Consider the following 144,179-nt stretch of genomic DNA (forward strand, 5'->3'; position numbering starts at 1 on the left):
AATAGTGAGGGAAGGTAAGAAAAGTTAGTATTATTTTTATATTAAGTTTTGAAATTTAGCGGAAGGTGCATTAGTTGTTTTATACGCCACTCGAAGAAAATCTTTATACACGGAAGAAGAATTAAGTTGTTTTATTAGAAGAAAAACAGTATCTGTCCAAACTATAGAAAAAGAAAACGTTTATTTTCGGGGCTCAAGGGCCGACGTCACTGAAAATTATTTTGGGCTGCAAAAGAAGGGTTACAAGTAGAGAATAGAGGGGTGAAGGAAACAAAATCAAAGTTAAGGCAAGTGATCATGAAGATTCGTGGTTCTGGGTTCGAATACCACACCGGCACAGATTTTCCAGCCGGCCGCTGTGGCCGAGCGGTTCTAGGCGCTTCAGTCCGGAACCGCGCTGCTGCTATGTGGTAGCAGGTTCGAATCCTGCCTCGGGCATGGACGTGTGTGATGTCCTTAGGTTAGTTAGGTTTAAGTAGTTCTAAGTCTAGGGGACTGATGACCTCAGATGTTAAGTCCTATAGTGCTTAGAGCTATTTGAACCCTTTGAACAGATTTTCAATATCCACGATGTGTCCATTCATTTCAGATTCAGCATTCCTGAACGGGTTTCACTAATATCATATTATACCAGCGAATGTAATAAATTCCACCCTCACCGATACCGTTCAACTGCTAACTTGTTTTTCTTTAAGATCTGCATTATTTTTCAAATTCTGTATTGCTTTGTCACATTGGCGGTACACTCCTCTCTCCGAAGATGAGCATTTCCTGCAAGACAATGACAAGGGGCTCCGGATTCTACTGTTTGTGTGGCTAGGCACTCGCTGAGAGTGTGCTGGTGTTGCAATAGCGTGCCAGCTGCGTTACATTTTTCGTGAAAGTTGGTCGATAACCGTGTAACGTATCCTTCCTTTCTGACAGACTCTCACCAAAATGTATGCTATGCAGTTAAGAAAGGTTTGCTTCGGGAAAAGATGTCACAGGTGCGATGACACGATGCGGTTACTAGTTTAATACACATCACAAAACTTGTTACCATTTGGTTAACTTTCAACAACTTCAGTATCTTACAACTGCCGTCGTTATTTTGACGCTCTCTCAGAGTATCACGCTCTGGTGGCTATTGTGTGTCGTCATTGTTTGAAAGCATTGGCCGTGAAAATATATTATATAGATTTCCATGAAGAAAGTGGCAAGAAGTATGAAATCGGGCTTCATAGAAAAATAATGCAAAGCTAGTAAAGGTAAAACAACCCGCCGGGATTAACTGGCGGTCGTTTTGATTCCACAATGCTCGCACAATCCTGACACAAAGATATGAAATGTTAAAACTCATAAACAAGATTAAAATGCATGATTCCAAAGGATTCTACGAATGACTGCAGACACATTTGTAAGAAACGACATTATTATTAACAATTACAAATTGGAATGGAAATGAAGTCCCATGCTTCTTGACAGAGCGTAGGGGAACTATGCGGGAGAACCGCACCGCCGTACTAGGCAAGGTCCTAATGGAGGTGGTTTGCCGTTGCCTTCCTCCGACCGTAATGCTGATGAATCATGATGATGAAGACGACACAACAACACCCAGTTATCTCGGAGCAGGTGAAAATCCCTGACCCCGCCGGGAATCGAACCCGGGGTCCCGTGTTCGGGAAGCGAGTCCGCCAACGCGAGACCACAAGCGGCGGACAATTACAAATTACACAGAGAAATTACATATGTCTCTCTTCGCTAATGCTATACAAGAAGAAGTGAAGATCAGACAAAGAATTCCGTGCTTCCTTACTTTTGTTTTCAAAAATGAATATCATTTAGACGCTGCAGTCATGGACTGTGCGGCTGGTCCTGGCGGAGGTTAGAATCCTCCCTCGGGCATGGGTGTGTGTGTTTGTCCTTAGGATAATTTAGGTTAAGTAGTGTGTAAGTTTAGGGACTGATGACCTTAGCAGTTAAGTCGCATAAGATTTCACACATATTTGAACATTTTCTATCATTTAGATACAGTGTTTGGTGGTTTTCGCTATACACAACCTGTTAATTCAACAATCCTCTGATTAACACTTAATTTATCTTCGAAATTTACCATAAAAATTCCACTCTCCCTAAAAGATATGCTTCAACTGTTGCTGATACTGGTAAATCGTGGCCGGTGCTGTTTGCTTTAAACGTGCCGCATGTCGTAAACTGCGCCACAGGTAGAACAATGAGACTGCTATCGACACTGCCTTCTTTGGGCTTTAAATCTTAGGAAGATGAAGCGTAGCCGAACAAATGGAATGTGCGCCGCATTGCGTGAAATGAAACAATTGCTGGGAAAAATTTTGGTCCGAAAGTTATTACATATGTTGTCATATTTTACCTTCTTGTTGAACCCTTTAATCATACTTGCGATATACTTAACATTGATCAGCGAATCGATAGCTTCCATGGCTCGTAGTGTTGGCGATTCTGGCGAGCGGTGCTTTTAACTCATAACGTGTTACCACTACGGTAATGAATATCTCACATTTCTCGCATATTACTAGAAAAAACATTCAAAATAAATGTGGCTGTGCTCTGCAAAATAATTAAAACACTCGTTGTGTCCCCTGCTGGCGATGCCTGTATTATCCATATAGAAGCAAAAATGTTCCGCTAAACGTGGATCTTGTGTGTAGTTACACGTCGGCATTGACGTTATTCACTGTATATATAATTATGATTTACTCATTGCACGCAAGAAGTTGTGCACAGAGTGATGTTGTATACAGAAAGGAACATAGACGAGAGCTGGCGTTGTAATCAAGCCATACGTACAGGACAGACAGGATGGATGCAATGCACAGTCGTAGCAGTCACTCACTTACCTGAGTGCTGTGAGATGTAGTCACAACGAAACCTTAAAGTAAAGGCAGCAGTAATCGGCCGAGACAGAAGTAACAGATTTTATGACTTTTACGAATATTACAAGTTCCAAATCAGGAGCGAATGATTTAGTCTCATTGCTTCGGTAGTTCAGTTTTTGAATCTCCACGTATTAATCTAAATTATTAGGCAAAGTTCTTGCGTTTTCGTCAGGGTCTACAGGAGAGTTCTGCAGCACGTGTCGATAGTCCACTTTTCTGAGCAGTGAAGTTTTCCACGGTCTTCACTATGGATAGGGACTGTGATTGTTCAGTGCGGATGCGAGCCGAGTTGGTGACACTTAGTTCTCAGCTCCAGGCTGCGTCGGCTTCGATTACACAGCTTGAAGCTGCGGTGGATGGGCATCACTGTTGTCGACCGGCCGTGGGGATCCAACGGACGTCCAGCACGTCTGATCGGTTCTCACAGGTTACCAGCCCAGTTACTGCACGCAATGAGGTTGACCCCACACCTGTGATCGAGTGGGAGGTGGCATCGGTGCGTGGCGGGCGGCGAAAGACTTCCCGGTTAGACTGACAAAGAGGTTACAGGTGCTGTCTGTGACTGACACTGTCGCTCAGCCAGATGCAGTCACCTGGCCTGATTCAGAGGAAACCTCTCACCCTGAAAGATCCGGGCAATCACATGGGGTGGGATTATTGGTAGTTGGGAGCTCCAATGTCAGGCGCGCTGTGAGGCCCTTTAGGGGCGTGGTTGCCAAGAATGAGAAGAAAGCCAATGTGTACTCAGTGTGCATACCGGATGGAGTCATTCCAGATGTGGAACGGATCTTTCCGGATGCCATGAAGAGCGCAGGGTGCAGCCAGCTGCAGGTGGTGGCTCACGTCGGTACCAGTGATGTGTGTCGCTTTGGATCGGAAGAGATTCTCTCTGGTTTCGAGTGGCTATCAGACGTGGTAAAGGCTGACGGTCTTGCATGAGAGATGAATGGATTGCTGACCATTTGCAGCATAGTCGACAGGACCGATTGTGGACCTTAGTGAAAGCCAAATGTAGGGTCTGAATCAGAGGCTCAGACGGTTCTGCGACCGTGTAGGCTGCAGATTCCTCGACTTGAGCCATAGGGTGGTTGGGTTTCGGTTTCCGTTAAATAGCTCAAGAGGCCACTACACGCAGGAAGCGGCTACACGGGTAGCAGAGGCTGTATGGTGTGGTCTCGGCGGTTTTTTAGTTTAGAGGGTCTCGTGGAAACACAAAAATGGCTTCAGTCTCAAAGGGCGCAGGTCGAATACAGGAAGAACGTAGATTCACGAACCATCAGTATAACAGATGCATATTGTCGTAGTTGTGTGAAATCTACCAGAGCTCCAAGCGCTAATAGAAAGCACTGATATTCAAATCGTTACAGGCACTGAAAGCTGGTTAAAGCCGGAGACAATTTCAGCCGAAATTTTTGCGAAAGACCTAAAGATGTTCATAAAGGAGAGGCTAAACACAGTTGGCTGTGGCGCGTTTGTTACTGTTAGAAGTAGTTTATCTGGCAGCGAATTTGAAGTAGATAGTTTCTGTGAGTCGGCATGAGTAGAGGTCATTCTTGGAAACCGGAATAAAATAATAATTGGATCCTTTTATCGACCTCCCAATCCGGATGATACAATTGCTGAAAGGTTAAAGAAAACGTGAGTCCAATTTCAAACATATAACCGACTCATACAGTTATATTCGGTGGTGACTTTAATGTACCCTCGATATGTTGTCGAAAATACATGTTTAAATCCGGAGGTACGCATAAAAAATCATAAGAAATTATCCTAAATGAGTTTTCGAAAAATTATTTCGAGCAGTTACTTCATGAGCCCACGCTAACAGTAAACGGTTGTGAAAACACACTTGGCTTCTTATCAACAAATAATCCTGAGCTAATAACAAGCATCATAACGGATACAGGCATTAGTAAACACAGGGTTGTCGTAACGAGACTGAATATTGTAACCCCCAAATCCTCCAGAAATAAACGAAAAATATAATTGTTCAAAAATGTAGATAAAAATTCACTTCACGCCTCCCTGAGAGACAATCTCCACTCTTTCCAAATTAATAACAGAAGTGTAGACCAGATGTGGCTTTAATTCAATGAAATAATATCGGCAGTAATTGAGAGATTTATACCAAATAAATTAAGAAACGATGGAGTTGATCTTGCTTGGAACACAAAACGAGTCAGAACACTTGCAGAAAAAACGAAAAACACATGCCAAATTAAAACGGTCGCAAATCTCCAGTATTGGCGATCTTCTACAAGAGCTCGAAATTTAGGGCGGACTTCAATGGAAGATGCTTATAATAGTTTCCACAACGAAACTTTGTCTCGAATCCTGGCAGAAAATCCAAAGAGATTCTGGCCGTATGCAAAATATTCTACCGGCAAGACACATCTATGCCTTCTCTGCGCGCTAGCTATGGAAATATTATCGAAGACAGTGCTGCCAAAGCAGAGTTAGTAAACACAGCCTTCCGAAATTCCTTCACCAAAGAAGACGAAGGAAATATTCCTGAATTCGAATCAAGAACAGCTGCCAACATGAGTAACGTAGGAGTAGATATCCTCAGTGTAGTGAAGCAACTTAAATCACTTTAAAAAAGCAAGTGCTCCGGTCCAGATCGTACACCAGTTAGGTTCCATTCAGAGTATGCTAATAAAATAGCTCCATACTTAACGATCACATACAACCGTTCGCTGGACGAAAGATCCGTGCCCAAAGACTAGAAAGTTGCACAGGTCACATCAATATTCAAGAAATGTAGTAAGAATAATCCACTAAATAACAAAATGGTTCAAATGTCTCTGAGCACTATGATACTTAACATCTGAGGTCATCAGTCCCCTAGAACGTAGAACTACTTAAACCTAACCAGCCTAAGGGCATCACAGACATCCATGCCCGAGGCAGGATTCGAACCTGCGACCGTAGCGGTCGCGCGGTTCCAGACTGTAGCGCCTAGATCCGCTCGGCCACAGCTGCCGGCATTGAATTACTGGCCAATATCATTAACGTCGATAAGCAGCAGGAATTTGGAACATATATTGTGTTCGAACATTATGAATTACCTCGATGAGACCGGTCTATTGACACACAGTCAACAAGGATTTAGAAAACATCCTTCTAACGAAACACAACTAGCTCCTTACTCACACGAAGTGTTGAGTACTATTGACAAGTCATCTCAAATTGATTTCGTGTTTCTAGAATTCCAGAAGACCTTTGACACTGTACCGCACAATCTGCTTGCAGTGAAATTGCCTGCTTATGGACTATTGTCTCAGTTATGTGACTGGATTCGTGATTCACTGTCAGAGAGGTCACAGTTGGTAGTAACTCACGGAAAGTCATCTAGTAAAACAGAAGTGATTTTTGGCGTTCCCCAAAGTAGTGTTATAGGCCCTTTGCTGTTCCTTATCTATAGAAACGATTTAGGAGACAATCTGAGTAGCTGTCTTAGATTGTTTGCAGATGGTGCTGTCGTTTATCGACTAGTAAAGGCATCAGAAGTTCAAAACAAATTGCAAAACGATTTATAAAAGCTATCTGAATGGTGCGGAAATTGGCAGTTGATCCTAAATAACGAAAAGTGTGAGGTTATCCACATGAGTGCTAACAGGAATTCGTTAAACTTCGGTTACACGATAAATCAGTCAAATATAAAAGCTGTAAATTCAACTAAATACCTAGGTGCTACAATTACGAACAACTTAAATTGGAAGGAACACATAGAAAATGTTGTGGGGAAGGTTAAACAAAGACTGAGTTTTATTGGCAGGACACTTAGAAAATGCAAGAGCTCTACTAAAGAGACTGCCTATACCACGCTTGTCCGTCCTCTTGTAGAATACTGTTGCGCAGTATGGAATCCTTACCAGATAGGATTGAACGAGAACATCGAGAAAGTTTAAGGAAGGGCAGCACGTTTTCTATTATCACGAAATAGGGGAGAAAGTGTCACAGGAATGATATAGGATTTGGAGTGGGCATCATTAGAATAAAGGCATTTTTCTTTGCGGCGGAATCTTCTCACGAAATTTCAGTCACCAATTTTCTCCTCCGAATTCGAAAGTATTTTGTTGACGCCGACCTTCGTAGGAAAAAACGATCATCATAATAAAATAAGGGAAATCAGAGTTCACCCAAAGGTATAGGTGTTCGTTTTTCCCGCCCGCTGTAAGAGATTGGAATACTAAAGAATTATTGTGAAGTTGGTTCGATAAACCCTCTACCAGGCACTTGAATGTGATTTGCAGAGTATCCATGTAAATGAATATGTAGGTGAATTAGGCCACACATTACATGTATAGTAGAATTGAGGGCAGAATACAGGAAGCTTCACGTTTGTTGCGACAAAAATACCCTGATCGAAGACAACCTGAAAGTCACGTATGTATAAGAATCCAGCTGGTGGCAAACAACATTTTATTTATGGAGCAAGCTGAATTTACATACGATAGTGTTTTTATTTTCTTAACAGACATTTTCGGAGGTACATAAAACCACCTATTGGTCATGAGTAATCGACGTTTGTCATTTTATGTGTAGTTAATTGTTCTAGGTGATCGTCTCATTGGCCCACAAAAGCTTCCAAGAAATTTTGGTGGACGAGGATACCTTCAGTTTGTGCAGCGGTATCCTCTAAGATTGCTTGGGAATGCTCCCTTTGCGCAACGTTGTGATCAAAAGTATCTGGACACCCCCAAAAACCTACGTTTTTCATATTAGATGCATTGTGCTGCCACCTACTGCCAGCTACTCCATATCAGCGACCTCAATATTCATTAGACAACGTCAGAGAGCAGAATGGAGCGCTCCGCGGAACTCACGGACTTCTAACGTGGCCATATGAAGATCGTATCTGTTCTTTCGGATACGCAAGATCACAAATGGTATCTGTTCTTTCGGACGTGAGTTATCATCTTAACATCGACGAGGTTTATTGGCCAATGATCTTCTTCACGGCGAATGTACTCACATTGCCCAAATTCTTACGGGAATCGGTAGATTGACTACCGCGAGTAATGAATATAGTGGACAGGGGCACTACAAATGTAGTGTGTGGACAGTAAGTTGGAAATGTGGGTCTCAAGGGGAACGTACCAGAAATAAGTCGTGCAGTCGCACTATCCTCTGTGTCCTCGATGGATCAGTCGGATGGAGCGTATGCCATGTAAGCAGGAGATTCCGTGTTCGAGTCCCGGTCGGGGCACAAATCTTCAACTGGCCTCGTTGATATTTATCAATGCCTGTAAGCCGCTAATGGTCTGAATTTCATTGTAATTTCATTCGAACGTGGTCAGGTGATTGGGTGTCACTTGCGTGATAAGTCTGTACGCGAGATTTACACTCCTAAACATCCCTAGGTCTGATTTGATAGTGAAGTAGAAGCATGAAGGGGCACGTACAGCACAAAAGCGTACAGGCTGACCTCGTCTGTTGACTGACAGAGACCGCCGACCGTTGAAGAAGGTCGTAATGTGTGATAGGCAGACATCTGTCCAGACCATCACACAGGAATTTCAAACTGCATCAGGATACACTGCAAGTAGTATGACAGTTAGGCGGGATTTCATGGTCGAGCGCCTACTCATAAGCCACACATCACGCCAGTAAATGCCAAACGACGACTCGCTTGGTGTAAGGATCGTAAACACTGGACGATTGAACAGTGGAAAAACGTTGTGTGGAGTGACGAATAGCGGTACACAATGTGGTGTGGCAGGGTGTGGGTGTGGCGAATGCCGGTGAAAGTCATCTGCCAGCGTGTGTAGTGCCAACAGTAAAATTCGGAGGCCGTGTTGTTATGGTGTGGAGATTGGAAATTTGTGATAAGGTCTTATGGAACCAGACTGCTGAGGTCATCGGTCCCTAAGTCTACACACTACTTACTCTAACTTGAACCTACTTACGCTATGGACAACACACACACCCATGCTCGAGGGAGAACTCGAACCTCCGACGGGGGGAGCCTCACGGATCGTGACAAGGCGCCTGAGGCCGCACGGCTACCCCACGCGGCCTGTTACGAATGGCTCTGAGCACTATGGGACTCAACTGCTGAGGTCATTATTCCCCTAGAACTTAGAACTAGTTAAACCTAACTAACCTAAGGACATCACACACATCCATGCCCGAGGCAGGATTCGAACCTGCGACCGTAGCGGTCTCGCTGTTCCAGACTGCAGCGCCAGAACCGCGCGGCCACTTCGGCCTGCGCGGCCTGTTACGGTGTGGTCGTGTTTTTCATGGAGGGGGCTTGCACCCCTTGTTGTTTTGCATTTCACTATCACAGCACAGGCCTACACTGATTTTTTAAGCACCTTCTTGCTTCCCACTGTTGAAGAGCAATTCGGGGATGACGATTGCATCTTTCAACACGATCGAGCACCTTTTCATAACATACGGCCTATGGCCGAGTGGTTACGCTACAATAACATCCCTGTAATGGACTCTCCTGTACAGAGTCGTGACCTGAATCCTATAGAACACCTTTGGGATGCTTTGGAACGCCGACTTCGTACAAGGCCTCATCGACCGACATCGATACTTCTCCTCAGTGCAGCACTCCGTGAAGAATGGGCTGCCATTCCCCAAGAAACCTTCCAGCATCTGATTGAACGTATGCCTGCGAGAGTGGAAGCTGTCATCAAGGCTAAGGATGGGCCAACACGATATTGAATTCCAGCATTACCGATGGAGGGCGCCACGAAGTTGTAAGTCATTTTCAGCCAGGTGTCCGGATACTTTTGATCATATAGGGTACGTGCATGATGCGACACATTGTAACATAACTGGTTTGTTGCATGTCGCTACGCCATCTTTGCTCTACATGAAGATATCTGTGTTTTCTTAACTGCCCTGCGGGAACGGGCACATTTAGTAACTGTCGGAGCCAAGTACAATATTTTCTCTTGTGTGAAATAGTTCAGGCGAGTTAGCATCGTGCCTGGGAGGGCTGGTCGCTTCGGAACACAGCGCTCTTTTCTTACGCTTCTCAAGGGCTGCGAAGTTCTAAGAACTCACAGGACGCCTGTGATCGTCCGCGTCTGTCGGCAGCACAGAGCGCGCCCTTTGAAGTCAGGATGTTCCGTTGAGTCCCGGTAGTGTTCGCACGCGTGACGATTCTGCTCGCCCGCAGGGCGCTGAAGTAAGCGGCTCTGCCATTTTGTGCTTCCACAGCGTGAGAAATTTTCGTATTCTGGGAGCTCCAGCAGCCGCCGACCTCTGTTATTGGATTGCCCAATGAGCGGCGAGGTAGCAATCCCCGTGCCAACCTTCAGACAACTAAGGAATACACAGAGGACGCTATTCAAGAATTTTAGCAAATTCTCCTCTGCGATTTGTGCTGGAAAGAGAACTCTTGAGTTGTGAAGCTGGTAATCGGGGTAGACTCTTCCCTCGAAGACGAGGTGTTCTGAAGCGGGAGAGGTGGTTGTAGAGGGGGCGAAGACGGGCGCGTGGATCCGTGAGGTCCGATTTCCGATCGCAGGAACGCTGGTCTGCAGCCTTGGATGGGTTTACTGCTTGAGTAAGTGTCGCAGTTTCGCAGCAGCAGCGCGCTCCTTTAACCTCTGAGCAACTCACTGTTTGCGTGTCCTTTAAATCGCAACTTGGTTCAAATGGCTCTGAGCACTATGGGACTCAACTGCTGAGGTCATTAGTCCCCTAGAACTTAGAACTAGTTAAACCAAACTAACCCGAGGCAGGATTCGAACCGGCGACCGTAGCGGTCTCGCGGTTCCAGACTGCAGCGCCAGAACCGCGCGGCCACTTCGGCCGGCAAATCGCAACTTGTGTTGCATTTATATTAATTCAGAATTGGATTTAGTGTTCAGCAGTTTCCATTAATTGCATTTCTGAGCTGCCCAGACCTATTGGAAAATCACCTGCACTTTCGCTAGCAGTCTTTCTTGTACTATTTTCAGTAATAATTAGGATATTATCCGTAATAATTTGTGTGTTGTTCAAATAATGGTTTGGTAAATCGATCTTCTTTGTGAAGATTCTTTTTTAAAAATTATTTTAACGGTGTTGCACATCGAAGTTCACCGGACTTTAAACATTTCGTGGATGGCTAAGATCCCACGATTTTCAGTTTTTTCGTATTATACAATTCATACAACGTACTCTTTTTTTATGGGTATCACTGACTTCACATTATGTTGTATGTTCTACATCAATGAAATAAACTAGATCAACTAAAAGTTATACGTTTGACTTTTTTCCGCTCAACTTCATTAGTTTGAACAGGCGACCCTTCATTATTGCAAATTTTCTAAATATGTTCAGTCACATTTGCTTAATTTAATCTATCCTTTCATTGTGCCGGCGATCCCTTGTAATACAGGTACCATCACTGACACGAGTTCGAGGACTTTTCAGTGGAAATATTTGATTGGTATATTCGCTATGAAGGGTTATTCAACGAGCAGACATCTCATTAATTTTTTCTGGAGACATGAAATCGCTGGAATAGTCTTTCTTTTCATTCAGAGTTCGTGAGAGTGCCAGGTATATTGCACGGCCGATGCCGGATCTCAGAACATCTCATTACAAAATAAAATCAATATAAATAGAGCAGATAAAGGAGAGAAAGTAACATTTCAACATTCTGTTGCTGATGGAACGGGCCAGTATAGTCCAGAGTGGAGAGGCCGAGCAAGATCTGTACCTTGGTCTCGAAGACCATCTGACTTAAGTCCTATGGATTTTCCTGTTTCGGGTTATCTCTAAATTGAACTGAAGAGCACTCCTGTTGATATGACTGAAGAATTAGAGCAGCGAATTATACAGACTTGTCAAGCTTCACGAGCTGGTCCGGGGGTGTTGGAAAGAATTCGTAACTCACTGCAGAAAAGAGAACCTTTAACAGTTACGAGTATACAGTAAACTGCAACACATATGGTGCTGGAGTAATACTGTATTTTTTGTTAAGGTAGGCCATGCGTGTAATTTCACCAAATTGCTTGGGCATTCGATCTATAATTTTGCATTTCAAATAAATTAGTACTAACTAGGGCAGTATTTCATATGAAATCAGAGACGGCTCTTAACCACACATTCGAAAATAGTTCGGAAACGGTCGTTTGTAGACCCATGATCACTGGAACGTTAAAGTTTTTGCTTCTTTTGTGATACACTTTAATCCGAGCCAGTTTTCACTATTGATTATGATACAACCTGTACACTAAAGCACATTTCAAGAAATTAATTGTTATATGCTACTTCTCTTTCAAGTCTATAACGCACATACGTCTGACATGCTGCAAACTAGCTACTTCATCTTATTTGTTTCAGGAACGAACCCAGAACACGTCTACAACAGTGACCTACTTCGGCCATGCATTGCACATCTTAATAATGCACAATGAGTAAAGGAGAGAACGTCTGCATTAAAATACTAAAATCGTGAAAACTGTTGCCAGGTCCAGTTATAAGTGACATAAAGTAAAAAATCAAATCCATACCGTACATAGTAAAACGTCACATCCGGCACACGGTGGACAATTAGTCCACAACGTGCTTCTTCACACTAAACCAGAAAACAAAAATCAGGTGACTTTCCCTCCTCCTTACACTAATTGCGAACGTCCTCTATACTTCAAAGCAGAATCTGATTATCACTGACACACTAAGTAACTAAACATACTTATTTTAATTACCTTAGCTTATATTAGACTTGGCTTGCAATTATACCGTAATGTTTGGTAATCTTCAAAAAATTTACAGTTTTTGTTTAATGCTACCCGTAAGTTTTAACAATAACTCATCTGTCTACATCAACATCTATACTCTGCAAACCACTGTGAAGTGCATGGCGTAGGATACTTCCCACTGTACTGGTTATTGGCGCTTTTTCGCGTCACATTCGCTTATGTAATGCGTAAAGAACGATAGTTTACACTTATCTGTGCGCTCTGGAAATAATTGAATCTCGTCTTCGTGATCCCTACGGCAGCCCTACGTAGAGTGTTGCAGTATATTTCTAGATTCCTCATTTTTAAAGCTGGTTTTGGAAACTTTGTAGCTAGACTTGCACCGAATAGTTTGTTTACCTTCGAGTGTCAAATCAATTTTTTCAGCTTATCAGTGACGCTCTTCTATGGGTCAAACAAACAGCAGCTCGTGGTCTAGATGTTGCCGGCACAGAAGCTCAGTGTGTTCGGTCTGGGGTCTGGCCGCCCTCTATGATAAAAAAAGCTGAATCAAGTAGTCATCGACGCAATTTGAATAGTGTCATGCGATATCCACACAGAACTGATGACGAAAAATGGCAAAGTAACAGATAGAAGAAAAACGTGGTTTTGAGTTGCCGCCTCTAGAGGCCCTGGGTTCGTTTCCCCGTTGAGGGGGTAGGAGGGGGAGGGGGTTCTCCGCTCGGGACACGTATTGCCTTCCTTATTTATCTCATATTCAGCAAACGCGCAAGTCGCGAAAGCCTTGCACCTGCCGAACATCCCCAACAACTCCCTGCCAATGAGGCCATACGATTTTTCATTTTTCCCTTACGCGTCAAAAAAACCGGTTATCATTGTGTTGCTCTTATTTGTATGCGTTCAGCATCTCGTACTAGTTCTACTTGGTACCTGTCTCGCTCACATGTGCAGTATTCTAGGATACGCTCCATATAAAAATAAAATTCAAGCCATAAAAGCAATAAAAACAAACTGAAATAGCGGATAATTCCTTTGCTTATAAGAAGAGAGAAGCAAGAAGGCCGAAAGAGGCATTATGGCCTGCAGCACCCCGCTGTATGCACAGCTCTCCTTTTCTAATTATACATATTGGTCAATAAGTGTCGTATCATTCTTGCATCACAAAAACAGGTGGATAAACAGAAATTTAATGTGAAGTAGTATGAGAAGGGAGAGAGTTATCCACATGGAGGCCATTTTGGAAGCCGCCATATTGGATGCAAATCGTAATTCTCATATGGAAAAGGCTCATGTGACGTATCAGATAGACGGGTCATGAGAAAAACAGTGTGGCTTTCATTTGAACGTATCTTTATTCAATCTAGGGTTATGACAAATGTTGCTTCGTGGGAGCTGACGGCACGAACAGAAACCAGATGTATCTAGATCGTCCAGGTATCAGGAGAGAGGAGTACCCGTGGCACAGCACAGAATTTCAACCAACGCCACGCAGACAGGCCACGCAGTGCGGTGATGTTAACTTCTCACGAAATTCCGTGAAGCTTGCTCTGTTGCAAATAAAGCGTAAACGGTTACGGCTGAAGCAACATCGCCGGCCGCGGTGGTCTAGCGGTTCTAGGCGCTCAGTCCGGAACCGCACGACTGCTACGGTCGCAGGTTCGAATCCTGCCTCGGGCATGGCTGTGTGTGATGTCCTTAGGTTATTTAGGTTTAAGTAGTTCTAAGTTCTAGGGGACTGATGACCACAGATGTTAAGTCCCATAGTGCTCAGAGCCATTTTTGAAGCAACATCAACTGCTGTTCTGGCATCGTTCAGTTAGAGTACAGCGTGCAGTACTCGTCGTATCTCGCAGGACATTGTCAGCTGTACATCAATAATGAGCATTTTAGCCGCAAATAAACGACACCCTTAGAAAAAACGAATATTACAACATGTTACCGAGGACCATCCATATCACCGGTTTCAATTTGTAGAATGAGTGACACGCAACAGGACGAAAACCGTCGTTTTCCATATGAAGTATTAGTCACGGATAAAGCTTATTTCCATGTAAATGGGGAGGGCAGATGTCAACCTTCACTGGGTGGATCCACCAAAGGTAGTTGGCTCATCGAAAGTGATGATTTTGTGTGGAATATGGGGTTCTCGTATTTTTCAGACCTTCGTCATTCAGGCTACATTAACATCAAACCCGTTATCTGCAGTTTAGATGTGCTGCATCGCAGCTGCCAAGCGAGGTGGCGGAGTGGTTACCACTCTGCACTCGCACTCTGGAGGACAACAGTTCAAATCCCCGTCCGACCACCAGATTTAGGTTTTCCGTGATTCCCCTAAATCGCTCCAGGCAAATGCCGGGATTGTTCCTTTGAAAAGGGCATGGCGGATTACCATCCCAATGCTTCCGTAATCCGAGCATGCTCTCCGTCTCTAATAACCACGCTGTCGACTGGACGTTAAACTCTTAATTTTCCTTCCTTCTCCTTTCGCATCGCTGCCGTCTGAAGACAAGGCATTTCCAACTTTCTTTTAGTAAGATTTTGCCCCATCTCATTACGGGCATGGTGTCTGAGCATACCTGAATGTCCAGTTTTCCCGGAGATGGGTGGGTCCTAGAGGACCGGTGAAGTGGTCACCAATTTTACCTGGATTTAAGTCCATTAGGTTTCTATCTGTAGGGAATTGTGAAGGCAAACGTATATGCGGTGAAGATCAGAAACTTTGCACTCCTCAGGGGGTGGATTAAATTTGGTTGTGCTCGCATTTCAGTATACACTCCTGGAAATTGAAATAAGAACACCGTGAATTCATTGTCCCAGGAAGGGGAAACTTTATTGACACATTCCTGGGGTCAGATACATCACATGATCACACTGACAGAACCACAGGCACATAGACACAGGCAACAGAGCATGCACAATGTCGGCACTAGTACAGTGTATATCCACCTTTCGCAGCAATGCAGGCTGCTATTCTCCCATGGAGACGATCGTAGAGATGCTGGATGTAGTCCTGTGGAACGGCTTGCCATGCCATTTCCACCTGGCGCCTCAGTTGGACCAGCGTTCGTGCTGGACGTGCAGACCGCGTGAGACGACGCTACATCCAGTCCCAAACATGCTCAATGGGGGACAGATCCGGAGATCTTGCTGTCCAGGGTAGTTGACTTACACCTTCTAGAGCACGTTGGGTGGCACGAGATACATGCGGACGTGCATTGTCCTGTTGGAACGGCAAGTTCCCTTGCCGGTCTAGGAATGGTAGAACGATGGGTTCGATGACGGTTTGGATGTACCGTGCACTATTCAGTGTCCCCTCGACGATCACCAGTGGTGTACGGCCAGTGTAGGAGATCGCTCACCACACCATGATGCCGAGTGTTGGCCCTGTGTGCCTCGGTCGTATGCAGTCCTGATTGTGGCGCTCACCTGCACGGCGCCAAACACGCATACGACCATCATTGGCACCAAGGCAGAAGCGACTCTCATCGCTGAAGACGACACGTCTCCATTCGTCCCTCCATTCACGCCTGTCGCGACACCGCTGGAGGCGGGCTGCACGATGTTGGGGCTTGAGCGGAAGACGGCCTAACAGTGTGCGGGACCGTAGCCCAGCTTCATGGAGACGGTTGCGAATGGTCCTCGCCGATACCCCAGGAGCAACAGTGTCCCTAATTTGCTGGGAAGTGGCGGTGCGGTCCCCTACGGCACTGCGTAGGATCCTACGGTCTTGGCGTGCATCCCTGCGTCGCTGCGGTCCGGTCCCAGGTCGACGGGAACGTGCACCTTCCGCCGACCACTGGCGACAACATCGATGTACTGTGGAGACCTCACGCCCCACGTGTTGAGCAATTCGGCGGTACGTCCACCCGGCCTCCCGCATGCCCACTATCCGCCCTCGCTCAAAGTCCGTCAACTGCACATACGGTTCACGTCCACGCTGTCGCGGCATGCTACCAGTGTTAAAGACTGCGATGGAGCTCCGTATGCCACGGCAAACTGGCTGACACTGACGGCGGCGGTGCACAAATGCTGCGCAGCTAGCGCCATTCGACGGCCAACACCGCGGTTCCTGGTGTGTCCGCTGTGCCATGCGTGTGATCATTGCTTGTACAGCCCTCTCGCAGTGTCCGGAGCAAGTATGGTGGGTCTGACACACCGGTGTCAATGTGTTCTTTTTTCCATTTCCAGGAGTGTATATGTTGCATAAAGTATATGAAGAATTGGGGAATCAGATAATAACAAACTCCCAACGCGCTGCACAACACGTCCAGCACATGATGCAGACTTTTTGTACAGTCACCAGCATTTTCCTTGTTCTACACAATATGCTACATAACTCGAGATTCAATTAAGTAATTCTCAAATGAAAGACACCATCGTTTTTCCCATGAAATTTTCTATCTGTTTGGCACGTCACACCGTCCCTTTCCACTTGAAAATTACGAGTTGCATAAAATATTGCAGCTTCCAAGATATCCGCCATTTTGGTAACAAGCGACTGGAAAAAAGAGCAGGTGACTCTAGTATATAAGAAAGGTAAAAGAACGGACCCGCAAAATTACTGACAAATATCGCTAACTTCTGTTTGCTGCAGAACCCTTGTACATATTCTCAGTTCGAATATCATAAACTTTCTCGAGACTGAGAAGCTTATGTTCACGAATCAGCATGGTTTTAGAAACCATCGCTCGAGCGAAAAAGCTTGCCCTTTTCTCATATGATATACTGAGAACTATAGATGAAGGGCAACAGGTAGATTCCATATTTCCAGATTCCCGGAAAGCATTTGATACGGTGCCACATTGGAGTCTGTTAACGAAAGTTCGAGCATATGGAATAAGTTCACAGGCACGTGAGCGGCTCGAAGACTTCTTCCATCATAGAACTCAATATGTTGTCCTCGTCGGTGTGTGTTTATCAGAGACAAGGGTATTGTCGGGAGTGCCACAGGCAAGTGCCATAGGACCACTGTTGTTCTCTATACACATAAATGATTTGGCAGACAGGATGGGCAGCAATCTGCGGTTGTTTGCTGATGATACCGTAGCGTACGGTAACGTGTCGAAGTTGAGAGACTTTAGGAAGATGCAAGACAACTTAGACACAATTTCCAGTTGGTGCGATGAATGACAGCTAGCTCTAAACGTCGAAAAATGTAAGTTAATGCGGATGAGTGGGAAGATATTACCTGTAATAGTCGGATGTAGTATTACTAGTGTCTTGCTTGACCCAGTCAAGTCATTTAAATATCTGGGCATAACGTTGCAAAGCGATATGAGGTAGAACGGGCATGTGAGATCTGTGGTAGAGAAGGCGAATGGTTGACTTCGGTCTATTGGGAGAAATTTAGGAGAGAGTGGTTCACCTGTAAAGGAGACCCCATAAAGGACGCTGGTGTGACCTATTCTTGAGTACTGATCGAGTGTTTGTGATCCTTACCAGATCGGACTGAAGGAAGACGCCGAAGCAATTCAGAGGCAGGCTGCTAGATTTATTACCGGTAGGTTGGAACAACACGCTTCGGGAACTCAAATCGGAATTCCTGGAGGGAAGACGACGTTCTTTCCGAGAAACACTGTTGTGAAAATTTAGAGAAACGGCATTTTAAGCTGACTGCGGAACGCTTTTACTGCCGCCAACATACATTGCGCGTAAGGACCACGAAGATAAGATACGATAAATTAGGGCTCATACGGAGGCATATAGACAGTCATTTTTCCCTCGCTTTATTTACGAGTGGAACAAGAAAGGAAATGACAAGTACTGTTAAAGGGTACCCACACCTCGCACAGTACAGTGAGAAATTAGGACCCAGAACAACCACCTCTGGCCGTAATAACGGCCTTGATACGCCTGGGCATTGAGTCAAACAGAGCTTGGATGGCGTGTACAGGTTCAGCTGCCCATGCAGCTTCAACACGAGACTACAATTCATCAAGAGTAATGACTGGCGTATTGTGACGAGCCAGTGGCTCGGCCACCATTGACCAGACGTTTTCAGTTGGTGAGAGATCTGGAGAATGTGCTGGCCAGGCCAGGAGTCGAACATTTTCTGTTCAAAAATGGTTCAAATGGCTCTGAGCACTATGGGACTTAACTTCTGAGGACTCAGTCCCCTAGAACATAGAACTACTTAAAACTAACTAACCTAAGGGCATCACACACACTCATGCCTGAGACAGGATTCGAACCTGCGACCGTAGCGGTCGCGCGGTTCCAGACTGTAGCGCCTAGAACCGCTCGGCCAACCCGGCCGGCAACATTTTCTGTATCCAGAAAGGCCCGTACAGGACCAGCATTATGCGGTCGTGCATTATCCTGCTGAAATGTAGAGTTTCACAGGGATCGAATGAAGGGTAGAGCCACGGGTCGTAACACATCTGAAATGTAACGTCCATTGTTCAAAGTGCCGCCAATGCAAAAAGAGGTGAGCGAGACGCGTAAGCAATGGCACCCCATACCATCACGCCGGGTGATAACGCCAGTATCGCCATGACGAAGACACGCTTCCAATGTGCGTTCACCGCGATGTCGCCAAACACGGATGCGGCCATCATGATGCTGTAAACAGAAACTGGATTCATCCGAAAAATGACGTTTTGCCATTCGTGCACCCAGGTTCGTCGTTGAGTACACCATCGCAGGCGCTCCTGTCTGTGATGCAGCGTCAAGGGTATCCGCAGCCATGGTCTTCGAGCTGATAGTCCATGCTGCTGCAAACGTCATCGAACTGTTTGTGCAGATGGTTGTTGTCTTGCAAACGTCCCCATCTGTTGACTCAGGGATCGAGACGTGGCTGCACGATCCGTTACAGCCATGCGGATAAGATGCCTGTCATCTTGACTGCTAGTGATACGAGGCCGTTGGGATTCAGCACGGCGTTCCGTATTACCCTCCTGAACCTACCGATTCCATATTCTGCTAACAGTCATTGGATCTCGACCAACGCGAGCAGCAATGTCGCGATACGATAAACCGCAATCGCGATAGGCTACAATCCAACCTTTATCAAAGTCGAAAACGTAATGGTACGCATTTCTCCTCCTTACACAAGGCATCACAACAATGTTTCACCAGACAACGCCGGTCAACTGCTGTTTGTGTATGAGAAATCGGTTGGAAGCTTTCCTCATGTCAGCACGTTGTAGGTGTCGCCACCGGCGCCAAACTTGTGTGAATGCTCTGAAAAGCTAATCATTTGCATATCACAGCATCTTCTTCCTGTAGGTTAAATTTTGCATCTTTAGCACGTCATCTTCGCGGTATAGCAATTTTAATGGCCAGTAGTGTACTTACAATAATTTTAAATTTCTTTTTATATACGTATTTTTGGTTTGGAATTGTGGTTCCACACTCTGCAGAGTGTGAAGCTGGGCCATTCGTGCACCCAGGTTCGTCGTTGAGTACACCATCGCAGGCGCTCCTGTCTGTGATGCAGCGTCAAGGGTATCCGCAGCCATGGTCTTCGAGCTGATAGTCCATGCTGCTGCAAACGTCATCGAACTGTTTGTGCAGATGGTTGTTGTCTTGCAAACGTCCCCATCTGTTGACTCAGGGATCGAATCCGACCACAGTTGTAAACAAACATATTCTGTGATCCTGTCTCAATAGCCAGAATGTCGTTTTCTCCAAAAACTACCTGCTGCCAACACAATCGCCCCCTTAGTGGAGGGAATTGAAGTGAGCAGTAAAAATTATCGGTTTAATATTTCAAGCACACACTTCATGAATGATAGAGATACAGTTCCTTTCACTATATGGGTTTTTATTAATAACCATAACATGCAAATGAGTACATTCAGCTGCTCTGTATCGCTTTATCTAATTTCAGCTACCCGACATAATGACCCATGTAAGTTTAATAATGAGACTGAAAATCTCTAAACAAGCCCTGTGAGTAAATAAAAAGAAACACTGTTAACAGTGGTGGTGGAAGCAATGTTCATGGTCTTCCTAACATTTTCAGCGGTGGGTTGTCATGAACCTCGTTATACAAGATGCGAAATTGTCGCATATAAAAACAGTGATCCAGAAAGTATAGAATTTGTTTCTTTGATTCCCATTACAAAAATTTCCCTAATATTATAGAATTTTAAGGTTCATGTATTCTATATGTATGAAATTAGTACATTTTTATTATGTCATCATTTATTGTTTCACAAGATGTAAAGTTTCCAGTAGCTGTATTTGGTTTTCCCTTTTTCTGCATATTTGTAGATGATCACTACAGACAGAGATGGATGCCCTCTCGACAATTTTGTGACCATAGACTGGAATTAAAGAGACAAACTCTAAACGTAGTTAAGATGAACTAAACTTTGACACTAGTTAGTAGTTAAAAAGAAACACAAATATTTATTACAGGGTCCTGGTTTTATCATGTTGCTGTCTGCCAAATAACTTTTACTAACAATCGATCGAGAATCATCATGTTTTCATGTCATAATGGAAGATTCAAAACTGAAACGCACATAATTACGAGTAATCGACACCGTCTAATGTGAGTGATGTGAGTGATTACAGCTTACAAAAAGATGGACATGACTGACTGGGCTTCATATTAACAACTGTTGCATATATACCAGAATAATTACATAATAAAATAAAATAAAACATGAGAATTCATCGTGACACTAAACTTAACCTATAAAATTAATAACTAATTTGCAGTATCAAACCTAAAGCCACATCAGCTGTCCAGGATATTTTAATCGAATCTAGAAAAACTCCAGTGCTACCTTCAGAATATTCTCAATTACAGTTGAGCATCACGTACTGAAGCCACTAAAGCATAATTATTTTCTTTGTACCGTCGGGGTATCACCATTAAAACATAAAATCTAGTCTTAATGTGCTTAGTTAATTCCTTTGTACTCGTTATAGCTTTGAATACAAGACGGAAGTCTGCTGCGGTAAGAGCTAGTCAGCAAAGCCCAAAAGTAACACAGTGGTCCATAAATCCGAAAGAAAGAGTTGAAACTACACACTTCCAGTAAATAATTGCCAAAATCTTAATAAATGATTTTGTAACACGATAAATACAAATTCGTAATAATCCTTGCTTTTTTAATTGCTGTCGATGTAGAAAACTTCGTTTGGAGAAGAATTTTAATACGAAGCACTTTTGATTTAATTGTGTACTTCGTTTTCAGACTCCATTTGTATCAAATTTGTTTAGTTACAGCGATAGATCACTTTTCAGGTTTACAGCAAGTTAATGAATGCCACAGTACTTGAAGCATTCAAGAATTATTCGGAAACATTTCTGCTTATAGAGTTGTGAATTCTGTCTGTCGTCGCTAGAAAGTATGTCGCATCAGTCTTTATTTCTATATATTGTCTCCCTTTTCCTAATATTACACGGCTGTTGATGTCATATAGCATACTTCCTAAAAAGATTGTTCGCACTGAAATTAGTTGTCCGTTGTAACACACACAGCTGCGTACAGCGATTTCGTACTTTCGCGGCTGCTCTGGACAAGCATCGGAAGCAATTAAAGCATTATTTTTTTTCTAAGGATAATGAAACTGATCTGAGCTTTGTTTCTGGACTGCAGTCTCGTCTGTGCTACGATTAACTCGCTTAATGAACTTCAACCGGTTTCACTGTGGAAGGGTTACAGAAGAAAAACAATTCCCTCATTCGAATAACAAGCTAAATTAAAAGCGACCCTCTGAGCTACAGGTTTAATCAACTGCAGCTACAAACTGGCAAACAAAATACATAATTGTTCTTCATGCACATAATTAATGTGCAATGAAGTCATTCATTACCACGGAAAACTCGGAGATAGAGCATTACCGCCTCTCTTCCTCTCTCTCTCTCTCTCTCTCTCTCTCTCTCTCTCTGTGTGTGTGTGTGTGTGTGTGTGTGTGTGTGTGTGTGTGTGTGTGTGTTTGTCGGTAACGCTGTACCCGCTGCGATCAAGTTTCATTTGCCTCCCGTGGAGTTTAGCAACGTGAGCAGCAGCCGAACTTTTGAAACCAATTAAAAATATGCGGTAGTGGAGACGGTGCGTGGAAGTCGATCCACCGGCGCGCATTTAAAAGGATTTGCTTTAATCAAACGCACGCTGCAACCTGAGATGATCCGCGCCTCGCAGCCAGCCGTCTTGTAACTCCCACCCACGTGCCTTCTTCTATCGGTTTCAACTTGTTACGCTCCAGTCCATTCTATTGGCTTGCTCCAACTGCTTCCCGTATTATTACGGTGATGGGTATTTTCATAAATGCATTTCAAACTTTTTGTGCCGTCTCCTCACGGTAAATACATCTTACTGCAACTACATTGTTAGTAAACAGATTGGGTCTCAGACCGAACATACAGGAAAACCGTGTCATTTATTTTTCCAGTATCTAAACTACTCTCAATACGGTAACACAATTGGTGCACAATCTAATATCGAAGACAGAGAATAACGTTAAGTTACGTACGAACTTTGAGAACACGTGGAAGAAGAATACATATTACATGGACATAATCCCGGAAACGCAACATGTTCATGTGAGAATTTCTAAAGCTGCTTGTAGTGCGTAAATCATAGGAAACACACAGTAACAGACTGTCCCAGTATGCCACATTAAATTCTTGTAGAAATTTTCCTTTTGGTAACTCTGGTTAAGTGGTAATTCTTATGTTCACAGTCAGCGTTTCGCATTAATTTTCACCTAAGGCAATTGCTTTTGTTGACATCCGACTTACCTCACTGCCCTAATCACTCGTGATATCAACTGTTTTAGTGGTCATTACAGACAACGCGAGCGCAGAACGATTTACAAGTGTTCGTCATGTGCTTGGTTCCTGGTACAGTCGAGTGAAAGTGCACGCAAATGGGAGTTGGTAGATGTCCATTTGATGAACTGTTTAGCTGACGGTAGTGTCTGCTTTCAGAAAGCGGATGGTTATGGAGCCTAGGGCGTTTAAGCCCTCTACTTGCGATTGTGAGAGGCCTAAAAGGACGGCCAGCTGTGCACAGTTATGCTCCTACGAATCGTTTATTCATTGATATCTTAATCTTTATTTTATAGAAACTGCACTGTTTGCGCATGAGGTATCGATTCATCGTGGTCAGGTTGTATATTTCCCAGCTTTAACACTGACAGAAACTGTTTGTTAGTGTTCTGCTTGAACGGTTGATGAAGTTTCACGTCAGCCCATATTTGTGTCTCTATTGTGAATTTACGGTGGACTAGTTCCATCTGATATGTATTCTTCTTGTATGTGTGAGAATCATGTATTCATATTTTGTCCATAGTTTTTTTGTTATCCATGTAGACAGAGGAATACATATAGAATAGTTTGAAACATGTAGAGTGTCACGTTTCCCTACAGCCGCTTTAGCCTCGAATTTTTTTCTTTCTATGAACTGTAACATTACTTCGAGAGATACTGGAACTCAAAACACGTTTTATTTGAGTATGAGCTTTGGAAACTGTGGTAAGAGTCTCGTGCGTGACGTTGCAGTATAAACTGTTAACCGTGCATTATGAAGGGATCGTACTAGTAACAGATGTTGCGGTAATTCTGCCAACGACAAGTCATGCCACTCTCCGTAGAAGTATTACTATTAACGCCAGTATTATTTGTCGAAGTTGACGCCTGGGAACCAAACGCACTCATAGCTGAAGACTAGCTGAAAATCAAGGCACTTCTGACCGTTGCGGCCGGCACTACATCTGGTACTTTGAAACCGAAATCCCAGGATTGGTTCCTCGAATTTATTGATATCTTGAAGCCACTCGTTGATTCTATGCGTCAGATAACTATTAACTGCCACTAAAGTCCTTGCAACGCTACCCGCAGGGATGTAAGCAAAACAAAAGCAATCGTTCAGCGCACAGTCCGTAACTGCGTTAACACATACTGGGAGAAACTTTGCGCAAGTATATAGGAGCGTGCCGACACTGGAAACATCGGCGGAGTGTATTCGGCTATCAAACGGGCCATTGGGCCCACCCCTAAGAAGACTGACCAACTTAAGGAGATCGATGGAACAGTCATCACAAACTGCAATTGACAATTTCAGTGACTGGCGGAACACTGTTCCAACCTCTGCTCACAGCCGATCAATATCAGCCCAAAAGAAGTAGGAGAGGTATCTCAACTGTCAATTTGGCACGAGCTGGAAACCGTGTCTATTAAAGAGGAGCTTGAGAGATCTGCTGCGTGCCTTAACAGCGGGAAACTCTCTAGTAAAGACAACATCCACACAGAGCTTATCAAACGGCCTCCGCTCTTCCCAATGCTCTACAACCTTTTATTGAAATTTTGGGCTGATGGTTCTGTGCCGCGATGCCAATATTTTCACTCTATACAAATGTAAAGACGATAGCGGTGATTGAAATTGCTACCGCAGAATTTCACTGCTTAGTGTTGTCGGAAAAGCGTTTTCTCGTATCGTGCTGGGGCAGACTGGCGAAGCTTGCCGAGCGTGTGTACCTTGAGTCTCAATGTGGGTCTCAAGCTCATCGATCTACTGTTATTAGATGATCAGGGTTTTAACAACGATATGGAGGGTGCTGCGATATTTGTTGGAAGTACATCAGATCATTTTCTTGTGCAATGGGAAGTTCATTAAGGATGCTTACTAGCCCCAATCCTGTTTAGTATATTCTTCTCGTTACTTTTCAAAGTCACTTTCGAAGAAACAAACGTGGGCATCCATCTACATAACAGGGAAACTTTACAACATCTCGTTACTCAGATCCAAGTGCTATTGGTATTTATTTGAAGGGCAATCTTTTATTCTCTGACGATGCAGCATTCTTAGCACATATTAAAGCGGATCGTCAAACGCTGATGGAGAAATTTGCTGCTGCAGACAAGCTATTCTCCATGTTTGTGAATGTAAAGAAGATTGTGATTAAGATACACAGATATGTCTGCCATAAGGTTTGATGGCTCCTTGTTAAATTTAGTCGACAAATTCTGCTACCTCGATTCGCTAGTGTCAGAGATTTTTCTATAGATGATGAAACAAACGCAAGAGCCGGCAAAGCGGTGGACACTCTCGTGAAGCTACGCACAAGAGGATGGGATACCAAGCACCTTACGGTGACCATAAAAATGCTCATCTATCACTCGTGCGTCCTGACCACCCTCTTGTATCGTGCTGAAACCTGGATATCATACACCAGACACTTGTTGTGCTTACGAAACAATGTAGGCATAACATGGAGGGACCATATGAGAAATGAGATGGTCCTGAATGCTACAAAGGTACTGCGTATCACCGCCACTCTCAAGGAGTGTCGCCTGGGGAGGCTAAGACACTTACAACGTATGGACCACTCCCGTCTTCCGTCACGCGCGCATGTCAAGAGACCCCCTCGAAGATCTGGTTTGTATGTTAAAGATTGCGTCAAGCGCTTCATGAACGTATTTAATGTTGACTGCTACAAATGGGAGGAGCTCGCCGAAGACCACAGCTGATGAAGAAAACGCATCAAAGATGGCAACATGTTCCACACAGCGCCTGACTCAACAGCTTAGCTGCAAAACAAACGAGTAGACAAGTGCCTCCAACGAACCCCTCTTTTAATATGGTATACACTTGCGCCACCTGTGGGTGCCAAGTGGGCTCTCGAATTTGACTCCTGAACCACCAAACATAGTACCTGCGTGATGCTACTTGAATCTTCCGTTAGGAAATATAGGCTCTTATTGATGATTTGTCGGTGGGTCATTTTGAACAATAAAGTTTCGTATGACAGATTATAAAGGTACACACAAGCAAATAAACACTAAAGAAACATTTCCATATAGAAACAAGATTGTATACTTAAGGTATGTCTATAGACTATGGGTAATGTCCACGCAAAGAAACTTCATTCCCGCGATTTTATTATTTTCCCTCCGTTACACTGCCTTCGGCAGGATACTATACATCCATATTCTAGCAAGTTGTCACCAACATGATTAGTAGAATTATACAAATAATAAAACTAAACTAGAGAATTCGCAAGAGACTATAGAGAAAAACAACATCCTTAAATGTCTGTTATAAGCTTTTCTGCAATGCTCAGTTCCCACTCAGTCTACCCACCGACTGTCTCAGGAACTCTGAGACATAAAACATTAATCGCAAAAGAAAACATTTTTTTTCTTCCACATAAATTACGAGTCAATCAGTTTTTCATCCGATGTTTATGAACCACTAACCACTGAAACCAATTGTCTACGACCGACTGTGTAATGTTGTTGTTGTTGCGCTCTTCAGTCCTGAGACTGGTTTGATGCAGCTCTCCATGCTACTCTATCCTGTGCAAGATTCTTCATCTCCCAGTACCTACTGCAACCTACATCCTTCTGAATCTGTTTAGTGTATTCACCTCTTGGTCTTCCTCTACGATTTTTACCCTCCACGCTGCCCTCCAATACTAAATTGGTGATCCCTTGATGCCTCAGAACATGTCCTATCAACCGATCCCTTCTTCTAGTCACGTTGTGCCACAAACTTCTCTTCTCCCCAATCCTATTCAATACCTCCTCATTAGGTATGTGATCTACCCATCTAATCTTCAGCATTCTTCTGTAGCACCACATTTCGAAAGCTTCTATTCTCTTCTTGTCTAAACTATTTATCGTCCATGTTTCAATTCCATACATGGCTACACTCCATACAAATTCTTTCAGAAACGACTTCCTGACACTTAAGTCTATACTCGGTGTTAACAAATTTCTCTTCTTCAGAAACGCTTTCCTTGCCATTGCCAGTCTACATTTTATATCTTCTCTACTTCGACCATCATCAGTTACTTTGCTCCCCAAATAGTAAAACTCCTCTACTACTTTAAGTGCCTCATTTCCTAATCTAATTCCCTCAGCATCACCCGACTTAATTCGACTACATTCCATTATCCTCGTTTTGCTTTTGTTGATGTTCATCTTATATCCTCCTTTCAAGACACTTTCTTTTCCGTTCAACTGCTCTTCCAAGCCCTTTGCTGTCTCTGACAGAATTACAATGTCATCGGCGAACCTCAAAGTTTTTATTTCTTCTCCATGGGGATTAATTCCTACTCCGAATTTTTCTTTTGTTTCCTTCATTGCTTGCTCAATATACAGATTGAATAACATCGGGGAGAGGCTACAACCCTGTCTCACTCCCTTCCTCACCACTGCTTCCCTTTCATGTCCTTCGATTCTTATAACTGCCATCTGGTTTCTGTACAAATTGTAAATAGCCTTTCGCTCCCTGTATTTTTCCCCTGCCACCTTTAGAATTTGAAAGAGAGTACTCCAGTCATCATTCTCAAAAGCTTTATCTAAGTCTACAAATGCTAGAAATGTAGATTTGCCTTTCCTTAATCTAGATTCTAAGATAAGTCGTAGGGTCAGTATTGCTTCACGTTTTCCAATATTTCTTCGGAATCCAAACTGATCTTCCCCGAGGTCGGCATCTACTAGTTTTTCCATTCGTCTGTAAAGAATTCGCCTTAGTAGTTTGCGGCCGTGGCTTATTAAACTGGTAGTTCGGTAATTTTCACATCTGTCAACACCTGCTTTCTTTGAGATTGGAATTATTATATTCTTCTTGAAGTCTGAGGGTATTTCGCCTGTCTCATACATCTTGCTCACCAAATGGTAGAGTTTTGTCAGGACTGGCTCTCCCAAGGCTGTCAGTTGTTCTAATGGAGTGTTGTCTACTCCCGGGGCCTTGTTTCGACTCAGGTCTTCCAGTGCTTTGTCAAACGCTTCACGCAGTACCATATCTCCCATTTCATCTTCATCTACATTCTCTTCCAATTCCATTAATATTGTCCTCAAGTACATCGCCCTTATATAGCCCCTCTATATACTCCTTCCACCTTTCTGCTTTCCCTTCTTTGCTTAGAACTGGGTTTCCATCTGAGCTCTTGATATTCATACAAGTGGTTCTCTTTTCTCCAAAGGTCTCTTTAATTTTCCTGTAGGCAGTATCTATCTTACCGCTCGTGAGATAAGCCTCTACATCCTTACATTTGTCCTCTAGCCATCCGTGCTTAGCCATTTTGCACTTCCTGTCGATCTCATTTTTGAGACGTTTGTGTTCCTTTTTGCCTGCTTCATTTACTGCATCTTTATATTTTCTCCTTTCATCAATTAAATTCAATATTTCTTCTGTTACCCAAGGATTCCTACTACCCCTCGTCTTTTTACCTACTTGATCCTCTGCTGCCTTCACTACTTCATCCCTCAAAGCTACCCATTCTTCTTCTACTGTATTTCTTTCCCCATTCCTGTCAATTTTTCCCTTACCCTCTCCCTGAAACTCTGTACAACCTCTGGTTCTTTCAGTTTATCCAGGTCCCATCTCCTTAAATTCCCATCTTTTTGCAGTTTCTTCAGTTTTAATCTACAGTTCATAACCAATATATTGTGGTCAGATACCACATCTGCCCCTGGAAATGTCTGACAATTTAAAACCTGGTTCCTAAATCTCTATCTTACCATTATATAATCTATCTGAAACCTGTCAGTATCTCCAAGCTTCTTCCATGTATACAATCTTCTGTTATGATTCTTGAACCAAGTGTTAGCTATGATTAAGTTATGCTCTGAGCAAAATTCTACGAGGCGGTTTCCTCTTTCATTTCTTAGCTCCAATCCATATTCACCTAATACGTTTGCTTTTCTCCCTTTTCCTACTACCGAATTCCAGTCACCCATGACTTACATTTTCGTCTCCCTTCACTATCTGAATAATTTCTTTTATTTCATCATACATTTCTTCAATTTCTTCGTCATCTGTAGAGCTAGTTGGCATGTAAACTTGGACTACTGTAGTAGGCGTGGGCTTCGTGTCTATCTTGGCAACAATAATGCGTTCACTATGCTGTTTGTAGTAGCTTACCCGCACTCCTATTTTTTTATTCATTATTAGACCTACTCCTGCATTACCCCTATTTGATTTTGTATTTATAACCCTGTATTCGCCTGACCGAAAGTCTTGTTTCTCCTGCCACCGAACTTCACTAATTCCCACTGTATCTAACTTTAACCTATCCATTTCCCTTTTTAAATTTTCTAGCCTACCTGCCCGATTAAGGGACCTGACATTCCACGCTCTGATCCGTAGAACGCCAGTTTTCTTTCTCCTGATAACGACGTCTTCCTGAGTAGTCCCCGCCCGGAGACCCGAATGGGGGACTATTTTACCTCCGGAATATTTTACCCAAGAGGACGCCATCATCATTTAACCATACAGTAAAGCTGCATGCCCTCGGGAAAAATTACGGCTGTAGTTTCCCCTTGCTTTCAGCCGTTCGCAGTACCATCACAGCACGGCCAGACCAGTCAGTCATCCAGACTATTGCCCCTGCAACTACTGAAAAGGCTGCTGCCCTCTTCAGGAACCACACGTTTGTCTGGCCTCTCAACAGATACCCCTCCGTTGTGGTTGCACCTTCGGTACGGCTATCTGTATCGCTGAGGCATGCAAGCCTCCCCACCAACGGCAAGGTCCATGGTTCGTGGGGGGAAGGGACTGTGTAACATGACTCCTAAATTTTCAGCGGTGGCGTTCTCGCATAGAATTGCCCTGGTGTTTAACATGTGTCACATTTTAATATAAGCTTGAATATTTATAAGATGAAAGAGACGTGCTATTCCAGGCTTCATCAAACTGTAGATTAAGACTGGACCAATTAAAATGCCTAATGGCCTAAAACAATCCATAGATAATTGATGGGCTACGAAACTGACAGTATCTGGTTTCTTGACATATTTTAAGAATAAAATAGCCGTTTAGTATTCATACAATAGAGCAGATACTTAGGTAGCAAAGTGTTGAGTCTGAAACTCCAAGCAAAAGCTGTCGGGGGTGCTGCAATGCTGTCCTAGACTCGCTGTTTTCCCCAACTTTGTCAATGATCCACTGCCATTCCTTTCATCCTATAAATACCATGGTCTCCTTGAGACATATAAATCTCAACTTTAGCTATGATAATGATGAAAGCTGAAAAAATGAATTAAAATTTGAGTCACAGCCACGACTCTTTTTTTGAGAAGTGTAGTAGGAGGCCTGTCCACGGTGTCCCCGTCTCCTGACAAGATAACGGAGAGGCAGCGGGAAGGAAACATTATACATGTATGTAATCTTTTTTATTATTATCATTTTCTTATTTAATTAATTTTAATTTCCCAGAAGAAAAATCATATATGGAAAACAAAGGAAAGAAATATAGGACCGAAGTGACATCCTCGTCACTTCACTGGGAATATTATCCTATCCCTCGAAACAACGTAAACCTGGGACTCCCCACAGCTTCTGGGGGTCATGAAACATGCTGCCTAGAAAGTTAGAAAAGTGCATTTTATATTTAGAGTGGCGTCGGATTATTTCGTGTTGTTCTAGTAGATAATGCCAATAGTCCATGCCCGATATCAAGGTCCGCGAGAGCACGTAGTGCGATGCGTGTCCTCCAATCCAGCGGATTGCCGATATTTTCTGTGAGGGGAAAAAGACAGCGTCAGGGAAAAATAAAGCGTCCGTCGCGATCGTGGATTCTTCGGTGCGTCGGAGGAGTGTCATGATGCGTTGCGTCAGCCGCCAAACATCCTTTGCCTCACCGCGCTGCAGAGAACGTTCGTCGGTGTCCTGCATGCTACATACAAGACAGAGCGGGGAATCTACCATGCGAATGTCTACATCTACATCTACATTTATACTCCGCAAGCCACCCAAAGGTGTGTGGCGGAGGGCATTTTACGTGCCACTGTCATTACCTCCCTTTCCTGTTCCAGTCGCGTATGGTTCGCTGGAAGAACGACTGTCTGAAAGCCTCCGTGCGCGCTCTAATCTCTCTAATTTTACATTCGTGATCTCCTCGGGAGGTATAAGTAGGGGGAAGCAATATATTCGATACCTCATCCAGAAACGCACCCTCTCGAAACCTGGACAGCAAGCTACACCGCGATGCAGAGCGCCTCTCTTGCAGAGTCTGCCACTTGAGTTTATTAAACATCTCCGTAACGCTATCACGGTTACCAAATAACCCTGTGACGAAACGCGCCGCTCTTCTTTGGATCTTCTCTATCTCCTCCGTCAAACCGATCTGGTACGGATCCCACACTGATGAGCAATACTCAAGTATAGGTCGAACGAGAGTTTTGTAAGCCACCTCCTTTGTTGATGGACTACATTTTCTAAGCACTCTCCCAATGAATCTCAACCTGGTACCCGCCTTACCAACAATTAATTTTATATGATCATTCCACTTCAAATCGTTCCGCACGCATACTCCCAGATATTTTACAGAAGTAACTGCTACCAGTGTTTGTTCCGCTATCATATAATCATACAATAAAAGATCCTTCTTTCTATGTATTCGCAATACCTTACATTTGTCTATGTTAAGGGACAGTTGCCACTCCCTGCACCAAGTGCCTATCCGCTGCAGATCTTCCTGCATTTCGCTACAATTTTCTAATGCTGCAACTTCTCTGTATACTACAGCATCATCCGCGAAAAGCCGCATGGAACTTCCGACACTATCTACTAGGTCATTTATATATATTGTGAAAAGCAATGGTCCCATAACACTCCCCTGTGACACGCCAGAGGTTACTTTAACGTCTGTAGACGGCTCTCCATTGATAACAACATGCTGTGTTCTGTTTGCTAAAAACTCTTCAATCCAGCCACACAGCTGGTCTGATATTCCGTAGGCTCTTACTTTGTTTATCAGGCGACAGTGCGGAACTGTATCGAACGCCTTCCGGAAGTCAAGGAAAATAGCATCTACCTGGGAGCCTGTATCTAATATTTTCTGGGTCTCATGAACAAATAAAGCGAGTTGGGTCTCACACGATCGCTGTTTCCGGAATCCATGTTGATTCCTACATAGTAGATTCTGGGTTTCCAGAAACGACATGATACTCGAGCAAAAAACATGTTCTAAAATTCTACAACAGATCGACGTCAGAGATATAGCTCTATAGTTTTGCGCAACTGCTCGACGACCCTTCTTGAAGACTGGGACTACCTGTGCTCTTTTCCAATCATTTGGAACTCTTCGTTCCTCTAGAGACTTGCGGTACACGGCTGTTAGAAGGGGGGCAAGTTCTTTCGCGTACTCTGTGTAGAATCGAATTGGTATCCCGTCAGGTCCAGTGGACTTTCCTCTATTGAGTGATTCCAGTTGCTTTTCTATTCCTTGGACACTTATTTCGATGTCAGCCATTTTTTCGTTTGTGCGAGGATTTAGAGAAGGAATTGCAGTGCGGTCTTCCTCTGTGAAACAGCTTTGGAAAAAGGTGTTTAGTATTTCAGCTTTACGCTTGTCATCCTCTGTTTCAATGCCATCATCATCCCGGATTGTCTGGATATGCTGTTTCGAGCCACTTACTGATTTAACGTAAGACCAGAACTTCCTAGGATTTTCTGTCAAGTCGGTACATAGAATTTTACTTTCGAATTCACTGAACGCTTCACGCATACTCCTTACGCTAACTTTAACATCGTTTAGCTTCTGTTTGTCTGAGAGGTTTTGGCTGCGTTTAAACTTGGAGTGAAGCTCTCTTTGCTTTCGCAGTGGTTTCCTAACTTTGTTGTTGTACCACGGTGGGTTTTTCCCGTCCCTCACAGTTTTACTCGGCACGTACCTGTCTAAAACGCATTTTACGATTGCCTTGAACTTTTTCCATAAACACTCAACATTGTCAGTGTCGGAACAGAAATTTTCGTTTTGATCTGTTAGGTAGTCTGAAATCTGCCTTCTATTACTCTTGCTAAACAGATAAACCTTCCTCCCTTTTTTTATATTCCTATTTACTTCCACACTCAGGGATGCTGCAACGGCCTTATGATCATTGATTCCCTGTTTTGCGCTTACAGAGTCGAAAAGTTCGGGTCTGTTTGTTATCAGTAGGTCCAAGATGTTATCTCCACGAGTCGGTTCTCTGTTTAATTGCTCGAGGTAATTTTCGGATAGTGCACTCAGTATAATGTCACTCGATGCTCTGTCCCTACCACCCGTCCTAAACATCTGAGTGTCCCAGTCTATATCTGGTAAATTGAAATCTCCACCTAAGACTATAACATGCTGAGAAAATTTATGTGAAATGTATTCCAAATTTTCTCTCAGTTGTTCTGCCACTAATGCTGCTGAGTCGGGAGGTCGGTAAAAGGAGCCAATTATTAACCTAGCTCGGTTGTTGAGTGTAACCTCCACCCATAATAATTCACAGGAACTATCCACTTCTACTTCACTACAGGATAAACTACTACTAACAGCGACGAACACTCCACCACCGGTTGCATGCAACCTATCCTTTCTAAACACCGTCTGTACCTTTGTAAAAATTTTGGCAGAATTTATCTCTGGCTTTCTGTACCTATAACGATTTCAGCTTCGGTGCTTTCTATCAGCGCTTGAAGTTCTGGTACTTTACCAACGCAGCTTCGACAGTTGACAATTACAATTCCGATTGCTGCTTGGTCCCCGCATGTCCTGACTTTGCCCCGCACCCGTTGAGGCTGTTGCCCTTTCTGTACTTGCCCAAGACCATCTAACCTAAAAAACCGCCCAGCCCACGCCACACAACCCCTGCTACCCGTGTAGCCGCTTGTTGCGTGTAGTGGACTCCTGACCTATCCAGCGGAACCCGAAACCCCACCACCCTATGGCGCAAGTCGAGGAATCTGCAGCCCACACGGTCGCAGAACCGTCTCAGCCTCTGATTCAGACCCTCCACTAGGCTCTGTACCAAAGGTCCGCAGTCAGTCCTGTCGACGATGCTGCAGATGGTGAGCTCTGCTTTCATCCCGCTAGCGAGACTGGCAGTCTTCACCAAATCAGATAGCCGCCGGAAGCCAGAGAGGATTTCCTCCGATCCATAGCGACACACTCATTGGTGCCGACATGAGCGACCACCTGCAGATGGGTGCACCCTGTACCCTTCATGGCATCCGGAAGGACCCTTTCCACATCTGGAATGACTCCCCCCGGTAAGCACACGGAGTGCACATTGGTTTTCTTCCCCTCTCTTGCTGCCATTTTCCTAAGGGGCCCCATTACGCGCCTGACGTTGGAGCTCCCAACTACCAGTAAGCCCACCCTCTGCGACCGCCCGGATCTTGCAGACTGAGGGGCAACCTCTGGAACAGGACAAGCAGCCATGTCAGGCCGAAGATCAGTATCAGCCTGAGACAGAGCCTGAAACCGGTTCGTCAGACAAACTGGAGAGGCCTTCCGTTCAGCCCTCCGGAATGTCTTTCGCCCCCTGCCACACCTTGAGACGACCTCCCACTCTACCACAGGTGAGGGATCAGCCTCAATGCGGGCAGTATCCCGGGCAACCACAGTCGTAGTCCGATCGGGGGATGCGTGGGACGAGCTGGCCGTCCCCGACAAACCCCCATCCGGACCCCCACAGAAATGCCCATTGGCAACAGCCTCGAGCTGTGTGACCGAAGCCAACACTGCCTGAAGCTGGGAGCGAAGGGATGCCAACTCAGCCTGCATCCGAACACAGCAGTTGCAGTCCCTATCCATGCTAAAAACTGTTTTGCAAAGAACGTCTGAACTAATCTATAGAGAGCGCAAACAAATCGAAAAAATTTAAAAGGTTATTAAAATACAAGATTGCCTAGTAAATGCAGTAATGCTGCTACTTGCGCACTGCTGACACTGCTCGGCGGCGGAAGGAGACTACGCGAATTTACACTATTCGGGTACTAAAACCCGATGCTACAACTCTCAAATACTATAATACGCCCGAAATTTACGAATTAAACAATGCAAGTACCAAAAACACGCAAAGAAATTAAGAATTAAACTATGTAACAAATGAGTGAGCTAGGAGTATACGACTTGCTGCTGCAGCTGCTTATCCAACGGCGACAGGGAGCACACGATGTCGTACAATCGTTGACGGTTGACTGTCTTGCGGTTGATTAATGTGTACGATGGCGATCTAGCTGCCGTGGTGAGGAGAGGCGTATGAATAGCTCGCCAAATTTGTCGCCAGTCTCGCGTTGGGTATTTAAGTTCGACAACATTGATGCCATGATGACGACGCAAGTATCGATATATTTCACGGGTAGTGGGGATTCTTGTACAAGGTATCTGTAACAACGTAACTAAAATCAACATAGGATCGCGTGACGTGAGAAAAAGAGGGCGATATTGTGCCTACCGCCACCGGCGGTTCAAAGGACGGGGGAAGAAGCACGTCCAGGATCGCCGACGTGATGGCGTGTGGCCGTTGGTTCCAAGTTCGTTGCGTCGCTCGCAGGTATAGAGCTAGAGCCTTGTTCCGCACATTCGTGAGATTAAGTCCTCCAGAATAGTGTGGGAGAGTTAAAGTCTCGTATTTGATCTTAAACAACATTCCTTGACTGACATAGTATCCAAAGGCCGCCATTAATCTGTCAGCAATACCATGTGGTTCAAATGGTTCAAATGGCTCTGAGCGCTATGGGACTTAACTACTGAGGTCATCAGTCCCCTAGAACTTAGAACTACTTAAACCTTACTAACCTAAGGACATCACACACAACCATGCCCGACGCAGGATTCGAACCTGCGACCGTAGCAGCAGCGCGGTTCCAGACTGTAGCGCCTAGAACCGCTCGGCCACCCCGGCCGGCGCAGTACCATGTGGCATTGGCAGTACCTGTGCTAGGTGCGGCAGTCGTGAGGCCAGATGAACATTAGTATATTCCACCGTTTGGAGCAGGTTGTACGTTCGGAGTGAATTGTTGTGTATGTGCAGTCGGACGTGCTGGAGGAGACGTCGGTAGCTCGCCACCGATGATTGCCGTAGCGATCGAGTGAACAATACACCTAAGCATCGCAAGATGTCCACCGTCGTAAACTGACTGTGCAGAGCAAAAATGGTTCAAATGGCTCTGAGAACTATGGGACTTAACATCTGTGGTCATCAGTCCCCTAGAACTTAGAACTACTTAAACCTAACTAACCTAAGGACATCACACACATCCATGCCCGAGGCAGGATTCGAACCTGCGACCGTAGCGGTCACGCGGTTCCCGACTGAAGCGCCTAGAACCGCACGGCCACACTGGCCGGCTGTGCAGAGCGTCCAGCCCTCGTCCGATGTGCATGATATTGATTTTATTCATGTTGATCCCGCTTCCAGCAGCTACTGCGTACGTAGTAAGAAGGGTAATCACCTTACTTACTTCGTTCTCCGACCGGGCGAGTATCATCAAGTCATTGGCATGTGCACGACACTTGAAGGAGCTCGCATGGAGTCGGCCGCCTGTAAGAGTCCGTCTAAGAGTCTGCATCAGTGGTTCGAACGCTATTGCAAACAGCATCATCGACAAGGGACATCCTTACCTAACTGAGCTGCAAACAGGGATCATTCCTACCTCCCTACCATTGACTCTCACCGTCGAAGAAGCACCGCGAAGGAGGCGTGTGAGGACGGTAATAAAATTCTGAGGTATCACCATGCGTCGCATTGTTGAGTCAAGGAAATCATGGTTGATCCTGTCAAAGGCACGATTAAAATCTACCGATACGAAAGCCGCTCGCATGCGACAAGCTTCCGGCAGGGAAATTATGTCACGGTATTCGCCTAGGATAGAATGGATGTTGCTCCGAACCCCTAGACAAGCCTGGTCTGGTGGTATTGTCTTGGATATTACAGTCTTGAGCCTTGCCGCCGACATTCGTGCAAAGATCTCATAGTCAGTATTGAACATTGTAAGCGGTCTAAATTGATGGGCGCTGACACTCGCTGTCGACTTCGGTATTGGTATAAGCAGTCCCGCCATGAACTGCGACGGAACGTCCGTGTCAGGGCTCGATAACTCATTACACATCAACACTAATTGGGACATCATTAAATCCGCAAATTCCCGATAAAATTCGAGTGTCAACCCATCTGGCCCAGGGGATTTATGCACTGCACCCTTCGTGAGTGCCCTCCGTATGTCATTTTCCGTTTGGGGTTCCAATAGTGCCTCTGCATCCGGACCATCCACCTGTGTTTGCATCTGTCTCAAAATTTCTTCTCCTATCCGCTTGTCCGTCGACGTCCCAGTGAAAAGGAGGCGTTAATGCTCCAGAAGTCCAGCAGCAATGTTCTGTTGGGACGTCAAGGGTCGACCATCGTCATCATGGAGCTCTGCGATCAAGGATAGGCGATTACGCTTATTTACCTTGGACACATGATGCATGCTAATACGTTCTCCATCGACGTTGCACAAGCACCGAGCACGGATCGAAAGTCCTTCCAGTCGACGTCTCGTGATCGATAAAATGCACACCTGAATACGATGGACTTCCGCTTGACGCTCGGGCGACTGGGTCCTGGAGGACAGGTGGCGGAGCACCATGTAGTCATAATCAAGTGTATCTCGGAGCCATTTCGCTTTTTCCTTGCCGTTCGTTATGAGAGCTCTTCGTATCGTCGGTTTTGCACTTTGCAGCCACCTTGAAAGAACTGTACGATGCAGCGGCAGACGGCGAGTGCATGTCTGCCTTGTTTCTTCGATCCGCTGGCGACATTCGAGATCCATCAATAAGGATGAATTAAGTTTCCACGAACTACGACTCCACCAGACCCGCTGCCGTGGTGATCCGTAAAAGCTGTGGGCCAACGTTCAGCGGCCAACACGTGATCCCTTAATCTGTCAGTCCGGAGCCGCGCTGCTGCTACGGTCGCTGGTTCGAATCCTGCCTCGGGCATGGATGTGTGTGATGTCCTTAGGTTAGTTAGGTTTAAGTAGTTCTAAGTCTAGGGGACTGATGACCTCAGATGTTAGGTCCCATAGCGCTTAGAGCCATTTTTTAGCCTTAATCTGTCAGAAACATAAATCCGACCCAGCCTGCTCGCCAAGTGGCTAGTAAAATACATGTAGCCCTCTCACTGCCCATGGATCTTTCCCCACGTGTCCATTAGTGCCACGTCCCGGCAGATCGTGTTCAATGCGTGGCAGGAGCTGAAATTAGGAGTTTGATCCTTCGGTGTGAGAACACACTTAAAATCCCCTCCTACCAAGATGTGGTCATACCTCCCATGGAATAGGGGGGCGATCTCCTCCCTGTAGAATCGTGCTCGCGCCCGTCGATTGTCATATCCGGAGGATGCCTAGATGTTGACGATACGAATGCCGTCCACGGTCATAGCCTAACCCCGAGCCGAAGGGAGGTAATCGAGGTCACACATTGGAGTCCCTTTCCGGACTAATATCGCTGTGCCACGTCCTCCATCTGGAGTCGGCGCTAGATAAGTGTTGTAACCATGCACGTCGGGAAAAGCAGCATTGCAGGTTTCCTGCACCAGCAAAATATCAACGTCTGTGGCGTAAATTACGTCCCGGAAAAGTTGCATCTTTGCAAGCGAACGTGGGGTGTTAATGTTCACTGCGCCCACCTTATATGCTTGGTCCGTTGTCGATGTCATGCTCGTGTCATGCCATTGTGAACTCCAAGGGCGTTAGTCCACTATTCGTACTCAGAGGGGTGCCCGCCAACGGGTTGCACTCCGTTGTTTTCGTTCCGTGGTGTGCATCCTGTGAGTGAGTTGTCATCAATAGTGGGTGCCAATTCCTTTATGTCGTCGACTGGTTCCGCCCAGTCGCAGTGCACATCAATCCCAGAAACGTCCTCTGATGTATTTCGATGTGGCTGCCGGGACATTGGTGTCCCTGACTCCTCCTTCGGCAGTGCTGGGTCAGTCGGTGTCAATGAAGAGGGACCGTCTGAAAGGCAGGACATCCGGTAACCATCTAAAGGAATCCTGTCAGCGTCCTCTAAATTAAAGGCACGTGTTCAGTGTCAGACAGTTCTTCGGCTAGAGTAACTTCCGTGTCCCCTAGGCTGGGGGGGGGGACGTGTCACCCGAACTATGGCGACGCTTTTTGCGACGCTTCGGCGATCGCTGTTTGCGTGCCCTGCCCTCTGCTGCCATAGGCGACGCCTCACTGTGTTCGTCGATCGTTCGTTGGTTCGTTGCCGGCGCCCTGTCTCGACCTCCACTTCCACGCCGCGTGCTACATGTCAGTGTGCGGAAGGTTCCTCCCTAATCTGACGTGACGTGGGTCTAAGGGCATTCTCCGTGTCACCTCCATGCTCCCCTAACTCAGTCTGTTCTTGCACAAACACGTCCTTGTCACTCTCCGAACCTGGCAACACCTCCCGGCGGGACACTGACACGTACAGTACGTCATCGACAGTTGCGTGGGAACTTCTCGCTATGACGCTCCTCCATGTGGCAGTTGCACGACGCGGCGTTGTATGCACTCCGAGCAGATATGTCCTTCTCCACCACAGTCAGAACATGTGCGTCGCTGGCCATCGTAAATCACAATAGCTCGACATCCTCCAATGTAAAAATTAGAAGGGATATGTTTGTTAAGGACGATCCGCACCTGTCGGACGCCGTTCAGCACGGGATAGGTGCTAAGACTTGCCCAGCGTTCAGGCGGATGACTAAGTACAGTTCCATATGGTCGCAGCGATTCAGTAACCATCGATTCTGGCACCTCAAACGGCAATTCAAAGATCCGAATGACTCTCACACCCAAGCCTGAAGGAGCTACTATTACACAACTGATATGGCCATCCGAGTGTCGAAATTTAAATCCTCTTTGAGCAGCGACGAGAGTTCTTTCACACGCAGCTTCATCGGTCATCTTGACGTACATTGTACTGCTTACAATGGACAGGTGTATTCCAATTAGGTCTGTCGCAGGTAAACGAACTTCTTCCCTCAAAAAACGCTCTATTTCGAAAGCTTTGGGTCTGGCATATTCGGTGTCGAACGTAAACTGGAGCGTACTCTTTCTAAAATTGTGTGCCATGGCGATCTAGTCAGACAACAACCTGCGCGAGTACCAGCGGTGTAAACACTTCCTCGTCCACTAGCCCCCGCGGCCGGGACAACAGGTCCGTGCCGCGCCACCGCCTAAAGCAGACTGCGCGACTTGAACCCACGTCCTCTTGCTTAGTACGCATGTGTGTTAGCCAGTATGCCACCAGATCAATATACGTAACGCACCTGCAAGGACCACCCTAGTCAACTGCTCTCCTTAACACAGTACGGTAGACTTGCTACCTATACTGCTATGGTGGCGTAATGTCTAGCACACCTGCCTAGTAAAGAAGGAAACATGTGTTCAAGTCCAACCACAAGTAGCAAATATAACTTCAACACATTTCATTTCAGGAAATAAAGAATCTTTCCTTTACCTATTTCACAGTTCATTATAAATAGCAACTGAACTCTTTGACTTGAATTTTTTTTTGAGTTTGTTGCCGTTGGTTGACTACGCGTCATTCTTTGTGGCTTGTTTTAACTGATACCAACAGGAAAACAAAGGAAAGAAGAAAGATCGTAGGTAATCATCGAACGCCCTTGTGGTGTGCAGTCCGCAGCTCGTGGTCGTGCGGTAGCGTTCTCGCTTCCCACGCTCGGGTTCCTGGGTTCGATTCCTGGCGGGGTCAGGGATTTTCTCTGCCTCGTGATAACAGGGTGTTGTGTGATGTCCTTAGGTTAGTTAGGTTTAAGTAGTTCTAAGTTCTAGGGGACTGATGACCATAGATGTTAAGTCCCATAGTGCTCAGAGCCATTTGAACCATTTTGTGGTGTGCAACATCCTACTTGCTTTGTTTACCTCTCTAACCTATGTCTGAAACCATTTTGTCAAGGAGTTATGGATGAGATGTCTCTCGTTCAGATGTCTATTCCGCTGAAAACTAAAATACCACCTACATCTACACTTTACAGTGTGGAGCAGAGGGTACCTCCAACAACACTTTTTTTTCCTTTATTGGATTTCGATTCCTCCCAGAGAGGGCGGGCTGACAGCAGCTTAGTACGCTGCTCTTCAGCCTAAAGAATTTTTAAAACATAAGAAGAGAAGAAACAATAAAAGCAGGCGATAAAACAGTGACGTAAATTGTAAAACGGCGGAAAATTGTGGAAAGTTAAAACATAAAACAAATGGTGGGCGATGATAATAAAATACACAGGAAGCAGACAGGGAAAGTAGTAGACAGACAATTAAAAAACACGGCTACAGTCTGATTTCTGTTCGCAAGAGATATAAAAATCACACCCTGCGACAGTATGATGTCTGTTCGCAACACTTCGAAAAAGACGCACAACACTTAACAATCACTGGAAACACTGCACAAAAACGTCGACACGAAGATGACACACCACAGGCAAGGGCAGATTGGGGGGGAGGGGGGGGGATCTGGACAGATGAGAGGGGGAAAAGGGGGGAGGAGAGGAAAATCGAAAGGCAGCGGGGGGGGGGAGGGGGACTGAAGAAGAGAGAGGACTCAGAAGGGGGGAGCAGGGCAGACGCGAGAGGGAATGGGGAAAGGCAGAGGAAGGAAATGCAAAAGGACTCGGGAGAGAGAAGAGAGGCATAGAGGCATAGAGAGGGTAGGTGAGGAAAAAACAGGATGGAAGGGGGGGGGGAGAGGGAGCCTGGGAGAAGGACAAAGGAAAGGAGGGGGAGGTGAGGATCATAGTTGATAGGAGGGATAAATGGGGGGAGAGAGGGCATCATCCAGAGAGGGGGAGTTGACGGAAGCCACCTTGGAAAAGGAGATGAAGGGTGTAGAGATGGAGGGTAGGGGGACACAACAGTGAAGGCGCGGCAGAGGGCGTTGGTTGGAGAGGAGAGGAGCACCAGGGGATGAGGGGGATCAACTGTGGCGAAAGGTGTAGAGTATGCGGATATGTTCAAGGAATAGCAGCAGATAGGGGAAAGGGATCAGGTCATAGAGGATCCGCGTGGGGGATGGGAGGCGGATACAGAAGGTGAGGTGGAGTGCATGGCACTCCAATAACACAATAATTTTCCCTTTTTCTATTCCAGTTGTGAGTGGCATCTGGGAAGAACAAACTTAGTAAGCCTCTCTATGAGCTTAATTTCACCGATTTGCCTGTCATGGTCATTTGCAATTTTGTATGTTAGAGTTACACAGTGCCCGAGTCTTCTTCGATTGTACTCTCTGAGTATTTAACAGTAAAATTCAACGTGATGCAGAACAGCTGTGATGTAGCGTACGTTATTAGAGTTTGATGAAAACTCCCATTGATGCTCTGCTCTCGCACATACTAAATGAACCCGCAATGAAACGCAACCTCTTCTTTCGAACTTATCAGTCTCCTGCATTAATCCAACCTGGTAATGATCCCATACTGGTGAGCAATATTCAAGATTCAGCAAACGTGTGTTTTGCAAGCTTTGTTTGTAGATGAACTGTGCTTGGTTAGAATTCTGCTAATGAATCTCAACCTGGTATCTGCACTTCCTGTAACTAGTTTATGCGGCCACTTTAGGTTGTTGTGCATGGTTGCCTCTTGATATTTACGTTGTCACTGTTTCCATTTATTATCTCTAGTTGTGCAACCGAACAACAGTGTATCTTCCAACTGTTTGTGCTCAATATGTTACATTCATTTAAGTTTAACATCGACTACCAGTCCTTGCACCAACAGTAAGAATCTCCCTACAGTTTCCAGGGGTTGCATTGTATCTTTTAAACAACACCATCGTTCACAAACAGCCTCATTGACCTTCCAACGTTATCCAACATATCGTTTATATGAGGGTTGACTCTGTGATGATATTACAAATTTTCAGGGATGCTGGAGAAGGGTAAATGTATAAATCTGAGATATGGGACTCTAATCTGGAAAGACCGAATCGAAATTTATAATCGAAAATCTTTATGATACCCCTGAAAGTGGAATACAAATCAACGAAAATATTGCCGCGCGAAGTGGTCGCCCGGTTTGAAGCGCTATGTCACGGACTGTTTGGTCCCTTAGGAATTCACGCGCACACATACATACACATACACACACACACACACACACACACACACACACACACACACACGACGAAACTATTGCAAAAATTCGAGGGCTTGTACTCACAGACCGTGGACAGACAACTGATCAACTGTCAGAGATTAGGGGATTATCTTGGAGCTCGGTTCCGCGAATTTTAACGGAAGATTTATGGCAGACAGCAGATCAGTTGTTCCACCATGACAACGGACCTGCACACACAGCCATTTTGGTCAGACAGTTTCTGGCTAAAAATGGCATGATTCCGCAACCTCATGCTCCTTACTCGCCTCACCTGGCTCCGTGTGACTTTTCCTTATTTTCATGCAAGAAAAGGGGCATGAAAGGATACCGGTTTGACAACACTGAAAAAGTCAAGAAAAAACGATGGAGGGGCTGTCAGTCATTTCTAAGCATGACCACAACAAATGTTTCGAACAGTGGAAGCGGTGCGGCGGTGGGATAAATGTATTAGCTGTAGTGGAGAGTATTTTGAAGGGCATACGGTTGTTTTGCAAACAGTTCGAAAATACACACATCAAAAAAGGTTTTGCATCACCCCGGTTCCCAGAACTCCTGAAGACAGACGTTGAATGTGGGTATTGTATCACAGACACAATCCCTTTGGCTGTTAAGAGATTTCACTAAACCCACCCATAGGTGTAAACAACCATGCATGAGCAGAGCCTATTAGACGGAGGGGGTCCGACTGTCGATCAGTTCCAGTCGTTCCACCAGGAAGGAGGTACACGGCTCGTGTTATCTGTAGTTCAACCATGCCTAGACGGTCAGTACCGCGGTTCGATCACGCCCGCATTGTTACTTTGTGCTAGGAAGAGCTCTCAACAAGGGAAGTGTCCAGGCGTCTCAGAGTGAACCAAAGCGATGATGTTTGGACATGGAGGAGACACAGAGAGACAGGAACTGTCGATGACATGCCTCGCTCAGGCCGCCCAAGAGCAACTACTGCAGTGGATGACCGCTACCTACGGATTTTGGCTCGGAGAAACACTGACAGCAACGCCACCATGCTGAATAATGTTTTTCGCGCAGCCACAGGACGTCGTGCTGCGACTCAAACTGTGCGCAATAGGCTGCCTGATGCGCAACTTCACTCCAGGCTTCCATGGCGAGGTCCATCTTTGCAACCACGACACCATGCAGCGCGGTACATATGGGCCCAACAACATGCCGAATGGACCGCTCAAGATTGGCATCACGTTCTCTTTACCGATGAGTGTCGCATATACCTTCAACCAGACAATCGTAGGAGACGTGTTTGGAGACAACCCGGTACAGCGAGTGCAGCAAGGTGGAGGCTCCCTGCTGTTTTGTGGTGGCATTATGTGGGGCCGACGTGCGCCGCTGGTGGTCATGGAAGGCGCCATAACGGCTGTACAATACGTGAATGCCATCCCCTGACCGATAGTGCAACCATATCAGCAGAATATTGGCGAGGCATTCTTCTTCATGGACAACAATTCGCGACCCCATCGTGCACATCTTGTGAATGGCTTTCTTCAGGATATCGACATCGCTCGACTAGAGTGGCCAGTATGTTCTCCAGACATGAACCCTATCGAACATGCCTGGAGTAGACTGAAAATGGCTGTTTATGGTCAATGTGACCCTTCAGAAACCCTGAGGCATCTACACCGAATCGCCGTTGAGGAGTGGGACAATCTGGACCAACAGTGCCTTGATGAACTTGTGGATAGTATGCCACGACGAATACAGGCATGCGTCAATGCAAGAGGACGTACTACTGGGTATTAGAAGTACCGGTGTGTACAGCAATCTGGACAACCACCTCTGAAGGTCTCGCTGTATGGTGGTACAACTTGCCATGTGTGGTTTTCATGAGCAATAAAATCGGCAGAAATGATGTTTATGTTGATCTCTATTCCAATTTTCTGTACAGGTTCCGGAACTCTCGGATCCGAGTTGATGCAAAACTTTTTTTGATGTGTGTACATAGCTTTGGTATTCTTTCGTACATGTACCGGTACCGTAGTTGCTATGATTACAGGGCACGCAGTTTAAAGTATGGAGCAAATCAAGAAAAAAATTCCGGTATAATGGGCTCTAAAATGTATACCTTAAGAACTGTGAACACTTGTTCACCATCGCTACTGTGAAAAAAATCTCTTCTACAGAACAAGTGCGCATCGCTCCCATATTTTGGGAGGAAGTAGTATAGATCAATACAAGAAAAAATTGTCTAGAAAAAATGGACAGTAAAATGCATACGTTAAGAGCTATGAGCACTTGTTCAGCAGAAGAGTTGGGTTTAACAGTGGCGAAGATGAACAAGTGCTCATAGCTTTTAAGGTAGGCATTTTAGAGCCCATGTTTACTAGACTTATTTGGTTCGAATGATCGTTCCTGTCATAGCCCTGAATATTCACCATTCCTCCTGGGACCCCTGCTGCAAACGTAGAACCAAGAGAACTGGCACACCCCCTATTCTCCATATGTCCACAATCTGTTACTTTGAAGCCAATGAGCATTTGCACTAAATGGGGAGGCACTACGACGTCTATGGTAAAGGCCATATGAGCAATTAAAAACAGTCATACGTAACAGGGATACCATTTTGAATATGTCATACAGAAAGAGTTTTGTGTGGAATACCGGCACTCCGTGATTCATGTGCTGTGAAGAGTAGTAGAAAATAAGGACTAATACGAAAATAAAGCGTTTCCAGTCTTTCTCCTTTGTTTGAAGGATATATCAAGAAATTATGTTAAAGGTGTTCTTGTTAGCTGTTAGAAAAACTGTATTAATTTCCAGTAATCCCTCAAACTGAAGATTATATGTAATCTTAAATTCTACGGTAAATAGCATTCGTTACTAAATTCCAATTAGACAGAAGCAGCCTCGCTCGACATGTGAATCTCGCCTTAAACAGCTACTGGTGTTATTTCCTATCCCTACCACCGCTAAATCATCGTCTTGAGGGCTACATAGACGTTTTATCGAAAATACCTGTCATTATTTATATATTCCGTGTGTATTATTGTACTAACATAGCTGTGCTTTTTAGGATGCAAAGGCGAAATTCGTGCCTCCTCAACTACATTTCATTTTCTATTTATAACTTTTTTCCAGGAAGGGGATATTTTTACCTGCCAGCAGAATGATCAGTTTCATTTTGTTCCTTTGAATGGGTAATGGAAAAAACGATACTCCACTCGATTAGCTACCTGAGGCAGCGCGATACACTGCACATCGGACAGGCGCAGCGGCGCGTCGCACGCACGCCCGATTACTCTTTGCGCGTAGCGGAAGTGAGTCCCCTCACCCGTCGCTCCTGTTACAGTCCCCACGTACCTGATACGGAGCTGCCAGCTAGTCTCTCGCTGACTTCAACAGCACTGTCTGCAGCTGGGCTCTTACATGTGCAGAAATCCGACACGTACAGACCGCTACTCAAATGAACGAAGTTACCACCGTCATTACCAGAATAATTCTGTCCTGAGCACTTTAATACACAGATCCTAGACAATTTCAGATAGCTATTATTTGCAGTCTGAATTAAAGCACCTGAAGTATTTATTCAGAAAAAACGGATATAACGCGAAGCAAATTAAATCTACGTTCACAAGTAAACGAATGGGTGGAACTATACAGCCATTAGAAACAGTAAATTGCTTCCAACGTAGCAGCCGCCCCTCCCCCCCCCCCTTTCTCTATCTCTCTCCCTCCCTCCTTCCCGCATCTCTCTCTTTCGAAACAGGCTATTTCATTTAACTTCTTCTGTTTTCGTGAACCTAAAAGCATTACAATATTTCCGAAATGAATCATTCACTTTGCAGCGACGTGTGCGCTGCTTTGAAATTTCGTAGCAGATTAAAATTGTATGCCGGGCCGGGAATCGCTAATGAGACTCTCACAGACTATGATACTGAACTTTCCTCACAGCCCAACTTCTGCTAGTACTTTCCGTACTTAGCGGACGTTCGCCAATATACCTAGCAGGGCCCGGAAGAAAGGATATTGTGGAGAAATGTCTTAGCCCCAGGCTAGGGAATTGTTCGCAGAATGAATTTTTCAATTTTCAGTCTAGTATGCGCTGTTCTGAAAGCTCCGAGCAGATTAAAACTGTGGGCCGGACACGGAACCTCACCGTCTCTCTGTCTTCCGGTTACAACAACCACTTGCGCGTGTATACCGGCGATAATGCTCGTCAACATCTGATAGTTCTGGCGGATGGATTTGTCGGAGGTAAACCTATCCACCGCGTATGCTTGTAAGAAATGTATTGCGATATAAATATTGCATATCAAGTACTCTTGTCGGGTTTATTTGAATTGAAACTAAAACATAAAAAATATAGTGTTCGATGACTGCCTAAGATAAGTACTTAAAATACGTTTCATTCCTTACGAAACGAAAAACAAACGTTCAATTGTATTTCGACAATATTTTCTTTCCAATTATCCGCTTTTGAAACATGATGTTCAGTAACATTTAAGACAAAAAAAGGATTATTTATCACATGCCATGGAGTAAAATGGTCACTCCTGTTGTCTTCTTCTCACGACGCGCAGATCGCCTTAATAGATTTCTTACATAGCCGGCCGGGGTGGCCGAGCGGTTCTAGGCGCTACACTCTGGAACCGCGCGACCGCTACGGTCGCAGGTTCGAATCCTGCCTCGGGCATGGATGTGTGTGATGTCCTTAGGTTAGTTAGGTTTAAGTAGTTCTAAGTTCTAGGGGACTGATGACCTTAGAAGTTAAGTCCCATAGTGCTCAGAGCCATTTGAAAACTCCTTAAATGAGCAGAGTGGTTGCCCATCTGTAATGACCTCGATGTCGACGGTTCAAAATGGTTCAAATGTCTCTGAGCACTATGGGACTTAACAGCTGAGGTCATCAGTCCTCTAGAACTTAAAACTACTTAAACCTAACTAACCTAAGGACATCACACACATCCATGCCCAAGGCAGGATTCGAACCTGCGACCGCAGCGGTCGCGCGGGTCCAGACTGAAGCGCCTAGAACCGCTCGGCCACTTCGGCCGGCGATGTCGACGGAACGTTAAACTTACTCTTCCTTCCTTCCATCTCAGTGGTCGCTTTAGACAGCTATAGATGATTTATGAATGTTATCTGATGTATGAATGTTACCAGTCTGTAATGGCGGTGAAGAGGCGTATATGGGCTACTCGGTAGCATGGAATCACCGCAGTAAGATGGATCGACATGGAGACATGATAAAATGGCAGAAAGAAGCTTACTGATGGTTACAATGTCTATGTTTGTACAGCATCGGTAACTTCACAATACAATATCCTTCTGACATTCATCATGCTGGATCGAACCCGGATTTCCCGCTTATCGTGAGCGGTCGCCTTAATAACTTGACTAAGTCGCATATGGAATTTTGTATCGGGCCTGGAGGCGTGCTCGGATGGGCCGAAGCGGTTAATGCGACCGCTCACGATAGGCAGAAAATCCCGGCTCCAGACCCGGTTCGGCAAAAATTTTCATGTGTCATAAACAGCTGATGTCAATGAAAATTCGCAGAATACGAATCTATTTCGTAATGTTTATCACAGCTGTGCTCGTCAGTGGCAGTATCTGTTCCCTCAGATATGTATGCAAGTCTGATGGACACTAAACTGTGAAGATACTGACATTGTATAGAGAAAGCAATTGTAACTAACAATGATGTACACTATGTGATCAAAATTATCCGGACACCCCCAAAAGCATAAGTTTTTCATATTAGGTGCATTGTGTTGCAACCTACTGCCAGGTACCCCATATCAGCGACCCCAGTAGTCATTAGACATTGAGAGAGAGCAGAATGGAGAGCTACGCGGAACTCACGGACGTCGAACGTGGTCAGGTGATTGGGTGTCACTTGTGTCATACGCCTGTACGCGAGATTAACACACTTCTAAACATCCCACGTCCACTGTTTCCGATGTGATAGAGAAGTGGAAACGTGAACGGACAAGTACAGCACAAAAGTGTACAGGCCGACCTCGTCTGGTGACTGACAGAGACCGCCGAATGTTGAAGAGCGTCGTAATGTGTAATAGGTAGACATCTATTGAGACCATCACGCAGGAATTCCAAACTGCATCAGGATCCACTGCAAGTACTAAGACAGTTAGGCGGAACTTGGATTTCATGGTCGAACGACTGCTCATAAGTCACATTCACCCCGGTAAATACCAAACTACAAACGACGCCTCGCTTGGTGTAAGCAGAGTAAACACTGGACGATTGAACAGTGGAAAAACGTTGTGTGGAGTGACGAATCACGGTACACAATGTAGCCATCCGATGGCAGGGTGTGGGTATGGCGAATGCCCGGTGAACGTCATCTGCCAGCGTGTGTAGTGCCAACAGTAAAACTCAGAGGCTGTGGTGTTATGATGTGGTCGTGTTTTTCAGGAGGGGGCTTGCAACCCTTGTTGTTTTGCGTGGCACTATCACAGCACAGGTCTACATTGATGTTTTAAGCACCTTCCTGCTTCCCACTGTTGAAGAGCGTTTCGGGGATGGCGATTGCATCTTTCAACACGATCGATCACCTGTTCATAATGCGCCGCCTGTGGCGGAGTGGTTGCACGACAGTAACATCCCTGTAATGTACTGACATGCACAGAGTCCTGACCTGAATCCTATAAACACTTTTGGGATGTTTCGGAACGCCGACTTCGTGCCAGGCCTCACCGACCGACATTGATACCCCTCCTCAGTGCTGCACTCCGTGAAGAATGGTCTGCCATTCCCAAGAAACCTTCCAGCACCTGATTGAAGTATGCCTGCGAAAGTGGAAACTGTCATCAGGGCTAACGGTGGGCCAACACCATATTGAATTCCGGCATTACCGATGGAGGGCGCCACGAACTTGTAAGTCATTTTCAGCCAGGTGACCGGATACATTTGGTCACATAGTGTATCTATGCTTTGAGAGGCTAAAATGACGATATAATATTTGTCTCTCTGTACTGGAATCACGAATTGTGCGAGCGTAAGTGTTGTGACTACCTGACATATGGAAATTTTAATCGGTCTTGGTGACCTGCTCGGATAACCGAAATGTTTAAGTCGACCGTTCGCAATAAGTGACAAGTCCGCGTTCGAGTCCCTGTCCGGCACAAGTTTTCATTTGTCACAAACAGGTGACGTCAATTCATAGTCGCACAATGCGAATCTATTTTGTAAAGAAAGGAGCTACGGTTGGACGTACCCACGACCACACAGTATATGAAATCGGTCAATTTGTCGAGTTATCAACGCTGATTGTCCAACTTGTCAATAAGGAATGGTGCACCACTGCCGAACAATGGTCGTAAAAAGAGGAATCGGAAATGCGTGTCAGCGACACTCGCTTTCAAACCCGAGACGAACTGCTGTTGTCAGCGAAAGGATGTCTATCGGAGAGAGTTTCAGAGGAAGAAGCATTCCACAGTAAATTGTATTCAGTGATCATTTGTATTTGGGTACCTCACGAAAGGCCATTTCTCACGGTGCCACATAAAAGTGCATTTCTTCAATGTGCCAAACAACACAGAAACTATGTAGCAACTAACTGGAGGTGTCTAGTGCGATGTGACGAGTCTTGATTTTGCCCCTTTTCAAATGATGCAAGACTTCGAGTTCCTCTACGGCCCACTGAAACAGTTCAGCCGTAGTTTTTGCAGAGTGCAATTCAGGCCGATGGTATTTTTCGGGCCACCTTGAGCATGAACTAGGATATGTGATTCAACATTCTAAGCCATGCAGTGTTGCCCTTACATCTTCATAATTAGTATGTTGTGGACAGTCCTGTCCCCCAAGACGACAATAACCTTTTTCACACGCGTTTCTCGGTTGACCTACACTGAGGAACTCTATTCCACCTAGAATGTTTCATTAAATCATCTAATATTAATCCACGAGAGAATGTTTGGAAATACTAATTGATGAAACGTTGCACTCAACATCCTTGTGATTTGACAGCTCTAGGTGATCTAATCATCAATTAGTGGCTTAAGAGGAATATGGCATACCTGAATAAACCTCTGAACGCTCTTCCGCGCCGGACTGAATCCGGTATGGCAAAAATGGTTGAAATGGCTCTGAGCACTATGTGACTTAACTTCTGAGGTCATCAGTACTGTAGAACTTAGAATTACTTAAACCTAACTAACCTAAGGACATCACACACATTCATGCCCGAGGCAGGATTCGAACCTGCGACCGTAGCGGTCGGGCGGTTTCAGACTGTAGCGCCCAGAACCGCTCGGCCACCTAGGCCGGCCTGAATCCGGTGTCAAGGTGATGTTGCGTCAGGTTAACGTTACGTTTGTTGGAGGTAACTAATCGTACTTATCGTGCAGTTCTTGAGGTCATTGGCACTTGAGTATATGTAACACCTTGTCTTTCGGCTAGACATTGTTGTTTGATGCTTTTTTTCACATGCCTGCGTACTGGCGCCTCTCCCTGTACTAGTCCACGGACGACCAGTGCAATATTTATCAATATTTGGGATATGTTTATCACACAAGTGGAATTAAACCAAACTGTTGTACCATCCGAAATTCACGTCCATCATCAACATTAGTATGCGGTGTGACCTCTCACCCACGACTACACTGTTGTGTGTGTTTTAACATTGAAACAAGAAGTTTCTGAATGTTGAAACACAAACTGTGTCAGTTCAGGAAGATTGTTGGCTGTAAGCTGGCATCAATGTATAACTCTTCCCATCCCATCCAAGACATGGCGTATGGGTGACAAATTAATGGACTGGACAGACCATTCAACGATCTCCTCAAAGCGTCTGTGGCGTGAACTGAAGTATGGGGTCTTCCATTATATCGATGACTTGGTAACGTGGTCATGAAGAGTATGACAACAGGGCCATTCTTCTCTTACGCTGGCGAGCATTCAGTCTACATTCAACAATTTCCAAATCAGTTCCGTTCTCATGTCCAAGCGCTTACCGCATCGCGGTTTCAGGAGATGGAGAAGTATGGGACTCGAAAATCGCAGTTTCCGTTGACAGTTCACCAGACCGTCTACGGATATTCTGAAATTAATCTGAAAGCCATAAACAGAAGAGAAACTCACCACTGAACACCCCAGTACACCAGTCAGTGTACCATTTGACTCTGGCTCTACACCATGCAAGTCTCTGTTGTCTGTGGTATGATGTCAGCGGTAAACGGTTTATGACAACTCGAGAAAACAACCCAGCTTCCAGTAATCCGTTCCCAACGGTTCGTGGTGATCCTCTGCCTATAGCCTCTGGCCGGATTTCAGCTGTTGTCAGCTGTCTACTCGTCACAGGGAGTTGAAATATCCAACCATCTTCTCATGGTGTAGTGCTTGAAGGAGAACCTTTACCGACTCTTCTTGCCACTTTTTTGTCCTGAATCCACCCCGTCTCCACTCGTCCTGCAGTCATTGAACCACATCCAGTTGTCTGTGCAGTGATGTCCTTGTGTCCTTTATTCTAATGGTTCGATTTTTCCCATAATCCGAAAGATGGCGATAAGCTGCTCGTGCACGTGGTGTAGGCGTGATGTGTTACGATCTCCACCTGGAAATTTTCACTAACGTTAGACACTCCCGACAGTCATCATGTATCACACCATTCTTCTTCTGTAGGATAGCATTTTCCTGTGTTGAAAATAAGCTCAAGTAAAGATGAAAATTTAATTTACATATCCCACAGGCACGGAACTACTGAAGTATCAGGTTCGTAGCAGTATACCAAAGCAAAAACACGCCATATTTGTTTTGCTTTTTGGATAGGTATTGTCGGAAGGGACCTCGGCTTCAAAACAGAATAAACTGTTCGTCAGCTGTCACACAACCTGCAGAGATAAACGCCTTCTTGTACTGATCATTCATCGTTGCGAAGAGTCAACGCATTACAGTTAAATTATCATGCTTTTTGTTTCCTCTCCTCTGAACTGTTTTTCTCAACTCAGAAAAGACGCCTGAGTTGTAAGTTCGTGGGTATATCAGAAGACGAGAAATGAATTCCCTTCCAAGCAGTCTCAAATTTTCAAACTGTACGAATTTTGATAGTGTGCTTATTAGTATACATAAAAATTCACTCCATTAATTCGTCATCTCAGTAAAGGGAAAAGAATTGCTTGCTGCTTCAGCCAGCCCTAAAGCACCTGGTTTATGAGAAATTATGTAATGCCTTTCCGGTCTTCCTCCATGATTAACTGCTTTCATGGGACGTTTTGTCTACTCTTCCTTAGTTCCGCAGCTATCTTTAGTAACGAACATAGTTAATGATTCGTCACTTGAAGTGACAGTCACAAGTAAATCACAAGTAAATTGATATAATGTTTATTATTGGTATAATGTTTGGATTGAAGAGTTCTTAGATAACAGAACGCAACATGTCATTCTCAATGGAGAAAAGTCTTACGAAGTAAGAGTGATTTCAGGTGTGCCGCAGGGGAGTGTCGTAGGACCGTTGCTATTCACAATATACATAAATGACCTTGTGGATGACATCGGAATTTCACTGAGGCTTTTTGCGGATGATGCTGTGGTATATCGAGAGGTTGTAACAATGGAAAATTGTACTGAAATGCAGGAGGATCTGCAGCGAATTGACGCATGGTGCAGGGAATGGCAATTGAATCTCAATGTAGATAAGTGTAATGTGCTGCGAACACATAGAAAGGAAGATCACTTATCATTTAGCTACAATATAGCAGGTCAGCAACTGGAAGCAGTTAATTCCACAAATTATCTGGGAGTAGGCATTAGGAGTGATTTAAAATGGAATGATCATATAAAGTTGATCGTCGGTAAAGCAGATGCCAGACTGAGATCCATTGGAAGAATCCTAAGGAAATGCAATCCGAAAACAAAGGAAGTAGGTTACAGTACGCTTGTTCGCCCACTGCTTGAATACTGCTCAGCAGTGTGGGATCCGTAACAGATAGGGTTGATAGAAGAGATAGAGAAGATCCAACGGAGAGCAGCGCGCTTCGTTACAGGATCATTTAGTAATCGCGAAAGCGTTACGGAGATGATAGATAAACTCCAGTGGAAGACTCTGCAGGAGAGACGCTCAGTAGCTCGGTACGGGCTTTTGTTGAAGTTTCGAGAACATACCTTCACCGAGGAATCAAGCAGTATATTGCTCCCTCCTACGTATATCTCGCGAAGAGACCATGAGGATAAAATCAGAGAGATTAGAGCCCACACAGAGGCATACCGACAATCCATCTTTCCACGAACAATACGAGACTGGAATAGAAGGGAGAACCGATAGAGGTACTCAAGGTACCCTCCGCCACACACCGTCAGGGGGCTTGCGGAGTATGGATGTAGATGTAGATGTATTTATAACTTCGTGAAAGATTTCTCATGACTTTCTCGTCTGAGGGAAACTGTGATTTTTCTTAAAGAATGTGATAAACTTCATTGGGATATTCTAGCCATACAATGAACAGTTACTAAAACACGTAACTGGCGGGAATTTACATATGTGTTAAAACAGATTAAACACCGTATGTAAACATACCTAGACCCTACTTCCTGTGTAGGTATTTAACTTCTTTATTGCACAGTATGAAACACACGTACTTAAGTTAGGCCTAAGTAGTTCTAAGTTCTAGGGGACTGATGACCTCAGCAGTTAAGTCCCATAGTGGTCAGAGCCATTTGAACCATACAGCAAAATAACAACCACGACCACAAAAACTGATGTCACCCGAAGGGCAGCTGAAACCAGTCCGTGAGGAAGCTATGTGTGAGTTCGTAATACAAAGCCGAGACTTGCCGAAGAACTCTGTGCTTACACCAGCAAAACCAAAGTTCAGTTGGATAAGCCGGTTCGAGGAACATCAAATGCAGATACGATCCAGCAGCCGTCACAAAGTGTAAGCAGACGAGAGCCAGAGAGCGGCCGTGTCGGTCCCTAAATACCAGTCATAGGTTCGCCCATATACACCACTTCCTGAACGTGGCTTTTCCAGCAGTTTACCCTGTGGCTCTCATGCCATGCTTGCTGCATGGGCCACACTACCATCACTGATTGTACTGCGGCTATCAACAAGGGCGAAACGGGAACTAACGCCTTCGATTTTCTTCTTTTGACTCTGAGTGTGCAAGCCAGATTCTGTGGATGTAATGCTGATTTTTTAATATTTCGGTAATGTTGCGTTGGTCTCGTGGTCTTACGACAGTCAGTAGTAGCCAGGGCTGCATTCTAAAATGGCATCTGTATCGAGCATGTATTAAGACGTAGATGTGTCACTGAACTACTCACTACTGAAGAAATTGGTCCAACTGATATCTATCGACACTTGCTAAAAGTGTACTCAGGCAATACCATAAACATGAGTGATGTGAGGCGGTGGGTACTAGATTTAAGTAGGACTTGCATGAGAAGTTACGCCCCAGTCGACGCTGCTCAGCTACCATCCCACATAATCTACATCTGCACCTGTATCCATATACATACACAGGGCACAATACAGTGCATGGTGGAGGGTACCACGTACTTTCCTGTTCCATTTGTAAACAGAGCGGGGGGAAAATGACTATCTATATCCCTCCGTACGAGCCCTAATTTCTCTTACAATAGACAAGGCCTCGATCAACTCGTGCGTGATGATCGGCGGATATCGGCAAAGGAAATGCGTACACAGCTGAATGTTGACTGTAATTCCTTAGCCCAGATGTTACACAGCCCAGGTTATTGCAAAATGTGTGCGATATAGGCCCCGTAGATTCTTAAAAAAGAAAAAAAAGGAATCATCAGGCTAAAATTTGTTAGGAGCCTGTTGGACCAATAAGAGGATGAAAGTGCTAGTTATCTGAACAGTGATATAGCTGGAGATGAAACGTGATGTCATCACTACCATCTGTAGTCCCAAAGACAGTTTATGGAGGGGTGAGATGAGATTTCTTCAACAAAGATAAAATTCTAAACACAGGCCATCTACATGCAAAGTGATGAATAAAGGCTTCTGGGACAGAGAGTGTGTATTTATTTTGGATGTCTTGGAGCCTAAAACAGTTGTTAGTTTAGCTGTCAATATTGACTATGTGGCCCACGTTTACTCGACTCAGATGCTGTCGTGAAAGCTGTAAGGCAGTGGCGTGCCTCAGCCAGGATTTACGAGCACGGGATAAAGGTTTTGGTTCTTCGTTGGTAAAAGTGCATAACAAATGGTGCTGAATGTGGAAAAATGACTACATTTAGCTGAAATCCTACTCTATTTAACTGTGTTACCTCGCTTTCTGTATCTGTTGTACTTTCCAGGAAAATAAACAGGAGGAGTTAGTTTCGGAAATGAGCCCCATACATGCTTCCCTTCATACATTAAAACAATCGTTGTTATTGGTATGTAAAAGAATACGCCAGCGTCGGGTCACTTCACTGAATTGCTGAGTAACTCAAGTGGTCGCGTCGGGTCACTTTGCTGAAACACGAAGCAACACAGGTCATCAGATCGGGTCAAAACAAACATGGCAAGAAAACTAAGAGCCCGACGGCGGATTTAAATACAGGCTGTCAACAAAGGAATTTACATTAGACAGGCTGCCTTAGTACCTCACCGAGACAATGATGTGTAAAAGAGAAGGGAGGGAAAATAAGGATTTAACGTCCCGTTGACATCGAGGTCATCAGAGACGGAGCACATGCTCGGAATGTTTCAGGCATGGAGAAGAAAATCGGGCGTGTCCTTTCAAAAGAACCATTCGGCATTTGCAGAGACTGATTTAGGGAAATTACGGAAAACCTAAATCTGGATTTGAACCGTCGTCTCCCGACTGCAAGTCCAGTGTCCTAACTACTGCGTTAATGTCTATGTGACGCGAGCTGTTAATTTCTGCCCTGTCAGCCGTTTGCAAAGAATTTTCATCTAAATCTACGGCTATTACGCAAGCCATCTTACCGTATGGTGGAGTGTACGTTTGATACCATTATCATTTATCTCCTTTTCTGTCGTATTAACGAGTTATGCGTGGAAGAAACCACTGTTGACAGGCCTCTGGGAGCAAGTAACAGGTTGGTAACTCTGCTTGTAACGTATGCCCTCGAATTTTAACAGTAAACTTCTTCGTCTCCTCCTAGCGTCTTCCACTGGAGTCCAATGGGCATTTCTGTGACGCTTTTGTGGTGACTGAACGGACCTGTGACGAACGCGGCGATATTCTTTGGATTCCATTTATCTCTTCCATTAATCCTCGCTTGTAAGTGTCCTAGACTGACGAGCAGTACTCAACAATCGGCCGACAGAGTATTTTTGTGCCACTCCTATCGAGGATGAGTTACATTCTCTTATGATTGTTCCATTGAATCTCAATCTGACATCTTCTTTTCCTAAAATAATTTTATGTGGCCATTCCACATTAGATTGCACGAAACTGTTGCTCGAGGTACTTTATGGTCGTTATTGTTAACAAAATGGTTCAAATGCCTCTGAGCACTATGGGACTTAACATCTATGGTCATCAGTCCCCTAGAACTTAGAACTACTTAAACCTAACTAACCTAAGGACATCACACAACACCCAGTCATTATTGTTAACAACAGTGTACTCGATCAGCAGTGGGGTTATACGCAAAATGTTACATTTATTTACTTTTTGAGTGAGTTTCCAGACCCTACACTAATTGTCGAGCCTCTACAGGTCTTCCTACGTTTCGCTACAGACTTCTGGCGTTGCAGCTTTCCTGTGACAACATAGTCCGTGACCAACCTCATGGAGAGTCCGACGTTATTTTTTTTTTTTTACCTAAGGGACCAAACTGCTACACTTACACACTACTTAAACTAACTTAAACTAGCTTATGCCAAGAACAACGCACACACCCATGCCCGAGGGAGGACTCGAACCTCCGGCGGGAGGGTCCACCCAATCCGTGACATGGGGCCTCAAACCACGCGGCTCGACGTTATCCATTAAATTATTTATAAAGGACACATATAATTAAAAGCGGAAACTGACTGTATATGACAACAGAATCAAAACTGTTCGAATAAAAACACAGGTCTGCAAACGATCCGTTTGCGAGATAGTGTGCTTACGAACCGTCACTCACTTCGGTATAAAATATTTTCATAGTTAGTAAAACTCTATTTCAAATGTAAACTTTTCCATTAATTCCCCATCTGATTGGGTTCAAATTTCATTCATGGCACATGTATGATGGGGGACTGACCTATTTCGTTGCTGATGTAAGATATCTAGCTCGCCAATGTGGTCCAAGGTGGATATGTCGAGCGGAACCTGTACCTTGCTCTCCGAGAACACCTGACCTCAATCTTCTATATTCTTCTGTCTAGGATCATCTACATCAACATCAACATACATACTCCGCAAGCCACCGTACAGTGGTGAAGGGTACACTGTCACACTACTAGTCGTTTCTTTTCCTGTTTCACTCGCAAAAAGAGCGATGCAAAAACGGCAGTCTGTGCCCCTCCGTACGAGCCCTGTTACTGCCGCCACGTACGATCGCGGCAGTAAAATCGTTCTGCAGTCAGCTTCATTTCCGGTTCTCTAAGTTTTCTCAATAATGCTCCTTGAAAAGATTTTCGCCTTCCTTTCAGGGATTCCATTTGAGTTCTCGAAGCACTTCCACGATACTTGCATGTTGCTGTAACGTACGGGTAACGAATCTAGCAGCCCACCTCTGTATTGCTTCGATGTCTTCCTTTAATACGACATGGTGCGGATCCTGAACACTCCAGCAGTACTCAAGAATGGATCGCACTAGTGTCGTATGTGCGATCTCTTTCAGAGATGAATCACACTTTCCTAAAATTCTCCCAAAAAACCATGGATGACGATTCGCCCTCCTTACTACAATCCTTGCATTCTCGTTCCATTTGATATTGCTCTGTAACGTTACGCTTGGATATTTCATCGGCGTTACTGTGTCAAGCAACACGCTACTAATACTCTATTCGAACATTAAGGGTTTGTTTTTCCTCCTCATCTGCATAAAACAAAGTGAGCTGTACAGCACCCCCGGTGATACAGTGGAAGAACTGGCAATGAATTATGCAATGTTGTTAAGCTTTAAGAGATGTTGACTGATTCTTCCGTCGTTTCTTAACAGGACAACATAATTATAAATAAAAAACATTATTACGTTGTTCTATAGCATTAATTTATTTTGTTCGCCAGTTTTCGGCTTACGAGGTCATCATCAGACTTTAACTGACTGCCGTTGTCAAAGAGGGTACAGTGTTCAAGAAAAACATAGAAAACATGTTACACATAGAGATTGATGTACGAACACACAGTAAATGTCATCTTTCACAGTTAAATGGTAACGCAATCAAAAATGTTAAAGTGAAACAGTAAATAATTATAATGGAGCAAACCAGAAATAGATTAACACTAAACTCAAAGAAACAATGCCTATAATACAATTTTAAATTAAAGTAACAATCCCCCAATAAGATAAAATTAATATGCGACGAGAGTACTGAAGAATCGTTTGAAGATATATTATTTATGTAAGGAGAAATTGAAAACAGAGTAAAGGATAGCCTTGACATTTGCAACAACAGAATATATGGACTACGTAGACAATGATAATTAAATAAATAAACACAGAATAATTGGATCGAATGGAAGGGGTGGTATGGGAAGTATGGGAGGTATTCGAAAACTGTGAGGTTTAAGTAAAGTTTAGAAGAGGAGGAGTATTGAGCCTTGTTTGGTCGTTTAATATTAAATCAACACTGTGCGCGAGATGATCCGCCAGTGTTCGAAAGAATTAGTAACTCATTGCAGAGATGAGTACAGTATTGCATCCAGATGCGAGAGGACATGCGGAACACCTCATTCACTAGGTACGAATGAACAGTAAATTGTGGCATGTTACGTGCTGTAGCCGTATTGTTCTTGTTAAGGCAGGCCGTGGGTGAAATTTGAATCTAATTAGGCGGGGACTTAATGCTGAAGTCTACATTTAAAATACGTTTGTCCAAACTCGGATAATATTTCATACTGAGGTCACGAGCCGCTCGTGCCACACATACCCAATTATCTCCCAAACTGCTCCTTCGCGGATCTATGTTTACTGCAACGTTTTTTCCTTCTGTTATTGTATACTTCCACCCAAGTCTACAACTACATCTTCATCACACTCCTCAAGGCACCTAATGCCGTGTGGTGGAGGGTACTTCTGGTAACACTAACTGATCCTCCCTTCCCTGTTCCACTCGCGAACGGCGCGTGAGAAGAATGATTGTCTCTATTAGCTCTAGTTCCTCGAATTTCCTCGTCGTGATCATGTCGCGAGATGTATGTGGGAGGATGTAGTAAGTTGTCTGACTCTTACCGGAAAGTTCTGCATCGAAACTTTCGCTGTTAACCATGAAACACCCTCGACATGATTTTGTGAATAAAACCGTCGGTATCGTTTAATAAATTCCTTTGTTACGCTGTTTCGCCTACTGCAGTCATCAGATATCATAAACTCAGAAGCTCCAAAACAAGGTTCAGTGCCAACATTAAAAAAATCTATGCCCCGAATAGGCATATGTTTTTAGTACTGATACTGATCCTTGTTTTGTAAGATCTAAGTTTTTGATATCTGATTAAGGCAGTAGCTGAAACGGTGTAGTAATAAACAAATTCATTAAGCGATCTGGTTGTTTTTCTTCACAAAATTATTCACGGTGATCGCGTGCTCATATAGGAAATTTATTTCCTTTATTAATAAAAATGAAGATGACGATTAGTGGTGTGGAGCGGTAAACGGCGAGGTCATCAGTGCCCTGGATTACTAAATCGTTATAAAATTTGTGACTGCAGTAGGATACAAAACAGGATATTTTGTACTTAGCTTGGTATGTAGCATACCATTGGACATCGAGTAATTGTAATTAACTAATACATAACCTATAAATTATCGTTTCCTTTGAATAAAATGTGGAGTAGTAAACTTTCTACGGTTTGTATTGTATGTTAACCGGAGACCTAGAAACGACGGAGAGGCTCCGTCCCCGCCGCAGCCGCAGTGCTCCACAACCCCACGACGACTACAGCAGTCCACTTCACCTCTCCGCCGCCCCACACCGAACCCAGGGTTATTGTGCGGTTCGGCCCCCGGTGGACCCCCCAGGGAACGTCTCACACCAGACGAGTGTAACCCCCATGTTTGCATGGTAGAGTAATGGTGGTGTACGCGTACGTGGAGACCTTGTTTGCGCAGCAATCGTCGACGTAGTATAGCTGAGGCGAAATAAAGGGAACCAGCCCGCATTCTCCGATGAAGATGGAAAACCGCCTAAAAACCATCCACAGACTGGCCGGGTCACCGGACCTCGACACAAATCCGCCGGGCGGATTCGCGCCGGGGACCAGGCGCTCTTTCCCGCCCGGAAAGCCGTGCGTTAGACCGTACGGCCAACCGGGCGGGCTTTCTACGGTTTAGTATTAGTGTAACATTTTCCCCGGGCAATAAACACCCTGAATATATTGTAAGCACTCCACTGGGAGATGATGCCATGCCACTACCAGCTAGAGACGTCCCCTGCTGAGGTGACGCAAGTGTCGCTGTTTCAGACGGCGCCCTGTGCGCCTGGTGCCAGAAGGTGTCCCGGCAGCCGGTGCTGGCGCTGCAGCCCGCGGCGGACGGCGGCACGCCCAGCCACAAGGCTTTCTGCTCCGAGGTGTGCTTCACGCAGTGCCGGCGCGCCAGCTTCAAGCGCAACCGCACCTGCGACTGGTGCCGGCACGTGCGACACACCGTCAGCTACGTCGACTTCCAGGACGGCGAGCATCAGCTGCAGTTCTGCAGGTAACAGTACGCGCTGTTCTGCACAAATTTGGGAAATTGGTATCCGTTTGTAGGTGCAAGAATGTGGATGATGGAGGAGACTTTCTACCACTGTTAGTCATCCCTGTTCGTGTTCCGTACACAGATGGAGCGAAGGAAATACGACTACCTGTGAACTCCTGCACACAGTCTAATCTCACTTATTTTGTCCTCAAGGTGCTTACGAAAATGAACGTTGGTGCCAGTGGAATTTTTCTGCAGTTAGTTGCAAAAGTCGGTTCTTGAACACTTCCTCAACAGCGTTTCACAAAAGAAATAGTCCTCTTCCTTCCAAGGATTCCTATCTAAGCTCACGGAGCATTCCCGTAACACTCTCGCACTGATCGAACCGACCAACAACAAATACATAATCTGATTTAAAAAATCCGGACGCCCTATGTCATGCATATCTGACCACTAGATGTGGTCCACCAATATAAAAGGAGACGGGGAGCACTGTGTTGTCAGTGGAGAAGCAGAGACAACAGGTTAGGTCGGGCAGGAGAGCTAAGCGACTTCAAACTTGGACTAGTCGTTGGATGTCACCTGAGTAACAAATATACCATGGAATTTTCAACCTTTCTAAAGCTGCCAAAATTGACTCTTGGTGATGAGTTTGTGAAATTGAAACGCAGTGGAACAACCACGGTTAAAACAAGACCAGACAGATATTGCGTTCTGACCGACAAAGACCGTCGAGCATTGCTGAAGGTTGTGGTAGAAGATCACATGAAACTAGCGGAATGGGCAACCTGTGAGTCCCAAGTGCTAACAACAGTCCAGTTAGGTCAATGACCGTGCTTACGGAGTTGAAAAGAATGCGTTACAATAATAGAGGACCTCCCCATAAGCCACACATTTCTACAGTCAACGCTACGTGACGCTTGCGGTGATGTAAAGAGCGACTCCAGTCGACACTGGATGACTGGAAACGAGTGATTTGGAGTGATGAATTACGCTAAACCTTATGGTAACCCGATTTAACGATTGGAGTTTGGTGAAAGCCTTATAAACGTAACCTGCCATAATGTGTAATATCAAGAGTGTAGTAAGAAGAAGCTTTTTTTCGTGGTTATAGTATGGTCCTCTTACTGCTCTTAAGAAAATGCTAAATGCGGAAAGATATGAACACATTTTAGAGAATTGTGTGCTGCGTACAGAAGGGTAAAAGTTTGGAGACGATCATTGTTTGCATAAGCGTATCTAAGGAAATAGTTTAACGACAATAACGTTCCTGAAATGGACTCATCTGCCCAGATTTCCGACCTGAATCCAATGCAACACCTTTGGAATGAGTAGAACGTCAGTTTCACTCCAGACCCCAGCATCCTACTATCTTCTCCGATTTTCGCTCGTGAGGAAGAATGGACTGTCATTCCTTCACAGATATTCAGGCACTTCATTGAAAGTGTTTCCAGCAGAGTTCAAGCCCTATAAAGACGAACGGTAGACACACTCCATATTAATGTCTGCCAATATGTGTCCGGATCCTTTTAATCAGATAGTGTATAGCAAAACGCCTCCACGCCTCTGAATTGTTCAGAAATTTTCCTTTAATCCGATTTTTTGGGGATCCCAATCCCTAATGAAATATTCAGGAGCAGCTCGTACTGCCGTCTCTTTTACAGGTGCTCTGAATTTTCCCAGAACTCTCCCAGTAAGCTGTAGTCGACCATTCGCCTTCCCTAAGGCTAACTTAATATACTCACTCCATTTTATGACTTTTCGTAAGTTATGTCTAAATATTTAGTCTACGTGACTGAGTTGAGCAGCATACCACTAATAATGTATTCGATTTTTATGAAGTGTTTCTCCTACCAAACGGCATTAACTTAAATTTATCCACATTTAAAGCAAGCCGACGTTCATAACGACAAGCTGAATTTCTGTACGAACGTGAATTCGTCTACTGTCACTCAAGAATGATACTTTCCTATTCATCAGGAAACATTCTCAAATTACTAGCCTCGCTATCCAACCGTTCGTTTACGAACATGGAAAATAGGAGTATGAATTCCCTTGATTTAGTTTCGCAATATACCTTTTTCTTGTACTATTTCATGAATCTTATTTCATTTAAGGGTTTTTTTATTTATTCTCAAGATCACAATACAATTTTTAAGTCACTACCACTTTCGGGTTTTCACCAATTCATCTCACGTAAAACAATTCTTTCTACTATGATTGTAGCGAGTTCATTCATTCTATTTCAAACTCCTAGCATGCCATACAACAAGCTCAACGAATAGATGATTACTGTTGTAGTGAAAAGACTCTTGTGATCCAAAGATACTTTGCTAAAACTCGAAACTGATAACTACCAAAAAGTAGGAATGTAATTCTGAAGGACAGTTAATACTCTGTTCTAGCAAGGAGTGATCACCGGATCTGCAAAAAACAATGATTTTTTTTTAAGTTTCGTTTTATTGATACACGTCGCTCATAGATGGTAGTGAGATGATTTCAGATATGGAATGTAGATTTATTCACAACTTCTTCATATTCAAATGTCATTTAATGTACCCTCCCATTGGGGGGAGATAAGGAATGAAATCACACATAGCGGTGCGAACTAATAATTCGTATAATTTGTAAGTAATCTTCCACATGGATATTGTACACGGTTTGTGATGTTTCAGTACGGCACTGGCCATTATCCAAAGGAATCTATTGTCTGTCAAGTTCAGTTTCGTTCAGTGTGAGGTTTTGCAAACAACAGATCCTTTCGGAAACCAAACTGTCCCAGGAATAGAAACCTAAGACAGTCTTTTCTCCACGGGCCTCGGCAGTCGCTCGAGGGCCGCGGTATAATGGTACCAGGAAGTCCAGTTAGTAACGTTCAGCTTGTTCAAAAGATTGAGCTAGTACTTCTCACGTCTGCTTCGTGCAGTAGGAAGCTGCCTCTTCTCCAGTCGAAATTGTCTGACCCTGCAACAGAGAACTTGGCTTCAATTGCATCCATATTTATGGAAGTGAAATAAGTGCCTAAGTTACAGGCAGTACTCAAAATCTAGACGTAGTACATCTATTGCTGAAAAAAGTGAAGTTTCAACGTATTGAAGTTGTTTTATCTGTGACTCCTTGCGACCGAGCAAGATGTCCGTTCCAACGCAGCTCATCTGTACTGTAGCTATACAAATGATCGTCACTTCTCACCTTCGGTGGTCTCAGGTCTCCCTTCAACTCAACCATTTCTGATCCATTGTATTTTCATAATTTGTACACCACCCTTTAACGACAATGAGGTGTCCTTTGTGACACCTCACATGTGATGCGTTACTTTGGATAGTATTGTGCCATCGTATCCACATGAAGATCTATAACGATAAGTTGACTGCAAAACCAGTGCCAGGAGATCTACTCCCCTTTTCAGCAATATCATAATTCACATTTCCTCGTTTAATATGTTACGGTGCATCTTTTCCTGTTCTGCATCTTAGTGATGAAACAGAATACCGTTGACGTTGCCAGTTCAGTTGCCAGTTCAGTTGCCAGTTGCCTACTCATTTAGTTTGCAGTGTTGATTTCTTTGAATGACTTACGGTAGTTAAGGATAATTAAGAATCTAGTCACCTATTATTAGGAAGAGGTTTGCATTTGTAATCAGGAACGATTTGCGCTGCTTTTGACATCAAAAGGCAGAGCACCAACATCATGCATAACAGCGTAAAGGGTAACAACACACAGTTCGATTTTGCAACACAAATGTCAAACTTCAGCAAATAAGGCTCCAGTTGTGGCGCACAGCCCGTGACCTGACTATTGACCTGACTGTACGTAGGGTACAGTCTTTCTTCGGCGCAGCACTAGGAGGGGAGTGTGATGGGTCCATTGCCCACGCCGCATTTCACTCCCGAGAAAGATCCGTGGCTCTCATTTGATAGGAGACTGAGTCGACCTGGGGCTGTCCTGGAGGAAAAGTCCCCACTCCAGTCCGGGATTCAACCTGGGATCTCCAGGTCAGAGCCTAGAGCTCCACCCACTAGATCACCACGGCACAGCTTCAGTATACATTAATCTAATAATTCAACTCTCGCTGTTAAACACTGTGGACACAGATCATTTCTCTTTGGGAAGGAAGATTAGGGTTCAACGTCCTGCAGGCAAAGAGGACATTAGAAGTGGAGTACAAGCTCGGCATGGGGAAATATTTGGAACGAAATCGGTTGACTCCTTTCGCAGGAAGCATCCCATCATTTTTCTTGAGCGCTTTATAGGAATCACAGAAAACTTCAATCTGGTCGCCGGACGGGGATTTGAACCATCATCCTACCGAATGCGAGTCCCATGTCTCACCACTGCGTCACCTTGTTGCGCAGTTTAACTTGAGCTTCCGTTATTACTTATATAATTGATTCAGAGAGACTGGCAAATAAATCATGAATAAAAATAAAAGTAGGATCTTCCAGCAGTCGCCAGATAACCTACAAGTTATAAAATTCATGATTACTTTTACACCAGGACGTCTTGCAACCTATCTGCAGCAACTGTATTCCAAAAACCTGTTTGTAGTAGGTCTAATTGTTTTCGCTATACAGTGTAGTGATTTCTCTCTGTGCTAAGTCATACGTAAGAGGCCCAAAAATATTTGACATTTTGCATGTTAATTATTCTTTACAGTAAGTCTCGTCCACTTGGAATATACGCGAGCTTTCTTGATTTCGTTCCTGGAACCCAGTGTTAAGTGCCACAGCCGTATCGATGATACCATCTCCATGTAAATAATTCTACTTTGGCAGTCTTATTCTCCCTTTTCACCCAGAAAGAAGGAGCAATGGTTAAAACAGTGGACTCATATTTAAGTGAACCACAGTTAAAGCCTCCATACTGATACCCAGATTTAGGTGTGTCTTAAGTTTTACAAATTGCTTAAAGCCTCTTTGAAAAGAGTGGACTCATATTTAAGTGGACCACACTTAAACTCTCCATACTGACACTCAGATTTAGGTGTGTCTTAAGTTTTACAAATTGCTTAAAGCCTCTTTGAAAAGGACACAGCAAGTTTCCTTCGCCATTATTCCCCAATCTGAGTCCGTGCTCCGTCTCTAATGACATCGTCATCGACGGGACCTCAACCCCTAATGTCCCTTCCAGTCTTCTATTGCCCCTGTTGCTTCATTATGCGTCACATGTGTCGACCATGTCCGTTTTCAAACTCATTGCCGGAACAAGCGAACGTCTAATCATTCCGTTATGATTACGACGAAAGCAATTGAATACGTTCACCTGTTCGGGCAGTATACCTAAAGCTGGTTGTGCTGTCAGAAAAAATATTTATTTATTTTGCGTATCCTTTCTTCTTATTGCTTGAGCATATCATTAAAACCTACTGGGGAGTTTTCCTTGGCTCTCATGCCCAGTAAGCAGTTTGATGTATGAGGACCTCATTGCCAAAATCAGTGAGATGAACGTCTTCTACGATTCCACAAAGTTCACTGTTGAGCTTTTTATTTTTAGGCTTTAATGATGATTGTTATAGTAACACAACAGTAGCTTTACAGACAGCAGGTATTTGGATATTAATCATTGTCTCATCAGACAGTCTTATCAATTGCGAAAGTGAATGCAAATTTATTAAGTTGTGGGCAGATATAGTCACGTCACAGCTCCAAAAAGGCACAGTCGAAGTCGTGTATGGGCTGCATATTTTGGCTCACTTACGTCAGTTTACTCAAAAATTCTTCAAGGGAAAAGTTTCTGACTGAACACAGACACGGTTAACTGGGATATTTTAGAGATTACAGCGGTATTTCTCCTGTATTTGATGATTCCATGACAAAGACACTCACACGTATTAAGCCAGAAAAACAAATACCTCAAACACATATACTTACATTTAAAAAATAGTATCTCACGTAGCAGCTTTCGACAAACTTGTTGAAGAGGATAGTCATAATCATTCTTTAAGTTCAAAAGTTTTCAGGCGAGGATAATGTTTAAAGTAAAACGTGTTTCTTGTTTCATAAAAGCCCTAAGGACTTGGATCAGTAACGAGAGGCTGTTGGAAATATATTACAAAGTTAATGATGACTTTTAGAATCTGGAAATGTAATTTAATTTCAGTGTGTGTAAATTTCAGGACAAGAATTTCGTCCTTACGTTTGACCGTGGACTTGACTGTCGGGCGATGATCCATCACCCCAGCAATAGGGACTATACTAAAGGTATTATACTGTTATTAACGTCAACTCAGAAGTTTATGAAACAGCATCATACTGCCATATAAAACGGCTAGATAATTATGGCTATCTCTAGAGCCCGTTGAGTTGCTCACAAAGTTCTTCACCTGCAGCGTTTAAACGCCAACTGTGTTAAGTGAGGCGTGGACATCGAAGATTAATTACGTAACACCCTGAACCAATAAGAGTGTAACTTACTATACGACTATACGGTTAGCTACCACAAATACCTTACAGTAAACATGGAAATAACGCCACGTTATAATATCTTCCCGGGATTCCCTAGTAAACTTCATAATTCACCTTTGTGAAAGCGACATTATACGATAAGATAGATTTTCTTAGATCACTGACGTAAGTTCGCTTTCAGTGCATGTAACGGATACTTGTTTTTTATGGCGCTGAGACTGGCTGTATGGATGATGCCAATAAGCGTTTAATAAAAAATATCAAGTTAACAGTACCTAGTTGAGAAATGCTGAGAAGAACTTGAAAAATACTATAGAAATAATGCTGGAGGTAAGAATTGACAGAAATATACTTGACTGAGTTGGTGAAGGTCCACGTGTTTCATCCTGTAACATGCTAAAACATCCATTGCTGAACAACTGCCAACTCGTTCGGCTTGCTTGAATCTCACAGTTTTTGTACAAAGGAGAAATATATAAGTCTGGCAACGTCAGCCAGGAGAGCTCGACGAGAACCCTCTGCTTTTGTCACAAGCTGCTGCTTAACTTTAATGAAGGTCCGACGATTCTAGGAATTACCGCTGTCGTGGCAAATCGATCGGCTCCGTTCCGCTCATTCACTAGCGGTGCCCTACTCCCTACTCCTCTGCACTTCGTCGAAGTCTCCACCACTCCATGTTATTTTTAACTGTTACTCATTTCAGTTTAGCTTCGTCTACAAACGACACAAGCCTCATAATAGCCTAGATACATATTTAGCGATTCCAAACTGAATATTTGAATGAGAGGTCAAGAATACATTTAAAACAAGCACTATGAGAATAAGATTCTTTATTCACAGATAAGCACCCGGGATGCTTATCAATTACAAACTTTGATTGCTATTCATGCTGTACATTGATGACTTAGCGGATAGTATTAGTCGTAGAAACTAGGAATATTCATCTGTTTCCTACGAACTTTTCCCGGATTAGGGAAATAACAGCTCGCAGAGAAGTATATGAGCAGTCGTTGTTCTCACTCATGAGCCGTGAATGGAATGGGAAGAAGTCTTAACACACTAAACAATGAGAACTACCTTCTGCCACATATTTCACAGTGATTCCCAGAGAATTGATGTAGATATGAGATGTGTTAACTACGTGCCTCTTCCTTCTCGTAAAATTAAGTCAAATCGCTAGTTTAAGAAATGTCCAATGGATGTTATTAAAGTTAATTAGCCTCATAATCACTTTTAGACCGCTAAAAGCTACATCTACACCATACTCCGATAGCCATGTAATGGTGTGTGGCGGTGAGTACTTCTTGTGCCACTAACTGATCTCCCCCGCCCCGGCCCCCTATCCTTTTCCACTCGTGAATGGCGCATAGGAAGAATGATGGTCGGTAAGCCTCTGCATTGGCTCTAATTTCTCAGATTTTCTCGTCGTGGTCATTACGCGAGATGTATGTGAAAGAAGAAATACGTTGTCGGACTCTTCCGGGAAAGTTCAAATGGCTCTGAGCGCTATGGGACTTAAACATCTGAGGTCATCAGTCCCCTAGAACTTAGAGCTACTTAAACCTAACTAACCTAAGGACATCACACACATCCATGCCCCAGGCAGGATTCAAACCTGCGACCGTAGCAGTCGCGCGGTTCCCGACTGAAGCGCCTAGAACCGCTCGGCCAACACGATGGGCTCTGGGAAAGTGCTTTGTTGAAATTTCAACAGGAAACTTCTCCGTGGTGTAAAACGCCTCTCTTGTAACGTCTGCCAATGGAGCCTCTTTTTTTTTTTAATTTTTCGTGTTTAGTCTGTTGTATTATTGGCCTTCGGGACCTGCACATTCAGCCATCTCAATACCGGGATGTTAGTTGTGAGAATACGAGCGTAAGAGCAACACAAGACCCAGTCTGCGAGCGGAGAAAGTCTCCGACCCGACCAGGAATCGAACCCGGGCCCCTTCGAATGGCAATCAGCCTCGAAGCTCCTGAGGCAGAGGAGTTTGTTGAGCATCTCGGTTAGGCTCTCGTGTCTACTAAACGATCCCGTGACGAAACGCTCCGCTCTTTGTTGCATCTTCTTTATCTCTTCTATCGTCCCTACATGGTAAGGATCAAGGCTGATGAACGATTCTCAAGAACAGGTCGAACAAACGCATTATAAGCCTCTTCCCTCGAGGATGAGTTACATTTCTTTAAGATTCCTCTTATGAATCTAAGTCTGGCATGTGCTTTTCCTACTGTTTGATTTATATGGTTATTCCATTCAAGATCGCTCTGTATAATTACTCCTACATATTTTACGGTAGATACTGTTTCCAGCAGTTTTTCATCGGTAGTGTAGTTGTACAGTAGTGGATGTTTTTTCCTCTGAATGCACAATATGTTACATTTATTTAAGTTTAGGGTCAACTGTCAGAGTCTGCTCCATTCATCAGTCCTCTGCAGATCATTCTGCAAATCGACACTATCTTCTGGCGTTGCCATTCTGTTATAGACAACCGCATCATCTGCGACAGTCTTGAAGAGCATTCGACGCTTTCTACTAGATCATTTACATCCAGTAACGGTTCCATCGTACTTCATTTGGGTATTCCAGAAATTAACTTTACATATGTAGAGTTTGTTCCGTTAAGAACGACATCTTGCCCTCTACTGCAAGGAAGTCTTGAATCCAGTCACAAATATGGACCGATAGTCGATGAGCTCGTATTTTTTTCACTAAAAGGTACGGCGGGATGGTGTCAAATGTCTTCCTGAATTCAAGTAACATGGAGTCAACCTGAGATGCGTTGTCTACAGTGCTATGAATCTCATGGAGAAACAAAGCGAACTGAGTTTCACAAGATCTCTGTTTGAGGAATCCATGTTGATTTTTACAGAGGAGATTTTCGTTCTCCAAAAACGTCATAATTCTTGAGCAAAGTACTAATTTCTACATTCGTTTTTACTGAATGGTTATGTGAGGCATTCCTAAATTCACAATGGAGATCGCTTATCATTGTTCGTCTCTAACGCTTCAGATATGTACCGGGTGACAATTATTGAACTATATGAAAAAAACACAGATTAGTAAAAAAAATGGCGTGCACACACTTTATTCAACATGTAAACGTCACTACAGATATTCGTATTTAAGTTATGACACATTCTACACTCCTGGAAATTGAAATAAGAACACCGTGAATTCTTTGTCCCAGGAAGGGGAAACTTTATTTACACATTCCTGGGGTCAGATACATCACATGATCACACTGACAGAACCACAGGCACATAGACACAGCCAACAGAGCATGCACAATGTCGGCACTAGTACAGTGTATATCCACCTTTCGCAGCAATGCAGGCTGCTATTCTCCCATGGAGACGATCGTAGAGATGCTGGATGTAGTCCTGTGGAACGGCTTGCCATGTCATTTCCACCTGGCGCCTCAGTTGGACCAGCGTTCGTGCAGGACGTGCAGACCGCGTGAGACGACGCTTCATCCAGTCCCAAACATGCTCAATGGGGGACAGATCTGGAGATCTTGCTGGCCAGGGTAGTTGACTTACACCTTCTAGAGCACGTTGGGTGGCACGGGATACATGCGGACGTGTATTGTCCTGTTGGAACAGCAAGTTCCCTTGCCGGTCTAGGAATGGTAGAACGATGGGTTCGATGACGGTTTGGATGTACCGTGCACTATTCAGTGTCCCCTCGACGATCACCAGTGGTGTACGGCCAGTGTAGGAGATCGCTCCCCACACCATGATGCCGGGTGTTGGCCCTGTGTGCCTCGGTCGTATGCAGTCCTGATTGTGGCGCTCACCTGCACGGCGCCAAACACGCATACGACCATCATTGGCACCAAGGCAGAAGCGACTCTCATCGCTGAAGACGACACGTCTCCATTCGTCCCTCCATTCACGCCTGTCGCGACACCACTGGAGGCGGGCTGCACGATGTTGGGGCGTGAGCGGAAGACAGCCTAACGGTTTGCGGGACCGTAGCCCAGCTTCATGGAGACGGTTGCGAATGGTCCTCGCCGATACCCCAGGAGCAACAGTGTCCCTAATTTTCTGGGAAGTGGCAGTGCGGTCCCCTACTGCACTGCGTAGGATCCTACGGTCTTGGCGTGCATCCGTGCGTCGCTGCGGTCCGGTCCCAGGTCGACGGGCACGTGCACCTTCCGCCGACCACTGGCGACAACATCGATGTACTGTGGAGACCTCACGCCCCACGTCTTGAGCAATTCGGCGGTACGTCCACCCGGCCTCCCGCATGCCCACTATACGCCCTCGCTCAAAGTCCGTCAACTGCACATACGGTTCACGTCCACGCTGTCGCGGCATGCTACCAGTGTTAAAGACTGCGATGGAGCTCCGTATGCCACCGAAAAACTGGCTGACACTGACGGCAGCGGTGCACAAATGCTGCGCAGCTAGCGCCATTCGACGGCCAACACCGCGGTTCCTGGTGTGTCCGCTGTGCCGTGCGTGTGATCATTGCTTGTACAGCCCTCTCGCAGTGTCCGGAGCAAGTATGGTGGGTCTGACACACCGGTGTCAATGTGTTCTTTTTTCCATTTCCAGGAGTGTATATGCCTGCCATCACTGGCGATGATGTGGCGCAGACGAATAGTGAAATTCTGTATGACCCGCTGAAGAGTCGGAACATCGATGCTGCCTATGACAGCCTGAATGGTTGTTTTCAGCTCAGCAATGGTTTTGGGGTTATTGCTGTAGACCTTATCTTTAATATAGCCCAAAAAAAGGAGTTGCATGTGTTTAGATCAGGAGAATACAGCGGCTAATCGAGGTCCATGCCAGTGGCCTCTGGATACCCCAAAGCCAGAAAGCCGTCCCCAAGATGCTCCTCCATGACATCAAACACTCTCTGCTTCGATGGGGTCGAGATCAGTCTTGCATGAACCACGTCTTGTAGAAATCAGGGTCACTTTGGATAATGGGGATGATGAATCATCTTCCGAAACCTACACGTACCGTTCGGTACTCACTGTACCATCAAGGAATATCGCACCGATTGTTCCGTGACTGTTGTAACTGGTCCTTGATATCTTGGAAATCTATACAATTCGCTCCTGCTTAGGAACTCGTAAAATACCACAAAATCGGATACTTACCTGTTGCTGCTTGTGTCTCGGCCGGCTGCTGCTGCCTGACTCCGCCTCAGCGAAATATGTCCGAGCAAATAGTCACATCAGTACGACTAATAATCATATAACATATACTTATTTTCTTATCGTTTTTCTCAGCATACTTATGGATATTAACAGCTAACTGTCTGACACACGAGTTTCTGCTACTTGTCACTGAGTTCTGTCAGATTCATATAAACATAGCAGTTTGGCACTAAACTCGTCCCTTATATGCAACCAAGATTTCTCTCTTTTTGCATCCAATAATCAGTTGCCCAACGTGGACTTTGCCATCTTGTTCTTCTTCTATGAGTCAGTTTTGCTCTTAGAGTTCGGTACAGCGTCAAACTTTTTTAATGTGTTCTCCTAACTCACCACTTTCATCTCGTTAATATTCTACGGACCCCTCCCTTCTAAACACATTTTTCTCATTTTTATTATGACAATGGTTATTTCTTAAATTTGCCCTATGTATACACCCCACCCATGTTTCCCCTTTCTATCGCCGTAAGGAATGTATCATCATTATAAGCAGCTACATACCAAATCTCTCCTACATCTAACCAGCACTTCCCCTCTTTACATTTGGATTAGTGAAGTACTCAGTTCAACTTCATTTCCTTTCTTCACAAATATTCAATTTTTTCTGACCACAAATAGAAGTTTAAATATATCTTGTAATTGCCATTACAGTCACCGAATGGGGCTATAACTAATGACTGGTGTCTTGTTTTAAAATATCCCTGTTTAAGACTCGCATTCTAAAAGACTGCTGTGTTAAATTAATATTACAACACGGATAGCCAATCCATCTTACAGGGAAATTCCTCCTGAAACTGTTGTTCCCGTTGGCTGTTCCATCTTTCCTCTGTTATAATCTCTGCTTTCCCTTCCTCTGACCTCCTAACTCCAGCATTCCGTATTCTGGATTGCATCAAACGTTGATCCGAGGTATTTCTGTACCTACAAGTGTGAATTTACACTGAGCTAACAAAAGTCATGGGATATCTCTCAATATCGTGTCGGACCTCCTTTTGCCCAGCCTAGTGCAGAAACTCGACGTGGCACGGATTCAACAGGTCGCTGGACGTCCCATGCAGAAATATTGACCTATGCTGCCTGTCTGGCTGTCCATAATTGCGAAAGTGTTGCCGGTGAAGGATGTTGTGCACTCACTGACCACTCGACTGTGTCCCATAAATGTTCTATGAGATTCAAGTCGGTCGATCTGGGTGGCCAAATTATTCACTATAAATTTTCCAGAATGTTCTTCAAACCAATCGCGAACAGTTGTGGCCCAGTGACACGACATCGTTATTTGTCGTTGCAGGCGACGTCGTGCTGTTAGCCAAGACACTCGCATCGGTCGGTTGCTGCCATAGTCTGTTAACAACAAATTTCGCTGCACTGTCCTAACGGATACTTTAGTCGTAAGTCCCACATAGATTTCTGTAGTTATTTCCCGCTTCTCAATACAACAGAGATGACCCCAGATACACAACTCAGAGAGTATCATGAACGGCTCCGGAACGGCAGCTACTGCGTTGAGAAAATTCTTAATTTGAATTCAATAATCTGTCAAAGAATACTGAGTTCCGGGAAAATTGTGGTGTCTTTCATAGATTTCAAAAAGCCTTTTGACTCAGTGGACAATGAACCCTGGATGCGTTCATCAGGGAATTCCGAGTGAAACCCAGATTGGCGAGTAAAATCATAGAGACCGAACAGGGTGAATTTCATGGGGGAACTGCCCGGGCCCTCTAAAATAAAGACAGGCGTGAGACAAGATTGCTGTCTATCACCGCTACTAATCAGCTGTGTTCTATAAAAGATTGTAGAAATTTGGAAATCAAAACTCGAAAATAAAGGAATAGGACCGATCTGCTTAGGCACAAAATCTGAAGGAATTCAAGTCAATTGCATGGCCTTTGCAGATGACTTTGAGATACCCCAGAGGAAGTGATCATCCAGACCAATTAATTGAAGACATATTCTGTAAGCGATTTTGGCACTTTATCAGTAAGTGTCCGTTTTGATCGCGTATAGCTTTATAGTGACTGGTTTCGGCTTACTGCCATTATCAGACTTGTTACAAAAAAGAAAAAATACTAATGTGACAATAATAGGCTCAATTGGCTGAATACCAAACATACAGAAAATCTAAGAATCTTTTTATGTATTCTTAGATTTTCTGTATATTTGGTCTTCAGCCAACTGACCGTATTAGTGTCACAATAGTGTTTTTTTTCCTATTTTGTAACAGGTCTGACGGTGGCAGTGAGCTGAACCGGACATTGTGAATACTATAGTTATATGCTATCAAGACGGACATTTCTGAATAACAAACATCCAACTTTTTCGAAAGCATCGCCTGTCGGACAGGGCTGAGGACCTCGATAGAAACGATCAAATTCAAGATGAGTAACAAATATAGGCCGACATTCCTTGAAATGGAGATAGAATATATTACGAGAGTAAAGAAATTCAAATACCTCGGCGAGATCACACAGGAAAATGGACTAGAAAAAGCTGTGATAGGTGATCGCATCTCAAAAATGGACGGATCGTATCGGCTCACTAAAATCTTTTACAGCAAGACGTGCATCTCCTGAAGCGTCAAACTAAGACACTATAATACTGTGGTGAGTACAGAATGCCTGCACGCCAGTGAATGCCTGTCGATGAGCTACAAGCTGGAGAAGTTGGAAAAACCTACCAAAAATTATGAATGTGATCCACACTCAGGCCGACTGGGGACTTTGAAGTAGCAAAGAAGGCTACCGGAATGTGTACAGGATCTCGAAGACCACGAGGAAAAGGATGCTGATATTTCTTAGACAGTTGTACAAAATCGACAAAAATTGACCATCCAAACAAATATTTGATTACTTCTGGAACAAGAAGACCACCACGACGTGAATTTAAAGAAGGTGGGAAAGACTTTCAGAGACCCAGCACTCCGTAAGAACTCATTTTAGAAGGGAACATGTGTAGAAACGGAATACAGAGTGGAAAGAAGAATTACAAATACCTGAAGAACACGGACAGAAGAACAAAAGCAACAGTAAAGTGACTTATGACGGATTGTTGGAGACAGAAGAAACTCTGGACAATGAGAACAAAATGAAGTCGTAGCGTGATCTTAAATGGTCAGCTCTCCAAGAATAGTAACAACAATAATAATAAAACTGCATCGTAGGTTGTTAATAGTGAAAACCATTACTTAAATATGGAAATTGGTAGAAATAGCCGGCCGGGGTGGCCGAGCGGTTCTAGGCGCTACAGTCTGGAACCGCGCGACCGCTACGGTCGCAGGTTCGAATCCTGCCTCGGGCATGGATGTGTGTGATGTCCTTAGGTTAGTTAGGTTTAAGTAGTTCTAAGTTCTAGGGGACTGATGGCCTCAGAAGTTAAGTTCCATTGTGCTCAGAACCATTTGAACCATTTGGTAGAAATATGTGTGTGATGACGTACTAACACCAGTGAATAAGTATTTAAGCAAACACTATCATGCAAAGTGAGCATTCCTGCCACGATGAAGCCACACTGCACCATACATCCTCTCTCTGTAGCTATGGTTAATTAGGTTTACGTTCCATAACATAACGGTCTACCTCAGCCTTCTTTGAGCATTAAGGTATTCAGATATATGCACCTCTCTCTCAGTGGTTATGCCGTCGTGGAAAGTCCCCTGTTTTCATGATTTGGCAAATTTCTTTAATTTTAAAGTTGCACCAGGTTTCCCTTCCTATCACCACAGTCGTCATGTAAGTTAAATGATGGAATTAGTGCTCATCATCTGTCTGTGAAATGTGTAAACTTATTTCTGTGTGCTATCGTATTTTAACTGTTTGCGTATCATATTTTCTGAGGCGAAAATTGGTGAACAGCAGATTTTCTTAACTAAACGTGGGAAGCCGCAACGGCATATATACTCATCAATCAAGAAACATACAGATTCGTCGCACTATATGGGATGGTCTGATACAGTCTGAAAAGCTTACAAGTTTGTTGCAGGGTAGATTTTCCAGGGATATAATTGTTAAGAAAAAAATTTGATACGTTCCACCGTTTCAAATTTAGTTATCATTGAAGTTAACCAAACATGTCGTTGCACGCAAATTCAAGCAGCCTGTCAGATTCAATTATTATCAGTTGTTCTCACAGCGTACATGATAATACACAAGGTTACTCAGCTACTGGCTCTGGTTCGATCCTTACTATCGCCCCATGTCCAATTTGCGTACCGCTCTCTCGTTCGGTTTTAGGAAACCAAACGTAAAACACTTTGGGCAGCACCATCTCTGGCAGGTGCTTGAATTTACAGGCGCAACTAACCAACTAATCGAATCGGAAACGGCGCAACGTATCGATATTTTTTTCGTAACAGTTAGTTCTCAGCACAACCTACCCCTCAGCACCCTACAAGTTTTTCAGGCAGTTTCTGACCACCCTGTTTAAATTCCTTTGAGAAACAAAAAACCGTCATTAACTAATCTCATTCGTGTCATGAAGTTGTTTGATAGTCTATTCCGGCTTCACTCAAACAATATGCTTCCTAGTCCCCTGAGGACGATTCGGTTCTTTTATGTGAAATTTTTGAGAGCGTTTTTTTAATTTGCTATGAGAAGTTAATGGTTTCTTGATAGAGCAGTCGAGTGACCCACCTGATTTTTTTCGGTGATTTCTTCTTTAGCCACCTTTCACCCCCTCATGTTGGCTGTAATCCATGAGGACCGCATTTTCTAGGACCCACACAGATTTCGCTTTAAATCGAGTAATTTAGACTCGACAAGTTTGTGATAACAAATGGGGACCATACGACATTAAGACGTACATGACCTGATTCTGATTTTATCTGACCCTATATGATTCGATTTAAACTCACTGAAGACAGCTATTCAATAGCTGTAATCTAGATGTGCAATAAAAATAGAGATTGAATTTGCGACTGATTCCTGAATTCCTTTTCCCTTTTTGAAATATCCGACAGTCGCTGTGCACAACAGTTCTGATGAAATATTGTTCCGATGAAAATTTGGTTAAAACAAATTTTCAGTATTATTTCATTATTTTTGGTGCACAGAGACGTAGTATAATTTCTGTCTCGTCAAAATGTGGGAATACGGACAGATAGATGCAGCCTATTTCACAGATTTTCGCACTCAGGTTGCAACGTAATCGTGACTTATTTCGTTTCATAATCGTTAAAAGTATTTAACGTATATATGTTGAAATATTTTATTATGTTTGCAATCTCTTATGTAGACATGGAAACTCATCCCGAAGAAAATAACGTAGATCTTCTGGACAGTTTTAACGTAAAACAATTTGCCTTTTAAACGTAAATTACATGGCAGATCTGTCTGTTCCATTTGCATAAGCGCACAGGTGTTTTGAACTGAAATGACAGACGGTCTCGAAAACGGATGAATATTGACGAAGTCCTCAAAACGTTTAGAAAACTATCTTTCTAATTTTTTCAAGACCACAAAGAATTCTCGTAAGCTCTCGTTTTCTTTAACGCCAGTTAGGTTAGGGAAATGGTCGGCATTTCTTGTCAAAATTCGTGCCTTCCATAATCCTTTTATGTTTTTAAATTAATTCCCATTAAATCAGAAGTAAGTTGTTTCTCACCTTGCAGTTCCTCACTGTGAGCAGTGTGTAATCAGGTCCATTTGAAATGCAAGGTCTGCAATCTATTTTGGATCTTCTAATTTTCGTTCCTGATTTTCTCTTCCCTTCATACACTCAGCAATAGCATGTTTCAAGTCAAAAAACGTTTCAGGAATGACCCTTGACTTAAACATCGTACTTTTCAGTAATGTATAAAGTCTTCGTGTTCTTCGTTCAGTCCTATCAAAACCTGTTGCAGCTGGCAGTTAAATAATGCGTGCCACTACAGAAACCATGCTTGCAGATGTAGCACAAGGTTCTTCACGATTTACAAAACAATGAACCCCGTCTGTCGAGCTTTGTAGTGTTCTGCATCATCAACTAAATCTTTAAATTTTTTTCTGCGTGGCGTTGTAAAGTCGTTCCATAGCAAATTTGCGGTACCTGCCGATTACGCGACTGCATCATGGATATTGAGAGTTCTCATCCCTCTTTTCTGTCATCTTTTAAAGGCTTGTGACGACGAATCATGAAACTACCACTTTTTGTGCAAACAGATACTGGACCCGTCAACTTCCCTTATACAACAAACAAATAGTGAAACAGCTATGACACCACGTTTCTGTTGGACTGAAAAATGTCGTGCCGACCGAAAAATGCCACACCGCAATGCTAAATGAAGTATCGCATTGTACCGAGTCCTTCAGAGTAGGACCGAACAAATCCGAGACAGGTCAAGCCTCTGCCCGCCTGTGTGCAGCACATATAGATCGAGTACAGTTTTGCACGTCGTGCCAGACCGCGCATTGACAGTACAATCCAAAGCAGGTTAACAACAATTTTGCCAAATTAGTAACACTGTTATTAAGAATCATAGTTTGTTAAAAGTAAACCCTGCATATCCAGGCCTTGTGGTATCTTACTTTGAGATCTTTACTCGAGTTAGCCGGCCGCTATGACCGAGCGGTTCTAGGCGCTTCACTCCGGAACCGCGCTGCTGCTACGGTCGCAGGTTCGAATCCTGCCTCGGTCATGGATGTGTGTGATGTCCTTAGGTTGGTTAGGTTTAAGTAGTTCTAAGTCTAGGGGACTGATGACCTCAGATATTAAGTCCCATAGTGCTTAGAGCCATTTGAACGATTTACTCGAGCTCGGCGAGTAACTGCGTCTTTATGTGATGTGTTGCAGCGACAAGTGCCTGAACCAGTACAAGATGAACATCTTCTGCAAGGAGGCGCAGGCGCACCTGCAGCTGCACCCGGCGGCGGCGGGTGCGGTCGCGGGGGCTGGCTCGTCGGGCGCGCTCATCACACCCGACCTGTGGCTGCGCGACTGCCGCTCCCATGCCGCCTCCGCCTCCGCCTCGCCCACGCCACCCCCATCCTGCTCCGACGCAGACGCCTCCACCGCCAGCCCCGCAGACGCCGAGGCTACCGTGACGCCGCCCCCGCCGCCACCGCCACCGCCGCCGCCGCCGTCGCTGCCGCCGGCGGAACCCGTACTGCCTCTGGTATCAAAACTGCGCTCCTGTCATAAACATCCGTATCTATTAGGGAGTTTGCAGCATGAGTAGATTGGACAGTGTGTTGGGCGACGATGACACGAATTCACCCTAAAACTATTCTTCGCCCCCTTAAAATAGCACACTAGTCGTATCGGAGCGCTTTAGATGAAGTACCAGCGGGTGATACGATCCCTCACTGCGGTCGTTAAGTCATTGCAGTGAAGCAATGACACACTCTGGTGACAAAAGTCATAGGACAGCGATAAGCACATAGCGAATGGTAGTACTAACACGTACGCAAGGTATAAAGGGTCAGCGCATTTGGCGGGTCTTCCATTTTCAATATTCTGAGATCCACAGTGCCAGGAGTATGTCGAGAATATCAAATTTTAGGCATCAGCTCTCACCGCGAACAAAGCAGTGGCTGACGGTCTTTACTTAACCACCGAGAACAGCGGCGTTTTACCGTAGAGTTGTCAGTGCTAACAGACAAGCAACACTGCTTGAAATAACCTCAGAAATCAATGTGTGACGTAGACGAACGTATCCGTTAGGACAGTGGGGCGAAGTTTTGCATTATTGCTCTATGGCAACAGACGACCGACGCAAATGCCTTTGCTAACAGCACGACATCGCCTAAGGCGCCCCTCCTGGGCTCGTGACTGTATCGATTGGACTCTGGGCGACTGAAAAACAGTGGCCTTGTCACACGAGTCCCAATATCAGTTCGTTAGAGGTGATGGTAAGGTTGTAGTGTAGCGCAAACCCCGCGAAGCCATGGGCCCAAGTGGTCAACAAGGCACTGTGCAAGCTTGTGGTGGCTCCATAATGATGTGGGCTGTCTTTACTTGGAATGGAATTGGTCCTCTGACCCAACTGACCCCATCACTGACGAAAGTTTGTTATGTTTGGCTACTCGGAGACCATTTGTTCCCAAATAATGACAGAATTTTTATGGATGACAATACGCCATGCGACAGGGCCACAATTGTTCGCGATTGGCTCAAAGCACATTCTGGAAAATTCGAGCGAATGATTTGGCCACCCAGATCGTGTGACATGAATCCCATCGAACGTTTATGGGACATAATCGAGAGTTCTTGTACAAAATCCTGTGCCGGCAACACTAGCGCAGTTGTGGACGGCTATACAGGCAGCATGGCTCAATATTTCTGCTGGGGACTTCCAACGATTTCTTGAATCCATGCCACGTCGAGTTGCTGCACTACACTTGGCAGAATTTTTATTACTAGTATAGCTTTTTAACCGTTTTTAGATTATTTTATATCGCAGTGGAAATATGTTCACCGGTGATAAAGGCGCTATACTGTAATGTTGGTGTGCAGAAGAGTCATCACGGTCTCGATGGAAGTGGAACGATGAGTATGACTATGGGCCCTGTGGAATTGGAAGTAGTGACTAAAAGTCAGTGGAGAAATAGAAGGAGAAGGAAATGGAAGGATGACGTGAGGTGGAGCATTGTTCAAATGTTCAAATGTGTGTGAGTTCCTAAGGGACCAAACTGCTTAATTCATCGGTCCCTAAACTTACACACTACTTAAACTAACTTAAACTAAATTATCCCAAGAACAACATACACACACGCATGCCCGAGGGAGGAATCAAAACTCCGGCGGGAGCGGCCGCGCAATCCGTGACATGGCGCCTCAAACCACGCGGCCACTCCGCCCACTCCGCACGGCTGGAGCATAGTGATCACAGTTGGGTAGAAGAGCATAAATCTGAACGGATTTCATCGTTGGAGAGTGCAAAAGGATGGATAATCCGATGGGACAGATGACCTCGCTGTTTGGTCCCCTCCCCAAATCAACTAACCAGCCATCCATTGTTTTGGTCAGTTTCGGGTTTGTATTGGATGGTATGAAAGTATGAGTTCCATGTTATTTTTCTGTCGAGGTTTAGTCTGAAGTACTTTTCTGTGTTAGAGGGAAGGCCTGACTGTAAATGGAGAGATGGCAGTCAGGACGACAGTAACGCTACCAAGGAATTTCCTTGTAGCTTTCACATATTACATCACTCAAACAGGAGATGCAAAGAATGTAGGGGGAAGGCATGGGAGAATTGGAGGGTGCAGTGAGTAGCTATGTAGGTAAGTGGTGTCATCAGCATATTACAGGAGATAGGTGGGGGGGGGGGGTCGGAATGTCTGCAGTGTACAGGATGTAAGTGAAGGGGGACAAGATAGACTGTTGAGGCGTACTTGCAGTGGCATGAAATGCAGGAGCAGGTATGGTTGATTGTAACAGATGTAGGACGGTGAAGAAGGAAATATGCTATAATGTCAGACATGTACAGTATGACCAAAAGTAATTGGAGACCCTTACCTCATGTCTCCTGCATAAGAGATACAATTATAGACATATCTACCCTTTTAAAACTTCTTAAATCGACTGTTGGTGAAATGTTTGTCAAGTTTAAACGCGAAGGAACACCCACAGCCAAACCAGGACCACATAGACCTCGTGTTCTGATTGATAGGTATTTAGGAGCAGTGCTACCAACAGTACTGCTAGCACAACGAATGTGCGTAGAGAGTTAAAAAGAACGGGGCACAATGATCGATCAGCTCCTCATTAGGCACAGGTATCTGTAGTCTATGCTAAGCGATGCTTGAGATGGTGTAAAGAGCGACGCCACTGGAAACGAGTGACCTGGAATGATGAATCGCACTGCACCATGTGGCAGTCCTATCGAAGTGTTTGGATTCGGCGAATGCTTGGAGAACTTTGGCTGCCATAATGTGTAATGCTAACAGTGAAGTACAGAGGAGATGGTGTTATGGTATGATCGTGTTTATCGTATTTAGGGCGTGCTGAAGAAAATGCTAAATCAGGAAGAGTATGAAGACATTTTACAGCAGTGTGTACAGTAGAGGAACATTTCAGAGGCGATGATTGCCTGTATCAGCATGACAATGTATCTTGTCATAAAGCAAAATTTGTGAGGCAATGGTTTATGTACAATAACACACCAAAATTGGAGTGGCCTGTCCAGAGTTCCGACATCAACCGAATGGAACACCTCTGGGAGGATTAAGAACATCGACTTCGCTCTAGACCTCAGCGTCCAACATCACTAACTTCTCTACTGCAGGCTCTTAAGAAAGAATGGGCAGTCATTCCTCAGCAGACATTCAAGAAACCTCACTTACGGTGTCTCCAGCACAGTTCAAGCCATCATAAAGGCGAAGGGTGGACACACCCCATATTAATGTCAACTGTAAACAAACAAACACCGTCCAAACAGGCCTTGAAGGCCCAACGGTACCGGTCGGCCGCCCTGTCGCTCTCAGCCCTTAGGCGTCACCGGATGTGGATATGGTGGGGTATGTGATCAGCACACTGCTCTCCCGGCCGGTGTCAGTTTTCTTGACCAGTGTCGCTACTTCTCAGTCAAGTAGCTCCTCAACTGCCCTCACAAAGGCTGAGTGCAACCGGCTTGCCAATACCACTCGGCAGACCTCGGACATTGGGCCATCCAAGTACTACCCAAGCCCAACAACGCTTATCTCTGGTGATCTGACGGGATCTAGTGTTACCACTGCGGCAAGGCCGTTGGCCTGTTGTCCACTGTGGGCGTCCAAATACGTTCTATCATATAGTGTAGTTAACTGGGAGTGTACGGATTTGTAGCTTGAAGAGCGGTCCTTAATTCCATACCCAGTGAAAAGGTATTTCGATATCAAGTGAGAAAAATTGGTAGACTTTAGTTTATTTAATTAATATGCAATAAATTGTGTGATGTAAAGAAGCTGTTCGTGGATGGAATTGTTGGGTCGAAAGACACACTGGATGCTGAGGGCAACTAGGCTTAGCACATGCTGTAATCGAAAGTTTTGGACGACCATTGCAGCTACAATTGTATATGCCATAGTTGTAAGAAATTTCATCTACATCTACATTCGTATTCCGCAAGCCACCCAACGGTGTGTGGCGGAGGGCACTTTGCGTGCCACTGTCATTACCTCCATTTCCTGTTCCAGTCGCGTATGGTTCGCGGGTAGAACGACTGCCGGAAAGCCGGCCGGTGTGGCCGAGCGGTTCTAGGCGCGTCAGTCTGGAACCGCGTGACCGCTACGGTCGCAGGTTCGAATCCTGCCTCGGGCATGGATGTGTGTGATGTCCTTAGGTTAGTTAGGTTTAAGTAGTTCTAAGTTGTAGGGGACTAATGACCACAGATGTTTAGTCCCATGGTGATCAGAGCCATTTGAACTGCCGGAAAGCCTCCGTGCGCGCTCGAATCTCTCTAATTTTACATTCGTGATATCCTCGGGAGGTATAAGTAGGTGGAAGCAATATATTCGATACCTCATCCAGAAACGCACCCTCTCGAAACCTGGACAGCAAGCTACACCGCGATGCAGAGCGCCGCTCTTGCAGAGTCTGCCACTTGAGTTCGCTAAACATCTCCGTAACGCTATCATGCTTACGACATAACCCTGTGACGAAACGCGCCGCTCTGCTTTGGATCTTCTCTATCTTCTCTGTCAACCCGACCTGGTGCGGATCCCACACTGATGAGCAATACTCAAGTAGAGGTCGAACGAGTGTTTTGTAAGCCACCTCCTTTGTTGACGGACTACATTTTCTAAGGACCCTCCCAATGAATCTCAACCTGGCACCCACCTTACCAACAATTAATTTTATATGATCATTCCACTTCAAATCGTTCCGTAGCATACTCCCAGATATTTTACAGAAGTAACTGCTACCAGTGTTTGTTCCGCTATAATACACTCCTGGAAATTGAAATAAGAACACCGTGAATTCATTGTCCCAGGAAGGGGAAACTTTATTGACACATTCCTGGGGTCAGATACATCACATGATCACACTGACAGAACCACAGGCACATAGACACAGGCAACAGAGCATGCACAATGTCGGCACTAGTACAGTGTATATCCACCTTTCGCAGCAATGCAGGCTGCTATTCTCCCATGGAGACGATCGTAGAGATGCTGGATGTAGTCCTGTGGAACGGCTTGCCATGCCATTTCCACCTGGCGCCTCAGTTGGACCAGCGTTCGTGCTGGACGTGCAGACCGCGTGAGACGACGCTTCATCCAGTCCCAAACATGCTCAATGGGGGACAGATCCGGAGATCTTGCTGGCCAGGGTAGTTGACTTACACCTTCTAGAGCACGTTGGGTGGCACGGGATACATGCGGACGTGCATTGTCCTGTTGGAACAGCAAGTTGCCTTGCCGGTCTAGGAATGGTAGAACGATGGGTTCGATGACGGTTTGGATGTACCGTGCACTATTCAGTGTCCCCTCGACGATCACCAGTGGTGTACGGCCAGTGTAGGAGATCGCTCCCCACACCATGATGCCGGGTGTTGGCCCTGTGTGCCTCGGTCGTATGCAGTCCTGATTGTGGCGCTCACCTGCACGGCGCCAAACACGCATACGACCATCATTAGCACCAAGGCAGAAGCGACTCTCATCGCTGAAGACGACACGTCTCCATTCGTCCCTCCATTCACGCCTGTCGCGACACCACTGGAGGCGGGCTGCACGATGTTGGGGCGTGAGCGGAAGACGGCCTAACGGTGTGCGGGACCGTAGCCCAGCTTCATGGAGACGGTTGCGAATGGTCCTCGCCGAAACCCCAGGAGCAACAGTGTCCCTAATTTGCTGGGAAGTGGCAGTGCGGTCCCCTACGGCACTGCGTAGGATCCTACGGTCTTGGCGTGCATCCGTGCGTCGCTGTGGTCCGGTCCCAGGTCGACGGGCACGTGCACCTTCCGCCGACCACTGGCGACAACATCGATGTACTGTGGAGACCTCACTCCCCACGTGTTGAGCAATTCGGCGGTACGTCCACCCGGCCTCCCGCATGCCCACTATACGCCCTCGCTCAAAGTCCGTCAACTGCACATACGGTTCACGTCCACGCTGTCGCGGCATGCTACCAGTGTTAAAGACTGCGATGGAGCTCCGTATGCCACGGCAAACTGGCTGACACTGACGGCGGCGGTGCACAAATGCTGCGCAGCTAGCGCCATTCGACGGCCAACACCGCGGTTCCTGGTGTGTCCGCTGTGCCGTGCGTGTGATCATTGCTTGTACAGCCCTCTCGCTGTGTCCGGAGCAAGTATGGTGGGTCTGACACACCGGTATCAATGTGTTCTTTTTTCCATTTCCAGGAGTGTATAATCATACAATAAAGGATCCTTCTTTCTATGTATGTCTATTAGTATGGACAGGTTTTTATTACAACTCACAGTCACGTAACACAGCATAACAACAGTGGTCGTAAAAATACAGCAACCGACAGGGATTGGAGACCAGTTTCACTCCTTGTTAATGTCAGTCTGTTTTGAACTTGACAAGTATTGCTGCTGTCAATGAACATAGGTCCAGCTCAACCAGTTTCTGAATGAACATTGCGAACAAAACTAAATGCAATAGATATTTGGCGACCAGTACCTTGCAGACGGCCATTTTTCACAGGCATATAAAGCTGTACTTCTTCAGTGGGCCAAACAACACACAAACTGGACAATATCTGAGTGGGGGCGTGTAGTGTGATTCGACAACTTACGATCTGCCTCTTTTCAAATAATGTAAGAGTCGAGCACAGTGATAGCCCGATGTGGCGTTTCACCTGCAGTGAGTGGATGGCGTAGTTCAGGCTGGAAGTGATTAGCTGCTTTTTTTGGGGGGGTTGGTGTTTTTCGTACAATGGCTTGTTACGGCTATCGTGAGCATGAACCAGGATGTTTATTTTTAACATTCTCAGAGACCAATGGTTCCCCTTACTTCTATAAATTTATGATGAGTTTGCTGCGGACAACCCCGTCTTGCAAGATGACGACAACTGTGTTCACAGGGCTGCATGCATACGTACCTGGTTTGACGAATACTCAAGCAACGTATCGCTCCTCGACTATCCCCCTAAATCACCCAACCTTAATTGCATACAAAATATTTGCGATTATCTGGAACAGCACGGGAAACGTACTAGTCACCATCGCGGACAGTATATTCGTTTCGAGTATTCATCATCATCATCATCATCATCATCAGTCATTTGATAGCCACTGCTGGGTAATCGTCTCCGCAAGACTTCCCACGCATTATGGTCTTGAGCTATATGCATCTATGTTCTTGCTGCATGTTTTCTAAATATCATCTAACCGTATTTCAATCCAGCAAAGACCTTAGTTTGTCCATCTACCTTCCATCCCTGTGTACATATGCCACCCACCATAATTTCATTTTTATTACTGTCATAACTATGGCCTCAGCTTCAGTATGTTTCCTGATCTGTTTGTTCTTTTTACTTTTTCTCCTGGTAGTTCTTACCGTGTCTCTCTGTTGCTTGCTGGGTAATCTTAAGTTTTTTGAGTCTGTCTTACTAAGACTCCATGTTTCAAGTGAAAACTGTGAATGCTTACTGACTGTAAACTTTCTTTTTCAAAAATGTGTGTGAATTCCTAAGGGACTAAACTGCTTAGGTCATCGGTCCCTAGACTTACACACTGCTTAAACTAACTTATGCTCTGAACAATACACACCCAGGGAAGACTCGAACCTCCGGCGGGAGGTTTCCTTTTCGGAAACTGTGGATGCTTTGTGCCGAAAACCTTTTTCAGTTTACCAGAAGCAGCTTAGGCCATTATCACTACCCTATTTATTTTGCTGTCAGACTAGTCTTCGCCTGTAACTGCCCTAAATGCAGGGTTATTGATAAGTGCCTCTGAGACTTCTACATCTACATACATACTCCGCAATCCACCATACGGTGCGTGGCGGAAGGTACCTCGTACCACAACTAGCATCTTCTCTCCCTGTTCCACTCTCAAACAGAACGAGGGAAAAATGACTGCCTATATGCCTCTGTACGAGCCCTAATCTCTTTTATCTTATCTTTGTGGTCTTTCCGCGAAATGTAAGTTGGCGGCAGTAAAATTGTACTGCAGTCAGTCTCAAATGCTGGTTCTCTAAATTTCCTCAGTAGCGATTCACGAAAAGAATGCCTTCTTTCCTCTAGAGACTCCCACCCGAGTTCCTGAAGCATTTCCGTAACACTCGCGTGATGATCAAACCTACCAGCAACAAATCTAGCAGCCCGCCTCTGAATTGCTTCTATGTCTTCCCTCAATCCGACCTGATAGGGATCCCAAACGCTCGAGCTTCTGGAGACGACTGTGCGAAAATTGGAAGATACACAGAAAAATGACACATATCAGTAGATAGAACATCTATCCAAGTTTCGATTCGTAATCGCTCATTGGCGTAGTTTTCAGAGCGCACCACTATGGGACAGGTGTGTCAGAACATGGCGTGTAACAGTGCAATATCTGTGGTTTTTTTTTCTTTGAATCCGCCGAAAGTAAGTCAGTTGTGACGGTGCAGTGGCGATTTCATACCATATGTTAGGCAAAAGTTCCGACATACAAAGCAATGGAAGAGTTGTACGGCACATTCTGTGAGACTGGCTGTTATGTGGTGCGAAGAAGACAGGCCGGCCGAGACCGTCGGTACAAAAGGTAATGCGTGTGCGGGAATCATTCGTCAGGAACCCGATGAAATCGACGACACATGTTAGCAGAAAAATGCAGGCACCGCAGTCAACTGTTTGTCGTATTCTACGCAATCGTCTTCATGTAAAACAACACCGGTCGTTACTTGCGCTGACTACTTAGGACTGGCAGTGGCTGCAGAAGCAAGACGATTTTACATAGCAGTTTATTCGTGGTTAATATTAAGTTAATGTCTTTCACGTCATTTCCTCTTCAAGATTTGTGGACGATTTTTCTTTGTGGAGAAAACTCTGACTGGTTCCATTTACGTGGAGACACAGCAGCTGTGGCTTAGGCAATAAGTGCAGCAAATTAGTGGAGACAACACTGTGCTTCACCAGACTTTCTCTCAGACATTCACGCTTCAGCGTTGAATTGGACGTGTTTCCCATCACGACACTCCTCTCCTTCAGTGGCCCCCACGGTCACCAAACTCCACGTGCTTTCTTCGTATGGTACTATGTCTAAGGCTGTGTGTTCCTTTCTCCGCTGCCATTTAATTTGGAAGAGTTGCAAAGAAAGATAACTAATACGGTGGCTGGTATCAACTACGCAGTGCTGGAACATGTACAGCATGGATCTAACTGACATACTCATGTTTGCCGTGTCACAGGTGGTGGCCATATTGAGCCCTTGTAACTTGAATGAAAAAGTTGGAGAGTTGCTCTACCCACATATAAGTGTCTGTTTTCTGTATGTCTTGTAGTTTTTGCATTGCCGCATTTTAAGCCCTGGAGGCACTTATATCCTGTCCAAAATTGCCGGCCTCTGTGGCCGAGCGGTTCTAGGTGCTTCAGTCCGGAACCGCGCTGTTGCTACGGTCGCAGGTTCGAATCCTGCCTCGGGCATGGATGTGTGTGATGTCCTTAGGTCAGTTATGTTTAAGTAGTTCTAAGTCTAGGGGACTGATGACCTCAGATGCTAAGTCCCATAGTGCTTAGAGCCATTTGAACCAACCTGTCCAAAATTCATTAACTGGTTCTGTGGTTTGTTCTCAGTTTTTACCTTTTTCTTTTTTTCTTTATTTGTTAGATATACATTCTCTGCCTCGTGATGACTGGGTGTTGTGTGATGTCCTTAGGTTAGTTAGGTTTAAGTAGTTCTAAGTTCTAGGGGACTGATGACCATAGACGTTAAGTCCCATAGTGCTCAGAGCCATTTGAACCATTTTGTTAGATATACATTATTTTTCTCTTAATGTAACTGATTCTGAGGCCCACTTTCTAATTTGTTCTACTACGTTCTTCTTTTCTTTGTTATAATTTCTTTGCGCGGTGTGCTAACGCACGTTAAATCATTGTACATAGCTTGGCTAGACGGAGGTACGTATCCCGTATCCCTGCAGAATTATCTACCTCTTCTTCCGGAGTATTTGCGACAAATGACGTGGCTGATGTGTAATGGAACGTCGTCATATGCCTGTATAGTTGACTGCAAAATCTCGACAACGTCTGTTCCAGAAGATGGGGCCCCAATCACCAAGCTTATCTGGACAATGGACTTAGCTCTCTCTGACAATTACTTGTGAATCCACCTGAGAAGCGTCAGGGAAACTTCGTGAACTGAATACGCTTGAGCAATATGTCCATGGCACCCAATGACATAACTGAAGGACAGAACGCTGTTTTCTAACGAATGAGGCAATTCGCGTTTCGATCAGAGGACGATTGCACAGTATTAAGTGGAAGTTACGTCGAACAACCCTTGTGTAGGTGATAAACGCTACCAGAGTCTGCCGTTGCAGTCCATGGAAATGATCCGTCGGGGTCCTCTTAGCATTATAGTTCATTCACTCTCGACCGCCACTGGTTGAAGAACCAAAATTTCCACTACACTCACAATAAACTAACAGTCTTATAAGTCTTCCAGCAGAGGCCCTTGACGGAATAACTACTGCGATCGTCTAACAAAGCATGGAATCTCGATATTGACGTTCATAAACGATAACGAAGACAGATATACATTGCACGTGATTATAAGGATCATTCAAGTGAAACGTAGGCAAAGCCGGTAACGCCAAAAATATTTTTCATTCGTCCGCGAAATGGCAGCGTATCCGAGCTGGCGATGTGACGGAACTGCACAGATTGTGTGAATTTCCAGGAACTATTGCGCTGCGTACGACCAGAACTTAAATGAAAGCCGTGTATGATAAATTTCCTATGACCACCTCACTGTTTTTATGTTTCAAGTGTGTTCAATTGGTGTGTCCTCGTTCGGAGTGGCCGACATAGCTCCGTGCGGGGATACGATCTTGACGGCATATAACTGTCTTTTATGATACTGAAAGTTGACTGAATGTGTCTTTGTCCAGTTCTGCTTATCGTTGTTCATAGTTGTCTGGTTGTCCTCTTACGGCATTTACTCTTGCTTTCCAGTTTGCAGTGGCAGCACATACGGCCGTCAGTGACACCTCAAAATACCGGAAAGAACAGTTTCCGCACTTGGCTTCCTACTGTAAGGTCCTTTCAAGTGTCGCGTCTGAAAACTGTAACTTCTTTGTCGCAGCAACTCTGAAATATAAGTTCACACTAGGAAAGGAAGTACTACAGTCTACTAAATGGTTTTTGCTACATTTCTGTGATAAAGAGCGATTATAGAATTCAGTCGATTGTTTCATATTTACTACGACCAAATTTCTGATTGTTTTAAAGTTTTAATAACACTTATGATCGTTCCTAGCAGTAGTCTTTCAGTGAACACAGACGTCACTTTTTATGTACCTCAGAAAAGTTACCTAGTGAGTCACTGACGGTAAAGTTCCAGCATTTAAGTTTCATGCCCCAATTGGTGTACATCAATCAGTAATCACTCCACTTGCCATGTGCTATTTAACGCAGACGTCATTACGAAAGACAACAAAATAAAAGGCTCGCAATGACTAGCTTGGTTATTACAACATAGTTCCGAGACTCTAAATTCCGTACAAGTCACATCCAAACTTCAGAAAAGTTGTAACTTATCCGAGACAGAACGCGGAGAGATGTTGACATTGTGTCTGTAAATACACGAATCCTCCACTGACCCGTAGCATTCTTATTTTGGGTTTGGGTTGGTGTGCAATTTTCACTTTTGGCGTTTATTGATATCGGTCTTGCAAAATTTAAAATTTTCTTTATACCTTCTCGGTGCTGGTGTGTCATCATGAGTACGATTTATCTGTTGACTTTCTCTCTTCGTCTTTGGGGTCTTATACGAGTATTATGTTAAGTGAAGCCATTGAGCGTTTGTGGTGGTATCGGGTATCACAGAGTCTGCCTAGTTGGCGAAATAATGAGTTGCCAGACCCTCCTATCTGCGTGTTGAATTGTGTGAGCTTCTTAAATCTTTCGAGTACTTCTAAACCTTCTAAGCGCCGTATTTTCGAGGATTTGCAGCATTTGGAGACGTTTCTTATGGTATTACCCAAGATAACGCTTGCATAAACTATTACTGTGAGTATGAACATTCTGAAGATCGCTGGCCGCTGTGGCTGAACGGTTCTAGGTGCTTAAGTCCGGAACCGCGCTGCTGCTGTGGTCGCAGGTTCGAATCCTGCCTCTGGTATGGATGTGTGTGATGTCTTTAGGTGAGATAGGTTTAAGTAGTTCTAAGTCTAGGGGACTGATGACCTCAGATGTTAAGTCCCATAGTGCTTAGAGCCATTTGAACCATTCTGATGATCTCCCGACCACAGATGAGCGATAATTTTGATTTTTCGGTAATTAGGGGATATAATGCCACTATTCTCTGAGAGACTTCCCTACTGGGTCTCTGTCACAAGGAGGTCCACTGGGACAATCACGTTCTTGGGCGGGGACCACGTTGAGAACACCTTGCTCTGAACAGCTCTTGTCCGCAACAGCTTCTAGTAATCTTTCCCCATTTGACCACTACATTTCATCACTGCGTTCGCATCTGGCACTTTGCAGAAATCAGATAAGATTTTATGGAAAAGGGATCTTTTATTCAGAGAAGCATAATAAAAAGTATCACGCTATCTAGCGAGATAAATTGAATAGAGCTTTTTAAACATATTGTGCAAATTCTGAATACTCTGAGAAGTCAGTTGAAGTTACAATATTCGAAAGCCACACCACATTGTAAATTCATTGACTCTATAATAAATTAGAATTTCTAAATCGTAGGTCCAAATCAGAAAGGTATTTGATCTACACTGATTCCATTAAACTTTGTGAATAACTTGATTTTCCTTAATTCACCCATTTAAGATGGTAAAATGAGGACAATAAACCTAGTGAAAGTGTTTAATATGTCAGATTACATGTTTTTACCAAATTTCAACTTTCTAACGTAGGTGCACGTTGGTCATAGAAACACCAGGAAACTTATGAAGAGTGGAAATGTCAAAAGTTCTAAGTTGTCACATTTGCCAGGAGAGTCAAAAAACCAATATAGTTATTTTTTGTGCATCACTTATTTTTATCCAGAAATTGAGATGGTACTCTGATACCACAGAATCATGCTGCTCATCTCATCATCGCAAAAAGTAATAAGACAAATTAGAAAATTAATAATTTATTAAGAAAGTTCTAGGTGCCATCCCAGGAACTTACTGATGTCCAGTGGCAATAAGAAAGATTTGGTTTCAGCTGCCATCAATACTGAGGCTCTAAGTTTCCTTTGTGATAGTACAAGTACAAAAGACAGCAGTAGTTTTTTAGCTAGCAGAACTGTAATCAACAAAAACCATTTCTCATATCTTCTACATTTCTTAAAAGAGCATAATAATATTAAATTTAAAAATTTTCATTACTGATTTCTGTTTGTCACAGAACTCCATTCTTGCAATCAGATGTTGTGACGTTTATTGTTGTGTTGAGGAAGAAATGGCAGCATAGCCAACAAATGTTTCTGTTTTGAAACTGAACGATATGGCCGGTCTTTCAGATGAAGTACCATCTTCCTTTTTTTGAATACCGAACAGTGTCTGATTTCCTTTCTTCCGTTTACAGAGTAAGAATTTTTAATAGCTGTGGATGACTATGAGACACTTTGTTCATACTGCATTTAGGTATCTTACACGTCTGCATTGACAGCAGTGTCTCAGCAGCAGTTCTAAAATCAAGGAAGTCAGCTCTAAGCATTGTAATTACAAGGAATGAGTTCATACCTTTAGTTAACTCTTTCTCTTTTCATTAACTCTTTCTCTTTTCATAATATTTTCCAGGCACACATTGTTTTGCTTGTTAACTTCGCCAACCCGTGTACTGTTTTTGGAACCCATATTATCTCCTTCCATTAAAAATATGTTTTACTGGTACAAACAATAGCTTACATGCACCTAACTTGCAACATGAACTCTGCATGAACGAAATGGAGGAGACCCTCACGCATGGCACTTGAAATTTCAGAAAGAAGCACTGTTTGATACAAATCATGCGCCTTCTAGAAATTAATATTTGAAACATTATCTCCGTGATTTGGCACTTGCAATAAGTATAAACAAGTCTAGGATCATTCAGCGGAGTAACGAGAAAACAACAGCACTACAAACTCGTTTTGTAAAAAGAATGCACTTACGTTTGACATTTCCACTCATCACACAATAACTTCGAAAATCCTTACTTCATCTTCTTGAAGTATTGCCAAGGGTTATTTCTTTCCATCTACCATAACTTAATAATAAAAAAATTACAATAAAAACTATTATTATTAGTTTAGAATGACATCACAATGATCGTGACGTCACGAGGTTGCGATTTTTGCGGACGGCATTAGGAAGTAATTAACCATTTGGCGGTGCAGACCGACGACAGAATGCCGTTTAAATGTTGCAAGGTAAGATGCGGAAGGCCGCACTTAACTTCTTCACACACGGGATCCATACATAAGTTGCAGTGCAAATAACTGGGATATTGGAAAATTCGTGTTGCAGGAATACCCCGACACATTCGTAACGAGCAGAGCGACTTGCGCGTGGGTATGCTCCTGCAATATCTACTCCGGTACCAGAAGGAGAGGAGAGGAGGGAAATCTTAGAGCACATTGTGGCTATGGGTGAAACAATGTTACTATTCCAAACCGGCAAAGAAAGGAATACGTCGGAAATGTAGATAACCCCATTCACCCAAGCGAAAAAGCCCTGCTTTGACCAACGGTCACGAGGAGCCTGTTCTTCGATATTCAGGAATTTGTGATGTTGTAGTGGATGCCCGGCGGGACAACAAACAACGCTCAACACTAATGCGACACTATACAGAACCATTAAAGGCAGTGTGATTTTCCTTCACTATAAAGCAAGTCCGCGCACTGACAATGCAGCACAGGACACACTGCCTTCTTTCTGACGGGACATGTGGATAGATCATAGCCTTGCAGAAGTAATCTATCGCCTTACGACTAACATGTCTGGCAAAGGTCAGCACTTCAACTTTGAACAAGCGGCGTACGAGGATATGGAAGCGTGGCTTCATAACCAGCCTTTACCCATCTTAACTGTAGGTATGAAAGAACGTGCACCACGTTAGGACAGTCGCCTGAACCACGTGGAATGGCCGTGCGGTTAGAGGCGCCATGTCACGATTGCGTGGCCTCTCCCGCCGGAGGTTCGAGTCCTCCCTCGGGCATGCGTGTGTGTGTTGTTCTTTGCATAAGCTAGTTTAAGTAGTTTGAAAGTCTAGGTACCGATGACCTCAGCAGTTTGGTCCCTTAGGAATTCCGTCACACACACACACACACAGTGTGACAATGGGGTAAACATACGTAAGCTCTCGCGGAGCATAATCATGTACTATGCTTCTCGACTCTTCATTTCTTAGTACAGTACATTAACGTCTGAAACGGCCTGTCTATTTTTACTAGATTGTGCATAAGAGAAACACACTCCCAGTTTTCCAATAATTATAACTTTCTTAAGACGAATGGAAGTTGTGGTGGTGTTCAAATGCTTCAAATGGCTCTGAGCACTACGGGACTTAACTTCTGAGGTCATCAGTCCCCTAGAACTTAGAACTACTTAAACCTAACTAACCTAAGGACATCACACACACTCATGCCTGAGGCAGGATTCGAAACTGTGACCGTAGCGGTCGCGCGGTTCCAGACTGTAGCGCCTAGAACCGATCGGCCACCCTGGCCGGCTGTGGTGGTGTAAGACGGATAAATTTACAAGAGCGATGACTACAAAACACTACTACGCTCAGCCAGATTTGGGTAGCCTTAATCATCATCGCCACACCACTCGGAATTCAATTGCTTTATCTCCTAAGACTAATTAATAATGCTCATATCTGACTTTAACTGCATTTATGTCAAAGAATATGCAATAATTAATTAAGTTGTAGTGCGGCAAACTTGCACCGTTTTTATGCCAACTTCGGACGCTTACAATGCATCTTCCTGCTTCTTCCTGCTTTGTAGAGACAAAGAATAAGCATATAGATCAACTATGTATAGGGTCATCAGACAGCTAACTAATTACGCTCTTATCTGCAGGAAAGTAACGTCCTTGGACGATCGGAAAGAAATGCAGAAAGACTTTGACGTAATTTACACTTAGTGAAGTACATTGAGTTGAGAAAAGTCATGGGATACCTCTTAATATCGTGTCGGACCTCCTTTTGTCCGGTGTAGTGCAGCAACTCGACATGACATGGACTCAACAGGTCGTTGGATATCTCCTGCCGAAATATTGAGCCATGCTACTTCTATAGTCGTCCATAATTGCGAAAGTGTTGCCGGTGCAGTATTTTGTGTACGAACTGACCTCTCAATTAAATCCCATAATTGTTCGATGAGATTTATGTCGGGCAGTCTGGGTGGCCACTCTAAATGTCCACAATGATCTTCAAACAAATAGCAAACAGTTATTATCTTGTGACATGGCGCACTGTCACCCATAAAAATTCCATTGTTGTTTAGAAACATGAAGTCCATGGGCGACTGCATATGGTTAATGATCGGTTCAACTGGACCAGAGCACCAAGTCCATTCCATGTAAACACAGCCCACACTATTATGGAGCCAATACCAGCTTGCACAGTGCCTTGTTGACAACTTGGGTCCATGACTTCGTGGGTTCTGCGCCACACTCGAACCTTACCGTCAGCTGTTACCAACTGAAATCGTGACTCATCTGACCAGGCCACAGTTTCCCAGCCGCCTAGGGTCCAACCGATATAGTCAAAAGTCCAGGATAGGTGCTGCAGACGATGTCGTGCTGTTAGCAAAGGCACTCGAATCGGTCGTCTGCTGACGTAGTCCATTAATGCAAAGTTTCGCCGCACTGTCCTAACTGATACGTTCATCGTGCGTCCCACATTGATTTCTGCGGTTATTTCACGTAATGTTGCTTGTCTATTAGTACTGATAACTCTACATAAACGCCACTACTCTCTGTCCTTAAGTGAAGGCAGTTGGGCACTACGTTGTCTGTGGTGAGAGGTAATGCACTTTTGACGCTGTGGATCTCTGAATATTGAATTACCCAACGATTTCCAAAATGGAATGTCCCATGCGTCTAGGGTCAACCACAGTTCTGCGTTCAAAGTTTGTTAATTCCTGTCGTGCGGCCATAATCACGTTTTCACATGAATCACCTGCGTACAAATGACAGTTCTTCCAATGAACTGCCCTTTTATTGTTATATTACCACCATCTGCATGTGTGCATATCGCTACCTCATGGCTGCTATCACCTCAGCGTAAATGAAAGCTCCTGATAAATGTAGGTTAATGCCTGGAATAGAGTATCCGATCAGTCGAATAGTGGTGGACGTCTTGAACCTGTGACATCGTTTACAGAGTGGATAATACTAAGAAGCTACGTGAAAAAGAATGGATGTGTTAAAACAATGGTACGGAAAGTAGAGTGGAAGACCGGTTTATTGCAAGGGTTCAGGGAAAGTGGAGTGCATCTGTAAAGGAAATCATACAGAAGACGCTAGTTGGGCCAATTCTTCAGCGTTTGTAATCTTTATCAAGTGGGCATGGGCTTGCCCGTCTTTTGAATGTTGACTGTCTCTTTTTATATCGACATAATACAGATTTCACGCACTGCAAGTGCTTTGACAGTAACCTCTTTCCTAAAAAAAATTAGTTTTCCAGTAATCTACCAATTAACTGTAGCTAGCTGCCCACCTTTCCTACAACACAGAGTATGTTGCAGTTGCAATTCCTTAACCCACGTATTGTTTGTCGTGAGTATTTGTACGACAGCGATAATTCCACTTGTCAGTCGTAGATGCGCACAAACTAATAATCTCTACATCTGCTGCTAGTAGCCAGTCTTTACGCAAATATGGTATTTTCATTAGATCTGCCCGGAACCTTTCATAATTTTTGTTGGGCAATATTTCCTCATAGATAAACGCACACTTTGAGAAAGAAATAGAGCTTGAAACTTATACTATTCGTATCCGCATCCAAGTTTAATTTGTTAGGTTTGTCAAACATTTGCCTTCTTTATGGTTGGACAAAGCTTTTGGATAAAAGACGCATTGTGCGCTGTCGGTTTGTGAGCATTCGCCGCGTCCGCAGGTGAGTATTTGAGCTTCAGTCTGTATAGCTGCCCATTTTTGTCTTATGGTTCGGGTGTAGGTCACATTTTTCTGTAACATTTAACTAGTACAGTTTAATTTTTAACATAAATATACATTTGGGTTTATTTCTTTTTCATGTTCAAAGTCATTACTACATTTTGGAATGATGCTGTTCGCTCGTGGTAATATATGAATTAATGCCTTTTAGTGTTTATTATGTTGTCCAATGAATTACTTCACTCATGAAGACTGCATGCTAATTACCACAATAAATTGTTTTTAAGAGGCATTCCAGCGCAAGCTAAATTTGAGGAATTTTGGCATTTGGTTGTAATTGTCCGCATTACAGTAAGATATATCAAAAGAGATTAGTGATAGGCTGTTAATTTTAAATTTCTTTATTTTCGGTTGCTTTATGGCTCGACTGTTCAATAGTATAATTCTATTTGACAGATGTAAGAGACCCCTCAAAACATCACAGAACCACCTCCGGCCTGAACTACATCCTTCACACACCGCAGTTTAAACCTATCACTGAGCTGTTGACTACAAAGATCCCTTGCATACAGTTCCCTTCGCAATGTTCGCTCGGAAGCTGATTCAAATGGGCCTCCCTTCGCTGACGGTAGCAGTTGCTGTCGGGTTTGAAACCGACTCTCAGTGATAAGGTGTAACCCTCGCCTCGGGTCCCTGTCCACTTTAATTTAACGGCCACTGTTTTTACACCATGCTACTTGGCTGCAAGTCATGCAATATTCATTACAGGCGTCTTGGACATATGGTTTTAATGCACCAACAAATGGAGCACATCCAACTCGATAGCACTCTTCTCTAGTTTGGTGAAGCTGACATCTAATGGTGCTGACTTGCACCTTCACTCTACTTCACTGCCGTGAGTGGTGGAGGATTCTCTGACTGTCAGATGCCACCTTGGCGCCATCTATAGCCGTCCATAGCGACCACTGTGTTCTTTTAAGGAGATAGCAAATATTTTGTCTGGAGAGCTTATTTCATGTACAGTTTTAAATATCGAATCAAGGTTTTTGGCAAACGATATTATGCGAAGAGGCAAATATTTTGTTATAATGATAAATAATCGGGACGTTTTCCATTTATCGAGATATACAGACTACTATTGGGTTTTTCAACAGATGGATGTACTTTTTTTAATGCTGTCCCATTTCTCATCACTATAGCATGGTAACACAGCACGTGCCAACATTCACTGTGCAGCATAGTTGTTGTTTAGTGCAGGCTCTTGGACGTATACTGGTTATAACTTGTTTCTTACTTCTAGACAAGATATGGGCAGTAGGAGTGCAAGGTTCTCACGAGCCCACATAATGATCTTATCTCAAGGTCACATATACAATAAGGGGGCATCAGGTTACACTCCCAGTGTCAGGTTACACACTTGGGGTAGCCATATTCAAGGTCACCCCACACTGCCCTTCCCCCAGGGGATCACCAGTAATTTTTCAACGTAACCCAATGGAACGCCTGTGCTACCCACACACCTTAGACAATTCAATTACTTATATTCAAACTCATGATGTAACTTAATACCGGTCACGTGGTCTTGTATGGTATAAAATTGGCGGGAAAGCACTCTCATCTTCCAGCCAACGGGAGCACATTGAAACTGCACGAAACGTCTCCATCCCCTCTGTCCCATGAACCATTTAGATTCAAGCTCCACCTTCCCTTCCTCAACCTTTATAACTACTTCAGTGGTATAGTCTTCTTCATTCGAGATTTATACATCATAGGGAGACATACAAGTTTGGTATAAACAAATTACTAGAAACAGTAATTGTATAGTGAAAGACTTTAGAAATAATAACAAATGTATAACAAATTAATTAACAATGAATTAATAAACTTTTTTGCAATACAATGAGTTAAATTAATTGTTTGATTTTTCAATTAACGATTTTTTTGTTGGTTATTTATGAAGCTGTTTGTTCCATATGTACAGTAATTTGCAAAGCTATTTATATAGCATACACACATTGCTTTCTTTACAAAGCTATATTTTTTCTGATACTATCTGATATATTAAAAACTTAAACACTACGTTTCCCATAGTAATTAGAGATTTTTTACGTTCTGTATACAATATTTACGTTTATATCATTTTCTTTCTAATCATTCTATATACATAATTAATATTTTAATCACTGATCAATCTCTGTATATTTTTCAAACATATACGAAATGCACATAAACAACCACTATTTACAAGTTAATAAACAGCAACACATTGCATCACTCAGTGTGTAGTGTGAGTATGGCAAGGGCCAAATTCTGTTCGCACAGATGAATTGTTTGTCGTCATGATGTGTCAGACCGACTTTCAACTGCAGTGCAGCATTTACCTCATGGCATCATAACTGAATAACTTCCTGGCTCACCATTCATGGACCAGCGCCAGCACCCTCGAGGAGGCATTACTTGTAATCCTTGATCATGATGGCCATGCATGGCGCACATCCCTAGCTACCTCTGGGTGGCACCTGTATCTGTGTTGTATGCGTAAATTTTCGACCTGAGCCTCACGAATCCCACAATCTGCAAACGACTCGCCTCATCTTTCATCAAGCCGATGACTTTCTTGTTTTGTGGCTTTATTCCATAAGGATTATCGGCCACATACCCAGACGTGTCGAATTCTTCAGGACAGTACTTAATTACTTTACAAGGATCGTAGCCATTCACCCAGTAGATGAAACTATCTGTACCCATATAAAGTAACTTGGGAACGGTGAAGTCTGGCTTCGCAAACTGATAGTGTAACCCGTACATGTAGAGTTTGGAGAGGCCCAGAACACACATACCGATATGGACAGGCTTCGTGAACTGCACTAAAACTTTGGCCATCTCCACAGCGACTAGTTCTATATTTAAGATGGTGACCTGCTTGAAATTTGGTTTGGCGATGTAATCTCTTGTGCCGAACCCCCCTCCCTCCACCCCCATCCACCGTAAACTAATATTTTCCATGGTTTTTCCGAAAACTGAATTAATTGTTCATTAATTTGTAAAAATCTGTTTCAAAATCACATAGCACGGGAGTCCTCTGTTTGGTGTTTACGTCAACGAAATCTTTCAACCAGCAACGCTGGTGATTCTAACAAGTTAAATCACGGAACCAGGCGGTCTGGACACGGTGACCGGCTGGCGGGTTGAGTGGCCGAGCGGTTCTAGGCGCTACAGTCTGGAACCGCGCGACCGCTACGGTCGCAGGTTCGAATCCTGCCTCGGACATGGATGTGTGTGATGTCCTTAGGTTAGTTAGGTTTAAGTAGTTCTAAGTTCTAGGGGACTGATGACCTCAAAAGTTAAGTCCCATAGTGCTCAGAGCCATTTGAACCAAGGAGCTGGGCGCAGCATGCACGTCGGCAGGATGTATCAGTTCTGCCTCCAGAACCAATCCCTCGTCAGAATCAGCAGCTACATCATGGATCCTCTCTTTAAATCTGGCGCTATCCTCTTCAGACGTCCATCGACACCACCCAAACGGCAGACTGTTGCATGGCGCGCCAGTAGAAGTTGTTTACATCCAAGTACAGGAGGTAACTTAAATTGTCTTTTTCACTCATTCGCGGGTCATTAGCGTTTGCATACCTGTGCATGCACTGGAAAAGTCCCCACGAATCCCGCGTTCGAAGAAAAGCAGCACGTCAACATTGGTCAACATTTTGATGTTGACACGTGTTCTCCTTAACATTGCTTCCCACTAAACCCGTCACGGTGTCATGGAAGGTACGATCCAAAGAGAATGTGCCCACGCATACGCTCCAGAATTTCGCAAAATTTTCTGCAAGTAGGTGTTCACATATAATTTATCAAAAAAATGGTTCAAATGGCTCTGAGCACTATGGGACTTAACATCTATGGTCATCAGTCCCCTAGAACTTAGAACTACTTAAACCTAACTAACCTAAAGACATCACACAACACCCAGTCATCACGAGGCAGAGAAAATCCCTGACCCCGCCGGGAATCGAACCCGGGAACCCGGGCGTGGGAAACGAGAACGCTACCGCACGACCACGAGCTGCGGACTATATAATTTAGCATATCCCGTAAATAACAGATGCTGAACTCCTGCCAAACATTCATCGTTTGCTCATACTCCACATCTGTTACAGCTGTGACTGATAGTTTACCGGAAGTAGAGATTTATTTTTGGCTTGATTCTTGTGGAAAGTGAAATGTACGAGGGTGTACTGGAAGGAATTTTTTGTGTCAAAACTCTTAACGCTTTTTAAATAAAATAATCTTTATCAACTTTCTACATCTTTATTCTTCTTGTGTATATATTTATTTCTCAATATAGTCACCCCAGTAAGGAACATATTTCTCCCAGTGAGTGACCAGTTTATTGATAACGTCACTGTAGAATGTTTGACTTTGTTGATAGATCCGCAACCTCACCTCTACTTGCACTGTATCGTTCCTATCAAAGCGAAGCCCTCGAGGGTGTTCTTTCAGGTTTTGTAAACAGATGAAAATTGTATGGGGCGGAATTGGGACTGTGTGGAGAATCATCAATGACAGTCATCCAAAGGCGTCGGATTGTTGCAGATGTCGCAGCGCTTATGTGTTGTCTCGTATTGTTATACTGAAGGAGAGGATGCGCCTTGTGTGGACGAACTCTTCGAATTTGCGCTTTTAGTTTCCATAATGTCTCGCAATACATTGTAGAGTTTATGATGATAGTTTCAGGCAATAATTCCAAATGCACCACACCTTGAATGCTGTGAGATTAACATTGCCTGCTAATGGCACAGTCGAGAACTTTTTTTGGCTTCGGCGATCTTTTGTGGTGGAACTCCACCGATACTCTCGTATTTTCAGGGTCAAAATGGTGAACCCAGCTTTCATCACCTATCACTATATTGTTAAGTAACCCATCACCTTCATGCACAAAACGCAAAAGAAGTTGTTGAGAGATGTCCAGTCTCCCCTCTTTCCCGTCAGTAATGATCTAGAGGTACCCACGATGCACACTGTTTTCTGTGTTGCAGTTCTGCAGTGGTGTCCTGTCCACGCTCTTGTGATGCGACACACTAACCTGAGAGTTGTTCCTGTGTTGTCTGACGATTTTCTCAGATGACTTCATCAACCCGATTCGAAAGTGTCTCGGCAGTTGCCGTACATGGTTGTCCACTCTAAGCTCTGTAACACACAAATGAGGTTAACATCACGGTTTCTTTCATTACGATTACTAATAACTCAACGTCGCACATTACTGATGTGGATACAATGATCGCCGTAGACAGATTTCATTCTTTTAAGGATTTCAGTTGGAGGCACGTTTTCTGCAGTTAGAATCTCAATCACCGCACGCTGTCTCTCATGCATCGATATAGTAACATTATACGTCACCATGTTACACCCTACAATTCGGAACTATCTAGTAGCAGAGGGCTGCAACTTGTATCAGCGAATTGGGAAAGTCGACTGAATAGTATGCTTGATATATAAAACTTCAACCGATTCTGAGAACAGAATACAAAATTCGGAGGAGTTCCTTTCAGCAACGCTCTCTGGTATGACACTGATCTTATCAGCTTTCAAGCTGATATCATCCAAGTGCTCAACAAAGAAGCGAGCATCACATCGGCTCAAATTATCAAAGAATATGGATGTATGTTATGGCAGTTGATATTCCAAGTTGTTTCCGTTTTGAATTCTACTGTGGAACTTCCCTGTTAGATGGCAGCAGTCCTTACGTAGAGTTCCTGCTTTTCTATCCGACGGCAACCTACAAATATGCCTACCTGTATAATGCAACATTCTCCTGAGAGTCACTCATCTGACTGTTTTTGCTATCTGTCTCATCAACTTCCCACCCACGTTTATTGAGCTCAGAGAGCAGCCATCTCACAGAACTACCCTTGGACGTATGATTCGACTTTGTTGAGGTTAGAGACTTATGAGCATACAACTTGGTACGAAGCCGTGTTCAGCACGTGCAGTTCTGTGAAGGTTGCGTGGGAGGCACTGGAACCACCTTCACCACACACTACAGGAGCTAGGAGGCACTCAAAGTCAGCATATATGATGTGAAGGTACATCGATTCCAACACTGGGTGTTCTCAAACTTATCCTCAATAGGCATTTCCACAAAAACCGTTTCTTGCGTAGAGCAGTCAATAAAGTGTCTTTCTAGATACTATCTCTTACTATAAGAATTGATGGTGTCAGCTCACTTACCATGTTGCTGATGTATCGGGCTGTGGTGGTGTTTGCGTGCATGGTGAGTACATCGTTGACGAACCGAGTTGGGGTGACAAACACATCATCATTGTGGCCGGCCATCGAGTTGTTGTGGTAGATGCAAGCTCGGGTCTGTACACGTCCTTCACATCTGCAAAGAACCAAAAAAATTTGAATAATAATCATGTATAAAAAAGATGTATGCAAAAATCTATAGCAATAATTTTTATTTTATTTTTTTTTTTTTTTTTTACTTACATTCAAAATTAGCAGCGTCTGAGTAGGTCCACGAGCCTCTCGTCTCAAGTTGTTTGCGATAATGCCTCGCAATATCTTATCCTGCATATCAACATCCATCTCAATATTATCATCGAGTGCCCCTCTTCCTCCCACCGGAAACAAAGGTTCATGACAACTGTGAGATTGTGCATGACGCGGACAGCATGGCTGCACTGGCAAATGAGCTGCGGTCATCAGCCCATACCACGTTAATGATGACACAAGCACGTTTGCCAATGCAGCCACTTTCTTTGCACCCTGGATCACCTCGCAGTCGTAACCATCGGACATAAGCTCTTTTGTCAATGCAGCCACTTCCTTTGCACCCTAGATCATCTCGCAATCGTCGGCATCGGACATCATTATGGCATCGCCATGGATCTAGCAGCAGCACCCCTACAGCCTGCTCTGTTACATATCTTCAGTAAATCACATGGCAGAGTTTTATTACTCCGTGACTGCTGGCACTTTTGGGGACAGGAGCTGAGAAGCTCACACTGATAACAACTAATGCTGGGTATCGACACCTTGAGACTCTCTTTAATGCTTGCGAAGCCGATTTGGAAAATGAGCTCCCCAGATTCATCGATACAGTATCGCGCTATTAAGTGTAAGGCAGTTTTGTACGGTATACTTATGCCCGTCGCCCCCTCTCACGAAAGAGTGCAGTGATGCTGTTGGGGAAAAGAACATTGTCTAAATTTTGGGAGCTACTGGTATGATATAGTGGGGTGAGTAAACTGCTGAATGGTTCAGAATTTTTACCAACAGCTTCATACTACGCCATTTTTCTGAAATTCGGGAAAGAGGGATTGTTAAGGAGTCCAGCCGAGTACTTCACCTTAATGCATACTTGCATGTCTTTGATCCACTTAATGGGCCGCCCATTTTGATCTCTCATCCGAAGATATTGCTGCTAAAATAGCACGCATTAATTGTCCAGTTTCATCTCCGATCCTAAAGATATTACTGCTTAAAAAGGATGCATTAATGTCCAGAATTCGGATGAGGGGGATAAATTTTGCTTTACATGGTCACTTCTGGTTTGCTGATTATTCAATTCACGTTTATGGCCAGGATGTTGATGGTAGGAAGACGGAAGAAGATGATGAGGAGAACACTGTGTAGAAAGAATTAGTGCATATAAAAGTTGGACCCCTCTACTTTTAAAAATTTGCCGGTCAGCGTCCCAAACATGTAGATTTGTTGCTATACCCAGATGGCAAGAAGCAACACTAGACGTGGATCAAATACGTGTCCACACAACTGTCCAAAGATAAAAATGGCTCTGAGCACTATGGGACTTAACATCTATGGTCATCAGTCCCCTAGAACTTAGAACTACTTAAACCTAACTAACCTAAGGACAGCACACAACACCCAGTCATCACGAGGCAGAGAAAATCCCTGACCCCGCCGGAAATCAAACCCGGGAACCCGGGTGCGGGAAGCGAGAACGCTACCGCACGACCTCGAGCTGCGGACCGTCCAAAGATAAAGGTGCAAATGATTTTTGACATAGATGGCTCAATTATTTTACCTAGAGTGAGTATCTAGAAAGTCATCTTATTGACTACTTTACGAAAGAAATGGTATGTGTGGAAATGCTCACCGAGGTTAAAAAGTTTCTAAAATTTAAGAACATCCACCACCAGCATCCATGTCCCTTCATCATATACGCTGACTTCGAGTGCCTCCTAGCCGCTGGAATGCGCTGTGAAGCCGAAGCCAATGTATCTCTTACAACCTTACGGAACAGCAAATATGTGGCATCATATCAAGATGTATGCTCATATGACTCTAACTTCAACAAAATCGAATCATACGTTAGTGATAATCCTGCTAGATTGCTGTTTTTTAAACTCGAAAAACTTGCCCGCCGTTGTGGCCGAGCGGTTCTAGGTGCTTCAGTCTGGAACCGCGCGACCACTACGGTCGCAGGTTCGAATCCTGCCTCGGGTTTGGATGTGTGTGATGTCCTTAGGTTAGTTAGGTTTAAGTAGTTCTAAGTTCTAGAGGACTGATGACCTCAGATGTTAAGTCCCATAGTGCTCAGAGCCATTTGAGCCATTTTTTTCGAAAAACTTGCGTGGGAAGTTGATGGGATTCTTCGCAACAACATTCACATGATCTGCTCGCAGGAGAACGACGCATTATACAAGAAGGCAATTTACTGTCATATTTTTGGGTTACCGTTGGTTAGAAAAGAGCAAACTGCAAGTAGAGTCCACTGTCATCGGATGGGGAAGTTCCACCTCGCAGCTCACAAAACATGCAACTTGAAATATCAACTGACACAACACACACCGTCTTCTACCATAATATGAGTGGGTGTGATGCTCAATTCCTTGTTCAGCATTTGGGTGATTTTGGCTTGAAAGATGATAGGGTCTGTGTCATACCTGACACCAGTGAAGAGTGCATTTCATTTTCCAAGCGAACCACCCAAAATTAATTCTCCACTTCCTGGATAAGCTACATTTCGAGTAAGCGTTTCTTCATAAACTTGGGACAGGAAGATATAGGCAACACCACAGCGTCATATCCTGATGATGCAAATTTTCAGCTTGTGATGAATAAGGGGGTCTTTCCATATGAGTACTTGGATTTGATGGAAAGACTCCACCAAATCACGTTGCCTAACATAACCACATTTTCCAGTAAACTATCTGGCACTACCATAACGGATGTGGAGTATGAACATGCGGTGAATGTTTGGCAGTAGTTCGGCATTTCTGATTTAGGGGAATATGATAAGTTTCACATAAACACAAATGTGCACCTGGTCATAGATATTTTTGAGACATTCCCGAGTCGATGTCTAGGCAGATTCATTCTGGATCCTGCCTTCTATTACACCGCGCCAGAGCCTTCATCACATGCTATGCTAAGAAGAACATGTGTCGGTATCGAACTGTTGATTGATGTTGACATGCTGCTCTTCTTCGAACGCGAGCTTGATGGAGGAGTTTGACAGTGCCTGCACCGGTTGCCAAAGAGAATAACCTGCAAATGAGCATGGAGGAGTACGGGCCACCTGACGATTTAAGTTATATCCTTTACTTAGATCTGAACAACCTCTTGGTTATGCCATGCAACGAAGGCTGCCATTTGGAGGGTTATGATGGATGTCCAAAGAGGAAACAGCCAGATTGAAGGGGAAGATGCATGATTTCGCCGATGATTCTCGTGAGGAATATGTTCTGGGGGCAGAACTGACATATCCCACCCATTTGCATGACACACATAAACACAAATGTGCTGGTTGAAGACACCAGCAATGTCTCAGATTAAGGCTGGAACTTGTTAACATCACCTGTGGCATATCCTTCAAGCAATGTCACTGGTTGATGGAGTACAAAGATTTAAACACCTCTTGGGAATTGTGACTTTGAAAAAGATTTTTACAAATTAATCAACAACTCATTTTTTGGGAAAACAATGGAAAATGTTAGGGAACACAGCGAAATTCATTTAGTTTACCGGTGGCGTAGAGGAGGGAGATGTTTTGGTGGACGAGATTACAGAACTTGACCAAATTTCAAGTGGGCCACCACCTTCAGTAGAGGACAATTCGCTGTGGAATTGGCCTCGGTTTCAGTGCAGTTCACGAAGCTTGTCTATATCGCTACGTGTCTTCTGCATATCTCCAAACTCGACATGTACCAACTCCACTATCAGTTTTCAAAGCTGAACTTTATACGGATACAGACAGTTTCATCTACTATGTGGACGGCTGCGATTCATATGAAGTAATTAGGTACAATTCCGAAAAATTCGACACGTCTGGATACGCAGCCGATAATCCGTATCGAATAACACCACAAAAAAATTATCGGCCTGACGATAGGCGAGGAGAATCATTTGCAGATTGTCGAGTTTATGGGGCTCAGGTCGAAAATGTACGCATACCGCATAGATGCAGCTGCCACACAGAGGCGGACTAAGGATGTGCATCATGTGACCTCAAAGATTATCGAGGTGCCTGTTCGAGGATGTTGGCGCCACAACACCTGTGGTGCGCCAGGAGGTACACACTGCACTGCAGCTGAAAGTGAAACTGTCTCGACATTACGACAAATGAGTCTTTTATCAGGAGAGGATTGGGGGCCTCCCGTATGCAAACTCTTCATTCAGTGCTTGAGAGTGTGGCTGTGTTTTCATTTATTTGTAAATAGTGGTTGTGTGTGTGTGGGAGTGTGCAAAACAGTTGAATCAACCACTTGTCATAACTATTTGTGTGTGTGAATGTGTGTGCCGTCACGCCATGTGTGCTTGCAAATCATGTCCACGCTATGTGGCTGGAAATACTGAATACAAATGTGTGCATGCGTGTGTTTGTGTGTGTGTGGAGGGGGAAGGTAGTATTTTTTAAATTGATGCTGCTAGTCCTCACTTAGAAAAATGTATAGAGACTGATCACTGATTAAAATGTAAATATTGTATATAGAATGATCAGAACGAAAATTTAAGTGCTGTGAAAAACGTCTAAATAGGCCTCGGAAGAACCAACGCTACTGACCGACCGTCGTATCATCCTCAGCCCATAGACGTCACGGAATGCAAATATGGAGGGGCACGTAGTCAGCACATAGCTGTCCTGGCCGTTGTCAGTTTACGAGACCAGAGTCACTATCTCCCTGTCAAGTAGCTCCTCAATTTGCCTCACAAGGGCTGAGTACACCTCACTTGCCAACAGCACTCAGCAGACCAGTTGGTTCCCCAGTCAAGTGCTAGCCAAGCCTGACAGCGCTTAACTTTGGTGATCTGATGCGTACCGTTGTTACCACTGCGGCAAGGCCGTTGGCGTGTATAGAAAGAAAATGATTAAAATGTAAATATCGTATACAGAATGAACAAACAAAAAACATCTATGGTAAACACAATATTTCAGCTTTTAGTTACCTGATAGTAGTAGTAATGTATATCAGAAGAAATTATTATCTCTCTGAATAAACCAGTGTATGTACGTCATACACATTAGCTCTGCAAATTATTTTATATGCGAAACAAATAGCTTTGTAAATGAACCACCAAAAAACTGTAAAAAAGCTGCTGTATACATGCCACCAAAAACAAAAGAAAAAACTGTTAATAAAAAATCAGACAATAGTGTTAACTAACTGTATTGCAAAAAATTCTTAGTAGCGCGCCACTAGTTAATTTGTTATATCATTGTTATTATTTACAAACCCTTTACTATAGATTACTGTTAATAATAATTCCTTTATAAGAAACCCGAACTTCGCATGATTTACAGGCCTCGAATGAAGAGGCCTACACAACTGAAATAGCTCCAAAGGATTTGGAGGGGAATGGGAAGGTGAATCTTACTGGTACAGTGGAGGGGGGAGGGAAACAGAGGGTTTTCTCATGATTTTAATGTGCTTCCAATGACTGAGAGATAGGAGGCATTTCCCACCAACTGAAATTAAACAAGAGCACTTGACCCATACCGACTTACGGCGTGACCTTGAATACAACTAGTCCAATTGCCTAAGGTACATGCGTAGGACAGGGGTTCCCCTGAGTGACCGAGAGCAATTGCCAGTGATTCCCCAGGGAGGAGAGGTGGGGGGGGGGGGGGGGGGTTGACCTTCAATATAGGGATCCCTAGTATGTAGCTTAGCACTGGAAGAGTATTGTGATACCACCGTATCTTATCTGTGACCTTGAGATAAGATCGTTATCTACGCTCGTAGGAACCCTGCGCTACTACTGTCCTTACCTTATCTAGAAATAAGAAACCGGTTATAATCGATTTTGTCCAATAACGTGCATAACATAACTACTCAACGGCTGTAAGCCATAAAATACAAGTATAATTTCCTGCCCGTCAAGATATATTTAGACGCTGCCACTGTGGCTACATTGTTCCCAGTTCGTTACATTTGTTGAGTGTTTTGCAATGTTTTATTTCCGAACATAGTGGGTGCGAATTTAAGAACTCTGATCAACATGCTTTTAGACATCTCATGGTTCGTTTGCAGTTCAGAGTTCATGGAGCGGTTTTCCCCTTACCTGTAATACAGGAGACTTCTTAGAATTACTGACTGTTCTCAGTAGCTATCTGGCGTACCCATCAGATATAAGACATTCTAACGACATATGTGATTTCCTGTGAATATTAACTATATGTTATAGTTAACAGATGGCTGGCCTGAACGTGTACTTAATAGAAAAAGGCTGTTAGTGAGAGGAGGGGTGGATCCATGTTAAATCTCCATGAGATACCAGTCCAATGCAGAATGTCTCATCAGATTAATATCATACACCCAACATCGTGTTTTCTCTGGAGTGTTTGGCAGTTTCAGAATGGAGATTAGTCATTCTTCTTCAGAATTACTCGTTATTATGCTAAGTACGTATCTTACGTGGCGTTTTGAAATAGTCTGCACGACGCCAACAAACTGAATACTGTTGTGGTTTTTGCCCCCTTTCACAATGTAGCAGCTGAGGCACCAGCGGCAGTCGCTGTGGCCGGCTGATCTCAGTGTGGCCTTCCTCGGATGGCCGTGGCTGCCAGAGCTGCGAGGGCAGAAAGCTACGTATCTGTCCAGGTCTTAATCTGTGCTTTCTGTTTAAACTTCTCGCACACGGTACGGCAATGTCGTTTGACTGCACGGAGAGACGCCGAGTGACACTTGTTTGTGTCCGTCTGCTCAGATGGAGGTCAAGACGCCGCGGCGCCAGTGGCGGTCTCGCCGCGGCGCGAGGACGGCTGGCTGCGGCGCGCCGCCGCGGAGCTCGTCGCCACCCCCGCCGCTGGTGCTGCCGCCGCGGCCGCCACCGCCCCCGCCTCCTCTGCTGGGGCCTGCCTTCCCTCAGCCGCAGCCACCGCCGCCGCCGAAGTCGCTGCTGTTCGGCGACCCTCCGCCACCGCCACCGCCGCCCCCCACGCGCGCCTTCGGGCTGCCGCGACCCGGACCCCCGCCGCCGCCGCTGCTGCCGCCGGTGACCGTCATGGTGCCCTACCCCGTGCTCATCCCTCTGCCCATCCCGGTCCCCATCCCCATCCCGTTGCCGCTGTTTGCGCCGGACCGTAAATCTGCCCCCCGACGCAGCGGCCTCTGCTCTCCACCCCGTACGTCGCCGCCGCCTCCACCGCCCCCTCCTCCGCCGCCGCCGCCGCCACCGCCGCCTCCACCACCCGCGCCACCGTCGACTTCGCCTCCGCCACCTCCAGCACCGCCACAGCCACCACGGCACGGTTCCGACAGGCCGCTACGCAAGAGGAAGAGACTCACGGAAACAATTCCCGAAGACGATCCCTTGGCAGAGAGAAAATCCGTTCGTGTATGACCTGAGATTTCCGATTATCCTTCGTCGTAAAACTTAATTCGACACAGACACTTTAAATTTCACACATTATAGGAAGTGCTTGCGCTGATGAAACACACTCTCCAGTTTCTGCTACCATCACGCCCAAGTCCCTGCATAGTGCCGGCAAGTGCAGTGTTCGAGGCGCCTCCTGCAAAGTTTCCACTTCCACACTCAGGTACTGCATTAACTACGATTAGACCTGAGGTAAACCTGTAATAACCATAGAGCACCACACGACACAGCTTATCACATCCTAGCAGAAGACTGACACTGCCGAGCACATAGCAGGCAACCAGCTGCGTTTTCCTTTAAAGTGATTCGGCAGCAAACGGTTTCCTTATAATAAAATCTACCCGCACACAATGCCAGTTACAGCGCTCACAAGCTCCAGAAATAGTTCGGTTTCCCCGAAGCTAGAAGTATCTCTAAGCTGAACAGACGACAGTTCATCGTAAAAAAACTGTACTGAAATATTAAATGGAGTATTTGGAGTTTAATTCAACCTATCAATGAAATTCAGATAGGGCATTTCTTTAAAGAAAATAATTATACTAAAAAGCAGCAAAGGAAAACTTCTTTCTCCTCACATGCTTCAGGTTAAGAAATTATGTGCTGTTGGAATCTAAATCCGAGACCATAGAGTTTAATGTGCTGTGCTTCGTTCACTTATTTGTCTCTTCCCTCAACATAAAGGGTGTCCAAGAAATGTTGCAACAAACTTCGAGGGTTTGCAGAGGCTGCTTTGAGCAACAAACGGAGTATAGGAATCCGTGTTCAGGAACGTCACCCAACGGCTCTATGGAGCTTCGAAGTTATAGGTGCTGACGCCTGCCATTAGGCCACCCCTTCAGCAGACAACGTGACTTTGTGTACTAACGTACCGTGGGTGGGAAGTCTCGCAATGTTGTTTGTTATTCATTGATAGCGACTGGCAACGATCGCCAGGGGAGAAGATGGAGATAGCTGCTGCACAGAAACGCCTTGTCTCCTATGAATGTGATGCTCTGTTGCCTTGCTGGATGACGGGTTTGAACACAGGTTTTCACCTGCAGTTGATGTTTCCCCTTTAACCCTCTGAAATCTCCGAGGTTTTTTTTTTTTTTTTGTATACTGGAGAAAAATAAACTGCAGATGGAAACACGTGTCCGAAACAGCCATCCACAAAGCGAACAGAGCATCGCATTCATAGGAGACAAGGCCTGTCTATGCAGCAGCTAGCTACATCTTCTCCACTGGCGATCGCGATAATCAGTAGCGATCACTGAATAACAAACAACATTGCGAGACGTTGCGCCTACGGTCCGACAGCGTACAAAGTCACGTCTGTTGCCGAAGGGGTGGGCTAGTGGCAGGCGCCGGCGCTTTTAGCTATGAAGATCTGTAGCGTCGTTGGATATCTGCCACGAACAGATATGAAGAGAGACAAAAGTAATCATGACGGAAATCCATGGAGGCGACCCCCTAGCCGCGCGGATAACGAGTAAAAATTCTCATTTTTGCTGTGTTGTCACAGATACGAGCTACAAACGTCGCTGTTGACAAAGAGCGACTTTCACGCCTTAGGAAGCAATCTGCTAGATAGTATGCGGCCCACTGCATTCTAGTTCCTGCTAGCATCACTCATGACCACATCCGATGTTTCTTAACGAATCAGTCGAATTATATGGGTAGAATGTTTCACAGTTAATACAGCTTTGAATTCGTTTGTTTACGACTGTTGTGTCACCAGTTGTGTGACAGTATACACCGATCTCTGTCTTTCAAGTATCTCAAATAGCTAAACGCCAAAAGTAGTATGAAGCGTTATCGTTTCTTGTTAGGCATAAGTTTCGACCTGCGACTCAGTGATCTGAATATATCGTGACTACTGACAGTTTGTGGTAGACCCGTACTGCAACCAATATTTCCTCCTTTTTGTGAGCAGGTTCTCTAACCATTGCATCATCTGAGCGAGCCTCCACTCTTGACTGAAACTTTCATTGGCACTGATGTTTCCTCTTATTACTTCCGGAAAAACGTAGATGGGTCTCTACACCGGTATATGGCCATCAGGGGACTAATGTGTCGGAGGGTCGCGACTTACTCTTATACCAGCGGAAATGAATTCACTGAGACGAAAGTGATAGAAGCAGTGGATATGATATCAGTGAAGATGTAATGGCAAGGGCCAGATGTGGCCAGAAATACTGAATCCATAGTTAGTAGTTTCTACAGTAATAGGTGGAAACATCAGTAACAACGAAAATTTTGGTCACGCCTGAAGGCGCGTTCAGGTAGCGTAATGGTTGGGTTGACTGACTAAAAAAAAAAGCAGAAAATTCAGGTTCCATTCACATGTTCACATAATTTTCCATTAGTCACAATTTATTCATCGCAGCGGAGTCCAGTATTTTCCGAGTGTACTTCACAGATACAGTCTCATGTAACTGCATGTCATTCAAATCATCAACACTGTTTCCGCACATTTCACCACATTGAATTCAGTTCAGTTGGTACTCATTGATCTGTCCTGTCATCTCCGCAGACATGTAGAAGGCGGTGCAGAAGCTGTTTAAGGATTTTACTGTGTGTTCGTAATTGGAGTGAAATTAACAGCTATACCAAATAGTTTCACTTTTATGCGGAACAGATCAGCTAATAGAAGCATTCACTGAGACAAAAGTGATAGTTTCTCTTGCGAGTAGCAGATTTTTTCTGTGTTTACAACCAGGAAAGATTTAGTTTGCTGATGAAGTCGACTTAACAAATAAATCACGAACGTTCTTACGAATGCTGTAATTCCGCTAACTTCTGCATCGCAATTAATCACTCAAGCTGTCGTATCATCGACATGTCACTTTTTTCGAATTATTCTGCATCGTTTTCCGTTCATGAATATTTTTCAATAGTGATCTTATACCTGTACACAATAAAAAGGCATATGTAGAGACTTTACATATTTTATTTAGAACTTCAAAATGTAATTAATACTGTTGTAAGGCAGAAACCCTGAGATAAGATCTGTGATAAAGCAGGAGTGTCAGTCGTTTCCAGCGTCAGTATTCTCATAAAACGATGTAATCTGCTCTTCAGCTTCAGGCTGCTTGACACTGCCTTTAAAACAGATATTACTTCTAGTTCGCGTTGACTACTGCCATATGTTTACGAGAATAAAATAATATTTAATTATTATATTGTAATTTTCTAGCGTCCAGTTGATTCAAAAGACAAATGAATTTTGGTACGAGTATACTGCAGATAAAACATTAGTTATCACTGTTTTGACAGTAACAGATATATGTGAAAATAAGTGTTAATAATTACTAATTTATGAATTTCTCATTTTACATTTTGTTGTCTAGTCCTGTCTGTCATATCTCATATTCATGTAGCTGTCCCTGTACTGTTAAAATAAGACAAAAGTGTACTCCATCATTGTAGTTTTTATAAACTGTGTAAATAAAGTCGATACCATTTTGTAGATGAGGACTGCTAACAATATAAATCTCTATATATAAATGGATGTATAGTGGAACCTCATTTATCCGGAGTAGGAGGAATCTTGAGTCATACGGACTATAAAAATCTGGATAAACTGGAAATTCAGAAAGTTAGAATGGCATGGGTTAGATGCCACAAAACACGCGTTATAACTATTTTCGTACAAACACTCAAATTAAACGCCATTTACACGAAAGTTTTGTCCAAATATTGAAAAAATATAGTTTTTTATATCCGAAAATAATCAGTTTGCTTCCCGTAAGCCAGATCCTACGTCGTTCAGGGGCAGCAAGGTCATGAAGGTGTTTCGCCAGCAATTTTTCGATCGAAGTCCTTTCCGCCTAGCGTCCCAAATAAGCCACTATTTTGTCCAGCTGCGTTGTGGCCTCAGTATGTGTCATAATGTCTTTACACTAGGCACCAACTTAGTAAACTTAATCACTCATCACTATCGCCAAAGCGTGCAGAGGAACAAATGACGATAATTTCGTAATCAGAAATCTTATCGTCGTCATTTCGCAGTCAGTCATTTTCGTGATTAACACCCATGTCTGAGCAGTCGGGAAAGTTTGCAAATACTTCAGCGATATCGTTTTCCTTCAATATCGTTGCAGCAGGTGCAACTTTTTTTTCGAGGATACAACCACCTCCTTGCTCTGCGATACCATTTTATACTCGCAAAACCAGCGGGGACAATACGGTAGGTGGAGGTCTTGTACCTTGGAACACATTTCAGATTTTCGCCTCTACTCAGCCCTCTAATAGAAGTTTAAAATATTTTCTGATTCTATTTTTAAATTATGGCATTCACTTTTTTAGTACTGTAGGCTTCTTCTGCAGTTGTAAAAATTATTCCGGAATAGTAAGTTTTTTTCCAAATGTGAAGATGTTTTTCAAGGTACAATATGGCCATGTACCTAGGACCAAATTTAAGTGAGTTTCAGTCGTGAAAATCTTGTCTGCACTGTATTTAATAGCTTTAATAGCATATATGCTACGTAATTACTCTACTGCTTAACAACAATCAGTAAGTGACATCAAATTAAGTAGAAATATTATCAAAAACCGGTTACAAGTTAAACACATTTTGAAATAGAAGCTATTGGAAAACCAAAACAAATTTTCATTTCCAAGACAGATAACATTGTTGATAAATTAAAGAAACTGAGTTCATTTCCAGATATCACATGTTGCATGGTAAATTACCTTGCGTTTCAAGGTACAAGATGGTGCACGACCGGCGAAGTATGGCCTAACTGTCCACAAATTATTTAACTAATTTTAAAAAGATGTAAAATTCTGTAACCGAAGAATTAAGAGTATCTTCCAAAGAACTTTATCGTATTATACAGCACTTACATGTGTAGAACTCAAAATATTCACAAATGTCACACAAAACACAACCCCAAGTCTAACAACAACCAAATCAACAGAAAATGCCAGAAACTGTTTATTGCAGTCTCTGGTGCGAATTCCTTCATGTGATTCTGAAATCCGTTACTAGATTGAAACACCGACCAGGAAATGTCATGTATTATTCGGTGTAATATTCCTAGGTAGAACTCTCTCCCCTACTGCACACTTAAATGGTAACTTCTTAACCAGCGCCTTAAAACTCACTCAATTTAAATTTAATGATTGCAGTCCGCGATTATTGCTGACCTTATCTCCAGAATATCAGATACTGTACAGGTGATACATGGAATAAATAAAGTCGATCCGTATGAACCAGAGCTCCGAAATAATGAGGGTTGGTTAAACGAGTCTCCCTCGTATTGTATGTGTGCGCGCTCCAACATAGCTCTGGAAACCCTGGGGCAATTTTAGCGAAACTTGGTAAGTATATGACTAATTATCTGAAATAAAAAGCTGTGCTAAGAACCCGCCAGCACCCCCAGGGGTGAAGTGCAACTTTGAAGTGCGTGACATGTAAAAATAATAGAAAACGAACGTTATTAGCGTTGAATCCATAGATTTCGGGGGCGCTGGTGGGACTGTTGACATTCATGATAACAAGGAGCTTGGTTGCCGACAAAGTATAAATCTTTAAAACCTTTTAGCCGCGCGGGATTAGCCGAGCGTCTTAGACGCTGCAGTCATGGACTGTGCGGCTGGTCCCGGCGAAGGTTCGAGTCCTCCCTCGGGCATGGGTGTGTGTGTTTGTCCTTAGGATAATTTAGATTATGTAGTGTGTAAGCTTAGGGACTGATGACCTTAGCAGTTAAGTCCCATAAGATTTCACACACATTTGAACTTTTTTTTTTACACCTTTTAGGAATCACACACAAATTTGGAATAAATGTTGGAAAAAATGTTCCGCGAATCATGTGGTAATTTTATTTTAGCATAAGACGGGCAACTCTGTATAATCAGTTAGTTAATACATGCATATAAATGCAGCGCTGTCCAGACACATCAGCTGCATTTCAATGTCTTTTCTGCAAAATGTTGCACTCAATTTCTTTCCCCTCGGCGTCTGCTCCGAATTTGGCGGCGGACTGCAAAGCAAAGAGCGTTAGCTCAATTCATGGTTTTGCGGTTAGTTTTGGGGTCAGATACCCCTCGCCGTAGCTAAGGTCGCTAATGCAAGCTTTTGTGGTGGCGCTCGGTTCCAGAGAGAGATTGGAGTTGAGCCTGTAACATCACCTGGGAAGAATTGGGAAGGAAATCGGCCGTGCCCTTTTCCCAAGATTCACTTTAAGCGATTTAGCAAAATAATGGAAATCCTAGGTCTGGATGGCCAGACGAGGTTTTGAACAGTCGTCCTCCTGAATGTGAGCCCAGTGTGCTATACCGCATTTGAAATTAGTTTGTGATTGACAGATTACAGTGGTGGGCCGCAGTGTTGCCTGCGTGCAGCCAGAGGCAATTCACAAGGCTCTGCACATACCTACAAAATAGACAACACAGCGAGCATGTGGCGTTAGAGAAAGAGTTACGATTGCTTGGCGGCTGGCCCCCGCCACTCGGATCGCTGAAATGTCAGTCAAAAAGTAATTTTAATCGGAGCATAACCACATCCTTAGCGAATCAGTCGGAATTAGCGAAATAGTCAAGGAAAAGTACCTAATTAGCGAACTTGGTTCGCTCAACCAATATGATTTGAATGAAACAGTTATATAATGGTTACAAAGTCGGGAAAAGACAGAAACTAATATGGCTACGAAGTCTTTCGCGACGTATTTCTTGAGTAAAAATCTCTCGGTGTACATGCCGCGTCAAATCAGGATAAATCTCCAAGCTTTCGACCACTACCTCCATGGTCGTCGTCAGGGCTAAAACCTGACAGAAACTGTTAAAGTAGTGAGAACTGTAAAAATTTATCATCTAGGGGTCTCAAACCCTGCAGTAAGGCAATATAATGTGCAGGTGTGACATGGTACACATGTGCAATGCTTGGAAAGTGTAAAAATCGTGAAAATATATGAGGATGCCGGAAGCAGTGCTGGAAGTTATAAGAAGCACTATCGCAGGGATTCGAACCAGGCAACTTTCACGATGAAAGTCATTTGTGAAGGTGTGCGCAAAGACAGGTTACGACAGGCGGAGGGAGTACACCTCGACTTGTGTGCGTACAGCGCTATTTTATCCCAGTACCATTGGCGTATTTTAAATTCTCGAACACATCTAACTAAAGACAACGGAGTTTTTCCGCCTTCTTAGATTTTCAAACCAGGAAACTGTCAGTGTTGCGGATATGAGGTTGGAGGAGTAAATGCGGAAACACTGTACAGAGAGTCTATACTCGCACTGAAGAACTGCTAGCATATTGACCAGACCTTACTATGAATCTCTACACGAGCTGGAAAATTTGCATACCAAAATGCAACTGTATTTTCATGTTGCAAAATTTCAGCAGGCTTCCCGTAAGGGTACGAAATAAAAATACTTAGATAGGAAAATCGGAACGCTGCTGCAACCCAGAGCCACTCTTGTCCAACAATGCAACCGAATTTGAGAATCACATATACTTTAGTCATCTTTTAGACACGAATTGTAATACAGCAGTAATACTGTAGGGACTTTGTCTATAACAAAGTGTAGCAGTGCATTAGTTAAACAATGGAATGTTAAACATATCCGATAAAGATTTGCAGAAGAAGCACTAAAATATGTTTTGCTATTGCTAAGGTCAATGTGATTGAGCATAGAGCATCAAGAGTAACAGTGCATGGCTATCCAAGAACAGATTTCCAACGTATAGTATGCTCAATGACGTTGAAACAGCTCCATACCGAAATTAAGTGTGTACTGATTACCTAGGACAGAAAAAGGGAAGATGTGTTACATTCATCCCATGTGGTTTTTAGTATTATTGCCATTATGAGCAATTAACGCTGCTTTTATCTCTTTTGGGTCGTCCCAGAAGCAACAGTGTCTACTGGTATCCTTGAGCGACCACCGCAGTTTAAGTTGTAATCAGCTTTAGTAGTCTCGGGTGTTAGCTATCCTCAAGCAGTCAAGAATTATCGCCTCCGGTAGCTATTTCTAACAGACTCGGGGTTCGGACTAGCGATACAGCTTAAAAGATAAACTGTATTAAATATTTCAGACTATTCATAGCCCGAGTAGCCACTTAACATTTGCAACATTACCCATGCTAGATATTAGAATATAACGTTCTCAAATAGCCTGAAGTAATGACGACCATTCACTTCTATCACACAGATTACGCAGCTTCAAAATAAATCGCGTAACTCTGGCCACCCTTGCATAATTTGCATTCTTTCTATTACTAATATGAGTTTCAACCACATCATTCAATTCAGTATTTGATTATGCGTCTTCCCATCGAAATTTCATGAGGAAATTCTTACAGACTATAGTTTGGATGTTAATATTTTCAGCTCTTGAGTCACAAAGCATTGACTCAACGAATGTGAGTATACTGACGCGTACGTATGTCAGTGATACAGCTTCAATTAGACTTAATAGGGCGAATTCAGGTAAAGAGGGGACCCAGGTAAACAGATTTCATAACACCATTACTAATTTCAGTACTTCTACAGGAACTGTCCACGTCTTGAAACTGTGGAAACGAAGAAGGAATGCGTGTTAACGAAAAACGCCTGAATCACCTTCTTTTTGCTGATGACACTTTTCTATTTGCCTTTCCGACATCGGCCTGATGTCTTTTTTTCTGAACTTGAGACAGGAGAGATGTGTTGTGGCTTGATATAACCTACAGATGTTGATGGAACTACTGTATGCTCTTCCGTTCGCCCCCTACTCCTTCGAATCATCTCTGGTGTCAGTCCCAGAAGTTTTTAGGTCATCATCTTCATCATCACAAATTGCTTCGCCGCTGTTAGCAACCTGTTCTGCCTCAAGTTCAGCTGCAATAAAATCAACTTCTGCGAAAGCATCTCTGTTTAGTGGACAAATGCCGGTGCATTTGAATCCACTGACTGCTACTGCCCCGTTTTGGACTCTGAGGTATTTCTTTTCGAACTTCACCTTAATATCATAGGTGTCCATACCGCCTGTTCTTAGTGCCTGCCTAATCTCTTCACTGTAGTATGTCTTTAGTGGGCCCATAAAAGTCCTATCGAGGGGCTGTAGTCTGTGTAGTATGAGGTGGAAAGCAGAGAATGGTCACAAGATTATCTTTTGCTTTTATTATGACATCTGTATTCCTAGTGTGAACAAGACTTGGGATTCAGCTGTGATTTTGTATGTTTAATGAAGTGGGTAAACCATTCAGTGAATAGACAGAAATGTACCCAGCCTGAAGGATGACATTTCCTAATAGCTTCAGGAGGTGCACCTTTCATCAATCTGTCTGTCCAATTGATGTATGGAAAAATCGTCATCGAAGGCACGAAGTTACCACCTACACTCATGCACGTGATGATCGTCACTAGACTTCCCTCCTCTGCAATAGTGAGGGTTCCTATCTGTTTCCTTCCCTTCATGCCAATTAACTGTGGAATTTTTGTATGTATTTCTCTAAGGCCTGTATTACACTATCATATTTCTTTGACAAAGAAATATGATGAAATATTAAGGAAATTTCCTTGACAAAGTTCTTTGACGTGGTGCTAAAAAGGGATATTACTCTGTCGTCTCATGTTTCGTCAAATTTCAAGATGGTGGACAACAACTTGTCATTATGCGATGCAGTTGCATTGTATGCGTATTTGGAACAATAGCGACTAAAAAGAAGGAAACGTGCTTGGATGAAGCCATAGGTATTACGTGGAGATACTAAAAACATTCAGCAAAATTTTTTACGAGAGATGCAAGTGGAGGGCGTCAAGTCTTACATATAACTTATTTACGAATCGATGAGAGTGTATTTCAGTATTTGTTCTGTGAAGTGGCTTCTCACATTACAAAACAGAATACTCTTTTGAAAAATGCTCTATGTGCAGAAGACAGGCAAACCGTGACGCTGCGCTTTCTCAATACAGGCAAGAGCTACTCTGGTTTGCAGTACAGACTCGAATATCACATTGCACATTAACCAAAACAATAACAGAAAAGTGTGAAGCGATTTATAGAGCACTGGAGAGGAATATGTGAAGTACACTATATGGGCAATAATAACTATTTTTATTTTTGAATAATTTAATTAATGGAATTAAGTTTTCCTAAACCTACAAAATTAATAAAAAGTACGAAACAGATGTAGCGCTTTGTAGCTCCTGGCATCCAGGGTTCAAAAATAAACAAAGTAGAATGAAAAGCTAAGAAAGAATTTTTTTATATTAGAGTGTGACCAAATCCTCTAATTCGGCTTGCTGAAAAGCTGCGTGGATGTTTCCAGATGTAGAAGTGGATGGCTGTAGCTGTGATTGTGAATATGAAGTAGCTTGCAGCATTTTCCCCCTGCCCATCAACAACAATTAATAGCATGCACTGCGCCCTTTGCTCCCATCCCCCCCCACACCCCCCCCCCCCCACCCTAGCTGAAGCAAGTTTATTAAAAAAAAAAGAGTCGAAGAAACACACCATCTTTGAAGCCATGTATGCAAACACACTACAGAGACATAAAATAGCTGTAGCGACATCAGCGCTCCAAGCAGTTACATTTAACACTGCAGTGAACACAAGACGAACGACCTTTATGATCAAAGCCGGACGATGTGGCCGAGCGGTTCTAGGCGCTACAGTCTGGAACCGCGCGACCGCTACGGTCGCAGGTTCGAATTCTGCCTCGGGCATGGCTGTGTGTGATGTCCTTAGGTTAGTTAGGTTTAAGTAGTTCTAAGTTCTATGGGACTGATGACCTCAGAAATTAAGTCCCATACTGCTCAGAGCCATTTGAACTCTTTATGATCAAATCTACGGCGAGGCACAAGATTTGATCATATTTATTTGACAACGAAGTTCCCTATTACAACATCAAATTTCTTTGACATAAATATTTGACATGTCAACTTTGACAAAGAAATATGATAGTGTAATACCGGCCTAAGACCAACTCGTCAAAATTGAAGGTCCGACAAGGACGATGAGGATGTTGAGTGTATTCGGCTTCCAGAAGTTCAAAAAAATTTATGACACTCTGCATGTTGAAGACGGTGGCTCGAGCAAGTGATGTTCCTTCAGGCTTTTGTACTGAAATCTGAATCTTGTGTCTGTTCATGAAATGATTGAACCATGCCCTTCCAGCCATGTCGTCATTGAACGGATTGCTGATTTCATTTCTTACTGCCAGCTGATAAACCATTCTCCTCACTTCATTACGACTGCGTCCATAAAACTTCTTTTCCATGAATAGGCAACACTCAACAACGTCTTTCTCAATCCTTTCGGGAAGTATAGGTTTTCTACCTAATTCTTGATGTGTTAAAGTATTTAAGTCTATTTCCTTTCCAGCCACCTTTCTAAGGAGCGTAGCTTTTAGTGTATTGAAAAATCTTGCTGCTTCGTTTAGAGTTTTAGTTTTATCCCTGACAGCCATTATTGCTTGAAACATATATTCAGGGCGCCATTTCTGTCGTATTCCCCTTTTTTCCAGGTAATAACCTGCTTCTTGGCATGGCGACACCTACAAAACGAAAGAGGGGTTGTAATATGGAACAACATGTTTCATATTTGCACCCAACGCCATTTTCGAAGCTAACCAATGAAACTAGACTTTCCATAAACGATTTCAAAAAGCTGAAATTATCATTTGTAGGTTTAATTCAATTACTACTTCGTAAAGTAGAAACAGTGTACTAACTTGTAAATAAAGGTACAGAAAAACTATTTGAATCTAACCTTGAAAAACTTTCAGAGGTTGGAAAACAATGTGCGTCTAACTCTTCAGGCTTTCCTGGCGATCTAATGACATCATGGGCTGTCGGGTGCACTGCCGGATATCAGAGTCGTTCTTCCACGATGTTTCGGTAATGTAGCTCGTAACCTTCATCAGGTGCGACCTGAGACTGCTCCTCGAGTGCACCTGGTCCAAAATTTGTGTCTGTGGCCTTCCCCCTCTACCAGTGGTTGCAGGCATTCCCTCTGCAGTCCGCGCCCGCTGACTGTGACCTGCTGGAGCGCTGCCGTTCCGTTTTCCGTCCGCTGCCGTTCTGGACGTTTCCTCTGCGGTCTGTGCCCACCAGACCCGCTCCTGGGTGTTCCATTTTCGGCCTGGTGCGTTTGGAGTTCTGTCTGGGTTGCCAGGCGTTCTCCCTGCGGTCCTCTCCCGCTCACTGCGAACTTCTGGAGCGTCGCCGTTCCGTTTTCGGTCCGCTGCTGTTCTGCGGTGCGCGCCCGTCGGCCCCGCCCCTGGACGTTCCATCTTCGGTCCAGAGAGCCTGGCACTCCGTCTGGGGAATTTTTAAAGGAGAAACTGGGACAGCTGCAGCACTCCATGAATAGAAGAACTAAATGCGTGGATATAGAAACCGATCCCCAGACAGAGTGCCAGGCTCTCCAGACCGAAGATGGAACGTCCGCCTGCGGGTCCGACAGCAGCAGACCGAAATGGGAACGGCTTCGCTTCGCAAATTCAAGGAGGTCCATGCTCCGGTGAGTTGTAGGATGGGTGGATCACACCTTTCCAACTTCCCCCTAGAGGTGTTTAATGTGGTCTTCTCGTTGGGATCTTCTTCATGGTTGTGTGGCTGCTAGTAGGTCTTGTTTGCTCATGTTGCGACGTTCCGTTACACCAGCAACAGGTCTGGCCATCTCGTGGTCGGCCGCCAGTGCACTTGCTTGCCCAAGTCGCGGACGAGGGAGTTCTCCGACGTCCGCGTGGCAGCATAAAAACGTTGCACACTTGCCGGAATCGCTGTTTTAGCATTGGTTCTTCAGCTATTCTGTGGAGTTCTCTGGTGCTGAAGTCTCGCGGCAGGTGAGGCGCTAACCTAAGGGCCTTGTTCTGGACCTTCTGCAGCTTTGCAATTGACGAGTCGGCCGCGTTGCCCCACACCATAGCAGGGTAATCTAACACTAGCCTGATTAATGTCAGGTACAGAGTAATGCCGCAGTGTGGGGGCAGGGTCGTCACTGGGTCGAGTAAAGGGTATAACAAGCGCAATCTGCCAAGCGCTTTACCCCTTACATCGCTGATGTGCGCCTTCCACGTCAGGCGCCGATTCAGGGTGACGCTTAGGTAGCTCCGGTGTTCGACCATGGGATGGGGCCTCCCATGATGCCGAGTGGCTGCAGGTCGGCAGGAATCTTCTCCCTTGTGAAGATCACCGCCTGACTTTTGGCTGCGTTAAACTTGAGACGCATTTTGGTGGCCCAAGCTCCAACGACGTCGCAAGCCGATTGCAAGTGGTGACGCATCAGCCTGGCGTTGGTGCTTCTTCCCTATCTATAGCGCCGTGTCGTCCGCGTAGAGCGCAACATGCACGCCCACCCTCTTCGGGATGTCGGCGGTGTATAGTGAGTAGAGCAAGGGGGCCAATGACGGACCCTTTCAGTTCCCCAGCTGCAATGGGACGCGCTGTCGACGTCCCGTCGTCGGCACCCAGTCAGGTAGGATATGAGCAGCCGAGCGGGCGACACCAGTAGCCCTTGTGTAAATAGTTTATATACAAGGCCGTCGTGCCACACACTGTCGAAGGCTCTGGAAACGTCCAGGAGTACCGCCCCAAGAAACTCGCGACGTTCTAGCGCTCCCATCGCCTGTTCTACCAGTCGAAGAAACTGCTGCTGTGTAGAGTGGCCCCTCCTGAAGCCTAACTGCTCCTCAGGGAGCAGGGCTTCCTCCCCAACGTGTCGCCACAGTCCCTTAACGTACAGCCTCTCGAAAACCTTCGAGGCAGTGTGAAACAGGCTGATGGGTCTGTGGTTTTGCGGCAGCTGCAGGTCTTTTCCAGCTTTGGGGACCGCTACATCTTCAGCATGTTCCCATGCAGATGGGAAGCTGCAGGTCCCGAGCACGGAGTTGAAGATCCTCGTTAGTTGCCGCACAGCGTTTGGCGGCAGCAGCTTGCAGCTGATGTTGTCGCACCCTCCTGCCTTCCTTGTCTGCAGGCGAGCGACTTTTGCGCGACCTCGTCCTCTGTCCCTTCTGCGATGACGTCGTCCATCTCTCTGTGCGTCAGGTACACAGGGAGGCGCCGCTCTACCAAGCGGCTGTGTTCTTCGTCTACGACGTCCTCCACCAGCGTGAAATTGGCGGCGAATGTGTCGGCTAACGCGCCAGCTTTGGCGTCAGGCTCGGTGATGACGTCACCTCCGAACTGGAGCAGCGGGACTCGCTGGCGTTGTTGCATGCAGGACGCTGTTAGTCAACCTCCAGGCTGTTCCGTCCTCTATCCTGAGAGTGGTAATTCTGCCGGTCTAATCACGGTTCCGGTGGTTTGCAATAGCGTACTTAATTTCGCAATGCATGATGTTGATTCTGGCCTTCGTTGCCGGCTGTCGTGTAATCTGACACACTCGGAACAGACGGTTCTTCTACCAGATGGCCTGGAGGATGTCTGGTGGGAGCTGCCTGAAGTGTTCCCGTCGACGTCGTTCACGTGGCGTGGCTGCTGCTGCCCCTTCGTGCGTCAGATGCGTGAATGCGGCAAGGGCCGCATCGGCGCCCTCGGCCTCTGGGTCAGGCACGGCGGCAACTGTCTCTTCTAGGTGGTCCCGGAAGTGGTCCCAGTCGACGTTGCGGTATTGCTTTCGGCCCTCCGGTGGTGCTACTCCGTCAGTTGCCAGATCGAAGATCACAGGAAGGTGATCAAACGATAGCGCCACGCGTGTGGTCACGATGGCGTCGTGTGCGGGATCCTTGACGATAGCGACGTCCAAAAGGTCGGCGCGGCCGCGTTTGGGATAGTGTGTAGGGTCAAAAGGCCCCACCACTATCGCCTCGTGTTGTTGGGCCACTCGCAGTAGCCTCCTCCCGTAGTAGTGTCACCTGGGGGTTCCACTCTGGGTGTTTGGCGTTGAAGTCGCCGATGATGAACAAGTTGCCACGCATCGACAACAGTGAGTGAAAGTCTTGCGGTTGCAGCAGCCATCCTGGTAGTCGCTACGCAGCCACAAACGTCACCTGGCCCGCTGAGGTGTTGACCACGACACCAGTAGCTTGTAGTGTGGTCAACTCTGGCAGCTGAAAGGGATGGTGGTATAGTGATGTCTTCACATACACCGCTGTTCCGCCGCCCGCCGTCTCTCGGTCGGTGCTGTAACACCGGAAGTTCGGCGCCCGCACCTGCACTCCTTGTTTCAGCAAGGTTTCGGTGACTAGGCAGACGTCCACAGCCTCGTCACGCAGAAACTGCCAAAACTCGTCAGCTTGGTCACGAATGCTGTTCGCATTCAAAATGCAAATGGTGAACCTCAATTTTGGCGAATTAGCCATGATGTGTGGCAGGGACTGCAAGTGTGGTGGGGGCCTGGTTGGCCACAGTCAGGGCAGATACTATCATCTGCAGAAGCCACAGTCAGGGCAGATACTATCATCTGCGGAAGCTGCAGTATGAGGTGCTTGAATTCTCGGAGCACTTTGCGCAGCTCTGCAGCTTCACTGGGCGCAGCTGGCATCTCTGCGTTGGTGGAGACAGGGCTTGCTCAGCGGGCGTCGAAGCGGCGGGGTCATTGTTTGGCCGTCCACCGCGTCTATCGAGCCGACTTTCTGCCCTGGCTGGGGTGGACTCTGCTGCTGGCGCTGCGCCGGCCGTGGCTTGCTGCTCTCTCCACTGTCCGCGCCCCTGGACGTCCAATGGGGAGGGGGGGGGGGTGTCTCTGGGCTGATCTCGTTGCAGGTGCTGCTGATATAGTGGGCCGCAAAACTTTTGCCCACCCACTTGCACAGGCCTGGAGGGCACAGGTCACTCCATGGCTGCTGCTCTCTTGAAGGCCTTGCACTCCTTTAGTTAGCAACAAAAGCCTCTTTGCAGTTGCAGCAGGCCAGGGCGTCCTTTCTGGGGAGCGGACACTCCCTGCTGGCGTGGTTTCCCTCGCATTTCACGCAGTGGAGCATCATCTGGCAGTACTTTGCTATATGATCGATGCCTTGGCAGTTCAAGCACTGTGCAGGTCCTCTTCTGCACCGTAATTTCTCCACAGTGAATTCAGCACTGCCCACCCTCTTTCCCTGGAAGATCTTTCCATGAATAGGGTTATCATTCAGGACAGCGAGGAGGAGCAGCATGTCATTGTTATCTCTGGGTGATTTCATCTATGTTGTGCTGTGGATGACATAACCCTTCTCTTTGAATAGTTCTCGTAGGTTGAATGGCAGTTTCCGGAAAACCACCTTCAGTGTCTTCACTGGTTCAGACAGCAGAAACATTATGGAATTGAGTCACTCACGCTTCGTCAGCTCCATCACACCACGGCAATCGTCCACGGTGTGTGTGATGATGCGGTACAGATCTCTGCCTGCCGTCCATGTTGTGAAGGTGCCCTTCACCACCTGTTTTATCTTTGTCTCGAAGTCTTTGAAGGTGCCCTCCCACTGGATGACAACCGGTGGGAGAGGGGGCGCCCTCTTCTGCTGTTCTGTGTCGGTCACCTCCGCTGTTGTGTCAGGGAGGCTGCTGAATCAGTTGGCGGTGTTTACTCTGCCTGCTGCTGCTGCTAGCATGATTGCCCTGGCAGTGTGCTTCCTTATGGGCCATCTGAACCCGTCTTCGTCCATCTCAGGCGGGGTCCTGGTCCCCTTCCAAGACATCTTCTGCTGGGTGTGCACTCTAGGTGCAGTGCTGCAGGTGCAGGCAGGGCACTTTGCGGACGTATCGTGCAACGCATCGGCACGACGCTTCTGGCAGGTGTGCTCCAGATGGGGTTTCCTTCTTGGTTTCCCGATTTTTGGGCTCCAGGGATGAGCCCAATCAGGAATTGGAGGTGTTTGTCTGCCTCCATTGCAGCTTTTGCGCTCCCATTTTTTGGGTCGCTCATGGCGCTGCTGCTGGTTTCGGTCACAGGTCGTCCAGCAGCGGCTTCTGTGGTCTTGGTGGAGGTGAGTGAGGATGTTTGCGGCCCTCCCAAGTCCAAAACACGCACTACAGTCAACGACAGCAAGACCTCATTGGTGGTCAGAACGCGCCATTGCGTCTTCTTGGCATCACTCTTCGTACGCCGATTTGCCGTAGGTGGCGGGCGGGATGTGTCCGCCGCGCCACTCGCCTCGCCAGCCAAGGCTGCGTCTGCATATCGGCTCTTCGATATAGTAGGAGTGTTGCCTGTCTCGGTTACAAGATCCACGTCGAGGTCCATTGTAGGTAGTGGACAGGAAGCTACCTTCGCCAGAGCAATCTCTAAAGACAGCCGTCCCCCCACACTACTCGCTTCAGTGGTGTGTACCACCTCTGCATAACGATTTCCCGTATCCAGATCGTCAGCCAGCTCTTGAACCTCGTCCATGTGCCGGGCCATTGTAGTTGGGGGCCGGATGGGGCCGCCGACCGAGCGAGCTCGGCCGGACAGCGATCCGCCACACCCTTCGATTCGCCTCTACGGTCTGCACGCAATGGCATCTCGGCTCGGAATGAAAACGGAACGGCGACGCTCCAGAAGATCGCAGTGAGCGGGAGAGGACCGCAGGGAGAACGCCTGGCGACCCAGACAGAACTCCAAGCGCACCAGGCCGAAAATGGAACACCCAGGAGCGGGTCTGGTGGGCACGGACCGCAGAGGAAATGCCCAGAACCGCAGCGGACGGTAAACGGAACGGCATCACTGCAGCAGGTCGCAGCGAGCGGGCGCGGACCGCAGAGAGAATGCCTGCAACCGCCGGTGGAGGGGGAAGGCCACAGACATAAATACTGGACCAGGTCCACTCGAGGAGCCTCCCCTCATTTGTCCACCGAGACAGTTGGACCGAATCTGAACCGGTGATGCTCTGTAATAGTAAACTGCCAAAAAAAGTGTCGAGGAGCAGTCTCAGGTCTCACCTGATGAAGGTTACTAGCTACTTTACAGAAACATCGTGCAAGAACGTCGCTAATATTTGGCAGAACACCCAACAACCCAAGATGTCAATGTGCGACTACTCACAGCCATGAACAATAAAATAATAATGTCTGTTGCCTCTAGTGGCAGAAACAGAACATTACGATTGTGATAATTGAAGCTGCCACCAGATAGAATTTTTAATCCTCAAATACTGCAGTGTTTCATATTCAAGTTAGGTAAACCTAATATAATCCTAATTCTGGCTACAGTAAAAAAAAAAAAAAAAAAAATACAGTAAACTTGTAAAATCTTCCAGCAGTACCGAAATACTTCACGTTTTCCTGCTCCTATTCGCTTCCTATTTTCGGCCTACCCTTCAGTTTACAGGAGCAAACCCACGCGCCGCCTTCCAGGCGGGATACAAAATCCCATATAAAGGAAAACTTAATTCTGACAGGATGTGTGACCTGTTATGTGTATCCCGACTGAGAGGACTTCTTAAATTTAAGCTTTGGCACCCGGTGGCGAAAAATGAAACCAATTTTTTTCGCATGTACATCGGTTCCAAGGTAACACATCTGTCAAGTTTCGCTGACATACGATAATTACAGCCCACACTGCATCTCCGTAAGTAGCTGCATTTTAATTATAGCAAAAAGATACAACTGGAAACATCTCCGGCGCACGACTCTGATGAAGTTCGCTCTAAAAGAAAAATGTGGGCTACCTTACCTGCCCTAACTGTTCAAATGGTTCAAATGGCTCTGAGCACTATGGGACTTAACATCTGTGGTCATCAGTCCCCTAGAACTTAGAACTACTTAAACCTAACTAACCTAAGGACATCACACACATCCATGCCCGAGGCAGGATTCGAACCTGCGACCGCCATAACTGTATGGAAGAAAAAAAGCAATTAAATATCGTAAACATGAATTATGAAGACCTAACTTAAAAGAAAAAATTAAAGACGTAAGTTTTATACACATTCTTTCCATTACAGTGTAGTACTCAAAAGGTTCAAATAGTGAAAACATTGTCATATGTGACTAGTCGCACTAAAAATAGCAACATTGTACCCTGCATACATACACAACAATGAAACCAATTCTCATATATCTTTACCTTAAAGGAAATAAAAAGACATCAATCAGTGGCGTAATGGCAGACAGGTAAGTTCCCTATATAAATATCTGTTGATAGTTATATATTATTAAAATGAAATACTGGAAATATGTCTATGTTTCTTTGTTGAAACACGAAACATTACCGCAGAATTAACAAATGAATTACGAGACTTGTTTACCAAGGGAACAAAACCTTAACTACATTTATTAACTGACGGGAAAAAAATCGTAACACCAAAACGGAGTTGTGCGACCTAAACGAAAATTGGTAGGCGTGTTTTCGCTTCGGAATATGATGTCTCTCCAAATGTGGCGCCAGTCGCATAAGAGTGGTGCTAGTAGCGCCACTAAGAGGATGCGGATCATATTCACTTTAAATACACGCTGTAACGGTCGTGAGCATTAGTTACCTTTGAGAGTGGACGTGCTCTGTTGATGTTACTTAGGAATGCTTTGAAGGCGACAAAGACACCATTATCAACACCTCACTGAGTTTGAATGAAGTGTTATAGGGCTACGAGAAGCTGGATGTACCTTGCGATATTGCAGAAAGACTAGGAAGGAATGTAGCCACTGCATACTGTATGATTGCTGGCGGCGGTTGTCACGGTCGCAAGAAGACCGGGCTCCGTGCGGCCATGTGGCACTACTCAGAGGGAAGACCATCATGTTCGGCGTGTGTCACTGGCGCATTGCACTGCATTCTGCAGTAGCAATTTGAGCAGCAGTTGGCACTACTGTGACACAACGAACTATTACAAATCGGTTACTTCATGGACAGCTACGAACCAAACGCCCTGTTGCGTGCATTACACTGATCCCAAGACAACGCCATTTGTGACTTCAGTGGTGTCAAATGAGAGCTCATGGGTGGGCAGGTAGGAGGTCTGTTGTGTTTTCTGATGAAAGCTGGTTCTGCCTTGGTGCCAGTGATGGCTGTGTGTCGGTTAGAAGAAGGTCAGTTGAGGGTCTGCCGCCAACCTATCTGCGTGCTAGACACACTGGATCTACACCTCCTGGCGCTATGGTCTGCGATGCGATTTCGTATGACAGCACGAGCACTCTTGTGGTTGTGCCGCGCACCCTGACTGCAAATTTGTACGCCAGTGTGGTGATTCGACCTGTTGTGCTGCCATTCACCAACAGCATTCCAGGTGGTGTTTTCCAACGGGATAAAGCTCGCCCACATATCGCTGTTGTAACTCAACATCCTCTGCAGAATGTCAACATGCTGTCTTGGCCTCCTTGATCACCGGATCTGTCTCCAATCTAGCACATATGGGACATCATCGGAACAACTCCAGCGTCATCCACAACCAGCGTTAGCCGTCCCTGTACTGACTGGGTTAGTACAACAGACATGGAGCTCCATCCCACAAACTGACATCCAGCACTCGTAGAACAATGCAAGAATGTTTGCATGCTTACATTCATCATTCTGGCGCTTACACCGGTTATTAATGTACCAGAACTCCATATTTGCAATGGCTTATCTCGCGCTTACCTTAACCTGTGATCTTGCGATGTTTGTCACTTAAATACGTTACCTACATAAATGTATTCCCGAAATTTCATTACTCTACGTTAATTATCTATGATGTTGCGATTTTTTCCGTCAGTGTATTTCACACACTGAGATCACGTACAGTCAGTCTCACAAGAAAGTGTATGCCGTAATCTGCATGAAATAAAAGACGCTATTATAAATATATGTTTACATGAAAATACTTATTATTACTAATTGCACAATTACCTAATAGTTAATTCAATCGCCGCGATTATCGGTTATAGCTTGGCACCTTTTCGGCATGCCCTTCACTAGATTTTCTGCATATTCCTTCGGTAACGATATTCATATCATCCTGATTTCATATGACAGCTGCTACAAAGTACGGTATATATTTGATTTCCTTTAAGCTTCATCTTAATATACGACCAAACATTTTCGATCAGTTTTGCATCCGGAGACATTACGGGCCAATCTATCGTGAACAGCTTATTGTCTTGACACACTTCGCAACTAATATCTTTGACTTTCTAAGAATTTTAGCAGCAGCTCCATATGAAAGCTTTGGTCCCTTTGAATGATTTACAAGGAACACTGTCTCGTGACGCTTCTTATATTCTGCACTCATTTTAAACTACAACCGACAAAACAGTACATTCAACTCTCACATTGTTTATCTATACACTGTGCAAAAGCGCATTGAGCACAGATTCGAGACCACTTCTATAGATGTGGCTGCGCACCTTAGATTTCAAACTATGGCGTACACTTTCTTGTGGAAATAGCTTTAAATCATAAGATAACTCCTAATATAGTGACGGACCTTGTTTTGCCCTCTGAAGTGCAGTAACTCGGCGTGGCATGGACTCAATAAGTCGATGGGAGTCCCTGCAGAAATATCAAGCCATTATGCCTCTGAAGCTGTCCATAATTGCGAAAGTGTTTCCGCTGCAGAATTTTGCGAACGAACTCGCTTATGTTTCATAAATGTTCGATGGAATTAATGGAGGGCGATCTGTATGACCAAATCATTTCTCGAATTGTCCAGAATGTTCTTCAAACCAATCGCGAACAATTGTTGCCTGATGAAATAGCGCATTGTCATCCATAAAAATTCCGTCGTTATTTGGGAACATGAGGTCCATGAATGGCTGCAAATGGTTTCCAGCGTTTTATCCGAATACGAACATTTCCAGTCAGTGATCGGTGCAATTGGATCAGAGGACCCAGTCCATTTCATGTAAATACAGCCCACACTATTATAGAGCCAGCACCAGCTTGCACAGTGCCTTGTTGGCAACTTGGGTCCATGGCTTTTCGGGGTCTGCGTCACATTCGAGCCCTACCATCAGCTCTTACCAACTGAAATCGGTACTCATCTGACCAGGCCACGGTTTTTCAGTCAACCGATATAGTCACGAACCCAGGAGAGGCACTGCAGGCGAAGTCGTGCTATTAGATAAGGCACTAGCGTCGGTCTTATGCTGCCATAGCCGATTAACGACAAATATCGCCGCACTCTCCTAACGGATACTTTAGTATTACGTCCCACATTGATTTCTGCAGTTATTTCACGCAGTGTTGCTCGTCTGTTAGCACTGAAACTCTACGCAAACGCCGCGCGAGGTAGCCGCGTGCTCTAAGGCGTATTGTCACGGCCCATGCGGCTCCCCCCGTCGGAGGTTCGACTCCTCCCTCGGGCATGTGTGTGTGTGTGTGTGTGTGTGTGTGTGTTGTCCTTAGAGTAAGTTAGTTTAAGTTAGATTAAGTAGTGCGTAAGGGACAAACGGACAAAATAATCGAATTAATGGGGATTCACGTGGGGAACAAATCAGAAATTAAATGTAGGGGGAGGAGCTATGGCAGGAACAGTGGGACAATGGCGAATCGGGTCGCAGAGCATACGAATCGCTGCCTAACATCATGGAGCGGATACAGCTACAATACTTTAAGCCATCAAGAGGACTGCTGCACTTCCTTACTGGACATGGACCCTACCTGGCATACCTATGCCAATTTGGGAAGTGGGCTACACCAACGTGTGACTGTGGGGCCTCACCAGGCACCCCGGACCATGTGGTGTATCAGTGCCACTTCTTCGACGATGTAGCGGCACATTAAAAAAAAAAAAAATGGTTCAAATGGCTCTGAGCACTATGGGACTTAACATATGTGGTCATCAGTCCCCTAGAACTTAGAACTACTTAAACCTAACTAACCTAAGGACAACACACACATCCATGCCCGAGGCAGGATTCGAACCTGCGACCGTAGCGGTCGCGCGGCTCCAGACTGCAGCGCCTAGAACCGCTCGGCCACTCCGGCCGGCGGCACATTTAAGACAACAGCTACCCAATTACGACACGTACCACCTACTCAGGCAAGAGGACCATTTCCAAATCTTGAATAAACTTGCAAATGAAATATCAAGCAAAGTTATAAAAGAATTCCTAAGGAGCAACCATTAATAGATCATACCTGATTTAGACTCTGTACACTTATCCTGTTCCGCCGAGGCGTGGACGTGGCCAGCCGCTTCACACCACGTCTAGGATTAGGGGGTAGTGTGCACATTTCAACCGATTCAGACACTCGCCGAATATGACTAGAATTTAGTTTTAGGTTACACGTGGGATAATATAGGGTAACTCCATTAGCATAGTACTTCAGCGATTCATTATTCCGGGCCGGCCCGGTGCCAGGGCATGCCCACTGGGATTAGCTCGGTGGGCACGGCAAACAATGCAGGTTTGTAAATGCTGGCACACCTGTATCGCTGCAGGCAGGGTAGACTAGCAATAAATAGTAGATAAGTATAACACTGATAACGCAAAGACACAGAAAGTAATACCCATAGTGGAAAACGGAACAACACCACATTCTAAACTACGTAAGCTGCAGTAAGTGTAATTCTAATAAGCATAAATTAGGACCCACTAATGTATTAGGTAGTGGGTTATTATGTGTCATGTATTTGAAGAATAAAGATTTTTTATAAAAAAAAAGAAAGAAAAAAAGTTGTGCGTAAGCTTAGGGACCGATGACCTAAACAGTTTGGTCCCATAAGACCTTACCACAAATTTCCAAATTTATACGCAAACGCCGCTGCTCTCGGTCGTTAAGCGGAGACCGTCGGACATTTCGTTGTCCGTGAGAGGTAATGCCTGAATTTTGGTATTCTCAGCACACAAATGACACTGTCGATCTCCTCATACTGAATTCCTTAACGATTTCGGAAATGGAATGTGTCATGCGCCTAGCTCCAGCTACCATTCTGCGTTCAAAGTCTATTAATTCCAGCCGTACGGACATAATCTCTCGGGAACTTTTTCAAATGAATCACCTGAGTACAAACGACAGCTCCGCCAATGCACCGCTCTTTTATATCTTGCGTACGCGATACTATCCCATGTGTATATGCACGTATCACTTTCCTTTAACTTTTGTCGTCTCACTGTATTTTTTAAAAATGGCTCTGAGCACTATGGGACTTAACATCTGAAGTCATCAGTCCCTTAGAACTTAGAACTACTTAAACCTAACTAACCTAAGAACATCACACACATCCATGCCCGAGGCAGAATTCGAACCTGCGACCGTAGCGATCGCGCGGTTCCGGACTGAAGCGCCTAGAACCGCTCGGCCACCCTTGGCCGGGCCTGTATTTTTTATGGAGACAAATATTAGATAGATAGAAAGCACGCTAATGTAAGAACACAGTGGACAGTTTCAGTAGTCACCTACATTTAGCAACTGGATTAGCATTCCGGAGGACCATCTAAATTTAGGTTTCCAGTGATTTTCCTAATTCGCTCCAGGCAAATGCCAAGATAGTTCCTTTGATAGGGCACGGCCGATATCCTTCCTCATCCTGGAAAGAATCTGAGCCTGTGCTCCGTCTCTCATGATCTCGTTGTATATGCGACGTTAAAATCCAATCTTCCTTCTCTTCTCTTAAAATGTAGCAAACATGTTAACGAAAATAAATTTCACTTAAGCAGGCTTACAGAAGATTATTAATCTGCATCCGAGGTACAGTCTTTCTCACTCTCATAGTCTTTATGTAAACTGAATGAGGTGGGGGAGAAAGAAAAAGAAAGGGAAGCAGCTGATGATATCAGCCGCATCGGTACTTTATGCAGAATAGGTGGCGATGAGTGAAAATGCGTGGCGAGCCGTGACACGACCCCGTATTCTCTTGCTTACAGTTGCGTGAACCACTGCGCCATCCGAACGCAGTGTTTATTGCAAATGCTCGGACTATCTCGGAACGCTCCCCGCCGACCAACATTCCCACCTAGCGCCACCTATCCGCAATCCCTGTCCACGTCCTCCATGCTCGCAAATTTTACCGGGTGATCAAAACGTCAGTATAAATTTGAAAACTTAATAAACCACGGAATAATGTAGATAGAGAAAAACATCGATATTTATTAAATTAAATTTTAAATTTATGGTAAGGCCTTATGAGACCTAACTGTTGAGGTCATTGGTCCCTAAGCTTACCCACTACTTAATCTAACTTAGACTTACTTACCCTTGGGACGACATACACACACACACCCATGCCCGAGGGAGGACTCGAACCTCCGACCGAGAGAGCCGCGAGAACCGTGACATGGCGCCGTAGACCGCGTGGCTACACCGCGCGGCCACGTTTTTATTCCGGCAGATTGGTATACTAACCATACCTTCTCTTAAGCAAATTTTTCATAACCTAGCTCTCTTAACAAAAAATGGTTCAAATGGCTCTGAGCACTATGGGACAACATCTGAGGTCATCAGTCCCCTAGAACTTAGAAGTAGTTAAACCTAACTAACCTAAGGACATCACACACATCCACGCCTAAGGCAGGATTCGAACCTGCGACCGTAGCCGTCGCGCGGTTCCAGACTGAAGCGCCTGGAACCGCTCGGTCACACCGGCCGGCCTCTCTTAACACATCACGCTCCTGTACTTTATACCCATAAGCTAATGCATGTTCAAGACACAGGAAACAGAGTGAGCTACCTCCACGGTCTGCAATAAATCTGCCCATCACTTTTCCTGTAGCCTCCGCTGACGTCACCACAAATTACTGTGGCGGATACGTCACACTGGGAGCTAATATTAAGATAAAACACTCACCTTTAATGCACCATCCTAACGACCTTGCCGCAGTGGTCACAGAGGTTCTCGTCTGAACTCGGATGATAAGCGGTGTTGGGTTTGGCTAGCACTTGGATGGGTAACTGTCCCGCCGACCGCCGTTGGCAAGTGGGGTGCACTCAGCCCTCGTTGCGCCAATTGAGGAACTACTTGATTGAGAAGCAGCGGCTCCAGGTCACAAGAGTTGACAGCGGCCGGGAGAGCGGTGTGCTGGCCACATGCCCTTCTGTCACCGCAGGCTGAGACTGACACTGCGGTCGGTAGGTACTGTTGGGCCTTCAAGGCTTGTTCGCATGGAGTTTACTGCATCCTGAACTGGTGTCAGTCCGGTCACTGCGTTGTTCGTTGCAGATGTAGCGCTCGCTGCCTTGACTGACAGTCTGTAAATAGGTGGCTAACTACTTGACGTGTGAGTTCTCGTATAATCGTCTCAAAATAATACGATGTCATTTAATGAAGTTTATTCAAACAAGCCAACTGTATTCTCAAAAAAAAAAAAAAAATGGCTCTGAGCATAATGGGACTTAACTTCTGAGGTCATCAGTCCCGTAGAACTTAGAGCTACTTAAACCTAACTAACCTAAGGACAGCACACACATCCATGCCCGAGGCAGGATTCGAAACTGCGACCGTAGCGGTCGCGCGGTTATAGACTGTAGCGCCTAGAACCGCTCGGCCACTCCGGCCGGCTGTATTCTCACCTCGAACGTGCATAATGTACAGAAAATTAATTCTCACATCCAGACTTTTCGTGAACCTGTAAACATAATAACAGATTTAAATCGCATGTGGTCCGACCTCAACCTGACTCGAGCGGTAGATACACTCCAAACAAATATTGCCGAAAAAATAATTACTAATAAGTGAAGCACGGTGTGACACCAACCATACGTGAGCGCCGAATGACTTTGCGACGGGTAAAAACGCAAATACTGTACATAAGGAAACCTTCGTGACATATTCACCTTTTTCTGTTTTTCGTGACAGTGACCTTTAAACATAATAACAGGTTTAAATCATATGTGGTCCGACCTCAACCTGACTCGATCGGTAGATACACTCCAAACAAGTATTGCCGAAAAAGTAATTACTAATATGTGAAGCACGGTGTGACACCAACCATACGTGAGCGCCGAGTGACTTTGCGACGGGTAAAAACGCAAATACTGTACGTAAGGAAACCTTCGTGACATATTCACCTCTTTCTGTTTTGGCATAATGCTGGCAGCTGTTTTAAAAGTATTACTTTCATTGCTATTGGAGCCAGCAATAATATAGGAAGAGTATAAAGAGATTTAGGCCATCCCTCAGTCCTCATATGGGATCGTTGCCTAGAATAGTTGTTATTTGTTAATAAAATATTACAATTTGGGGCCAAAACGGCGATCATTTCTCGCCGTACGGTAGTCACGCCAGCATCGTATCTCACGACGTCGATTTGTACTCATACCATGACTCCACGGCAGATCACCGGCCACAGCATCTGACACCTATGCTCTCCTATTCGTGGCAACGACCACTCGTTGTCTCTCAATTGCAGCCCTGCACATGTGTCGTACGGAGACGCCTTTACAATATTCTACAGTATCTAACTTCACTTGAATTAAAATTATGCAAATGAATACAATATCCGGCGCCTTGTAATAAGAACCGTCGCAACAACGTGATTCATAGCGATAGTGTGTCCACTAGAATATATCCTGTACCAGAAAATCAGACGTTATCAGTGGGTGCACTTACCGTGTACGGTGTAACTCGGGTGGAGTCACATAGATCATCAATAGCAGGTGCAACAACCTGTCTTGACAATACAGGACGCACAGCGACTCCTTATACCTTGTACCAAATATCCAGTATGCTTTGTGCTAACACCTCACATAAGTGAACAAGTCAGGTCAGTAGCAACGTATAGTTGTCATGTTAGCATCGCATTACTTCGTCCTAAAGCCACCTATGAATATTCTATCAGGCTCAACTATCAACGACAATCACCGGTGCTCTTTTATTTTATATTCTAATCTGTGGGCGAACTGGCAGCTCTAGACGCATACTCTCCCCATGTTACAGTTACTCGCCCACTGGGTTGCATGATCTGACATTATCATCCATCACATGGATCTCAGGTCCATACGCTACCCAAAATCTTCTGCATACCATTACAGGATGTCATCACATCGCACATTTGCCGTCGTAGTATCCCTGTAACTATGTGCAATTATTTATGTACAACATGGCAGACCCAGACACTGCTACCGCCAAAGGGCTGTCTTACCACTGTCTTGTTGTTGTTGTTGTTGTTGTTGTTGTTGCGGTGTTCAGTCTGATTACTGGTTTGATGCAGCTCTCTATGCTACTGTATCCTGTTGAAGCCTCTCCATCTCCAGATAGGTACTGCAACCTACATTCGTTTGAACCTGCTTACTGTACTCGTCTCTTGGTTTCCCTCTGCAATTTTTACCCCATACCTTCCTCCTGTACTAAATGCAGGCTTCCTTAATGTCTCAGAATGTGTCCTACCGACCAATCCCTTCTTTTAGTCAAGTTATGCCACAAATTTCTTTCCTCCGCAATTCTGTTCAGTTCCTCCTCATTAGTCGCGCGATCTACCCACCTATTCTTCAACATTCTTTTGTAGCACCACATTTCAGAATTTTGTATTGTTTTCTTGTCTGAGCTGTTTATCACCCATTTTCCGCTTCTGTACAAGGCTACACTCCAGAAAACAATTCCCAACATTTAAATTAATATTCGATGTTAACAAATTTCACTTCTTCAGAAGCGCACTTCCTGCTATTACCAGGTCTATATATTATATCCTCTTTACTCCGGCCATCATTAGATTTTTACTGCTCAAATAGCAAAACTCGTCTATTACTTTTAGCGTCTTATTTCCTCTAAACGCCCAGAATCGCTTGATTTAGTTCGACTACACTCCATCATCCTTGTTTTGCTTTTGTTAATCTTCATCTGCCCCCCATGAACCATGGACATTACCGTTGGTTGGGAGGCTTGCGTGCCTCAGCGATACAGATAGCCAGCCGTACCGTAAATGCAACAACAACGGAGGGGTATCTGCTGAGAGGCCAGGCAAACGTGTGGTTCCTGAAGAGGGGCAGCAGCCTTTTTAGTAGTTGCAGGGGCAACAGTCTGGATGATTGACCGGTCTGGCCTTGTAACACTAACCAAAATGGACTTGCTATGCTGGTACTGCGAACGGCTGAAAGCAAGGGGAAACTACAGCCGTAATTTTTCCCGAGGGCATGCAGCTTTACTGTATGGTTAAAAGATGATGGCGTCTTCTTGGGTAAAATATTCCGGAGGTAAAATTGTCCCCCATTCGGATCTCCGGGCGGGGACTACTCAGGAGGACTTCGTTATCAGGAGAAAGAAAATTGGCGTTCTAAGGATCGTGTTGGTGGGTTAGAAAATTTAAAAAGGGAAATGGCTAGGTTTAAGTCAGATATAATGGGAATGAGGGAAGTTCGGTGGCAGGAGCAACAAGACTTTTGGTCAGGTGAATACAAGGTTATAAATACAAAATCGAATAGGGATAATGCAGGAGTCGGTTTAATAATGAATTAAAAAAATAGGAGTGCGGTTAAGCTACTACAAACAGCATAGTGAAAGCATTATTGTGGCCAAGATAAACACGAAGCCCACGCCTACCACAGTAGCACAAGTTTATATGCCAACTAGCTCCGCAGATGACAAAGAGATTAATGAAATGTATGATGAGATGAAAGAAATTATTCAGGTAGTGAAGGGAGACGAAAATTTAATAGTTATGGGTGACTGGAACTCGACAGTTGGAAAAAGAAGAGCAGGAAACGTAGTAGGTGAATATGGATTGGGGGTAAGAAATGAAAGAGGAAGCCGCCTGGTAGAATTTTGCACAAAGCATAACTTAATCATAGCTAACCCTTGGTTCAAGAATCATGAAAGAAGGTTGTATGCAGGAAAGAGGCCTGGAGATACTGGAAGGTTTCAGATAGATTATATAATGGTAATACAGAGATTTGGAAACCAAGTTTTAAATTGTAAGACATTTCCAGGGGCAGATGTGGACTCTGACCACAATCTATTGGTTATGAACTCTAGATTAAAACTGAAGAAACTGCAAAAAGTTGGGAATTTAAGGAGATGGGACCTGGTTAACTGACAGAACCAGGGGTTGTAGAGAGTTTTAGGGAGAGCATTAGGGAACGATTGACATAAATGGGGGAAAGGAATACAGTAGAAGAGGAATTGGTAGCTTTGAAGGATGAAACAGTGAAGGCAGCAGAGGATCAAGAAGGTAAAAAGACGAGGGCTAGTAGAAGTCCTTGGGTAACAAAAGACATATTGAATTTAATTGATGAAAGGAGAAAATATAAAAATGCATTAAACGCAACAGGCAAAAATAAATACAAACGTCTCAAAAATGAGATCGACAGGAAGTGCAAAATGAATAATCAGGGATGGCTAGAGGACAAATGTAAGGATGTAGAGGCACATCTCACTAGGGGTAAGATAGACACTGCCTACAGGAAAATTAAAGAGATCTTTGGAGAAAAGAAAACCACTTGTATGAATATTAAGAGCTCAGATGGAAACCCAGTTCTAAGCAAAGATGGGAAAGCAGAAAGTTGGAAGGAGTATGTAGAGGGTCTATACAAGGGCGATGTACTTGAGGACAATATTGTGGAAATGGAAGAGGATGTAAATGAAGTTGAAATGGGAGGTGTGATATTGCGTGAAGAGTTTGACAGAGCACTGAAAGACCTCAGTCGAAACAAGGCCCCGGGAGCAGACAACATTCCATTAGAACTATTGATAGCGTTGGGAGAGCCATCTCTGTCAAAACTCTTCCATCATGTGAGCAAGATGTATGAGACAGGCGAAATACCCCCAGACTTCAAGAAGAATATAATAATTCCAATCCCAAAGAAAGCAGGTGTTGACAGATGTGAAAATTACCGAACTATCTATTTAATAAGTCACGGCTGTAAAATACTAGCATGAATTCTGTACAGACGAATGGAAAAACTGGTAGAAGCCGACCTCGGGGAAGATCGGTTTCGATTCCGTAGAAATGTTGGAACACGAGAGGCACTACTGATCCTACGACTTATCTTAGAAGATAGATTTAGGAAAGGCAAACCTACGTTTCTAGCATTTGTAGACTTATAGAAAGCTTTTGACAATGTTGACTGGAATACTCTCTTTCAAATTCTGAAGGTGGCAAGGATAAAATACAGAGAGCGAAGGCTATTTACAATTTGTACAGAAACCAGATGGCAGTTATAAAAGTCGACGGGCATGAAAGGGAAAAAGTGGTTGGGAAGAGAGTGAGACAGGGTTGTAGCCTGTCCCCCATGTTGTTCAATCTGTATATTGAGCAAGCAGTAAAGGAAACAAAAGAAAAATTTGGAGTAGGAATTAAACTCCATTGAGAAGAAATAAAAACCTTGAGGATCGCCGATGACATTGTAATTCTGTCAGAGACAACAAAGGACCTGGAAGAGTAGCTGAATGGAATGGACAGTGTCTTGAAAGGAGGATATAAGATGAACATCAACAAAAGCAAAACGAGGATAATGGAATGTAGTTGAATGAAGTCGGGTGATGCTGAGGGAATTAGATTAGGAAATGAGACAGTTAAAGTAGTAGGTGAATTTTGATATTTGGGGAGCAAAATAACTGATGATGGTCGAAGTAGAGAGGATATAATATGTAGACAACGGCAACGAAAGCGCTTCTGAAGAAGAGAAATATGTTAACATCGAGTACAGATTTATGTGTCAGGAAGTCGTTTTTGAAAGTATTTGTATGGTGTGAATGAAAGTGAAACATGGATGATAAATAGTTTGGACAAGAAGAGAATAGAAGCTTTCGAAATGTGGTGCTACAGAAGAATGCTGAAGATTAGATGGGTAGATCATGTAACTAACGATGAGGTACTAAATAGAATTGGGGAGAAGAGAAGTTTGTGGTACAACTTGACTAGAAGAAGGGATCGGTTGGTAGGACATGTTCTGAGGCATCAAGGGGTCACCAATTTAGCACT

General features: G+C 44.5%; 1 protein-coding gene across 1 annotated transcript; it reads left to right on the forward strand.

Moving 5' to 3' along the window:
• Positions 1-55,019: 55,019 nt before the first annotated feature.
• On the forward strand, positions 55,020-115,982 carry LOC126470888 (sine oculis-binding protein homolog). Its single transcript, XM_050098912.1, has 5 exons — positions 55,020-55,065; positions 61,857-62,091; positions 80,405-80,550; positions 80,614-80,714; positions 112,201-115,982. Exons 1-5 carry the CDS (start codon positions 55,020-55,022, stop codon positions 112,561-112,563), a joined length of 891 nt encoding a protein of 296 aa, XP_049954869.1. The 3' UTR covers positions 112,564-115,982.
• Positions 115,983-144,179: the final 28,197 nt, after the last annotated feature.

The sequence above is a fragment of the Schistocerca serialis genome, chromosome 3 (assembly GCF_023864345.2).
Source record: "Schistocerca serialis cubense isolate TAMUIC-IGC-003099 chromosome 3, iqSchSeri2.2, whole genome shotgun sequence".
NCBI lineage: Eukaryota > Metazoa > Arthropoda > Insecta > Orthoptera > Acrididae > Schistocerca > Schistocerca serialis.

Coding starts and splice junctions, on each gene's coding strand:
- LOC126470888 (XM_050098912.1), top strand. CDS start 55,020: ATGTCACCCGAAGGGCAGCTGAAACCAGTCCGTGAGGAAGCTATGT. Junction 55,066..61,856: donor AGTCCGTGAGGAAGCTATGT/GTGAGTTCGTAA, acceptor TCGCTGTTTCAG/ACGGCGCCCTGTGCGCCTGG. Junction 80,715..112,200: donor CGCTGCCGCCGGCGGAACCC/GTACTGCCTCTG, acceptor CCCCCGCCGCCG/CCGCTGCTGCCGCCGGTGAC.